Source organism: Cupressus sempervirens, chromosome 6 (genome assembly GCF_028749045.1).
Source record: "Cupressus sempervirens isolate cs-2001-9-10 chromosome 6, ASM2874904v1, whole genome shotgun sequence".
In the NCBI taxonomy this organism is placed as follows: Eukaryota; Viridiplantae; Streptophyta; class Pinopsida; order Cupressales; family Cupressaceae; genus Cupressus; species Cupressus sempervirens.
In genome coordinates, this window is record NC_143123.1 from 315,018,182 (window position 1) to 315,149,553 (window position 131,372).

The 131,372-nt window shown below is 35.4% G+C and overlaps 1 protein-coding gene across 1 annotated transcript; it reads left to right on the top strand.

Moving 5' to 3' along the window:
* The first annotated feature begins 11,105 nt into the window (after nt 1-11,105).
* Nucleotides 11,106-121,564, top strand: LOC149552454 (protein kinase and Mad3-BUB1-I domain-containing protein). Its single transcript, XM_089788014.1, has 16 exons — nt 11,106-11,337; nt 11,421-11,538; nt 11,626-11,783; nt 11,874-11,961; nt 67,359-67,545; nt 67,860-67,999; nt 95,985-96,092; nt 96,210-96,297; nt 119,244-119,347; nt 119,468-119,539; nt 119,682-119,771; nt 119,918-120,075; nt 120,330-120,384; nt 120,483-120,617; nt 120,703-120,824; nt 121,007-121,564. Exons 1-16 carry the CDS (start codon nt 11,297-11,299, stop codon nt 121,185-121,187), a joined length of 1,845 nt encoding a protein of 614 aa, XP_089644140.1. The 5' UTR covers nt 11,106-11,296; the 3' UTR covers nt 121,188-121,564.
* The last annotated feature ends 9,808 nt before the right edge of the window (nt 121,565-131,372 follow it).

Consider the following 131,372-nt stretch of genomic DNA (forward strand, 5'->3'; position numbering starts at 1 on the left):
GCATGATACATGTGTTTAATTGGAAAATAGCCAATGGATACATCTAGAAAAAAAGAGGACAAATGAAAAAAACCTTTCAAAGTTGGCCATGTTGATCTTGTGGAGGAACTTGATGAAAATAGAATGAAAATAATGAGGACACAAGGATTTGAATAAGTTTTTGTAGTTGCACATGTTCCCATCAATGTTCTCCCTTCAAGAGTGAGCATCATAAATTTTACCAAAACATTATCAAGCGATGCGAAGAAATAAATCTAGATGTCCAAGTGGTAATGGGGTGGACTACATATATTAATGGAACATAAGATCCATATATTTTCCACGTTGTGACATGTAATATATTTTTTTAGAAATATAATATTCATATAATATTTAGACTAATTCTGAGATACTCTACAATTATAGTTTTGTAGTAATATAACTTGAGTGCAATACACTTGTTAGAAAAAAATCAAGAATACTCATTTATCTCCAAACCCGATAATTGAATCATTATAATTAATTATTTAATTGATATTCTTTCAACATTCTCCAATTATTTTTCTAAACAATAATTACATAAAAATAAATATTTAATTAATATCTTTCTTTAATTTACAATCATTTTTTTTTACCTCTTCTCATCTCTAATGGCCCAAACCTTTGAAGGATCTATTGCAACACATACAACACACACGCTTCCCAAAATCCATCTACTAATCTTTTTGGCAATCTATAGACCAACTACTCTTCTATGTAACACTTTAGAGATGCATTTCATGCTTTTAGTGTATTACTTCCTCTTGCGCTAGTACCCTCAATAATCTTTTCTCTTGAAATTCTTTCATCATTATCTCAACGATCTTTACAACTCAAGAAGATAATTTATTTGCTAGCTTATGTCATTACAATAGAAACCTTAGAGCCAGATCTAATGTCAAAATATAATATTAAATAATAGCAAAGAGGAATAATAGAATTGCAAAGAACTCATTGGAATCACATTCATTATGTATAAACATTAATATATATTCACAATACAAGGAGAGACAACAAAAAAAACTTAACAATCTTCCTACAAATCTTTTAAAAAATTGAGAAGAAACTTGTATAGGGGTAAAAGCACAAACCTATGTCACCTTTTATAAAGAAACGAGATATTGTGACAGTTCAACATTAATAACAAAAAAAAGGTATTTGTGTTTAGAATTTGAAGATGCGTAAACTAATGAGATGTGTAGAACTGGATGAATTTTATGGCTATAGTTTTTATATTTTTTTTGAGTAAGAATTTATTCATTTTCTTTTATTTTGAAGTCCCTTATTAAACTGTAAAAAATCTGGGTTGTAGTTCCCATCAAATAAGTATATGCAAATCATCTTTTTTTGTTCTAATTTGAAAATATCTTATAGATGACATGTATAGATAGGGAAAAATAAAAAATAAAAAAATTTTGATGTATATTTTCTTTGTTATAGGTACTTAAGCTCGACCTTATCAAAATCCAACAATTTTTTCCTCTCGTCAAAACTTTCCTATCAAATCTACACGTTCTTGAAAAAAATTACATATTCATGAAGAGGACTCTCTCTTCGTAGGAGGGGACATCAGACAACACCATCCCTTTTTAACTTGTTTTTTACAATAGTATTCATTAGAGGGTCCAAAATATTCAAAACCCCTTTACCGCCATTTTGAGATAGAAAAATCTCCTTAATAGCCCTTATGATTTTGTAACCAACCACCTAAGATGGGAATTCCCTGATCCTGAAAATTTGATTATTCCTTTCTTTCCATATACCCAAACACAAGTGGGGTAGAGAGAACTTCCAAAGAATATTGACTTCAAGATTATTCATAGGGCACTTCCAACTCTGAAAACAACTAGTTCAGTTCTTTGTATGGACCCAAGAGATCTTCCAATATTCTAGAGGGATTTTCCACACTTCTTGACTAAAACAACAATGGATAATCTATACCACTCTCTTATGGTGTATAATCTTTCCATATTCCTCTCAAAATGTTATACACATTTTTATAGAAACAATTCAAATGAAATTTAAATGTAAAATTGCAATAAAGAGATACCTTCTCTTCATCACAATTGTTTTCCTAATGTTTCCTTGATGTTAGTAAATTTCCAATACATGTAATTGTGTATGAATATATAAATAATGATTATTCCAATTTGTGTTTTTCAACATACCAACAAGTCTTAATTTAGTATACCAAAAGCTATGGACAATTCATCTTATTACAAAAGAAAATTCCCATTTCTACCATCACAAAAGCATAGACATCAAGTTATATCATTCAATGCAACACAACTCAATATTGTTCATGTTAAATGGTATCTAAATCATATACTACACATCAACCTACATTGGAGTCCTTCTTGATGTATCAACTACAAATGAATTATATCATCATTTTATGCCAAAAAGTAGCTAGGCTCTATACCTCATGTCAATTTAATCACAATCATAGGCCTCGTATTGTGAACATGAATCTAATGGGTGATGCTTGGAGTCTAATGTCAACAAGATCAATATTTGTGTCCACTAACAATTCAAAGTTGCAACATATCTATGCAAAGGTATATATGATAGATGATTTGACAAAGTCAATTTTCACAAGAATCTAATAGGTTTAACCTACACATTTGAAGGAAACACAAATCCTTCTAATTCTTATAAGCTTGATGAAAATTCAATCTTACCAACACATAACTACAAATAAGCTATGACTAGAAATAAACAGTTGTAAATAATTTTGATTAATTTGTGTTATGATGTATGCTATAAAACTACCAAAAAAAAAAATCTTATTTAAAAGTGTATAATATAGAAATCATTAATGCAAATAAGTTTATTGAAGAATATCGTTATTTAAACCCCACCTTTTCAAGTGCTTATGCAAACTTTGCCTTGAAATATGCAAAAAAGTAGCTCCTATTGGAAATATAAGAGGAGTAACTGAGAGGGAAGGGGTGAATCAATTACTACAAAAATAAATCCTAGATCCCTTAGATGTCAACACAAATCAAAACTCTGATTAAACTATATTCTGATGTAATTCGACAAACACACATGCACTCAGTTTACTTTGGCAAATATTATAACTCCGTAATAACTGAATTAACAATAGTAACTCGACAAATGCAAATCATAAGATGTTTTCTATGATTATCCTTAAGATTAAATTAGTTGCATACACATAAAAGAAATAACATGAACACAAGTGACACCAAGATTTAACATGGAAATCCAATTTGGGAAAAACCACCAATTGCAACTAGTTACTGATTTTCACTCTTTTGAAGTGAGCCCTGTTAGGAGCCAACCCTGTTAAAGGTTACAAAACACATTGTTAGGTGTGACCCTGTTAGAGGATTTAATCACCCTATTAGGAGTGGCCTTGTTAGAGGTCTTTAAACATTTCAATCTAGAAATGCCACCTTGTTAGAGGACTTACAAATAGTTGTTAAGCCAACTCAGTTAAGAGATTTAGATCACTGCTATAGTGGTTAGAAAGTAACAATGAGATGACCTGATTTCTTATGTAACTAAATTGATGATTTAGGATCTCAATTCTAGCTTGTATACTTGATCCTTCCTAATCAAATGTATCTTTGCGGCTCAACAAGGATATTTTGCTTGTCCTTCTAATTCGCTTCCTCTAAGCATCATCAAATCTTCTATTCCCTTCCATACATTCAATCATCAACTTGACCTTATATTTATATCTTAGACATTGTCAAGTCATCTTGAATACGACTTAGAATACTTAATATTCATCTTCTCAGTCGGCTATAATCAACAATTAAATCAATTGAACTTAACATGCCAAAACAAGAAAATATTTTAGATCACTGCTATAGTGGTTAGAAAGTAACAATGAGATGACCTGATTTCTTATGTAACTAAATTGATGATTTAGGATCTCAATTCTAGCTTGTATACTTGATCCTTCCTAATCAAATGTATCTTTGCGGCTCAACAAGGATATTTTGCTTGTCCTTCTAATTCGCTTCCTCTAAGCATCATCAAATCTTCTATTCCCTTCCATACATTCAATCATCAACTTGACCTTATATTTATATCTTAGACATTGTCAAGTCATCTTGAATACGACTTAGAATACTTAATATTCATCTTCTCAGTCGGCTATAATCAACAATTAAATCAATTGAACTTAACATGCCAAAACAAGAAAATCTTTCATTAGTCGACCCTACTCGATAGACACTAACTCATAAATGATTTTCTTGGGTTAACCAAGTGGACTCGGTTAACACTGCATATTCACAAAGTTCCTTTCGTAACCAAGTAAGCTCATTTAACACTGGTTCTATCCAACATTTTCTTCATTAGCCAAGTGAGATCGGTTAACACTCAACTTCTACAAACTTTCCTTTGATGATCGAGTGAATTCGATAGACACTGTCTTCTAGACTGTGCAAACTTTGGAATGCTCAACAGACACAAGAAACTGTCTTCATCACCCAAGTGAGCTTAACATACACTGACTGACAATGATATGACATTTTGTGTAACATCAAAGACAATACACAATTAATCAATTATTTTCAACAATCTCCCTCATTGAAATTGATGGGAACACAACATGTCATAATGCAATGAAATTTTTAGAGCAAGAATAAAGTAAGGAACATATCCTTAGTTTCATTCTAATTCTCATCCATGAGAGCTCCCTCTATCAGTGTGAAATCCCTCTGCCTTCAATTTCTCCCTCTGTCAGCAAAACTATGTCTTTAACATCTTCTGATATCTTTGAAGTATAAAATTTCTATGAGATATGACAACAAACTTCTCCTCTTTGACATCTCATGCCAAAGGCAATATTTAGTGAATATCAATGTACCTCATGTGTTGATTCATATGCAATGTGCCTTATCAATACTGCATCAACTGTCTAATTTTCAACATGCTCTGGTAGATGCATCATTAAATTGTATTTAATGAGCTTTAGATAGGGGAATGAACCCTAACTTACCTCTTAGATACAAAAATGAATACTTAGGTAATGGATTAGTGAATATATTTTCAATTTTCTCTTTAGTATTCACATATTCCAATCTTACCTCTTTATCTTGTACTAATTCTCTCAAAAAATGATATTTTATAGCAATGTGCTTGATTTTGGTGTGCATCACAAGATTCTTTGATATATTACTGCACTTGTGTTATCACAGAAGATTACCACTAGATCCTTGATCTCTAACTTCATACCTACCAATAGTTGCTTGAACCAAACAACATTAGAACAATTAACTGTTGCTGCCAGACACTTTGCATTTGCTATGGATTGAGAAATGCAATTCTACTTCTTGCTTGTCCAAGATACTTGTCTTTTACCAAGAAAGAATACTCCACCACTTGTACTCTTTCTGTCATCAATGCTTCCCGCCCAATCAAATCTGTGAATGATTTCAAATCCAAATCACCTCTTTTTTTGTACCATAATCCATAGTCTTTAGTACCTTTCATATATCTTATGATTCTCTTGATTGCCATCATGTGATTTTCTTTGGGATTTGCTAAGAATCTTGCCACCATACCAGCTACTAATGCAATATCAGGCCTTGTGTGCACTACATAATACAACTTTCCAATCATTGATTTGTATGTGGTTTGATCTACCTCTTTGGAATCATCATTTTTGGAAAGCTCATGTTTAGTAGACATAGGTGTTCCAATAGGTTTTTAAACTTCCATTCCAAACTTCTCTAGTATCTCCTTGATATATTTGGATTGAGTAATATATATGTCATCTTTCTTCTACTGGATCCACAATCCAACAAATAATTCTATCTCTCCGAACATGGACATCTCAAATTGTTTACTCATCTCTACTAAAAATTTCTTGCATAAGTCATCATTTCTTGTAAATAAAGTGTCATCCACAAATATTTTTGCTAACACAATCTTCCTGTCTGGTCCATCTTTGATATACAGATTGTTGTTATCACTTGTTCTTTGAAAACCAATCTTTATCAAGTAGTTACGAAGTCTTTCATATTAAGGTCTGGGAGCTTGTTTGAGATCATACGATGCTTTGTGTGATTTGTAGACCATATTTTTCTAGGATCTACAAAACCTTTAGGTTGTTCTATGTAGACTTCCTCATCGAGAATTTCATTCAAGAATACAAATTTTACATCCATTTGATAAACTTTAAATCCTCTATATTTTGCATATGCTAGTAAAGTTCTAACACCTTCTAATCTTGCAACACTCTTTTCTATCATTAAGGTTCTTGCACAATCCATGATGGATATGTTCCTTCTTTTAGCTATACGATTCTGCTGAGGTGTACTAGGGACTAATACTTGTCTCTTATTTCTTTTTCAATGCAAAATTCATTGAATTCATTGGAAATGAATTCACCACCTTTGTCTGATCTCAAACATTTAAACTTCTTTCTAGTTTCTTTCTCTACTCTTGCTAGATACCACTTTAACTTTTGAAAAGCCTCAAATTTTTCTTTTAGATATATTATAGTCATCATTCTAGAATAATCATCAACAAATAGAATAAAATACTTATCTCCATTGTGGCTCTCTATTCCAATAGGTCCATGTAAGTTTATATGTACTAGTTACAAGACTTCTTCTGAATGATGGTCTTTGCTTTTAAAACTTGTCTTGCCCATCTTACCAATTTGACAATTTTTGCATAGACCCATATTAGGTTTCCTCAAACTAGGAATACCTCTTAATCTTCTATTTTTTCTTATCTTGACAAGATTATAAAAGTTCACATGACACAACCTTTTGTTCCATAACTGACTTTCTTCTACTTGAGCAATAAAACATGAACTTTCACTGAGATCTAGGTAGAATAGGTTACCTTTTGTTTGTTTGCCAGACCCAACTAGATTTCCTTTTCCATCCATCAGTTTGGCCTTCCCATTCATGAATTCCACCTTGAATCCAATGTTATTCAAATGTGCCACACTTAGTATATTGTGCTCTAATCCTTTAACTCAATAAGCACTGTCACATCTAAGTTTATTGGTTAGTGAAATACAACCTTTTCCCTTTATATAAAAAGGTTCAATATTTTCAAATCTCAGACTGCCACCATCATAATGTTCCATGTGTTCAAATTTTGTTTTATCACCAATCATATGATGTGAGCAACCGCTATCAATGATCCATGTATCACTTTTGCTAACGTGAGAGATAAGTGTCATTTTATCTCCTTCATCATCAGATTCATCTTTTACAACAATATAAACCATTTCATCATCTTCACTACTATCTGAATCTTTAGCCATAAAACAAGATTCTTAGCTTTGTCCTTGTAGTCCTTGAAGCTCTTAAAATCTTTCTTGCCTTTGTACTTGCTATGCTTCTTTTCATCTTTGTGTTCTCTATTTAGGCACCTTGCAACAATGTGTCCAACTTCTTCACAAGAGAAACATGTTAGAGGAATCTTACATTTATACTTTCCTTTGCCTTTGGGATACCTTCTTGCAAGCAATGCTTCGATGGCTTCAAGATCATTGTCAAAACTATCTTCCTCTTCACTTTCAGATTGTTTGCTCTTAGATCTTTTAGCTTTCTTCTTGAGTGATACCTTGGTTTCAAATGTAGGCTCAAGATTTCTAAAACCATGAATATAATTATCACAGTTATCTAGTTTAAATGCTATCAATCTTATGACTAGAGTGTCCAAAGTTATAGTATTATTTGGAACACATCTCATTTCTTGAATAGCAGACACTCTAATTGCATAGATAGGAAGAAGGGTTTTGAGTACCTTTCTTACCACTATTACATCATCAATTATTCATCTAGAGGCTTTGATAACACTGACACTGGTTTTGATTCTATCAACATATTATGCAATATTTCCATCCTCTCTCATTTTCATCTCGTCAAACTGTCCTCTAAGACTTTCAACTTGGCTCTCCTTATATTATCATCTCCTCCATAGATGGCTTTTAGCTTGATCCACATTTCATAAGTAGTTCCACAATCTTTGACCTCATCAAATTTGACATAGTTGAGAGATGAAGCAACATCAATCATCATGATATTATGACTCTTCTTCTCTTCAATTTCTTCAACAATCATAGTTCCAACAAGAGCCTTATATTTGGCGTCTAGATTCTTTAGCCCTGTATCTCTAATGGTTGTCAATTGTAGCCTCATGATTTCTTGCCATGCCTTGAAGTTATCTTTATTCAGCTTTGGGATCTCCCTTCTGTAAGACATCCTGATCTTTAGCTTAGGTCCTTGAAACCTTTTTTTACCAATTGTTGGAAATATAAGAGAAGTAATTGATAGGGGAGGGGTGAATCATTTACTACAAAAATAAATCCTAGATCCCTTAAATGACAATACAAATCAAAACTCTAATTAAATTGTATTCTGCTGTAACTTGGCAACCACACATGCACTCAGTTCACTCTAACAAATACTGTAACTTAACAATAACTAAAATAATAATAGTAACTCAACAAATGCAAATCATAAGATGTTTTATGTGATTAGCGTTAAGATTAACTCAGTTGCATACACATAAAAGAAATAACATGAACACAAGTGACACCAAGATTTAGCATGGAAATCCAATTTGAGAAAAACCACCAATTACAACTAGTTACTGATTTTCACTCTTCTGAAGTGAGCCCTGTTAGGAGCCAACCCTATTAAAGGTTATAAAACACACTGTTAGGTGTGATCTTGTTAGAGGATTTAATCACCCTATTAGGAGTGGCCTTTTAGAGGTCTTTAGACACTTCAATCTAGAAATGCCACCTTGTTAGAAGATCTACAAATAGCTGTTAAGCCAACTTGGTTAAGAGACTTAGATCACTGCTACAATGGTTTGAAAGTAACAATGAGATGACCTGATTTTTGATGCAACTAAACTCTTGATTATAGATCTCAATTCTGGCTTGTACACTTGATCCTTCCTAATCAAATGTATCTTTGCAGCTCAACAAGGATATTTTGCTTATCCTTTTAATTCGCTTCCTCTAAGCATCATCAAATCTTCTATTCCTTTCTACACATTCAATCCTCAACTCAACCTTATATTTATATCTGAGACATTGTCAAGTCGACTTGAATACAACTTATAATACTTAATATTCATCTTCTTAGACAGTTAGAACCAACTACTGAATCAATTGAACTCAATATGCCAAAACAAGAAAATCTTTCGTTAGTCGATCATGCTTGGTAGACAGTAACTCATAAATGATTTTCCTATGTTAACCGAGTGAACTCGGTTAACACTGCATATTCACAAAGTTCCTTTGGTAACCAAGTGAGCTTGGTTAACATTGGTTCCATCCAATATTTTCTTCATTAACCAAGTGAGCTCGATTAACACTCAACTTTTGCAAACTTTCCTCTCACGACCAAGTGAACTCAGTAGACATTGTCTTCTGAACTACACAAACTCTGGAATGCTTGAAAGATACAAGAAATTGTCTTCATCGCCCGAGTCAGCTCAATATACAATGACTAGCAATGATATGACATTTTGTGTAACATCAAAGACAATACATAATTAATCAATTATTTTCAATAGGTCCACATTGATTATCACTTTGTTTTTATGTTTTGATCCCTTACATCTCTTATCTCAAGAAGCATATGAGAATAATGGTAACACATCTACCTAAATTATCAATAAGGGTATACATGTCAATTTTAAGATAATTCAACATTGATTAAAACATTACCATTCGTTTGAAGATTTTTGAAAATTATAGCTATCATACTATGTACCAACCTATTCCACCATCCTTGTTAACGTGTTGGTTGCTTATTGGTCCACATCTCCATGTGGATAGACTCACATGATTACATGCTTGAATGACTTTGCTTGTCAATTTTCAAGTAAAAAGACATAAATACGTGAATCCCTGCGTAGAGCTCCTTCCTCGTGATAACTTGGATGCAATCATAGTCTGCACATTATAGATGTAAATTTAATTGGCGACACTTGATACACAAGCTTAATCACCTCAATATATAAAAGAGAAAAAAGATAAGGGATGCAAAGAAGTATAAAGTGGAACTATTTTTATGTATAGATTATTTATTTACTTTTTATGGATTTCAAAGACATCATACTCAAGAGATTAAATTTTAATATTCTAACATATAAAAAATATAAGTAGATATGGAGTCATTCAAAAGCTATCATTTATTCATTGAGTCTTGATTATAAACATCATTTATTTGGTGACTTATTGATTAAGTATCATAGCTTATAATTTTTAATTAATTGATCATCCATTAATTTTAGAAGCACTTATGCATTAATGATCTCATATGTTATGCTATTTAAATATATATTTTTCCTAATTAATTGACTCACTACAACTTTTAGAAGCATCTATTATACACAATGTACAATTGTAAAACTTATGCTCTTTAAATAGAAGTTACAAATTTAAAATTCAAAGAAGACAACATCTATACATCTTATTTATTTATAATACGATTAAATGCCTTCCACAAAAAATACTCTATAGAAATTATATGATTAAATATCATTCACTATAAAAATTCCTTACCTTGAAAGAGAGGTCACAAGTTCAAATCCCATTGGGGGGTAGGGTATGTACGCCTCGTTTGTAGCGCCAAGCGCCTCTCGAAAAAGATTACGAGGTAATCCCATATCACTGTCACCATACGTAAACCCAAAAACTATGGCATAATGTCGTGGACTATAAAACCCCCTTTCCTTTCCTTTTTTCCATTTTCTTTCTTTTTATTACTAAAATTACACCCATAATTTAACAACTTACACAACACTCTTCATTCATTTATTTTTTAATTCAGAAAAGAAGAGACAAGTTAACCAAAACTTTGCAACTGACTAGTTTGGCTCCTGACTCGGGAGGGCGATTGCATGGGTCCCATAGACTACTTTAATCTCCTGGACGTCATTAAAATCTATCATATCATATCATATCATATCCACAAATTTTATACACACCTTATGAACAATCCCATTTAATTTGTTGTAAATTAACCAACTATCCACACATTTTAGAAACACTTTCTGGACAATAATATCCCATGTTACGATTTTAAGTGAATATCACCTACCCAAATTAGAAGCACCCATCCATTATACACAAGGTACAAGCATACAATTGCTACCTAGCTGGGACTGCTCACCAATGCGCGGCAATCATTGAGAAACCCGAGTTCTAAAAATATATTCAAACAGGTGTCGCCTAAGGGGCAGGGAAGTAGCCGCGCATTTCCAATTCCAAACCCGAGCCCGCTCGGGAAAGAAGAATTCTTTTGTTACGAAAATGCGGGCAGAGGGAGACGAGCCTCTGCTTATGTTGGCCAGGTAGAATGGGTCATTTGATTAATAAATCCTTACGCATATACGTTTGCTTGATGGATCTGGTCATCGATTTTCATTTGCTGCAGGTGCTTAAAAGAACCGGACGAAAATGCTCAGAAGAATCTATTGGAAAGCTGCACGAAGCTTTTTCAGGATGAGAAGTACAAGAGTGACATTGCGATCCTAAAACTTTGGATCCTCTATGTATGAATTTCCAGAAACATTGTTGATCATCTCTGGGTTATCGTTTCTTCATTTATTTACGTTGCTTTGTATTGTATATGGTTACAGGCAGATAGCTGTGAGGAACCCGAAGAAGTATTTTCAAGAATGGAGACAAAGGGCATTGGTACGAATCACTCTTTGTTCTATGAAGCATATGCAACATATCTAGAAATCCAAAGGAAATTATGCGAAGCAAATGAAATATACAAATTGGGTCTCTTTAGGTAGGCATGCTAATAATTATGATTTTTTTTAATTCTAGTGAAATTATTTTAATTTCAATAGTCTTAAATACAATGCCATGCCCATTACAGGAAAGCGCAACCGTATGCAAAGTTGAAGTCTATGTACATCAATTTCCTCAATCGAATGCTTCTGATATCACGTTCCTCTTCTCAAGAGGTACGACTGGACTGTTGTATTGTATTTGCATAAATAATGTTGACGTGATATTTACTTTATTATGCATACCAGACCTTGTCTGTCTTTTCAAGACAATCAAGTTCCTACTTCTTGTGATTCTAACATCCTCTTTAAAGGGGCCATCAGTAATTTTATGGTAACCGACTTAAATCCCAGCGATGGGGTTCACAGTTACGTTGAGCATAACTCAGAAGACACCCATAGATAATAGCCCATGTAACAACTAATAATCAGGATTTGGAATTTTACCATGACAGAATGCCATCGGCAAATCATATTAGTCTAATTCGCTCTTTTGAATTCGTACACAGAGCGCTTAAGGACATCAATGCGCTGGGTGACAGAATTTAGTACTGACAGTATTGTTCTTTAGTATCCGTTACTTGAAAAGGAGAAGCAGTCCAAGGTTAGACTTCCAAAATACTGCAGAATTGAAGAGTAAGGGTTCAACTCTTTCCAAATGGGGGCTTCTGAGCTGGAAGAAGAATTGATTATTGAATTTGAGTTTCGATGGACAGCACATGACAGTACCACAGGAAAGCTAAATCAATCTTTCGATGGTATGTCAGAATGGTAGGTGGCTGTTTAGAAGGCAGAAGCCGAAACGAGGGAAATCATTGGCATCCATTTTGACAATTTTGTAGCACACCTAAGGTTTGAGGTCCCCAAAATTTTGAGCTTTGCTAGCAATCCCCAACAAATTAGGCAAGAACTTAACTTGCTTGGGGACAGACAAGGGAACTAGTTTCGAGGGTGTTGGATGGGGAAGAATAATTATTAGATGTGGTCTAAGCACATGGGAGAGTTGGCAGAGTTGGCATCCTGCTTAGGGCATAATGAAGCACACACATGGATATATGCAAACATAGAGTATACATACAATAGATACATGGATATATCCGGACACAAGGCATATGCATGAAAACACAAAGCATATATATGAATATATTTAGACATAGTTCACTTGCTCTTCAAGAGGTAAGAATGTTCAATCAAGACCAAATTCATCTTTTGGGGCAACTATCTCATTATAATGTCCCTCAGGTTGGCAGGAACATGCTTTGATAGCACTTGTAGTATCCCCTTTTTGGGATTGCCCAAATTGCTCTCTCATAGCTTCAGTAAGATCAAAATCTTCATTTTCTTTCACCATCAGGCCTTTAAATAATGTTTCAAACCTTCTACATCATAAACATCATCACCATTGCTCTTTCCATTTAGAGAAATAGAACCTTTACCTTTTACCATACAAGGTGAGTTGTTTCTGAATTTGACCACACCACCATTAAATTCTTCCAGCTTATTGATTTTTTTTTTTGTGAGATATAACAAGAGTAAGTCCATTTAAATAAGAATTGTAAAATTTTAAGATATATTACTTTACCAATTAGCAAGGTAAGTCCTGATTTAGGTCCCGCAATCACCAAATAAGGGACAAGTGCATATGTGCACACACACATGTTAAAACTAAGAACCAGAAACAAAGTATCAAACACCGTAAGGGATATATCCTGGGAAAACCCCCTTAAACAGAGGGAAACAATCTAGCCTGAGCAAACCTGTAAATTTTATTGAGAATAATAAATAATTACAGAACTTATAAAATGCCATTCAACATCCATTGATGCTCATTAGAGATTTAAATAGCACAAAGAATTCATCTCCAGCATTCAATGATGTGAATCTATTTTTACTACGTTTCAAATCTGTACACATCCCATTTAAGATTTGCATATCTTCTTCTTATTTTCTTCTTTTCTTCTCAATTCCTATTTTAGATCTCTCCTAATATTTCTGCTGTAAATCTTCTCCACTCTTTTTTTCCATTCCATTTGATCCTTCTGCTCCCTTATATCTTCCTGTGTGAGGTCTGGTCACATCTCTTCATAATGTGTGCCTGTTGGCAAGAGTCGTGACCCTTCACAGTCATCCCTTTTTTGAAGAGTCATAACCCTTAATAATTACTACCCTTTTGAAGAGTCACAAGCCTATCAAATAGGCGAAACCCTTTATAAATTATAATCACAACCCTTTCGAAGAGTCACAACCCTTCACCTTTCGAAAGTCAGTTTCTTATTTTCTTAGCTTTCCTTTCTCTCAATACCTCCTTAATTCTTATGCTCCACTCTTTCTTCCTCCTTTCCATTTCCCTTAAATGAAGTTCCAATATCTCCATTTTATACCTTTTATTTGGGGGAACCACAACTTTTCAATTATGCCTATTGACCTTTTGTTTAACTTAACTAATATTTAAGTATTTTAATTTTTTAAAAAATATTTTCAATTCAATTATCATTTTTTATTATTTAGTCCTATTTCAAAAAGGGGTCATGAAGGCTGACTGGTATAGGCAGCAAATGACCCCTGCAATTCTGATATACAAAGCTGACCTCCAAACTCTAAGTGAACAATGCCAAACACTTCCAAAATATGCCAAATCCTTTTGTCAATTTTTTTAAGAAAATAATCCAGCAATTATAGAAATATGATTTCACTTCCAATGGTCCAAAATTAACCTGAATCAATCTGCACCAGTTGGAAAGTATATCAAAGATTGTTTTCAACTTCAAAATTGCAGAAAAATCATTAGAATAGGGTTTTGAAACCCTAGCTTTGTAATGTTCCTATTTGAAACATTAATTTGTTTTCCTCAAACTCCTTACAAACTCTACTCATATATATATTTCTCTATCTTCCTAAATGGCTTTCCTCCTAATATAGATTATTTCTCATCAGTCACGACTCTTCATAATTTAATAATTTATATTGATTATTAATTAGTCTCATTAACACACACACACACACACACACATATTATCCCTTTATAAATATTAAGTATTGTGTTATATATCAATTTATATATAAGTATATATTATTGGTATTATATCCTTATTTATTACTTATTAGATTATTTCTCATTCCAATAATATGTTATTATTTATTCTTCAATATTATATAATATTTATAATTTATAATGAACTTATACAATTTATATATTATTATTTACTTCAATAACTTAGTATGTAATAATAATAATTATATACAATCTTTTATATATTTATTAAAATAATTATTATAAATATTTTATTGCATTTACTTTTTGACCCATCTTGTCATAATTAGGGGACATGACAAGTCCACCCCTCTCAAATTTGCTTGCCCTCAAGCAATTGATGTGGTTCATAGCGCAAATTCATTCTTTTCCCTGCATATGAGTTAAAATACTTGCAAAGTAAACATGTTAGTATATGATAGTTTTGAATGAAGACACAAAGTAGACTCATTAATGCACGAAGACACAATGCAAACACGAGGTAGACACATGAATGCAAGAAGACACAAAGAAGACACGAAGCAAACATAGTAATGCATGAAGACACGATGTAGACACATAGTATACATGTTAGAATCTTACTTACAATTTGAAATAAGAAAAGTTAAGGAATTGTTTTACCACTTTGATCATGAATGTCGTGCTCCTTTGCCTTGTCTCAAAATCAAAAGTTCTTGAAGATACATATTTTTAACAACTTTTCTATAGCTAGTACTATAGTAGGGTGTATAATTCCATAGTGGATGGTAGATTTACTGCTGCTCGAGTTTGGACACGCTCAGCTTGGAGCTCCCTCAGATTTTAATCCATATTAGGATTCTCTTGCCTCAACGTGATCAAATTTACTCCTCCCCTTGTGCACACTCCCTACCCACTAGGAACATGTTTATTTTTTATGTGGATGGTAGATTTACTGCTTCTTGAGGTTGGACAGGCTCAGCTTGAGACTCCTTTAGATCTTTATCCATATTGGGACTCTCTCGTCTCAACGTGACCGATTTACTCCCCCCTTGTGCACACTCCCTACCTACTACGTACAAGCTTAATTTTGATGTGGATTGTAGGTTTACTGCTTCTCGAGTTTGGACACGCTTAGCTTGGGGCTCCCTCAGATCTTTATCCATATTGGGATTCTATTGCCCCAACGCGACCAATTTACTCCTCACCCTAGGCACACTCCCTATCCATCATGAATTGAAGCACAAATATTTTGAATAATGTCTCCTTTTAAGACCCAAAAGGGATTTTTATCCAATTTACTTATCCTTTATCTTTCAATTTAGACACAACATTAGTTTAAATATGTTACACAAAACATTATTACTCATATAATCATTAATATGGTAATCTCTTATTTGAAAAAATCATGTTAATCATTATATATATTCCATGCATACATTTTTCATCATGAATAAAATATTTATTAACCTTATCTTTAATTTTTTTAACATATTATAATTATATTAAAATTTCAATAATGAATACGAAACAATACAAACATACCTCTAGAAGATCAATCACAACTCCACGTCAATGTCCATATATGGTTTCCTTGGTAATTTAAATTAAACTATGAGCCATGTAATATTGTACCTATTTTGGAATTGTGTTCCAAATTTAATACATAACTTTATTCTCCATGCGCTGTAATTACTCTTTCTTTATAACCATTCAAACTGATTTCCATTTTATCATAGTTCCAAGTCTTTTGTCTTTCAATGCCCTTCCCACGTGGTTGTGTTGGTTTTAACAAGTTTATAACCCATTGTTCTTTCAACGTGATCTCCATGTTTCATAAATGTTAACTCTGCCATGTCAACGTCAATGAGAAATATGCAAGGGAATACATATGGTGCCAGCATTATTGTCATCTTCAGTGCTTATATTAGTTTTGGCAATGTTTATAGACCACTATATGTGATGACAGATTCATTTGTTTTTCATCCTTTGTTATATGCATTCCTTTTCGGGTTTGAATTGTGCAGCTTGACATATATATTAGCAACATAAAATTATTCAAAATGATGCCAAGTTGGTGACAAAGATGTCTATCAACAATGAAAACCCTAGCTGTCAATGGAATATAAAAACCTGCAATAAATAAAGCTTCTCCTTGCTGTTCCAACTCAAATCTGCAACAATATGCCCAATGAGAAACAATGGATAGATTCCTCTCTCAAGGTGGAGTTGGCTTCTCATCCAACCCACACATTTTTGAAGGTTTCCATCCTCAAATATGGCTGACCCTTTCAAGACTTCAAGTATTGAAAAAATAGAAAATTAATGGTAATTCTATTATCATTACAGCTTTTATTGCTTGACCTTATAAAATAAATATACATATATCCTGTATAAGTAATGTACTAAGAATCCGAAAATCAAAAAGCTTAACAACACTTTCTCGACTGGAAAATATTTCACTTAGCAATCAAAAAGGCATTGCGCTCCTTATACTTGTCTGAACAAGAAACTGCTTCAGACAACACCTTCGGGATTCCCTAACCCCTCTCATTCTAGGCTAATGTTCTCTCCATGTCAGGCTGACTTAGAAAGGGAATATTAGAGTTCTTCCCTCCTAGAGATTGCTTGTCCTCAAGCAACCTTGAACTTGCATTACGTGGATCCCATGTCAACCTCAGAAACATTGCTCCATCAATCCGCTGCACAACTCTGACATAAAACAACACTATGCCCAGAGCTGTGAAGCAATTCATCATGATCCATAAGGAATAGTGCATTGATCATGTCAATGCCTAGATCCCAAACCAATTTATCCATTCGGCTGTGAGAAAAGAAACAGTTGTCTATCATTATACAAGTATCATATATTATCCATCTATATAAGCTGAGAAACTCCACTATGCACATAAATCAACTCATATGGGCATCATATGCTGCTGTTATAACTTAGGCCAACAATTAGAATGATGTCGAGGACATCACCATACCCATGTAGAGGAAAGGCATCCATCTCATAAGTAACATCCAACAAGAAAACGTGTCTCCACACACTCCCTTGCAACTCACAAGGTGTTGTAGACCATGCCAAATCTGAAAATACAATGGATACTCAGTAGCTATAGGACAGACACTAACCACTGAAGAATCTATGAAGCTTAAATCAATAAACAATTAATAAACATCTGCTCTATTATATGAAATTGGTGACAAATCTAAAGACGAACTATAGATGCCTTCATCACCCATCAAAGACAACTCGAGTAGCTGGTTCACTACAAGTGTCATCAATTAAATCAACATCTCCACCAATGAAACAATCGACATCAAGTGAAATTTCAGAACTAGGAAACTTTTACTTATCATCATCCATCGAGTTGTGAGGGTCATGGATTTGTTGAAGATGAAGCTTGGCTTGTTGTTCCATCAGCTTAGTTTGCCTTGCTTTTTCTAGCCATCCTTCGTTCTGCTTTTGGCATGGTCTATATCAGTTGTTTCAAAGTGCAAAAAAACGAGTCCTATGATAAAAATATATCATCAAATTATCATGTCCCATGCTTGCACCTTGTGTACCATCCATGGTAAAATATTTATCACTAATATCTTCATGACCCTAAGCTGCAAGTGCAATATCTTCAGAAAGAAGAGACATATCACTGCTGTCCACGATCAGGGGATTGGGATCGATTTCATTCTTTTTGTCTTTTTGTTCTTGCCTCTGAAATCTTCCATGGTATGATGAACAAAATCAGAACCTTGTTTGGGGCTGAGATCCACAATATAAACCTCATGCTTATTATCCACAGCTTGAATGCCACAACATGTAAAGACTCATTAGTACCATCATTCTAATGTGAAAGTGCTATTACGTTATTATGATGCAAAAAATATGATTACCGTTGTAAAAATCAAAATTTTTGTCATACATTTGTGTCATGTCCCCAACCTTACAAGCACCTCTTAATTGAAAATTTTATGGCCTACACTTGGACGTTGAGTTCCAATACTTGTAGACTCATCTTCATTAATTATTCCTTGTGTGAAGATTGCAAATCCATGAGAATGAGAAAGTAATCTATTGCTGTCCAGATCAGAATTTTGGGCTTGTCCTCTCTACTTTCTTTGGACTCATCAAACATCACCAAATCTTGACTTGTCACATGTCCTTCCCAAGTTGCTAGAGGTGGTAGAGTCTCAAATAAATCTTCTTCAAATGATGTCACAAGATTGCAAGGTATTGCCTTGTGAAACTCTTCTATCCCTTCATCGACATATTAGATGTCTTTAACATGTAAAATGTTGGAATCATGGTGCCCCATTCCTTCCTAAAGAACTCATGAATCCCTTTTACTATGTATTCCATCTCCTTTGTACCAACTTCTTGTTCCATGGTTAATGAGACATACTTAGCTGGTAGCAAAGATCATCAGCCTCTTTTTCCTTGCCTTCCGTAAACTTGATAGAGGTGGTAGAGTCTCAAATAAATCTTCTTCAAATGATGTCACATGTCCCTTCATCAACATAGTGGATCTCTTTAACATGTAAAATATTGGAATCATATTGCCACATTTCCATCTTAAGAAACTCATCAATCCGTTCTACTATTGTTTTGATCTCCATCTCCCTTGTACCAACTTCTTGTTCCATGGTTATAGGCATTACTGTAGTAGATATGTGGTTTTCTACTTTGTGTAGAGAGAAATGACTTATACTTAGCTGGTAGCAAAAATCGTCAACCTCTTTTTCTTTGTTTTCTGCAAACTTGATAGCGAGATCCCTATCCATTAACAATTGCAAGTAATTTTATTTCATCTTTTGAATTGCTTCTTTGATTGTGTACAATTAAATAGTGGTGACTCCTCTTGCAACACCTTTTTGCCTCTCCTTAATTTGGGTTTTCCAAATTAGATCTTCTATGTATTTATGACAATCATCTGCATTTGTTAATACTTGTACAATCTTCTTCTCTGTGACCGATAATCTATCCTTCAAATCTTGCAATGCTAAAGGTGTCGTTGGTGTTTCTGTAGCCGACGGAGTGATTGTCGGCGGTGTTTCTGTAGCCAACGGGATGATTGTCGTCGATGTTTCTGTAGCCGACGGGGTGATTGTCGTCGGTAAAGATTTTGTAGCCGATGAGTAAATAGTTTGTAGTGGACATAATGTTTGTGGCCGATGGACTCCTTCGAGAAGGTTCGGCAGATAGTATTTATATCCCGTCTGGGATCATTGTAAATCATCATTCATCATTCATCTTATGAAGCATAATGTAATGTTCAGGCATATGCGAATAATCTAAAGAGTTTTGTTGTTCGTGTCCATTATCTGTGTGCATTTCATTAATTAACTTATGTGGTAAACATTTGGCGCCATTGCCCTATGAACCTGGAAGGTGGGAGGAATGAAGATTAATGCCAAATCAGCTTAACAAGGATAGAAATAAGGCTAAGGGAAAAGATGGAATCCGTACTGCACAAGAAAATTTAATTCTGGCACAGCAAGCTAAATGCCGACGGAGATTTTAGAAGATTGCCGACGGAAATTGGAACACGGAAAGATTGTTGGAGGAAACTCGGCAGCGGGTGGAATTGGTGGAAGAAGCACGGGAGGAGTTTTTGAATTTGTGTTCGTCGAGGGAAGAGAATCCAGATGGAAGAGCATCGACTCGCACGGCTCGGAGTGTTGACGGAGCAAGAGCGTCTGGGATATACTTCCGTAGGGGACAACTTCAGAACACCCTTCTTCACCAAGGTTCGCAACTGTTGAGTCTGACGGTGTGGGAGAACAGTCTGCCGGTGTGGGAGTGCAGTCCGTCGGTGTGGGAGTGCACACCGCCGGTGTAGGAGTAAAGAGTGCCAGTGTTGTAGGACCGAGCAACGCCTGTTTACAAAAAACAATCGTGATGGCGGGACCAAAAGAGAAACTGCCGAAGTTAGATGGCGATGGTATGGTTGATCCCATTCGACACTGCAAAACATGTGAAACGATCTGGAGGGCAAATGGGATAACTGACGAAGACGACTGGATGAGACAATTTCCGGCTACCCTACGAGGCATGGCAATTGACTGGTTTACTAGTACAGATCCGCAGAAACTTGATAGTTGGAATAACATTAAAAAGGAGTTTCTAGCCGAATTTCAACTGTTGCGAGATGATAATGAAATTGTAGCAGAGATCTTTAATACTAAGCAGGGGAAGAACGAAACTGTTCGCGTTTACGCCAGGAAATTAAAAGATTTGATAAATAAAATGGAAAGTAAGCCAGCAGACGAACTTCAGAAAAGATGGTTCGTGGAAGGCCTACGCTCGAAGTTGCGAAAGAAAATGAAAATTGTGCTGCCGTCGTCATACACAGAAGCTTATAACAGAGCATTGGACCTTGAAAGTGAGCAGAAAACAAGGAAGAAGAAGAACACTAGCTCATCTGATTTTGATGATGACGAGCCTGTCGGAGAAGATAGCAGCGACGATGAAGGCAGTAGCAAGAAGGTCCGCGCCTTACAGAAGGACATGATCTGCATGATGGAGTTTAAAAACATGCAGAAGGAGCCAAAAGGCAGTGAGCTGTGGTGCACGGAGTGTAAGACCGACGGTCATACTAAAGGATTGTGTCTAACGAACCAATTTTGTGACATTTGTCAGATCGTGGGCCATTCGACAAAAGAGTGCCCCTTTAACATGAAGACAAGAGGACCTCGGTAGGTGCTTCTTACATAGGAGGCTTCCCCGTCGAGCAGTAGCGGAAATACGAATAGCGTAGGTGCCACATCCGGAGGGTACAGGAATAATAACAGAGGGCAAAATAACAACAACAATGCGAACAATAACAATACTAATGGGAGTTGAAGTCGAACCTAGTATGATGCAAACGGACGGCCGATCGTTCAATGCCGAGCATGTAATTTGTGGGGTGATTTTGCGCGGGATTGTACAGCGGCAAACACATCGAAATTATTATGCAAATGGTGCGGACCCGACGACCATGAAGATGCCAAGTGCTCAAAGTCTGGAGTAAACTTGATCACTGTCGGCACGGATGAAGAGGAGGTTTTGGCAATTACGCGGAGGCAAGCAAAACTGTCGGCAGAGGAAAAAAGAAAATTGGGGAAAGCGTAGGCAGAAATTGGAAAGGTATCGTTGGCAGGGACAGCTCAGTTGAAGGACATCACTGGCATCTTGGCAAGAAACTTCGCAGAACAAAACATTGTATGGCAGATCTTACAAACGGAGATACCGGTCAAGATAAGTGACCTTCTCACAATGCTCCAGTTACGGACGACCATTCTAAATCATACACCATTTCCGAAAGCAACGGAAGACACAAGAAGGGACAGTAGTCCAACAACGGCAACAGACCCAATGCTTCTGGCGCTCACGACGGGAAGGCATCCGGCGGTCATCGAGATGGGAAATTTGGGAAATGTTTTGGCAGACACAATTGTCGACGAAGGGTCTGGCGTGAATGTCTTATCGGAGGATACTTGGAAGAAGTTGAGAAAGCCGACATTGTGGCCACCTGCATTTCAGTTGCTCACGGCAGACCAACATGAAATCAAACCGTTGGGAATTTTGAAAACGCAACCGATAACTATTGGAACACAACCATTTTTATTGGACTTCGTAGTCATTTTATTGAAAAGAAAAGGATATAATGCTATTCTGGGACGGAATTGGTTGGTGCAAGAAAAAGTAAAACATGATTGGAAACAAAATACCTTATCAATGGAGCGCGGGGGCAAACAATTCATAATTGACCTGCACACACAAATAGTAGGTGAGGAGGCAGCATCGTTAGACTCAGAAGGTGAAGGCGACAGTGACGACGAAGGAAAGAGGAGAATGGAATCGGACGAAGGAGTATTGACACTAGAAGGAGGATCGTATGACGATGACCTAGACTTGGTGAATGGCCTTCTCCACTGGCAGATAGAAGACTACGAATTGTTTTCGAGTTGTAATATATTAAGGGTCGATGACGGTGAGAAAATAGAGGAAAATAAATGTTTGAAGGAATACATAGCAGCAGAAGAAGGAAAGGCAATTATGCTTGAAGCTGAGGGGAAGAATATATAGTCCAAACCCAGAAAAAAGAAAGATCCCACCATTCGGTACACGGTGAACGGACCACACAGAAAGAAAAGAATGCATCGCACCATAAAATTAGGTGAAGTGTGCCGACAGCAAGGAAATAATCTAGATGCACGACGACTGCAGCCACAGTGGGTGACGGAGGTGACATAGAACAAACATAAGGCGTGGCATGACAAACTCAACAGCTTTCGGTCGGGGCAGTTGGTACTCAAGTACGACGGTCGCAATGAAATCAAACAGGAAAGGTTTAAGGCAAGATGGGTTGGACCATATCAGATCCGAGAGGTTTTGGGGATGTTGGACGGGCAAGATGTATCTCACGTAGTCAATGGATCCTACCGTGCTAGGAAGATGCCGTTGCTGTCACCATCGCAGAATGATCAAATGATTCCCTCGTCGTCGTCGTTGTAGAACGGCAACGCCTCGAGGCAAAATTAAGGTGTTGCAATTTTTTAATTGATAAAAAAAAGAAAAAGAAAAGAAAAGAGAGAAATTAAAAGAAAAAGAAAAAGAAAAAAAGAAAGAATGGAATTAAAAAAAAAAAGGGAGGGGGGGGCTTGGCGGGCTGTGCCGCGGGCACCTGTCCGCGGGAGTTGCTCTGCGGGCTTGGGAGTTCGTGTTTGAGCTGGAGATTCGAAGTGCCGGGAGTGAGAAAGGTGTGTGGAGGATTGAAAATTTTTAGTTGGAGGCGTTGGAGGATTGGAGGAAAGAGGTGTGTGTGTAAAGCCTAGTAGCTGCATGAGAAGTGGAGTAGCTAAAAAAAAAAACAATGGATTGGGGCAATTCAGAATGAGTAGCAGATGATGCCAAAGGGAAGGGGAAGGATCAGTGGTTGCCAGAAAGAGTGTGGAATCGGTAGAAAATGATAGAAATGGTGTGTTCCGTGATTTTTTGAGTGGGTTTCAGAGTGCTGCCCCTTGACCCCGCTAGGGGCGTTGCCCCCTGGACCCCCAATCGTTATGGATATCAGTCGTGAAGTGTGACCAGTTGAGTAGACTTGAAGCTGTTGCAGGCCTGGAGTGTCTGTGTACTAGAGGCACTGGGAGTAGGTGTTGGCCGAGAGGTTGTCTTGGTGGATGCATAGAGAGCTCGGGAGGAGTGGGTCATATAGAAGGTAGTACAACAACACTTAGCTCAGCGGACCCAGTGTTGGAAGTAGAGAAAGTAGCATGGGTGGCTATCAAAGTCAGCTTGAGGAGACAGTATTGTGTTAGCAAAGGCTACAGATGTAACGGGATGAATGTGGAAGTGATGTGACAGAAGCAGATTTTTTGTTTTAGTCACTCTGTTAATGTATTTTGTTTGTTAATTTATCTCAGATATTTTGTAATTGTCGTCCGGAGATGACTTTATCTTTTGGGGGGGATGATGTCGTCGGTAGAAATTGTGTCAACCGATTGGATTGTCGTCGGTGTTTCTATAGCTGACGGAGTGATTGTCGTTGGTGTTTTTGTAGCCGACGGAGTGATTGTGGTCGATGTTTCTGTAGCCAACGGGATGATTGTCGTTGGTGTTTCTGTAGCCGATAGAGTGATTGTCGGTGGTGTTTCTGTAGCCGATGGGATGATTGTTGTCGATGTTTCTGTAGCCGACGGGGTGATTGTCGTCGGTAAAGATTTTGTAGCCGATGCGTAAATAGTTTGTAGCGGACATAATGTTTGTGGCCGATGGACTCCTTCAGGAAGGTTCGGCGGATAGTATTTATATCCCGTCTGGGATCATTGTAAATCATCATTCATCATTCATCTTATGAAGCATAATGTAATGTTCTGGCATATGCGAATAATCTAAAGAGTTCTGCTGTTCGTGTCCATTATCTGTGTGCATTTCATTAATTAACTTATGCGGTAAACAAAAGGCTTTTTTCAAATTCATCTATGGTAAAAGTGCTGCCACACATTGAATTTTCTTGTTTGTTCTTAGCTGTAGTAACATTTTTGCCATCATACTTAATTGTCTCTTTAGATGATGTCATGCACTCGCCATGCAGAACAATGGAACAAAATTATGATCATACATGGATTCATCGAAGAAGTTTTTCTTGTCACTAGTTTTATTCTTCCTCCATATTATCCTGCCCGATTTCAGCTGTATACAAAGCAGTTGTTCTATCTTGCTCCTCACGAGTCAAGTCACTATTCACATTTATATCTTTGTCCTCATCATTACTTGGCTGCAATAGATCTTTTTTCTTATTAACAACACAATCATGATCACGTGTTCCAAGCCTCCTAACATGTGAAACAAATCTGCTCTCTTTTAATTTAATTTTTTCTCTTTTTTGGAGATCCTAAAGCCCATAAACCCAATGAAGTTAGCTTCTCTTCTGTCAATATTTCTTTGAAGTTCTTGATTTTATGCTCAACCGATCTTTTGGAGAATTTATAAGCAATAGGTGATATAACTTGCTCCTTCCTCCAAATGGCCAGCAAGTCTGATTGCTACTGGTTTTAGATATCACTATCCTCATCTAAGATTCAGGACATAATATTTGTATCAAAGTTCCCAGATTTCAGCTCAGCTTGGACTTGGCAAGGTTGACTCGACTCATGGCTCAGCAAAAGAACTTGGCAAAAACTCAGCGAAGTGGAAAACAAAAACTCTCAAATTTAGAGATTTTTATAGAATTTAAAACTTGTTCCATGCACCCATTATTGAATAGAGCTTAAACGCAATAACCTCATTAAATAGAAGCTAATTGATCAAGAACTCTGCTGGTATTGTTAAACTCATATAAATCCGTGAGTTTTGAACATCACCTTAGCTGATTCCAATTTTGAGATATTAGGAATCAAATGATCCTTGACTAAATCAATCATAATTGTTTCAGCCAGAATCTTGTTCTTCTTCCACTGAATTTTTCCAGCATCATCAGATGGCTGTGCAACATCAGAATTGACATATTCCAAAAGATCATTCTCTTCAAGAGCAACTAAAACTCTGGGCTTCCATGAAGCAAAATTTGTAGACCCATCCAACCTATCTTCGACTTTCAAACCATTCACCATTTTTATACACAAATAAAGATAGAATCAAAGAAAGGAGCAGAAAACTTTTAGCACTGGATCAAATTTCTTCAAACTTGCCTCTGGTACCATGTTAAATTTAGATAAGATAGATAAGATTATAATATTAATGTCCAACAAAAAACCACAAGGGTTTATGGGACTGAGCATACAAACAAAAGAGCTAGTCAAAGCAGGAGCATCAAACGGTGACTAAGAAGAAACAAAACAAGAAACGACACAAGGAAAACCAAGGTAAGGACTAAGGATCCTTCCTTGGTACAAAGAAATCAGTCATAGGAGGATATAACTGTGGACAATTCAGAGTCTTAGATTGTCGTCGAGAGCCGTCGGAGGAGTGTCGCTGCCTGGAAAGATTGGTATAGTGTCTGACCGATCTGGAGGGAGTAATACTGGATGGCCTCTTCACACCCCATGGTAGAGACAAAGGGGAGAAAAAGGCAGTGATGAGCTGATCAGAAGTATGTCCCTGAGGTGTGACTAACTGCAAGGTATGCTCACAAAACTAGGAGGCCTCACGTAGATAAAGTGCCAGACACCATTGGTCAATATAGCTGAAGAACGTTGAAAGAGAAGAACAATCTCTAAATAAATAGTAAAATCTCCCTTTGATCTCACATAGTAGATGGGACAACAAAATATGAAGTGGGTCTCAGTCTCAGCCTTTGCTAAAGTACACAGTCTACAGATCCGATTATCTCTATCCATATGGTGGTTGGTCTGGGCCCGAAGACGGTGAGAGCGAACTCTAAAGGAGCCCAAAGAGAATCGCAGGGCGTGACACCAACATCGATAAAGATAAGCAGGACGCACAATAATACCATTCTGAATCTCACGAAAATGCTCTGCATAAAAGATCATCTTAGGACGTAATCCACCAAGAGGATTACTCCAAGTAGTGATAATGTACTGTCTATAGATATCCTGTTTGACATACTCGTTCAACACTTGACGTGAGGGGAGGAGGTGAGCAGGAGCATCCAATGAGAACTGGTATCAAGGAAGATGATCAATCTCAATCCTGATCGAACCCAACAGAGACGTGGCTTGGGCATACCAACAATGCGATCTAGTACAGGTATCAGGTGTAAATAAATTAAATAACCAAGACATAAACATAAACAAAGAACACCGAACTACCTTGGGGAAAACCCTCTTCAATGAGGGAAGCAATTCACCCCACCAAAAACAATGTGTTATTAAGTTCTTCAAATCAATTACAAACACCTCTGTTCTTGATAATAAACCTTCAATACTCAATGATAATTAATGATCAGAGATAATATCCTCACTACATATATATGATAAATGCATTCATAATAGAAGAAGCTTTACAACCTTGACAAAGAAATCATTAAAGTATCGTAGACTATGATATTATCATACCAGACTTGGACAACATATGATGAGAGTTCTGCTACAGAACAATAGATCATACAGAATGTTGATAGATTAAAATAGCTGTCAAAATGATAATATTTCTGCTTCAAATAAAAAAATCTATCACCTTTGCACTTCTATATCTGTTACCTATTATGCATTATGCATACAACCAATCAAATGAATAATCAAAGGAATACAAAAATGAGACGACAAGGGACCACAAACAGAATCTTTTGTTGTAACTGATGATACCCTCAAAACTTCCACCAATGACTGGAAAATGAAAACGATGAGAGAAACTGCGAGCATGGAGAAATGACAACCGCCTTATCTCGTTGATGCCATGTCGGATGAACTACTCGTCAATTTGAATAGAAAACACGAGACATATGATATGATGGCGGCAGATGAATATGAACACTGTAATAATAGGAACACGCGGCTGCATACGAGTATTGGAGATAATGCAAACATCATAGATAATATTAACACCGCAGACGTATATGTTTACCACAAAAAATGTGACGGCACACACAGAATGTTCTCAACAACAGATTGACAAGTTCTCAACACATTTGAAGAAAATAAATCATGAGAATTACTGCTGCTACGTTGAATCATGTCACCAAAAAGAGCAAGGAAAACATGAAAAGAAGATATCAGAACTCATGACAGCAACATAGGTATGTTCAGAAGATCTCTATTGCTGCTACCATTTTCAACAATAAAGAGCGATGAATCTTAGCCCTTTATTCAAAATGATGTGCAATATGTACTTACTTTTTGGGGGTGATGAGGATTATTTAAAGCATAGTTCCAAGAATCACGGCGATTCACGCGATTCGGCGATTCGATTCAAGCCAAACGATTTTTTGTGAATCGGTGAATCGAATCAGCGATAAAGGGTTTATGAAATAAGTTACTCACTAAATTTCAAGGGTTTTTTAAATTTTCCGATTCATGGCCGATTCGATTCCGATTCATGGCCGATTCACGATTTGATTCGGCCTTGCCGATTTCGATCCGATTTCGATTCTTGTTACTTTGATTTAAAGCATATTAAAGAAAAAAATCGATAGAGTAGAGACCTTGATTTAGATGGATGGTCAAGATGAAAAGCAAAAATGGAAAGAAAGTAATATTCATATTATTTTAGGGGATACATATGTAATTTTTAAAACTATTTTTGGAGTTTCAAGATGTTTTAGGTGGAAGTTTTAAATGTGTCATATATATATATATAATTTAATTATAGTTAAAGGTGGGATTACACTGTAAGGATTGTCACTCAAGTTCAAAGTCAAGTTTTGGGGGAGATTGGAAAATGAGAAAGCATAGTAGCCGTGCATAGAGGAATGTCTTTCATCAGCTTTGTGAAAATATTTACATCTGTTGCTATTATTGACTGTCAGATTAATAAATAAGCCATTAGAAGTTTGTAAGTCTTGAACATGTTTGGCAACTGAATAAAGAATGTTCATGGAAGATTAATTGCATGAACTGAAGGTCAGAATTAATTCCCATCAACTGGAATCTGAATATTGTCTTGACACAAACTTAGTATTTTTCAAATATTTTCACGTGGATCACTGTAATTTCAGTGCATTGTGTATATTTTTACTCGAGTTCAAAGTCAAGTTTATGTTTTAAGTCTTCTGTTTTGATGTCCGTAATTTCAAATTTGTAAAATTAAGGCCGCACTTCAATTTTTTTGAAAAATTCGTATTTTCTTCTAGAAGGCATTTTGAAGACATTTCTTGAAGGCAATGAATCATACCTTGCATTGGCCTGAGTTTTTTGTCCCTTAGACATTGTCTTTCAAGTTTTTTTTAAAGTTTTTCTTGGTTTTCTTTGCAATTTCTGGCTTTATTTTTCTGATTGCGAGTACTTGGTTTACAAAATTATTGAGCTTGTGATTGATTTTTCTTGTTTGATTGATCTACCTTTTCATCTTAATTTTTTAATCTTTACCATTTTAAAAGTTTGAGTCAAGTTTCACGTTTATAACATGTGTTTTACATTAAGAAAATCCTAACAAATAACATTTGTAGTTGGGACTTTATTTCCTGATTGTGAGTAATATTCTGCTTCCTTGTGATACTTGTAATTGAGATTTTATTTCCTGATTGCAAATATTATATTGAGTTTGCAACTTTGTGAAGGATTTGTTACTTGGAATATAAATTCCAAAGTCAGACTTATTTTTTGGTCGTGATTTGTGAGCTCCATTACAAGTTAATGACACTTGCAATTGGGTTTTTAAAAACTGATTGGAAGTAGTTGAAGGAAACATGCAAATTGTAAAATGATTTTTGAAGTCTGGAACTTGTAATGAAGCCAAAATCCCAAATAAGTTGATATGTTAGGCTTTTTTCTACATGTTGCAAGTTTTTTAAATTTGTAATTTATTTGACCAAGGCGACATTTTTAACATGAATTGCAAATGGCTTATAAACTTGTAATTGGGATTTTAAATCCCTATTATGATGAGTCAACATTTCAAAATTGTTTTAAAACTTGCAAAGGGCCAAAGAAAACCTAATGGTGGCTTTATTAGCATACAAAACACATTTTTTAATGATTGTCATGCATATCAAAAAGCTCAGAATCTAATTTGGAAAATTTCAAAAAATACTTTGGAAAATTTCAAAAAATACATCCAATTTGGAGCTTAGAAATGAGATCCACCTACCTCAGCTATCTGAATCCGTGCAGGCTGACTGGTAGTTCCTCCTACAAAATAGAAACTCGGGCTATAATTTAAGAACCTCACTCAAAGTACCAAAAAATTTCCTAGAGGTCTCTACTTATCTCCTTAGTCGCTCGCGTGGTCAACATGTTAATTGCCAGTTCTCCCTAAAATCTAGGGATGCTCTTAAACAGTAAGAGACCAAACTTGTCAACTTGTAACTGAATCCCAATGGTTTGTCCTCTGCTGTGTACACCACTAGGATGTCTGTTAGTGAACTGGGAGTTCCTCCTAAAAAATAGGAATGCACTCAAAATCTCCAAAATGCTCATAGAGGTCTCTGGATGCCTCCTAGCAACTGTTAGTCAATCCCTACAAAATAGAGATCCCTCCTAAATATTAGCAACGAGTCATCAACAACTCCAAACTGCCTGGACAACTCATGCATGACTCTATGCCTTGTATGAGTCCCCTCCACACTCTACTTGCCTACAGGAACCCATATGTAGGCCGGCCATGATCATCTACTTGTCTCCTAGAAAATGGGCATTACAACCCTCCCTTCCTAGAGATTGCTCATCATCAAGCAATATATCTACATGCTGAGATCAATTATTGAATCCCATATCAATCTGGAATACGTTGTTCCACCCAACCGCTGTGCTACATTGATATAAACATCTTTATACTTGAAGTGAAGCAACTCATCAAGGATCCACGAAGGGTATGCACCACACATGTCGACACCGGAACCCCACGCAAGCCAAGTGTACAACATTGTCTGCTCCCGCTACTCTCCTCTGAATAAGTGCCATATAGAAACTTCAACATCTGAAGCAACATATTGGAACCCTTGTAAACTGCTAAGTCAAACAAATCAACGCCTGGATCCCAAATCAAAATATAGGCCCTGCTGTATGAAATACCAAAGAAGTATATCACATCAACACAACAAAGTAACCATCCGTGCTTGTAGAACATCCAAGCAATATGAAAAGGCACCCCCATGTGCCAAGAAATCAATTCCAATGGCCACCATGCCTTACTGTCATGACTCAGACTAGCAAACTGAATAATGCCATAGGTGCTAGCATACCAATGCAACCCATGGAAACGTATCTCATGCTTTAGGTCCATCCAGTAATCATAATCCCATATACTCCCAAATAACTGAATAGTTGATGTAGGCCACTGAAAATCATGAAGGGCAACATAATTCGAACTAGGACGGGTACTATCCCATGTAGTATGTGAACCATAAATCACCAATCAACAAGTAGGATCACTGCCATATCATCAGAAAGAGGTGTATCATCCATGAGGAGCTATGGTGACTTCAATATCCATTACAGAGAACATTGGAGTGTTAGATCCACTATGAATGTCATAACATGATAACATACCTCATCAACTCTAGGTAGGAAAGAGTCAACTTCATTCCTAAACAACTCTACCTCAGTGTTCTTCAGTGTTCTGAAAGCAAGGGCTCAAACTTGACTCTTGACATGGAATTGAACCGCTGGTAAATCTCAGAAAATCAATCTTAGGCTTATTCTTTTCCCCTATTTCTTTGCTGCCCTCTTCTTTCCGTGGGAGAAATAAAGACCTAATGGATGTTTCTCTTAGTCTCCTTGGATCGTGTAGCTGATTACAATGTTCTTTGAACCTTTTGAGCTGTTGTCTTGCTTGGGCAGCAAGCATCTTGGCTTGGGTAGCTCTATGTAACTATTATTCATTTAACCTCTGGCAGTGATTTATGTCTACTGCCCCAATGTACTCAAAATCAGACTTATGATGGGCTGTATCATTCCCATCACCATGGCCCATGCTTAAACCATGTGTACTTTCAACTCTAGGATGTGAATCCTTGCCCTCTTCTTTATTGCAAGCTGCCATATATTGGAAAAGAGGAGTTACGTCATTGCTGTTATCAATTCCAGAACTATCGTCATGTGTTTTAGTCATGTTTTTGACCTCTTTAAGTGCATTATCATAGAAATTTTTAGGACCAACATTGGTGTCCCTGTCTTCAGGAGCATTCTCAAGTGAAAGAGTTACCATGTCAAGAGGAGGGTGTAAGGCACCACTATTCCAAATCAGACTTTTGGGAGTCTCCTCCCTGTGTACTACAGGATTGGCTTGTGTAACTTCTTGCAGAGATGAGGAAGCTTAAGTAAGTCACTCCCTAATGTTATTATTTTGTCTTCAAGAAACGAGTCTGCCTGTTTATCAACTTCCTCACCCAAATTCTTGCAAACTTCCTGTATAAATTGATTCCGAACTACCTCCAGGTATTGGTTCTTGGCCCATTCAGTCTTGAACTGTATCTGTGGATGTAAATCCATCTAGTCACTGAAAGCTAGGTCACTCTTAACATATGCAGGGAGAGTTTCATATTCCTTATGCAATTAAACACCACTTTCCTTCTTTCTTGCTGTGTTTGTTGAATTGTTTTCCATGCTTGTTTATTGCTAGACAATTTTGCCATGATTACCTTTTTCTGCTGCCCAAGTGAAACCAATTCCAAACTAACTTGTCCACAACTGATTTTCACACCAACTGAATGCAAGCTTTACAACAAGCTGGCAGGATTATGCTCTGATACCACTGAAAGATCCCCAATGAATGTTTGGAGGAATTTCTGATTTTTTTTTCTCAGGAAGGACTTTGAGAACGGTTCAAGAGATGCTTTTTGGATTGTGTTGCATTATTATTTTTTTTTTTTGCAACTTTTCCAAATTTTTTATTTCCTTTTTGGTATTTTTCCTAGAATTAAAACAAGAATGTTCAATACAACTATGCAAAAGGAAATTCTCTTAACAGACTATGCAAATGCTCCACAAACAAACTAAATGCTAAATGAATAGAATAGCAGATTTAATTATATTTCCCAGATTTGAAACATCCAACAAGCTTATTGAATTTGTATTAGGTAGGATGGCAATGTACATATCAATATGTTGAGAAGCTAAAATATCACTGCAACTGATTCTGAAGCCTGGAAACACAGAGTTCTGGGCAAGAAATTGGGCCAACGCAATGGGCAGGAAAGTAACAGAAACAAATATGTATTTGACTTTCTGGTACATAATTTACGCTGTTCAACCTGCTGATGCCACCCGAATAGTTCCACTAATTTTATCAGATCTGCTGCTAACACAGGCTCACACCCAGATCTTCCTGATTTTAATGTTGTGAGCTGGAGATACTGTTATGTCCAAACCAGGAAGCCTGATCTTATGTATATTCTGATATGCTGGAAATTGATTCTCCAAACCCTATGTCCAACTTGGGATATTCTTGTGGAGCTTGTACAACCAACATCTAATTGCTATCAATTGATAAAATATACTGAATTAAACCACAGACTAGCAATATACTTATTCAATTTGATCTGCAATCACACGTTTGAGGAAGCTTCAATAATGCTCTAATCAAGACCTTGTGTAGATCTTCCACAACTGTGAATTTGGATTTCAGTTTTCGTCGATTCTAATCTTCTGCTGAAACTTGCTCCAGCCTCCAAATCCTCTAAAACACTGATAAAGAAATAACCTGGAATGATGAAAAATGAGCACCCACAACACTTTTGTTCACTTTTGTTTCCAGCCTTAACCCTAATTTCGAGTTAGGGTTTCATTTGCCCCTTTAAATAATAAAATAATTTTGTTTTATTATGCCTCCTTGTAAGAATCGAACCACAAGGGGCAATTCTCCATTACTTTATTCGTCCCCTCATTAAAATAACATTTTTTGCTTTATGACCAAGGAAGGGAAAGGGGCTCAATTATTTATTATAACTTATTCCCTCATAAAGTGATTATAATATTACTCTATTATTATTTTATTAACTCCATACTAAAGAGATTTAAATATTTCCAATGTATTAATAAAATCTAGTTTAGAGCTTAGAATTGAGATTCGTTTGAATGTTGTGATCACCTTTACTATTTGGATTCTGAACCCATGCAAGTTGTGTCGTAGTTCCTTCTAGAAAATAGGAACTCACCCTATCATGTCCCCTCTCTAGTCTGACTAGCAGAGTTATGAGAGTTGGTCTATTATTGGAGTCTCGTAGGCTAGCAGTGGTGGATAGAGACTCATACTGGATACTCAGTGACTGGAGTTAGTTCCACAGTCAGTTTGAGAGCCAATTGGGGCAGTTCCTTAATTTTAGGGATTTTCCTAAAATTTAGGAGGTTGTGGTAGTGATCAGATTTGAGGCTCCTCGGGACCAGTATACGGTTTCAGTTTTAGGGTAACAAGGTATATTCCCTAGTATCTAGGAGCATCACTAGTTTTTAGGGATGGGACTGCCAGTTGGCCCACATTGTCCGACATCAGTCACATGCAGGTGACAAGATTAGTTCACTGGTTATTTGGTTGGTGTGACTTTCCAGTTGAATAAAAGGAAATATTTTGGATATTTCCTAAGTTTGTGTTTAAATAAATTAAAATAAAGCTATTTATATAGCCAATTGGAGTAATAATGGGATTTTGGCTTCATCTGGTTAGGCAGGCCTATGTGTTATAGCTCGTTGGAAAGGTATTGAATTATTATAACTTATTTTCATCATTTGAAGACTTTCGGGCACCTAGAGTTATGTTGTTTGAGGAAAGGGGTTTACCTATACATAAAGGTCTTTTAATTGAGAAGATGCCATTTTATATAAAGGGAAAGGCATATTCTCCCTTTAGGGTTCGATTGGTTTTGAGAGGGAGATAAAAGTAGATGTTGGCTCATTCTTTCATCATCTTTTACATCTTCATTCTTGGTATTTTGCGATTTTGCTTTGAGGAGTGATTGTAGAGGATTGGGACGCAAAACCCAAAGCCTGGCTATTGGGACACAAACCCCAATAGATGGTTTCAGTAGCATTCTAAAGTATTGTTTCACTAGTTGACAAAGATCATTAAGTTCAGCGTTTGGGGGTGCTTGTGCATTGCACGTTGGGGGTCTTGTTTGGCATGTTGGGATCTTTTTGCTGCCTTGGCATGACTATAGCAGCTATATGACTGCCTTTCAGCTGGCATGTGGTTTGTTGGTTGGCTTATGCCAACCATCTCTACCCTTTTGGTGCGTGGCTGGTCCTTTCTTGCAGCTGGCGTCGTCATTCCTTGTTTCTAAACACCTTGCTGGCATATTGATTGCATATCTTGCCTGGTACAATTTGTAGCTATTATGGTTGATTGAATATTATATTATTGCATGTTGTTTCCAGTCTATTTCATATTTGCTATTGTTGTTAATTATTGTTTTACTTATATCTCGAAAACACAAAAAAATAAGAGAGAAAGAAACAATCCTTCTGCAACTTCTGTCTAATTCTCTAAGACCACAAGGAAAGCACAGGGAAACCTATTATTTTAATTAAAAATTACAAAAGTTTAGTGAAAGGATCCTTTTGGGATCTTTCACACCCTTTAACTTAGGAACCTCGCTCAAAGTGCTAGAAACTATTCAAGATGTCTCTACTTATTTGCTCAGTCTCTCAGGCGGTCAACATGTTAACTGCTAGTTCTCCCTAAGATCTAAGGATGCTTTTAAAAAGTAGGATACGAGACGTGTCAACTTAGAATTGAATCCCAATGGTTTCCTGTATGCTGTGTGCATCCTCGGGATGTCTGTCAGTGATGTGAGAGTTCCTCCTTAAAAACAAGCCCATCCCAAAAAATAGGAAATGCACTCAAAATATCCAAAACGCTCACAAAGGTCTCTAGATGCCTCCTAGACAACCCCCAATCAATCCCTAAGATATAGGGATCCCTCCTATGTGTCAATTGCTCCAAATTGCATGGATAGCTCAAGTTTGACTCTACGTCCTGTATGGGTCCCCTCTACACTTGTTGGCGTACGGGAATCCAGACAGTAGGCCAACCATGATTATCTGCCTGTCTCCTAGAAAGGGGACATTGCACTTACAACTTTGTTTTGCTTTTACTTTCTCAGTTTGTGCATATGTGGTGAAATATTTGCTTGAGACTTTGAGTTGCACGTATTTCATCCTTGTTCTTGAATTCTCATAGGGAGTTGTGGTCAGACTTTGAGCTTTTATGAGCTTCTTGTTTACCTTTGCTAAAATTGTACTCAATAAATTGTTGTAAAGATAGAAATGTGTATTTTGAAATAAGAGAATATGACTCAAGAACACCTACATCGAAAGAAGTGAGTGTGGTGTAATGCCTTTTTAATTAGCTTAGTGTACTTAATTTTAGTTGTCAATTTTAGTAAAGGTTGTTTTCAACAGTAGATAGGGGGGCCTCCTTTAATTAGGAGAGACTGTGTCTCACATGATGTGGTCAGAACCATTTTATTTTCCAGTTGATTTTTAAAAACTATCAGTTGCAAAATATTAGCTGACCTCATTGTGCCTTGTTGGTAGATAAAACAAATATCAAGTCAGTTCCTTGTTCCTCTTACAACATGTACAAATCTATTAATGGCCTGTATGATAGGCCTATAATTAGTATGACAACCAATCTTGGGGGTGACAAGTTTAGAAGAACAAATGATTCTTTCTTTGTTAGTTTCCTGAGTCCTTCACTCCACAGATTGAGTCAAACTTCTCAAACTTTCTTTTACTACATGGCATTGTCTTCAAGAGGTTTGGTGACCTCCTTGGATGATGTGTGATATCCCTGTCAAAATAGGGTATAAATAAATAAAATAATAATATAATAAAGTTATAATCATATTATAATATATCAAAGTATCGAGAATTAAATATTCAAATCAATAGTCATAATATATAAGTGAAAATATTATGCCCTATATAATAATCAATATTAAAAAAAAAAATTTATAATAAGAACAAGGTACTCAGAATGGTGGAGAAATAGGGAAGAAAGAAATGAATTATATGAATTTTTGGTTTTAAAAATTAGAATGATTTTTTATAATAAATTATTCAATGTGCTAACAGGAGACATTACATTGGAATCAGAGAGTCAAACTTGCCATCCTGTTGGGTATAATAAAGTTTCATCAGGAAATTATTTAGAAATGAACTTGTGGAAAAAATTTAAACAAAGCAGAAAATAGTACATCATGGAAGCATAGAGACTTTACTTTAAAATTGGGTTAAAATTGTGAAAGGTGCATATCAAGTTTACTGATCGTGAGATATAGATTTCATGTTGCATATCTAAGTCATAATATTTGTTAAGCTGGAGATTAAATTTTCCAAAGAATATATTTCAATATTGAGCTGACTATTGTAAGGATTTCAAATAAACTAAGGTGATATTCCATTTATTTAAGTGAATCTCTAAGTTTTGGGCATATTAACATTCACCAGAAATGTTTTCCAAAAAAATGGCTTAATTCACCCTTGGTGGCTATGCTTCAACCTCATTAGCAAATATGATGAATCATAAAGCTAATAGATTGGTTTAACTAAGTTTGGATATATGATGTTTTAACTTCTACATTGCATTTCGAATTGCTAAAGTATTTGCAGGACAATATTAGGAGTATTCACAGCTTGAACTGAATGCAAGAAATGAGTGTCAAATGTAAACCAACATTTCCAAAAGTATACATTTTGCAAAAATGATATGATTTATTGAGTGAAATATTTTAATGAAAAAATTGAGATATTGCTATCTATTTACTAAGTGCGCGGAGATTTTAGCATCTGTGCCAATACAGGCGTGGGTTAAAATAGAACTGCTGTGGAGAGCCTTAGGTTGCGAAAGCTTTTTATCATATTGATGTTGGGTAGTGCATTGTGACTAGAGTATTTGGTTTGTTAGAATAAAAGTTTGTGGACAACAGCCAAAGTGTGTAGGGTATATATTATTTGTATTAATTCAAACTATAGGCGGTAACCACACTTGTTATTAATTTTGTGAAGGAGCAAACCAATATTGGTTGTGATGGAGCCCTGATTTATAAAATTGGGACTTCCATTTGAGTTCTACTCCTTTTGTTTTGTTCTTGGTTTTATCAATTAAGATACTAATCTGTTTCCATTAGAAATAAACTTTCTTGGGCACAAAATAATAATAGGATGCTGTGATTTGACCTATCGGGACCAGAATTATGTTGATGCATCCTATTCCCAGAGTCCAAAATTTATTCTGCTGTAATACAGCGGTTTATATTGCTGACAGCATGCTGTATTGGGTATTGTTAATCTTAAGCATCACCCGAGTCTGCATAAGAGGAACTGTAGATATCTCTAGTTGTATGACTGGAGTTATTGCAGTGGACATGAAAGTTTGGAGCACGAATGGATTCAGAGATTCATATTCACGTACAAGGCTTGATTGTATGGAGGAGAGTGTGATGCTCACTGTAAATTGGATTGTACAGATGCAGCTTTGAGTAGGTAATAAAGATATTTTATGTAATTAACTGATGGAAGTCACTGGCCATTGCAATAAACATAATAGGATATCAATGAATCCTATAGAACAAGTTCCTACAGTGAAGAGATGTCTTTAGAAGGCAAATATAACAGGTGATGTGCAAAAGGTATAAGTAAATGAAATACCTGGAAATGCAACAGCGAAGTCAGATATTATTGGAAATATCTCGTTCACAAATAACACACAGGCTCAAGATTATTCAGGGCAGTACCATGAATATTCAATCACCAATATCAATTGGATGTTAATCAGCAGCAACAAAAGAATTGACTGGTTTGACATAACACAAGCACTGTTCCTTGTATTGAAGATAGAATACAGACAACAGTATGACATATCAATCTGCAATTATAAGAAAAGTAATAGACAGCGGTGGGTATTATGCAAGTATAAGAGGCATTGCATGTTTAATATGTGCGGTAATTGGCACGAGAGCAAGGGGACATCGAATATGTGACGTAGCGTCAAGAGTCTCAGATGGCAACATTGAGTGCCATGTTGCAAAATATGCATTAAAATAAGGCACAGATTTGTCTAAAAATGTGAAACCATTCAACGCACACTCAAGTGTGTTCTAGTTATACTTATCATATCATAAAAGTATTATCGAAGCATGAAGGATAAACAAACTATTGGGATAATGTATAAACACCGGAATGTGAAGGAATGTCTTTTAATTGTTTATGCAATAGGGAACACAAACAAGTGTGTATTGCAAGACCGGTTAGCAATTGCAGGAGTCCTGTTTGGTGGAGGATGGTTTTTCAGAAGAGTATGGCACTTTTAGTATTTGTCTCCCATCCACAATATCGAAAATTTTAACTCCCAATCTTCAGAGGGCCTCTTGAGCAGGGATATTATATTGTCTATTATGAATCATTTCTCTTAGTAATTCATATCTAATGTTAGTTTGTGTTTTGTTGCAGGCTTGTGAGTGTATGAGGAAGAGAGGAGGATTTGGAGATGCAAAACTAGTAGAAGGTTGTGAAATTGGCAGACCATGCTATAAAGATAAGACAAACCTGCTAGTATGATTGCATGACATAATCCAACAAAATAAAGGGGCCTGATCAATGTATGGACAATGGTATAATCTATTTGCACGACAAAGAAAATTAGGACTTCTAATAGGTTGTTACTGTGTACAATGGATTCTAGAGCAATAGATGCATAATTTTTTTCCATTTTATCGCTCTTGTATGACGTTTTGTTTGTAGATAACCTTTATTGTACTCAAGTGCATAAGGATGATTGCATAACTTCATAGAAGATCCAGAGGCATAGCGAGAATGATCCCTAGGCTATCTATCTGTCAATATAAAGAATTGAATATATTTTGGTCCACAGTTTTCCACCGCTTGATTTGGTAGTAACAAGTATTATGCTGTTGGCTAAAACAATGCTTATTGAGCAATCAACGAGTTAAGTTTATATTTGAAGCTTATACATAGCAAACAATTAGTTTCTTGTTATCAAGGGGCACATCTGTTGGCATTGGGGTGCGCATCCCTTTGTATAAGTATAATAATAAGATGTTAATCAAAGGAGAAATACAATTCTTACTGATACAAAAGATTTTTATATGCATTTTTTGATATATTATATTCTCTCATTCGGAAAGTCTGGAATTTGTACAAAGCCAGCAGGTGGTGAATCATTGAGTAAAATTTTTATATACGATTTTGGAAATGAATTGTAGTGGATCGATCGTCAGATATAAGTGTCTTCATTGCATTTTATTTTCTGCCATAATCAGTAAGCATATTTAATTTATTTGCATAAAGCATTAGAGTCGGAGATATTATTAAGTTTTGTCCTTTATAAATATTGCTTAAATTTTGTAAACAATTTAAATATCAGATAAATGGATAGGATCATTTATAGCAATTAAAATTCGATTATCATAGATATAGTGAAAATTTAATTGTTTCTATATCTATGTCTAGTTTATCTCCATACCTTAGGAGTTAAAGTGCAATCTAGACTAGTTTAAAATTGCATATATATATATATATATATATATATATATATATATATATATATATATATATATATATATATATATATATATATATATATATATATATATATATATATATATATATATTTGAGCCATCGTGTCTTGACTACTAAACTGTTTATAGTTGAAGTGCATAGAACTTTATAAAGTTGTACGCTATAAACTCATAATATTGACTCTGTTTGCCCTTTAAATTTTGGCATTGGTTTACTTGTAATTCATAATTCGCTCACTGGCAATTATTTCATATTTTTCATTTGAAGAATTATTATATTCATTTGTTATAATAATTCACAATTAGTCTTATTTTAAAACATTCTTACATTCATTTATTGTTGTTTTCAATCTAGAATCTTCAAGTTTGAAGCTTTTACTTTCTGAAGTTATCATTGAAGTTGTGAAGTTAACATAATTTCAGCATTTTTTGTTTTTTTTGTGCAAATTAAAAGTTTTCCAAACCTCTTGCCATTCAGAGGACTTTTATTGCATTTATAATTAAATTGTTTGCTATAAACGTTCTTGGATTTTAGTGATTTGTCCAGGATTAGGCACACCCGCCTTGGCTATGCAAACCCAAAAGTGCAGGGGAATCAAGAAGTATTCCCGTTCGTTGGCCAAAACTGATTGTGGAATCTTGTCGGAGAATTGGCAAACTGCTAGATTTCCAATTTGTGGTTTAGGGAACCAACAGGTCGTACAATATATTTTGTGTTGGGACCGGGCACCGATTGTGAGGCATTCGAATGTGAATGATAGCACGGTTAGTACTGAATTAGTTTTGTGGCCAAATATATATTGGCAATGAAGGTTTAATTTTTGAATCTCGTGTGAACTAGAATGACTCAGCTTGGAAAAAATATTACTCTTATGATGGCTATTTTGGAAAGAGCATAGTCAAACTGTATATGTCCAAACTCTTCTTTGAAAGTATCGAGTTGTCACCTAGAAACAAAAAAAAGTGAATAATGCTTGTTAACAATTATGTTCCTCTTACTATCATAATTGAAGAATCTTTATTTAGAGGAGACATAAAACAATATGTTACAATATTAATAATATTCAATGGATTGCAATGTTTGCGGAGAATGTGTAGTTGAAAGAGAAAAAAGTAGTCCCAAAAGACAATAGGATTATAGATGTATTTCACAGAGTATTGAAAGGGAAAGAGATGTTATCATATCCAACACCATTGAATGATTGGAACCAATAATAGTAGACAAAAAATAATTATAATACGATCTGCAAAAATGGTATACGACCATCATATCAATAAGTAACATCTGCAACAACATCGAAGAAATACAAAGAAACAAAGTATTTACATAGGATCTACAAATATATGAAATACATTCAAATCAATTGCATAATCATTATCATTAAGCAAGTAAGGAAGAGATTCTGTTAAGTGAACAAGACCTTATGTATCTTTGAGGTAAGTATGTTATTTATTAATCAATTCATTCAAATAAAATCCGTGCTCAATCCCATTATTGTTTACTGTACAGGGTAAGAAACTTAACACATGTAGTATAACACGACACAAAGCAGAACAAATACTTTATTCATATATGCACTTAATGATTATAATCCGAATACAATGACTACAATGATCACAATGATGATTCCAAAGTCCATCTCGGACGTGTACATATACTTTCTGAAGGGGTGACTCAAACGTCACGTGCCCGTTTAGATACTACTCTACCTATCGGCTATATTATACATTTTACCAACAACATCATCCCCCCCAAAAGAAAAGTCGTCTCTGGACGACGATACAACAAAACTCAAAATAAACAAAATACATCAGTGCATAAATACTAGACAGAGGGATGCGTCCTTGGCGTAGTGGCCGTCCGTGCCCTCAACTCGTTCAGCTCCACCCGTAGCCTGTAGACTTGTTCTTTCCTAATCTTCAGTTCTGCTTTACTTCCATTTGCAACTCTAGGGTTGACTGCATCATCTCTCCGACTTCTCCCAACTCCTTCTCCGCTGCCACCTATTCTTTTTCTGTTGCCAACTGTTCTTTTTTGTTGTTGCCAATTGACTCTGTCTGACTAACAGGGCTGTCCTCTCGGATTCCTAGGCCGCCCTCTCAGATTCCTAGGCTGCCCTCTCTGAGGCTAACTTGGTAGTTGACTCCTCCCGAGCTCTCTCACCTACTACCTGATCCGCTTGACTCCTTCGAAGAGTGTAGTACACCTCCTTGTGTAACTTCGCTATCTCATGAATCAGAGCCTCTACTCGGCTCTCCATCATAGGGTCTCTCGTCGTGGCCCAGTCCTGCTGCATCTCTGCAGTCTCCACATTCGGCCGTCCGCTCAAAAGAAAAAGTCGTCTTCGGACGACAATTACAAAATATCTCGAATACATTAATTGACTAATTACAACAAGATAAATCTGTTAAATCTGTTTCTGTTACACCACTTTCACATTCGTCCCGTGCCTGCACCAAACTGGTCTCCAAACCACGTTCCATCTATAGCCTCTGCTAGCACAATACTGTCTCTTTAGCTGACCTTGATAGCCACCCGTGCCGCTTTTTTGCTTCCAACTCCTGGGTACACTAAGCTAAGTGTTGCGTATTGCCTTCAACTAGATGATCAGCTCCTCCCGAGCTCTCTATGCATCCACCAAGAAAGCCTACATCCAAACACCTACTTCGAGTGCCACCTTTGACACACAGACACCCCATGCCTACAGCACTCCAGGTCTCATCAACCGGCCACACTTTCATGGAACACACCATTTTTGTCATTTTCTTCCGATTCCACACTCTTTCTGGCAATTGCTTATGTTTTACTACTTGTTTCTGTCTTTCCCTTCCCTTTGGCATCATGCGTTACTCATTCTGAATTGTTTCAATCTGTTGTCGTTTTTTTATTTTTTATTTTTTACGACTCTTGTTTCCTGAAGAATACGGCTCCTTTCTCTTGAATGCTTTGGTAAGGTCTCCATTATTACTGTACCTCTGTCAGTGCAGCTTCTTTGATCCCTTTTGTTAGATCACAACCTAACTCCGTATGGACTTCCAATTTGTTGTTTCCTTGCTAATACAATTTTTCTCCCCCCTCCACTATATGGCTTTGGATAGCCTGTCTCTCCATACCCCATATGTGACCAATCTAGTCTCTCCGTTGTGATTGCTGTACAGTCCTCTTCCAACTTCGATTTCCCTGTCTCGCCGTACAATCCTTGCTCTTTTTTTTTTCAATTCGTCCTTAACACCGTACGGTTGTTTTTATATGCTTCCAGTCGTACGGCCTATGCATACGTCCCAACTCCTATTCAGCTATTTTTCTGAGTCGTACATTATTCCTTACTAGCCGTATGGTCCCTTAAGACTCCTGTTCAGTCGTACATTATTCCTCACCAGCCGTACAGTCCCCTTAAGTCATATGGTCTTGCTTTTAATTGTGTGGGCTCCCTGGCCGTACGGTCTTCAAATTTCCTCACTGCTTTCTTCCTCTTTACCGTACACCGTATAGTCCTGTATGCGTTTTTACTGCTTTTGGCTTTCCTCTGGCCGTACAGAGTATTTAATAGCTCTCTGGTGTGCTTCTTAAGTTCGTACGGACTCATGCCGTACAGTAGGCCGTACTTCCATTGCTTTTTATAGTTGATTTCACAATTATATTCTAATTTTACTTCCTACTCTTTCAATACTTCATTTTTTATTTCTTTATTACTTTACACTTAGAAATTATGTTTAACTCCTTATTATACATATATATTATTTACAGTCAGTTTTCTTTCTCAGTTGTTTGTCAGTGGGGGACTGTTTCTTTCATGGTATATTTTTAACTTCGATCCATTTACTGCATCTGGTATTTCTTTTCTGTCTAGTGTCCATAACTTAATTGCCCCGTTATCTCCAACTTCTCATATCTTATATGGCTCGACCCACTTTATTTTAAATCTGCTTGGTTTGATCTCGTTACGCACATTATACTTCAACACTAGTTGTCCTGATTGAGATCTGTTTAACTTACAGTGCTTGTTGTGCCATGCCTTTTGCCTGTTTTGTGCAACCTTTGTGGCCCATACCATGAATTCCGTCGGCTGCCACTCCTTGCCGTTAAGAACTGTATTCTTGGTTCTAAACCCTTCACTCCGTACAACTGCAGTTTTTATTAAGCCCTTCCTCTTTGTTTCTTGTGTAGACCATACGATTTGTTTTCCTTATTGTCGGCACCTTTCTACTATATCCGTATTGCAGTGTAACCTTTTCTTTCAACGCAGTCCGTTCATTGTGTATCGTACGGTGGAATCTTTCCTTTTGTTGGGTTTGTACTGTATGTTCTTCCCTTTAGCTTCAGCTGTAATCGCTTTTCCTTCTTTTGCTTCTCCGTATTTCTTCGAACATTCATTTTCCTCTCCTTTCTCACCTTCATCAACCCTTAACATATTACAGCTCGGAAAGAGCTTGTAATCTTCCATTTGCTAGTGTAGCAATCCGTTCATCGAATCTAGGTCGTCATCAGTCAACCCTCCTAATCTCAACACCCCTTCCTCATCTGGTTCCATCCTCTTTTTTCCTTTGTCCTCACTCTCGCCTTCACCTTTTGAGTTTGACGACACTGCTTCTTCCCCTACCATTTGTGTATGCAAATCAATTATAAATCTTCTGCCTCCTCTCTCCATGGACAGGGTGTTTCGTTTCCAATCATGTTTTACCTTTGCTTGCACCAGCCACCCTCGTCCAAGGATGGTGTCGTACCCTCTTCTCTTCAGTGGGATGACCACAACATCTAGTAAAAATGGTTGTGTCCCAATTGTTACCGACTGTGCCATCAAAGTTCCCAACGGCTTTATCCCATGCTGATCTGCTGTAACTGGAAAGTAGGTGGCCATAGTGTTGGTTGTCCAAGTTTCTGGTAGCACGTTCACCTCCGATCCTCTGTCTACAATTGTATCCATCAATACAGTACCCAAAATGCCCATCTCCACTATTGTCGGGTGTCTTCCTGTCGTAAGTGCCAGCAGCATCGGGTTTGTTGTTGCCACCATTGTTTCCTTACTATCCTTTGCTTCCTCTATCACTTTCGGGGACGATGTCATATTTATAATAGTTGTACTCAACTGTGGCATTGTGAGAAGAAGGTCATTTAGTTTAATCGACACTTTCGTTTGCATTATCTGTTTCACCAAGTTTTGTTCCGCCAAATTCCTTTTCGAAGTTTTGGTAGTGTCCTTTATTTGTGATTTCTTTGCTTTCATTTGCTTTTCTATCTCCATTCGTGCTTTTTCTAGCCTCTCCTCTTCTTCCACATTTGGATATTTCGCTTTCTTCGCCTGTTCCTGTGTGATCACCAATACCTTCTCATCACACGTTTCAATGCTTAATAGATTTATGCCTTGCTTTGGACATTTTGAATCCTCATGGTCCCTTGGACCACACCATCTGCATGGTAGCTGTGGCGTCTCCTTTGTAGTACAGTCCCTCGCGAAGTGACCCCAAAGATTACATGCCCGACACTGTATCATCGGCCGTCCACTCGCATTGTACTGTATTCTACTTCGGCCTCCGTTGTTATTGTTATTGTTTCCACCCCTTCCGCGTCTATTATTACGATATCCACCCGGAGTTGCATCATTGCTCGTTTTATTGCTGTTGTTGGACGCTTCCTGCGTTAGTAACACCTGCTGGTGTCCTTTTGCTTTCATGTTAAACAGGCACTCTTTCAGGGAATGTCCTGCCACTTGGCAGATGTCACTAAACTGTTTCTTTGGGCATGAGCCCTTCGTATGGCCATCCTCTTTACAATCTGTGCACCACAGTTCTCCCTTCATTGTGTTCGGATTTTTTGTTAAATTCTTGAATTCTTTAATCATCTGAAACATATCTTTTTGTAATGCTCGCACCTTCTTGTTTGATTCCTCATCACTATTGCTACTTTCCGAGGATGAATCATCTGAATCGGAGGATTTAAGCCTTTTCTTCTTACTTGTCTTTTGTTCACTTTCTAAATCCATTGCACGAGTATACGCGTCGGTGTACGACGCTGGTGGTACAATCTTCATCTTCTTTTTCAGAGCCGGCTGTAGCCCCTCCACAAACCACCGTTTTCAAACCATCCACCAGTTGACTTTCCATCTTTTCGACTAGGTCTTTCAGTCATCTGGCATAGGTTCAGACTGTTTCATTCTTTCCTTGTTTAGTACCATATATCTCTGCTACTATTTCATTATCGTCCCGAAGCAATCTGAACTCTGCTATAAATTCTTTTTGAACGTTCGCCCATGTAGTGAGTTTTTGATGATCAGTGTTGGAAAACCAATCTATTGCCACACCCCGCAGGGTTGTTGGGAACTGTCTGACCCAATCATCCTCATCCGTCATGCCATTTACCATCCATATGGTTTCACACGTTTTACAATGTTGGATAGGGTCTGTTGTACTATCACCATGAAACTTGGGCAATTTTTCTTTAGGACATGCCATCGTTACTTTCCTTTGATTTTGAGCTACTTGTGTACCTGCGCTGTTCTGTACTCTCGTGCTGTTTTGTATACCCGCACTGCTCTATACTCCCACGCTGGTTTGTATACCCGCGCTACTCTATATAACAGTCTTGTTTCCAACAACCGCATTGTCTGGTGAAAGGTCTTCTTCAAGTGATGTTCTATTCTCCGCTTGTATCCGTTCGTTCGGTGTATCGAGAACGAAGAGATCACTCCATGCTTGTGCTCCCTCGACACTCCAAGCCGTGTGAGTTGCTTCCCTTCCGTTCAGACACTCTCCCGTCGGCGTATACAGGTTAAGGAACTCCTTTGTTTCTTCCACCAAATTTAAGCATTGTTGAGTCTCCTCCAGCAATTCCTCGACACTCCTCAGCCTACTAGGTGAGTGCACTCCCTCTGTCTGTGCCTCTTCACCCCTTCGGTGCCCCTCAGCAATCTGCTGAAGTCTCTGCCTACACTCTGCTTGCTGTGCTAAAATTAAAATTTCTTGTGTTGTACGTAGTTCATCCTTATCTTTCACTTTGTTCCTATCCTTGTTAAGCAAATTTGGCATTAATCTTCATATCATTCCTTCGTTCTAGGTACGTCTGGCAATGGGGCCAAATGTTTACTGTATAGGGTAAGAAACTTAACACATGTAGTATAGCATGATACAAAGCAAAACATATACTTTATTCATATATGCACTTAATGATTACAGTTCGAATACAATGACTACAATGATCACAATGATGATTCCAAAGTCCATCTTAGACGTGTACATATACCTTTCTGAAGGGGTGACTCAAACGTCACGCGCCCGTTCAGATACTACTCTACCCATTGGCTACACTATACATTTTATCGACAACAATTATAAAATCTAGGCTAGAAGGAACAAATAGGGATACAATATGAGAAAAGCCTGTATAAATCTAGCCAATGAGTTATCGCGAGATGGGTAAGGGGTTAATGTCCTTGTAAGATGCCTTGAGGACTTGCTCAAGATGGGATTAAGATGCCCTTAGGACTTGCTCAAGATGGGATTAAGATGCCTTGAGGACTTGTCCAAGATGTGATTAAGGGTGTAGATCTACAAAAACCTTGAGAGACCATTGAGTTTGGTGTCATAGCGACCTACTGTATCTCATCAATCCTTTCTAGGCCAGAGTTATAATCATAATAGCATGACCTTTTCAATTCGCATATAGTTTATTGCTTACCTAAAAGGGTAGCTTCAGGAGAAAGTACAAAGGTGTATTCAGGGAAGGGCTATTGTATATCCAGCCAATTGGTTATTCAGAGATGGGTAAGGATCAATGTCCCTGTAAGCAGCCTTGAGGACTTGTCCAAGATGGGATGAAGATGCCTTGAGGAGTTGTTGAAGATGGAATCAAGGGCTCTAAAATGTAAAAGGGACATTAGGAAATTAAGGACATGTGCATTAAATATTAAAATTGACCTATGAGAGCATAATACAAATTTAAAGAAGGGGTCAATTTAATATTATAAATGGGCAATTAAAAGTGACAAAGGAGGAATAAGACAAAAAGATAGGAGAAGGGAGCTGAAGGGTCGCAACTTTAGGTAATGAGAGAGGAAGGCTTCATTCATTTGGGTAGGCTTGGTTATTGATTTGGTTAGAGGTTTCTCTTCGAGAATTTAAGGAAGCTTCAGCTTCTATTCAGGATCTGAGGACACAAAACCTTAGGTCTTCTTTGGTGAATTGGACGTAGCCCAGATTCATCAGCTGTGGTGAATTCATGACAAAGTTCACAATTGCATTACATGTTCTTTCTTAGCTTTCCAATTTGACTGTAATACTATGTTTAGGATTGGATTTGTTGATAGTTGGTTATTGTATTGCTGATGTATAATGCAATAATGTATTTTGAGATATTTTCATGAACAAATTACTGGTTCATTGCTGCTTATTTCTGCTGGTTTATTTGCAAAGATATATGTTTATATTCTGAAAATTATTTTGAGATAAATTTGGAGATAATATCCTATTGGGATATTATAGTGGTATCAGAGCCAAAGGCCCTGCCAACCTCTGAGGTTTAATAACAATGGATTGTATAACAACTTAGTTGAATTCAAGGGATGGTCACATTGAGAATTTTATTCACAAATTCAAAGAAAGACAAAGCTTTATTTTCAGAATAATATTTTTGCGTGAAAGTATTCATTGAAAACCCAAGTCTCATTTTGACAAATTTGCAGTTTTGAAGCTTTTGGAGTTTATTATCTGTTGGGCGCCATTGAAAGTATTCATCAAAAACCCAAGTCTCATTTTGGCATGAAGCTTTCCCCAAGATGAACTCCTGACAATGTGGTAGACTAGAATGTCACTTGTAGTAATACTTCTAGACATTGGCCTATCGGTATATGTCAAAGACAAATATTTATAAAGAAAATATGCTGAATGAATATTTCTTCTGGACAAAGCTCCGAAGTGCAAATTTTTTTTATTTGGGGTCTCCCTAAAGTGTTGTGGAGATTATATTTGGCTATGTTAATTTTTCATTTGAAGTTTGCAAAATATGAAGTATATGAACGTTGGGGCCTTGCTAATATTTTCGAGGCTTGATATTTCATATTATATCACTTATCTTCGAAATCATTAGTGGGCGATAACACTAATACAAAGAATGATTTCAAGTTTTGTGCTAGAGAATATTTTTATTAAATCTGTGTATATGTCTTGTTTGGCATAAGCCTTTCTGTTCAACTATCAAGTCCACATACTTAAGGAAGACTTTGGAAAATATGCTAAGTTATTGATTCGGGTTAGGTTCCCAGTTCGAAGTTCAAGAACCGGTTCGCAAGTTTGTCAAAATTTTGGAAAGGGGTTTGGGTTCGTTAGTACAGAAAATATAAAAATTATAAAAAATATATGTATATATACATATTTATGAAGTATGAGTTAAAATTAGAATGTAGCATAGTAGCATAAATATTACAATAATAGATAAGACGTCTATTATTAGTTAATGGTTATCTATTGTAAATATTTAGTTAGCTTTAGTTAGCTTTCTTTTTTTTAGTTTTATCTGTTAGAATAGAATATTTCTATTCTTTCCGCTTTATTCTTTTGTATAAATTGACCTCTCGGTCTCTGTTAATAAAAAGCAAGTATTTACCAATTACCTTGTAATATGGTATCAGAGCTATTACTTCAATTTTTTTGAAGAAATTTATAATTTCTTTGTGAAATTGTTTGTTTAATTTTTTTCAAAATTATTTCCGTTGAATTTCTCTCAAACCCACTTAGGGTTTTCGGCCTAGAGAAATTCCCGAACTTGGGTCTGCAAATCGTGTGGCCTTACTCGTTTTTTTTAGCCGAACTTCTTTGCAAAACGTGGCCTGAACTAACCTCCATTTTTTCAAGGTTTGGCGTCCATTTTTTTAGAGTTTGGCGTCCGATCTGCTCGGTTCAAGAGGATTGCATGATTTTTCCTACAAATCATGATTTTGCCCGTCGGATTTGTAACTGGTCTTGGCCTACGTTTTTAACCCACATTTTTGGCGCTGATTGAAGCTTGACCGGAGTTCGATTTATCATACCTCCTCATTCTCTCCGCTGTCAAGGCCCTAACGACTGAATCTTGATCAAAATCGACCATTTTTTGTTGTTTTTGACCTCTTTGGCTGCCGGCTGCTATTTTGCTCGAAACCCTAATTTTTGGGGTCGAAAAAATATTTTGTTTCAAAATTCTTAGTGGGTTTTTCGAGAGCTCAATTGGGTTGTCGTTCGTTTTTTTGGGTGCCTCGTTTTTTGTGCCTTGATTTTCAAGCCAGCGGATTCAGAAAATGACATCAAATTCTTTCTGAGTTTTTCAAGCTCTCTTCTGGATCATTCTCTAATTCTTTTGGGTCTTTCGTATGTTTGCCTCGAAGAATGTGCCTTCATAGATTTTCATTGAAAAACGTGCCATGGCATCTTTGACAAATATTTTGCTCGAGCATAGTTCCAAATTCAATGGTCGCAATTATGGAACTTGGAAGCAACGCATCATCGCAATCTTCGAATATCGAAACACCGATCAACTTGTTCTGGGTGTTACGAAGCGTCTGACTTCTCTGGGTCCTGATCAAGATACATGGGATCTGAATAATCGAGAGGCAGTAATGCTTCTCAAACTCTCTGTGGCTGATGATCAGCTTTCTCAGATTCCATCCGGCAAGACAACTGCCGAAATCTGAACACATCTGAAAGGTCTTCATGAGACTTCCAACAAGAGCAGAGCCTTATTTCTGAAAAACACTCTATTTTCTATTGTCATGGATGAGCGCACCTCACTCTAGGCACACTTGAATTGGATTCAGGAAATTCGTGATCAGTTACTTGCCATCGGTCGCAAGATGGAGGAAGAGGATATTGTGGTAATCACTCTTCGGAGTTTACCAAAATCCTATGAGCATTTTATCGAGACTCTCAACATCACATCTACTGGTGTTGATCTGAAGTTCACTAATCTTTGCACCCTGCTGCTTCAGCAAGATCGGTGGAAACAACAATTCAGTAGCAGCTCCAGCTCCAGCTCCACTGAGCAAGCCTTTGCTGCGAAATCCTTTCAGAAGGATAAGGGCAAATTTCAGCAACCATCTCAGCAGAAGTCTTCTGCTCCAGCATTCGATGGTACCAGAAAGAAGAACATTCAATGCAACTATTGCCACAAGTATGGTCGCATGAAGGTTGAATGTCGAAAACGCTTAGCTGCCCACTCTAAGCAATCAGGTTCACAACCCAAAGCGAACAATGCAGAGCACACTGAGCAGGCGGAATTTGCCTTTTACGCCTTTATGGCTAAAAGACCTGCAAATCATGTGAAGTCATCTGCCTGGTACATTGATTCAGGTGCCTCTCGACATTTCACTCATCGTAGAGACTGGTTTACTGACTACCAGCCTTATTCAGATTCTGTTATTTTTGGTGGTGGAGAAGAGTACACGGTTGTCGGTAAAGGCAACATTCAAATTCAGTCTGTTGGGAGGAATCTCATATTCCTCGATGTGTACTACGTTCCAGGGATGGAACTCAATCTACTCTGCGTCAGTCAGTTGCTGCGACATTCTCCACACTTGGCAGTCACCTTCAGTTCACATCAGTGCACCATTACTGATCGGGCGACTAAGTCTACTGTTGCAATTGGTCTTGAGGATCATGGTCTTTTCAAACTTACTGATTCTGGTGATTCTCAGGACTTAATTATGGCTGCTCGGCGATCTTCCATCAACACACTTTGGCATCAGTGATATGGGCACTTAAATGTGCATTATCTCTCACAACTTGCTCGGGATGAGCTTGTTCTTGGTTTGCCAGAGATTCAAACTCAACACCTTGGAGTTTGTGATGCATGTCAAGCTGGAAAGCAACATCGCACACTTTTTCCTAGTGGCGATTCTTGGCGAGCTTCTCAGGTACTTCGGCTTGTTCATGTTGATATCTGCGGCTCTATGGCCACTCCTTCTGTTCTTGGGTCCAGGTATTTTCTATTGTTTGTAGATGATTTCAGTTGAAAAATGTGGGTGTATTTCCTTAAAAAGAAATCAGATGCATTTACTGTATTTCAGAAGTTTAAACCCTTAGTTGAAAAAGAGTCTGGGAAATCTATTATTACTCTTATATCAGACAATGGTGGGGAATTTTGTTCTAATGCTTTCTCCAGCTTTTGTGATACACATGGCATCCAACGCCAGTTCACCACACCCCACACGCCACAACAGAACAGTGTAGTTGAACGTCGAAACAGGACAATCATCGAGATGGCTCGTTCCATGCTCGAACATAGACATGTTCCAAAGCAGTTTTGGGCAAAAGCAGTTAACATTGCAGTTTATCTATTGAACCGATCACCCACAGTGGCGGTCAAAGGTAAAACTCCAGAAGAGGCTTGGTCAGGTCGCAAGCCCAGAATCAGTCACCTGAAGGTTTTTGGCTCTCTTGCTTTTGTTTGGATCCCTAATGCTTCACGCACCAAGTTGGATGCCAAGAGTCAGAAACTGATGCTTGTTGGATATAGCAGTCTTCACAAAGCCTACCGCCTGATTGATGTTGAGACATCTTGTCTCATAGACAACCGCGATGTAGTCTTTGATGAGCAGCGAGGACCATTCATGCCTGTTTCTCCTATTCCTGATCCAGCAGACTAGCCTATGTAGGCTCATGATTTGGGAGTTCGGCTTCCACCTGATGGGAGGGCTCCAGTAGCTCTTGTAGCTCCAGTCATTCCAATGATACCTATATAGACACCTCCGGCTTATCCTGCAGGATCACCTCGCTTTGTAGATGCTTCACCTGAGTTTGATCCAGATTCTTTTGATGAGGATCTTGCTGATCAAGCATCTCCTAGTACTATTGTTGGTCATTCTCCTCTTTGGCCTAAGTGGTGGGCTAAGACACTTGCTGATCTTCATGATGATGAGCTCATTGATGGGAGAACTGCTCGAAAAAAGAGCAAAACTACAGATTCTGTTAACTTTGCTCTTATGGCCAATATTCACAGTGTGTTTGAACCTCAAACGTATTTTGAGGCTAAAGGAATTCCAGAGTGGGAACAAGCCATGACATCTGAACACCAGAGCTTGCTGAAGAACAACACTTGGGTCCTTTCTGATCTTCCACCAGGGAAGAAACCCATTGGTTGCAAATGGATCAACAAAATCAAATACAAATCAGATGGTACTTTGGATAAGTACAAAGCTCGTTTAGTGGCAAAGGGCTTTTCTCAGCGTCAGGGCATTGATTATGAGGAGACCTTTGCTCCTACTGCAAAGATGAGCACCATCAGATTAGTCCTAGCCATGGCATCACAGTTTGGCTGGAAGGTCCATTAGATGGACGTAAAGAGTGCTTTCCTGAATGGTGATCTCCATGAAGAGGTCTACATGACGCAGCCTCTTGGTTTCAAGGTTGTTGGTAAAGACCAGGTTCTTAGATTGGTAAAAGCTCTCTATGGTTTGAAGCAGGCCCCTCGGGCATGGTACATCAAGATTGATAAGTACCTCAGTGATCAAGGCTTCAAGAGGAGTTTTTCAGACTCAAATTTGTACATCAAGACTACTGACAGTGACATTATCCTTCTGGTTATCTATGTGGATGATCTGATCATCACTGGCAGTTCGGCATCTTTGATTCAGGGAATCAAACAACACTTATGCCAGTCTTTTGATATGACTGATCTTGGGCTCGTGCATTATTGCTTAGGTATTGAAGTTTGGCAACAGTCTTCTGGTATGTTCATCTCTCAGTCCAAATATGCCAGGGCTCTGTTAGACAAATTCCGAATGCAGGATTGCAAACCTGCATCTACACCTATGGAGAAAGGTCTCAAATTATCAGCCAAGTCTGATTCTCCTTCCGTTGATGATACTACGTATAGGCAACTAGTAGGCAGCCTCATCTAACTATCTGCTACTAGGCCTAATATCAGCTTCGCAGTCAGCTATATTTCACGCTTTATGACAACTCCTAAGGTTGATCATTGGATGGCAGCAAAGCGCGTGCTTCTTTATGTGAAGGGCACTTCCAATTATGGACTTCTGTATTCTCGGAGTTCTAATCCTAAACTCAGTGGGTTCACAGATTTAGATTGGGCAGGCTCTGTTGATGATAAAAAGTCAACATTTGGATATGTGTTCAGTTTGGGATCCGGTGCAGTCACATGGACCAGCAAGAAGCAGCAGGTAGTTTCTCTCTCTTCTACAGAGGCTGAATACAGAGGGACTGTTAAGGTAGGATGTGAAGCTGCTTGGGTTCGTCGGATGCTTGGGGATATGCAGATGTCACCAGTAGGACCTACTCCTCTGTTTGTTGATAATGAAGGCGTTATCAAGTTAGCACGGAATGCAGTCTTCCAAGAATGAACGAAGCATGTGGATGTTCATTGTCATTACATACGATAGCTGGTTGAAGACAAGACTATAGATTTGCAGTATGTTCCTACCACAGATCAGACTGCAGACATTCTCACCAAGCCTCTTGGTCCTGATAAGTTTGTCAAATTCAGAGGACAGCTTGGTGTGTTCGATAGATTAACCATTAAGGGAGGGTATTACAATAATAGATAAGACGTCTATTATTAGTTAATGGTTATCTATTGTTTAAATATTTAGTTAGCTTTAGTTAGTTTTCGTTTTTTTAGTTTTATCTGTTAGAATAGAATATTTCTATTCTTTCCGCTTTATTCTTTTGTATAAATTGACCTCTCGGTCTCTGTTAATAACAAGCAAGTATTTACCAATTACTTCGTGATAATAAACACATTTAAATAACAAAAATACCATAAACTTGTAATCATGGTGATCTTACCATCATATAGTCATAGTGCTCATACCATCATATAGTTCAACATGAAAGAGTGAAACCATTAAAAATAAATTGTAGCATCAAGTTCAAGTATCATTATTTCACATTCATTGTTCAACTAATGGAATAAAAATCTATTAATATTCTAAGTTCTTCAATCTTTATCTTCTTCTCCTTTATTTTCTTCATCTTTGGCATTAGTTGGCTCAGCAATAGAGCTAAAGCCAATGGGATCAGCAGCAACAACAATGCTGTTCTCATCAAATTCTTCAAAAAATGACAATGAGAGGCCCCAAAAGCATTTCGTAACAACCTTTTAGAGTTTTGGATGCTAACAATTTAATAAATTTTGCAAAAAAAAACTTTTTTGCTGTCCGCGGGGCTTAGAAAGCATGTGGTTCAAACTTGGTTCAATTTTTTTTGCCCTGGTTCACCAACAGGCACAAATTAAAACCCTAGTCGAACCAAGTTCGAACTGGACTTGAACTTCGAACCGGTTCAAACTTTTGCATGTTGGGGGGGGGGGGGACGTACTCGTGCAACTTAGGAAATATCCATTGTTGGGAAAAGATTTGATCTCAAATAGAGCCAATCACCGAAGTACAGGTCATAGGCGAGTTACAGACAACGTAAGGAAAGTTATATTGACGAAAAATTAATAGTTTGGAGTAACAAATCTTGGAGAGAAAACACCAATCTGGCCAAAGAAATTTGAAATGGCAATATTATATTAAACTTAATTATTCGATGATTTTGAGTTGCGTGCGATGACTTTGTTATGCTCCTCATTGTGAGAGCTTGTGATTGGTGGCATTTTTTCACATTCTAGCCAGATCGTCTTGGAAGACATTCTTAGAATTATGCACATATTCAAACAATATATTTGCTACCAAGGAAAGAAATTGCAATGACTCTAAATTCAATTAGCAATAGTTGGCATTGGTAATGAAGTTAGGAGATAAAGATTGAACTCTATGGTGGTAGTAGTGTTTGGAGATTGAGAAAGCAATTGACAAGTTGAAATCAATATTGAGCAATTGAAAAATATGCTAGGAACTGTTGAACGAAGAAATAACTTAATCGTAGAATCTCACTGACTATTGTAGAGCGTTTGGAGTTTTAGCTCCAATAAACTCTAGAGAAAATACTGAAAACAGTAACCAAGTTGTGATCAAGCGGTTGAAATCCTAGACGCTTGCCGCACTATATTGGGAGAAATATAACATCACCGTCATATGGTGAAGCATGGAATTTGAAGAGTCATGGTGTTTTTTTCTGCTTGAGCCATTTTGTGGTGTCAAGTACTAATAGTGTTGGAACAATCGAGTGAAATCTGAAGGATTTTGGTTTTCATATTCGGGGTTTTAACCTCTATAGGAAAGTTTAACAACAAAGGGACTTTCTAATAAACAAGAATAGTCAGGTTGTTTGAGTTGGCATGAAAGAAAAAATAATTTGGAATTTGTTTATCAAGTTTGGAACAAGTTTGAGGGAGCACATATATTGCGGGATATGAGCAAATGAAATAAGTATCAAATGTTTCATTCAAGTTTTTTATTGGGAGTATATTAGGAAGGCATGGGTACATTTTCTGAATGTATTTATGGTGGAGGGATTAACATTTCTCAGAAACGGAAAGTTAATCATTTTGGTATCTATTTATCAAGCTGGAAAAAAGTTGCCCGTGGAGGACTTATTGCTCTCTTAGATTGGCGATTAATGCAAATATTGTGAAATCAATGACAGAAATTATTATCTTGGCCAAAAAATTCAAATGGAGGTGGAGTTACACTTGTTGTAAGGTTTAATTCAATTATAAACCATGGTTTTTTGTTGGTAGTTGTGAAACATATGTGATGTTAAAATGTCAGGCCTTCTTTAAACTACGCAGTTTGTGTGCAATGCAATCGTTAAACCACATATATCAGATATTAAATTCTGAAGCCTTATTCTAGTTTTGTAGTTTGCAAATTCTATTCAGAAGTAGCTGCTCTCTCTAGAAGACTCAAGAAAGCATTGGAAAACTGACACCTTGCAATGATAAGGAGCAAACTTTGGGAATCTACGCATTTGGTGAAGAAATTGTGATCAAATACAAGGTATTGAAGATTTAGGATTGACTCTTCCTATTATCCTGTACATTGTTGTTCTTGGTAGTGAAAAGTTTGGAGGGGGACGTAATGGGCAGTTATCTTCAGTATTTTTCATTGGAAACATGAGTAAAATTCAGTGGAATCATTCTTAGTCTTTTAGTAGAACAGGAATCAAACCACCACAAATAAAGACAATGGAAAATTTGAAAAGTAACCTCTTTTCAAATGAATTCAACGATACCTTTAACATTAAACAACTACAAGACTTAAAGAAAGAAAAAGAAATAGGGATCTATTCGTATTTGATTGGATTACAGTTGAAGTCCATGGAAATCCTAGATGGTGTCTGTTGGTTCCCAAAATTGCAGATTGGAAATCCAAGAGCCTGCCACTTCTCCAATAGGATTCCGCAATCAGTTCTGGCCAACAAATGAGAATCACCTTGATTCCCTTGCACTTCAAGCTCTGCTACGTCGAGGCAGGTAGATCTTCTCCTCGAACTTGATCACTTGGTTAAGAGCTTTTCTAAAGCGAATTTAAGCTTTGGAGTTCTTCGACTAGCAAAGTGCTTGAACTCGATGAAATTGCAATTGAATGCTGAGTATTGGTTGGATGTTTTGTATAATTGAATAATAATAAATTTGATGCTTGTAGGAAGGAAGTTATAGATTTTTTGACTTCAATAATAAAAAGACCAGTGTCTCTGCTCATCTGGGCAATAGAGTCAACTTCAGTGAATTTTCACGTACAACTTTATAAAATTCTTATGCACTTATATTGCCAAAATTTAAATAATCAAGATGCGACAAATCAAATATATATGCAATTTTAAATTAATTCAGATTGAGCTTTAACTCCTCTGGTAGGGAGACAAATTGGATACAGATACGGATACAATTTGATATTTCACAATATCTATGATGATCGAATTTAAAATGCTAAATGACTGTGTCCACTTATCCAACATTAAAATTGTATACATAATTCTAAAAATAATTACAAAGGACAATTCATCTATAGTTTAAATCTCCACGCCTTTAATAATAAACAAAGAACATTTTATTTATTATTAAAATAAAATAACAGAATTCACATTAGAAAAGCTATATTAAGCTCCTTATCCCTCCATACAAAATAATATAAAATGCTTCTTCTTTGAAAATATGAATATGAATGTTTTCAAATGTGTCCTACTGTTGAATTGATACAATCCTTATTTATATTTGATTGTATAAAATGACATCTCCTTTCAATGTTAAAAGTCACATCCCTTTTGCTAATCAAATTAAAGGTTTTGTAATTTAATTAGCAATAGACAGTTATAATCTCCCTCGATAATAAATATTATCTACAAATGTTTCTTCATGGATAATCTTCCTGTGCTTCCTCATGGCCAAACACACGGCAACACTCACGCCCTCCTCCTATTACTTGACATGCACTGCGTTTCTACATATGATGTATGATGTGGATTTAGGAAATGATCTGCTGCACATATGCTCTTCGTCTACCGTAGTCTGTGGTCCTACGGTGAAGAATTTTGGTTTTGCCACACGCAATTTCTAATTGGGATCGTAGTTTGTTTTTCCTTTATTTATTTTATCAGGTCTCCAAAATTACTCATTGCTAGAGATCTCCAGGTCATCGTTACTGAAGAATGAATTGCTTGTGAAAAGTTTATCACTGCTATTATCTCAATGGTTTCACTATAATTCTCACAAATATTGCTCCAGACATCACCATGTGAGAAGGATGGAGGCTTTATTTGTGCTTGTAACGTGCTGTGTCCGATCCTCGGGTGTATTGGTTTATGTAAGTTTTCAATATGCCGTCCATATGCCAATCCTGTTATGCTATATGTTGGCAATCTACCAGATGGAAAAATAAATTATCTTCAGATGGTTTTCATGTCTTCAATCTATATATGGTTAGGGAATATCGACGTTAGACAGTCCATGTGATCCTTCTCTGACTTTCTTTTGTTCCTCTCCTGCCATGGACTATAGATCCCTTGTTTATATTGCCATGAAATTTGCACAGACCAATCAAGGAAACTTCAAGGTGTCGATTTTCCCTTATTACGTAATATATGATTTGAGAAATCATCGCACATCCCAACAGTGCTAGGGCCTGACTAAGCCAACTCGCAAATATTAAACTGAATCAATAACAAACATGTCTGGCGTTTCATGGATGCAGGTATATCTACAGCAAGTATGAGAATTCATATAGCTCCTTCATTTGACTGAATATTGTGTTGTTCCATACATATGCGTGAGAACAGGGTCCTGATGAAATTACTGAGCCAGACATGCCATTAAATCTGCATTCATTTTTCTTGACAGTCCTCAATTCTTAGTATGCTTCCATCTTATCTGTAGAAATTGTCCTGCATCTGCATATATCTCTGAGAGGTTGCATTAGAGGTTGAAAATGAACATAGGACTGCAATAGATTGATGATAGTTTTTTTTCTCTTAGATTTACAGTTTGAACATTGCTGTGAACTTATAATCAGTTGGAAAATGAAAATGGAAGGTACTGGTATGTTGTAATATGTTCTGGCTCAATAACTCAGAGATTTCAGAATAGACCATGTACATCATCTGATTTATCAAATGTCTCTTGAGACAAAAAAACAAATTCAGGATAATGCAAAAATGTAGACCCAAAATTTTGGGCTCCATCAGTGTCCTCTCCAAGCTAGAAGAAGTAGAAACATATTTGTCTAAAGTAGACCAGGCAGACTGCAAACTTCTGAATTGGACTTTACAACCTTCAATGATTGCTTTGGTTCAGCATAGGTTTATGAAACAACCAGATAAAAATGTTACACATGCAGTGGCTTCATGTCTCAGTGAAATCACACAGATAACAACACCTACAACATCCTATAGTGATGATGCGTTGAAGTTTTGTAGCTTATTGTGGACAGTCTAGAGTGGTTAAATGACGACAAGCAACCTACTTGTGGAAAGAAGGTAAAAATTCTAGAACTTATGGGAAAGCCCAGGTTTTCATTCTCATGTTGGACTTCGGTTGTGAGGAAATGATTGAGTAATTGTTTCAAGTTTTCTTAAGAGAATGGAGGAAACACCATTCTAACAATGCGAGAGTTTGCATTAAAACCATCATGTTATTAATCCTTGATGAAAATGATGGCATATGTAAGCAATTAATGTCTGATTTGTTGGCTATGTGGAGAAGGGAAAACGTAACCTCACCTATGGCTTACGAGCTTGTGGAGGAATTAATTGAATATAAATTTGACACGTTCAAGAATTTATGACTGAACATGAGTTAACATCAATAGGTAAACAAGTTGCAGGATCTCCATAAATGAGCAAAAACCAAATGAGAAGAGAACAGATTTGTTTCACATGCCAGCAAACATGGACACTTAATCATATTTATAAGGGGTATAATAATGTTGAGGCAAAGGAAGAAATTCAGGCTAGCAAAGAAGAATATAAATATCTCACAACTTTGCTTCTACAAAACATCACAAGTATGAGTTATGGAACTCTCTACATTTGTGACTTGGAGTTGGTTATAGACAAACATCTTGAGGAGGATGGTCTAATTGGAGGGAAGAGTGTGTCAGAGACTTCAGATGATAAGAATTTGTCCGAAAATGTTAACATGTTAGCCACCTTGTCTTGCACACAACTCAATCAAACAAGGAGCTTGAACCATACAATGACATTAATGACATCCTTGACGAGTCATGTATTTTCTATAACAACAATTCATTTGTACATAATAGTGATTTAAGGGAACAATCAAGAACATAGTTTTAGGATGACGGTGTTAGGGGTGACCAATTCGAAAATACATGCCAAAATGACAATGATTCTTTGGAAAAATAGATGAAAGTTGATGAACAGATGATTGCTGCAGCCTTGGTGTGTTATGATGGAACTCACAGGATTGTTGAAGATATCTACATGAAGGCACATATAGTAGAGAGGCGAAGGGGAATGGATGGTGATTCTATTGATGCTAATTTACAAATGGTTAAAGTAGCCTCAGAGTCTTTGAAATTAGATTATTTGTGTTTTATTTCAGACATGGATTATAGTTTTAAAGTTGCTCAATTATATGCTGGTAAACTAAGGGAAAAAGACGATGAGATTAATAAAATTAATAGGGAGCTTAAGAATGCTTAGGAGGTGTTGAATAATAAATGAGTTGCTCTTCATGAAGCAAAAAAATCAGATTGTTGTCACCAAACAATCTAGGGAGCAAGAGGATGAAAGAAGGCATGAGTTTTTCCTGGAAGTAATTAAGGAACTAGATAGCATTCAACAGATTTACAACTGGAATAGCTGCCCCAAGAAATCAAGTAACGTAACTTTGGATCATTTTCAGCTAGTAGAATTGTTTGAGGTGGATGCTGATTGGACATTTGATAATCCACTTTTTGAGCTGAGTACAGAAGATCTTTCAGACTCCCATGATGAGGATGATCCTGATTGGAGGATGTAGGATGCAGCAGTTGCAATTCCTAGTGGTGACCCTGGTTCACAGGATTGGTGTGGTGACCTGATTTTTGGATTTAGCACTGTTTCTCATTCTTTGATCAGCTTACACATGGTTTCAGTTTATGACTTATACATGAGTTGGATAGACTCCTTGCTACATGAGCTGAATATATCTTAGTTGAGGATTGGTGAGAGTTATAATTTGATCATAGGGAATGGATTCTTAGTCCTTGCCTTACTCATGACATCATCATGATCAGGTGTGTTTCAAGCTGATGACGAAATGTATGGACTCTCTCCACGTTTGATGTTGATTTCAGCTAGTGAGCAATTTGACTCCATTAGTATTTCAGGATGGACAATTATTAGTATGCATTTCCATGTGGGATCACTCGTAGTTGGAGAGTCGCCTAGTATTAATAGCTCTTGGAGACATTTTATATCTTCTCATATCCAATGGGCGTGATTGTATAATAGTGTGGGATCTTGGTTTTGGTATGATCGATGCTTTACTGCAGCAACGCATTGATGAGTGATTACACTATTTTGGGCCTGAAGTGGTTTTAATCAAAGTAGCGCAGTAGATGGGCGTAGAAGTGATTTTCAAGGTGATGTGGGATCCATGTATCCTATGGAGAGATGAGTTGCACTTATACCTCTTGCTTCACATAATGAGGGATGTTATCTCACTAATGTCATGATGGGACACAAAGCTACTTGCAGATTTATATGGGATCTTGCTATCGATTGCCTAAGGACAAACAATCTTCAATCTCAAGGAGGGAGGACTTGTAATTTCCCTTTTTGCAGACATTAGAAAATTAAGGACACGTCCATTAAATATTAAAATTGACCTATGAGAGCATAATACAAATTTAAAGAATGGGTCAATTTAATGTTATGATTGGGCAATAAAAAATGACAAAGGAGGAATAAGATGGAAAGACAAGAGAAGGGAGATGAAGGGTCGTAACGTTAGGCAATAAGAGAATAAGGCTTCATTCATTTGGGCAAGCTTGGTTATTGATTTGGTTTGAGATTTCTGTTGGAGAAATTAAGGAAGCTTCAACTTCTATTTAGGATCCAAGGACACAAACCCAAGAGTCTTCTTTGGTGGATTGGACGTAGCCCTGATTCATCAGTTGTGGTGAATTCATGACGGAGTTCACAATTACATTACATGTTCTTTCTTAGTTTCCAATTTGACTGTAATACTGTGTTTAGGATTGGATTTGTTGATATCTGGTTATTGTATTGCTGATGTATAATGCAATAACGTATTTTGAGATATTTTAAGGAACATTTACTGGTTCATTGCTGGTTATTTCTGCTGGTTTATTTGCAAAGATATATGTTTATATTCTGAAAATTATTTTGAAATAAATTTGGAGATAATATCCTATTGGGATGTTATAGGCTCGGTTCCACAAAAACCTTAAGAGAGACCGTTGAGTTTGGTGTCCAAGCAATCTATTTGCATTCTACGTGTTTTTCTCGACTAACATTGATAAAAAAGGGAAACAAAACAAGCATCCCTCTAAGTAGGCCACCTCACGTGGATGCGTAAACACTGCCACCATGGCCATGGGGGCCAAAGTTCTAGTCTTGGACTTAGCATGGGATTGTCATGGAATAATTTATCACGACTCACATTCTCTTTGAAACTTATATGTACACGTGTAGTAATGATCACTTGTGGTTGCAAGATTCTATTCAATCATGTGTTTGCATCGTGTATTCATGTTTTTGCTTCGTGTTTTCATGCATTTATATGTCTACTTCGTCTATGCTTTGTGTTTTTGTGCATTATGATGTACATTAAAGTCCTTTTGCATCCAATTATACGCTTGTGTGTTGGTACTACAAGCAAATTTATAATCTTGCTTGAGGATAAGCAAACTTTGAGAGGAGAGGGCTGTGATATCCCCATCAAAATAGGGTATAAATTAAATAATAATAATAGAATAAAGTTATAATCATATTATAACATATCAAAATATTGAGAATTAAATATATGAATTAATAGTCATAATATATAAGTGAAAATATTATGTCCATTATATATAACAATATTAATATTAAAAAAATAATATTAATAATAAGAAATATAATTGATATAATTGATATATTATTAATAAAGTACATGCTATTAATATAATTTATATAATAAATGCTATTAATATAATTATATTATTAATAGAATATAATTATTAACAAGATATTATTAATTACAAAAATACATGACTTTTGAGAATAAAACATTGAGAAAAGGGCACTCAGAAAGGTGGAGAAATAGGGAAGAAAGAAATGAATTGTATAAATTTCTGGTCTGAAAAGTTCTAATGAAAAATTTAATAATAAATTATTCAATGTCCTAAGACATGACATTACATGACGTGCCAAACTTTTGGTCTCCTGCTTGTGTTGGGTTTTCAATTGCCTTTAAACTTTCACACAGTTTCATTTGTTGACTATGTATGACAACTCCTTAGTAATTTCATTTCATCCTTACAAGGCTGCACTGATTTGGGATACATTTCTACTAGCTGCATTGGATATTTCTTATGGTTTATGTGATTCTTATGCATCAAACCATCTTCCTTATATGTTGTGCTGGCCTTTCAAACCCACCACTGACCACATTGGAGCTATCAAATGTGTGAAGTCTCTAAAGTTAAACATGCGCTGTGGTTGACTATGCATGAATTAGGATGTGCAAAACCTCATTGAGAGGACCACAATCAAGTATGGCTGGGTGAAATAACTCAGAAAAATAAGCCCCTCACCAACAAAAAATCTCTGTAATTTGTATTTGGATGCAAATCTTACAAATTCTTCGTTGAAAAAAAAACTCGAACCTGTGAAAATAATAAAACCTTCAGCACAGACCCATTTCTGCAAATATTCAAACACATGTTTAAATGTGATTGACTCCAACTTGGGAATTGGGTAGGGCGAATCTCTCAGTATTAAAACCAATTTCTTGTGGGGTTTCCTTCCCAGGGATGGAAGAAGCTGAAACATTGACATTTAGAAAAAAAAAAAGTTTTTTGGCAGTTAATCACTTAAAATTTATCCTAATAAGTAATTATTATGAGTTGCCTTTTACTTCACCTTTTTGCAACTTAAATATTTATTTATTATTTCAATTAATTTCCACACATTCACCTTGATGAAGGCCAAATTTCAGGACCTCCATTTTTACTTTCTTTCACTTTCTTTTGCTTATCTCTTGTGTTGCATCCCGGATTAAATATTTGCACTTAACCAATTGATCGTGCATATTTTCCTAATTTGGATCTTCCTAACAAACGAATTTCAAAATTTATACTAGTCATGGATTTTCATAAATCAATTTTAAAGGTAGCACCTTGCCTTAACATTCAATATCTACCCAGCTTTATTTACTATACGTTTTCATCCTGTAGGTAGTATTGACAGGATTCATATCGAATTTTTTGATTATCATGAAGAACAACACTTCTGAAGCAAGCAAAAATTGGACAAATTGAAAAATAGCAGGATCTTATTATACAGAGCATGAATGAAGGACTATTACATGCTTATCAGATTATTGAACTGATTCAAAGGATAAGAAGAATACCATTATTTCAGTCTGGGCAGGAGATGAAACATCAATGAAGTAACAGGCAGACTTGAGAATTTGGCAAAGATTATTATCCATTTTATATGATGCCTGAAGCAATCGCTGGTTGGAAAAGGCCACTGGAAGTGATTATTGAAAGGGAATCTGTGTTTAGTTCCAGATTATATTACCTGATTCTAAAAGGTCTGCATAGCAAAAAGGAAATTAATATAAACAACAAACATTATCATTAGACAGTGATCTGGTTTCTCATGCAGGTGGCACGATAAATATGCAGAATCATCAAATTGAATGAGACATGAGTACCATGATAATATGTGAAGACAACAATGATAAAGATACCAGCCAGCGTTGATATTAATGAATGGAGTTTCTAACGAAATCTTGTTTACAGTTTTTACAACAGATATATATGCAGTGACTAAGGAAGAAAAAGAAAACAAAAATCAGAGATAAATAATGAAAGGTCACTCCAATTGAGACATGAAGAATCCAGGGTGGATAGAGGTTAGAATACATTCAGTCAATATCGAGACATATGGAAGAATCATCAATGTGAAGATATAAAGTGCTAAACCACCCCATCTATTACTTGTAGAGGATTAGATCAAAGTTGATCAATCCTGTCAATTTGGCCGTAACTGATTGGATATCCGAGTATTGAGTTGGCAAGACTCATAGGATTCCAATCTGTGGTTTTGGGAACTAACACACCCAAAATTGCAGATAATAAAAAATTAGTACGAAGGTCTGTTTTGAATGCACTAGCATATTTTGATGCCTGATGGAGATCCAATTTAGTAGATATCTACACTTTCCAAATATAGAATAATCTTATAAGAAGCTTGAAATGCACCCAACTATTACCAGAATTTATAATGAGAACCTTCTTGATCTCCCAAACTCACTTCCATTGATGGAAATCTAACCCCAAAAGTCGTTGCTCTCCAATAAAGTTCGAGTTATTGCAGAAATTGGTATGGCCATTAAAATGGACACTATAGGTGTGAGGGCCAATCTATTTGCAATCCCAGATTAAATTGTAGTTCAAAATCATGCCAGGGTTTCCATTTCTTAGGAGCACTGAAACTTCAAAACAAGTCAAATATGATCTCAAGCCTTCAATTTAATTTGATTTTGTAGTAATATTTTGTCTGAATACAATATGAGAACCCTCTTGAAGCATATGATGGTATTCCCCTCTAATCAATTTCTCTGGATTCAAAAATGTTCCCTCAACTTCAGACATATAGAAATAAATTACAGGCCAGTACATGGACTACAATAGATAACCAATCAAAAAAATGGAACAACACAAAAGTATAAATCTCCCTTTAAATTGGTAGTGGAGGTTCCTTGAAAACCTAACAGTACTCGTAAAGTCAATGCTATGAAGAAGATTTAGGGCTTCTCACAAGCCCTGAAAAATAAACTTCCACTGTACACAGGGAGACATGTCATGATATTATAGGAGTCCTTGGCTTCCTTACATACAGGTTTACCTATTCATAAGCACATAATATCTCATGCTCTGATACCGAAATAAAGTGGAGGAGCAACGGACAATTTTTTCAATCAGCAGCAACAATATATATTAGAGAAGATTGCTGGTTCTGGGAGGAAACTGCACTACCACCCAGCCAGCCACCTAATGTTAATAAAAATAATGATTTGCTACTGTTATTAACGTATATACAAGTAATGATTTATATACTTGTTTATTCTAACACAAAAAAGTGCGATGAAATTTTCACCTACAGCATTACAAAAGTGTGATTTAAGATTATAATATTTTTATTGGGCTGAGATCAGTAAATATTCACTTATTCAGTGAACAGTTTTGCAAGTGCTCAAGGTTTTCTTGTCAAATGAACAATTTAATACTGTTTGTTTGTGTCAACATTTTCTGCTGCTATTACCTTTTCTGTTTTGAACTATAAACTTTGAAAATTCGGAATAAGATGGTATATTTTGCTCTAATATAAATGTTTGGTTATGGATTCAAGCATTATGGTCCAACTGCATGTTTTAACAAATTCCTTCTGGTTCATTTGAGTTTAGGTAATATCCAAAGATAGTGTTGCACATGACAAAAGTGATGTACAAGCAAATGATACAAAAATTTCACAAATTGTGTTGCACACATCTCATCATCGATATAAGAAAAATGATATTGGACATCATGATGATGTGCAAGAGGAGAATACATTTCAGTTACCTGTGCATGGCATTGAAATTACTGATGCAGGTATGAAATTGTGTAATTTATAGAATTGCTATTGACAATTACTGGTTTGTATTGCATCTTAGGATAATAGTACTTGTTCGCAATGGTCCTATCTTGATGTTATTTTTAATTTGCAAATAAGTAAGCTTTAATAGTAATATTTTTTTTTACAACGGGAAAAAGATGGAGAATCTAGTATATATTTACTGAAGCAATTCATTTATTATTTTGTTAAAAGAGAAAAATGAAGGGTGTGCGTGGATAAATTTAGGAAAAAAAAAATGATTTGTAGAGTTCAATACTAATTTATTTTGTTTGCTTTCAATTTCGAAAAGATGGTGCTACGCTCTGCTTGTCTCAAAAGTCTCAAGATCATGAATGCAATCAAATTAATAATTCCATGGAAGTCCATAACAATGAAGGGATCAAGGGAGACGGGTCATATTTTTGTGATCCTCCTCAGTTGTTTTCACAAGTGGGTGTTGTTTATAATTATACACTTTCTATTTTAAGCATACATTCATCTTATTATTTCTTAGACATGCCATTATTTCTATTAAGTTATTCTCTTTGTGACATAAAAGGTAAAATGCAAGCAATGAAATTGACTAATTATATCCTTACAATGGATGACGAAATATGTAGCATTTGTGGATAGTTATTGATGAAAGATGCCAAAAAGGCCTTTTAAAAATGTTTATTGTTTGGAAAGTTACTAAATACAAGGATAAAGGATAAGCAAGACATTGAATGCTATGCATAGTTAACATACACCATATATGGTGTTAAATTTCTTCTTAATTATATGAAAAGGATAACAATGTAAACATAGAAATAAAACATTCCACGAAAAAAATATATAAATACACATAAAAACTGTGTTCTAAGAAAAAATGATTATTCTTCACTTTTTCATAAAATTTTATAACCTTGGGAACATATTTATTTATTTGACTATCGGAATAAACTTTAATGCTTTATTGACTAATGACTTGTCTATGTAAGAACATTGTACTCAACCTCACCCTTTATGTTTTGTTTGCACCCCTATGAAACTTTGCCCCGAATCAAGTTTCTAGTCAGCAACGTGATTCCTTTGATGTTATCAATATCAGCCAAGTCTTCTTTCCCATCTAAATCGCAAGGTTATTAAATGTTTTGTTTGTCAATTAACAATTGATGAGGTTTCTCAAGGATTGGATGTGCCAAATGTCAATTACAAAGATCTTGATGGTTTGATAGCTCCAAAACAAAAAGAAGGATTGGCAAGTATCAACAAGAACAATAGCATGAGATTCAAGTGAAATGTCGATGATAGGAAAGGTAAGGAAAAGGGAGAAATTATTCAATGCAATGCCTCTTTTTGGTGGTAAAACCAACTTAAAAGTACACCCAAAATGTGACCATTGTATAGTTGTGTAATGTCTCCATTTTTTATGCTATGTTGTTCCATGAGCATTTCCCCAATAATTGGGGTTTTCTATAAGCTAGATGTTTTGTAGAGTACTCCAAGGATAGCGGAGAGCTAGGGTTCAATATTTCTTTCCTTTAAGCAGCATTGTAGTGACTAGGGCATTTTAGCTTCATCTAGTACTCTTTGTAGCATTTCTAACCTTCTTTGTTGTACTCCACATTTCATGGAGAATATTGTTATTTTCATTGTGTGTTTGTTTTAGCATGCAACTTCACTCTTCAACATTAGTTGCCTCTTGGAGTGATCAATCTTTATATTCGATACCTTAGTAGTGCTTTTGGCAATGTGGTCGAGATTATTTAAATTATTTAACACAAGTTATAAAGTTAATGTCATAACTAAGTGACATTTTGTGCTCTCAAGTGGATGCTTACAAGAAAAGAGGACTCATACAAAAGTTAATTTTTAATATCCACTTATGCAATCTTTTATGTTAGGACTAATTTTCTAATGATTTCTATTGCAAGAGATTTCTTCCTATCTGAAATTTGTAGTCAACCCTTTCATTGGTGCAGTTTTCCCTGTTGATGGGTGTGCGAAAACTTTTGTATGTTGTCGAGAATTTGTTAAGAAGTTTGATTTTGGTATGGAAAGACGATGTTCCACTTATGATTATTTGTTGGTGCTAACTCATAAAAAACTGATCTTTATCCAACAAGATTTAGCCCTGCAACTTAAATTCTTACTAGAATATTACATGAAGGAAAAACATATATAGATTATAGAAGGAATGCTTCACCAATACAACTTCATCAAAATTTTGCACTTCTCAAGTAAGGTGAAAATTCATTTTGTCACCATTTTTAATTGATAAGAACAATAATGCTTGTCTTAAGATGCAACTTCTGGTTTTGATTGTGTGTCATATTTTTGCATCAACATTTCGAATCACACTCAGTGGACTATCATCAGGATGAGATAAGGTTTTTTTTTCTCCTCTAGCTTTTCTCATCCTGATGATGGATCACTGAGTGTGATTCGAAATGTTGATGCAAGAATATGGCACACAATCAAAACCAAAAGCTGCATCTTAATATTATGAACGATTGTGGAAATCTCTTCATGTTAAATAATGCCTGTGTTACAAATCTCAATCAATGAAAACTAAATGATAACATTAGGTTTTGATTATAGACATTGCTACCATCATACTTAGGATTTGTTTCAGCAAAGAGAGAATGTGTTGGCGACACTTGTTAAGCCCAAGTGTTTATTGGAAGTGATCTTCTACAAGCCAACTGATATTCAAACACTCCACTTGAGTCTCAAGTTTTAACCATGTGATGATACTTCCAACTCAATATCCACAAGCTTCCCATGACCAAACCAAGCGTGATAGTCAAATATATATCACAATGGCAGTTAACATACAATGACGTGAACATCTCTCCATAATGGCAAACTACGTATTGGTTCCTTGCTGTCCCCTTACGTTTTTCTGCTAGCAAATGCTTTAGTGTATCCATGATTCTGCAATCATTGTTAAAACGTCAATACTTACAATGATGTGATAGGGGTATTGTCCCTAATCACAAAAAGAAGGGTGTATGTCCCTAATCACAGAAAGAAGGGTGTATGTCCTTCAAATAGAATCTCAAACAAAAAACTTACCTTGAAAAATTGACATGCTTTCCCTTGTACCAATCTCTTTCTTTCATTCTATTGAAACATCGGTCATAGTTGCAATGATAGAAATCATTACTCTAGCTCGACAATGTCAGCCAAGTCCATTACAAAGTCGTGCAATTATACAAAAGATATTCCTGACAGGAGAATGATAGGTAGGAGGTACGTTGCCAACAAGACAGTGACCAAAATGCTTCACGAAGACCCCGCAGATAGGCTCAAAATATAGTCTTAGGAATATTAAGCCTTATGAAAAGTTTTCATTTTAATATTAAGGCACTTATATTTCCACCCTTATCATCCCTTATGAATTTTTAGCCTGTCGGGATGTAATGTAGAATAAGTATTAGGTTAAAGTTAATCTATGGGAGGGGACATGACATTCCTCCCTTTCTCGAGATTGGTTGCCCTCAAGCAATCATAGAGTTGGATGTTGGAATATGTGTTTGTTTTCCCAAGTTGCACCTTCAATAGGCAAATCCTTCCATAGACCAAGTATTCTCTAATGGATTTGTTTCTCAATTGCCTCTTCCTGACCTCAAACACCGCAGTAGGTACCAATTCTAACTTCCTCTCTTCATCCAAGGGGGGTAATTCACAAGAACTTGTGATATGCTGACCAATAGCCTTCTTGAGGCATGAAACATGGAAAACATTGTGAATCCTGCTGACATCAGGTAATTCTAACTCATAAGCCATCGCCGCACTTCTCCTCAACACCCTATAGGGTCCATAGAATCTAGGCCAAAGTTTCTTTGAGCCTCTCTTCTTCAATGAACTTTTCTTGTAGGGTTGAAGACGTAGGAGTACCATATCTCCAACCTCGAAAGATCTCCCAGTCCTTTGAGGGTCAGTATAATTTTTTTCTGATTTTGCGCTTGCTTTATATTCTCCCTGGGTGTTGTAAGGATATCTTGTTCTTGTAACCAATCCTTTGCCAACAGAGTCCTGCTATATGCCAAGGCCAAATCCACGAAAGACAACAGATTGTCACCATATAGTGCTCTAAAAGGAGACATGCCAATAGATATATGATATGTCGAGTTGTCGCAATACTCGTCCAAGTACAACCATTTGACCCAAGCTCGCTGCTGTCTTGAATAGTAATTGTGGAGATACCTGCCCACCCACTTATTGATTATCTTCGTTTGTCCATCCATTCGAGCATGGTAACTAGTACTAGGGGTTAGTTGTGTCCCATCAAGTCTAAATAGCTCTTGCCAAAATTTTCCTAGAAATTTTCTGTCGTTATCATTGACAATGGTCTTAGGAAGGCCATGCAACTTGAAAACATCTCTAAAAAATAATGTTGCTACCTGAAAGGCTGTCCAATCAGCTACCATGACAAAAAAGTGAGTGTATTTTGTCAACTTGACAACCACAACAAGTATACTATCCTTACCTTTCACCTTTAGAACTCTTGTGATAAGGTAATGGATATATCTCCCATTTGTGCTTAGGAATCGGTAAGGGCTGCAATAAACGAACATGATACAAATGTTCAAACTTGTTCTGCTGACAAGTCAGACACACTCTAACATGCTTGAAAACGTCATCCTTAAGTCCCTTCCAAGAGAACCACCTAATGTGCTTGTAAGTCTTAAAGTACTCGAGATGACCTGCTGTTAAGTGATCATGCACTGTTGCGAAATCAGATCCTTAAATTTGGATTCAGAAATCAAATAAATTCTATTTTCGTAATTGATTACATCACCAATGACCTTGTACCTATTATCTTGAATCTGACCACCTATGACCTCACATGCAAATGTGTTTTTGGAATACTCAACTAAAAGTTGAGATTTCCAATAAGCTGAAATCTCCGTCAAAGCACAAGTGACACTAGTTGGTCTCTTAGAGAGTGCATTAACTAAGTACTATATTATTCTTCCCCTTGACGTATTCAATGTCAAAGTCATTAGCTTGAACCTTGTTGATTCACTTTTGTTGTCTCTTATTCAATTCCTTTTGTGCCAAGAAGAAACACAAACTGTTATGATCTGTTCCTTCCACAAACTATCCACTCACCAAATATTGCCTAAACTTAGCTAGAGCATGCACTTTGGCTAACATCTCCTTATCATAGGTGGAATACCTCTCATGATCCTTCAACTTCCTGCTCTCATAAGCAATAGGATGCCTATCCTGCTTAAGTACCACACTTATTCCTTCACCAGTGGCATCACACTCCAAACAAACGGTCTACGAAATTCCGGTTATGCTAGCATTGGACATGTGCTCATCACCTCTTGAGCTTATTAAATATCACTTCCACATACTTTGACCACCTAAAAGCACCCTTTTTCGTGAGATTAGTAAGTTGCCCTGTAAGCAAAGGAAACCCCTTCTCAAATGTCTTGTAATAAGAACATAATCCAAGGAATCCTCTCAAATCAGAAACATTCTCGGTGGTGGCTGATCTAGTCTATCTTGTAACTTTTCATGATGAACTTTGACCCCATTAGCCCTAATAATATGCCAAATGTAACATCCACTTTTTCCGGGTGTTAAGTAACAACTAACCTATCAAAGAAATACGGTTACTACTTCATTTTCATAGAAAGACAACTATATCAATTACGTTCATGTGAATGAGATTAGCAATTAAAATCAGTTAAACGAAATTTCATAACTAACAATTGAAAACACCATCAATGATTTTATTATGGAATTCAAAACCAAGATCAATCTAGGGATGCTTCTGCAAACATCCAGGTTAGTCCACAAATACCACTTAGGATCAAATGACGATTACCATCCAATACCACTATATCAAAATCAAATGACGATTACCATCAAATACCACTATATCAATGTCAAATGACGATTACCATCAAATACCACTATATCAATTAAGGCATCACATACCGTTGTATCAGTTAGGGCATCACATACCACTATATCAATTAGGGCATCTATTATTATTGGATCATTTAGGGCATCACATATCACCATGTTAATTAGGGTATCAATTACCATTGGATCATATAGGGCATTAGATACCACTGTATCATTTGGGGAATCGGATACCACTGTATCATTTAAGGCATCAGATACCACTATATCATTTAGGACATCAGATATCATCATATCATTTGGAGCGTCAGATACCTCTGTTTCTTTCCTTTTCTTCCTATTGCTAACTGTGGCAATAACATAGGATTAGAAGATATGCTTATAATCATTATTCTTATAAATGAAAGACTGAAACATCAATCCTATAGATATATTCCATATTCAGTTGGAAGGTCAACCGTTCTAAATGGTTACCTATTACAATGATGAGAAAGGTTGCTTTCATTAAAGGGAATAACTGAATTCAATGATATGAATTAATCCATCATATCTTCTACTTGTCTAAATATCATAAAAGTAAAAATACCTGTTACTAATAAATGTTTGAATGCTCAACTTATTTTTATCTGATGCACATCCTGACATCTCGTGGAGAGGGGAAACATTGTTAGGGGCTTAACCTCCCAACCACAGACCTCAAACTTATCCTTACACTTTCTCTAATTAGAAAGACCCTCCTTACCCGGAATAGACATGCAACACCTAGTCAACCATTGAGCAACTTGGTTCTTAATCACACCACTTGACTTGACAACAGAGAATGTATTGGACACGTACGAGCTATCAAATGATTCCTTTTTCAAATAATTTAGAATTGTTATGTCGTGTCTGATTTTTATTTCTTGTTAATGCAGATTTCTATCTCACCTCTTCACCTCTTCCTTGGCTATACAGCCAGGTGAGTCCCAAGTGTTTGAATCTTAGAGCAACCAGCTCTTTCTGTTGATCCTCAACCAATATAGGAATATTATATGTTTCCAACTTATCACATTTCTGTGATCTGAGACATATAACTTTAAGACTTGCAAAATAAATAGCAATTGATTATGACATTCAACGGCATAATAAAGATATGCTATCAGGTCATGGATACTTGGCTTTGACTCATCATAAGAAGTTTTGTCCTAAAGAGGAACTAACCAATGATATTTGAACAAAGATGATTTACAACATATTATGGAACTGTATCTTACTGCTGTGATTTCAGTATGCAGTAGTATCTGAAAATAAAAACATATTACTAACACTGGGATATGGGGGCAACCACATAACTTGGTAAAATCTAGAAATATAATTGAGTCATGGCTGGACGCTATCAATCAGCGCCCTTCACAAAAGAACTCTGGTTGCAAACTTAGTGCGGTTCTAATCACGTGCTTCAGCAAGGAAAATATATATAAAATGGTAAATCGTTGCAAGGAAACATGTAGAGAGTTATTGGGTGTTATATTGTAGAGATATCAGGTGCTGTATTGCAGAGATATTGGGTGATATATTGTAGAGATATTGGGTAGAAAATATGGTGCCCATGGTCTCTCACGGCTTCATAATATAAAGAAGTATTCGAAAACCTTTTTGCTTCCAAGAAGCCATAACTTAAAAGAAAGAACTTGGCTTCTTGAACGCCAATATGCCAAATGTGCTTTATTGGTTACTAGCAAGGATTTGAATAAATATGGAAAAAGATTTGAATGTTATAATCTAAAGATAATTATAATGTATTTATCTACTTGCATGTAGATGCACTTATGAGGTGGCATCATATCATTTATTTTATAAAAATAATATTGTGATGTCACCTTTATTCCTATATGTATGTGCACGTACATAAATATACGTTATAATGATGTGGTGGAAAAGTCAATCAAAACCATTTGAGGTATGCATTATTTTTAATTAAAATAATTAATGTTTTAAATGTTTATTTAATAGCTCATGCTTGTTTAATGTGCGTATCTTGTTATGCAATCACTAGGTCCTCGACTATGGTGATTCACGATTCATACCAATTTGCCCAATGATGGTGATGCTCTTGTGCCCAATTCTTTTTTGACAATGCTTCCACCCTTTTGACGTGCTCCCTACAAGGAAGTTCTCCGCAGTTAAATCATATTATCATGACAAGTTATTAATCATAAATAATCATAACGACTAACCGCCTTTTCAATTCCATGAATTCATGATAAATAATCATCTAACACGTTATCTTCATATGAAATTATAATGACTAATCATCTTACCATTTCATAGGATTATAACAAAGTTAATTGTCAATTGATTTCATGTGAATTCAACAGCTATATGAGCATTTTAAATTGGGTTGAAAATTGGGATGCAACACCCAAGGTATACGATCTTTGTCAAGTCGAACTCGCATTTGGACACTTAGTCGAATAATGAATGCTGCTCCATGATACTCAAAACCTCATCCAAATGATGTAGGTGCTCTTTCCACATCCTATTAAATATCATAATGTCATCAAATAATACCAACACATCCTTACACATCAGCTTATAAAAAATGTGGTTCATACATGCTTGGAATGTAGCAGGTGTGTTGGTGAATTGCAAATGCATCACCAAAAATTTAGTGTCTGTAGTGGCACCTACAAGCTGTTGTATGCACATCCTCCTCACAGATCCAAATCTGATGGTATTTAGAACGAAGATAAAATCTTTGAAAAACAAACAACTCCATGTAATTCATCCCTTAGATGTACTACTAGTAGAGAACTCTCCGAGTTGTGAAAATTGGCCGAGTTTCCTAGCCCGAAGAGTTTTTATGACTTTTACAAGCACTAAAAACTTGCGAAATTTTCAGCAAGAACTCGTTGAGTTCTTGCCCATTTTGTGTTAAAAGCTCGGACGATGGTTTACAACAGTACTTAAAGGTAAAAAATGGCCCAAATTAATTTCATTTCTCATTTCTTCACTCGTATTTTGTTGAGAGATGGAAAATAGTCTTCGAAACACTTGTGTTACAAGCACTTGCAAACTAGTTTCTATAGATTTGAAGCAGATTTGAGGTGGGTTGAAGCTGGCTTTTTGAAGAGGATGACATCAATGATTTGGAGATGCAGGCTATGGAGGAGGGGGTGGATTTGTTTTCATACTAGATGATATTGAGTCAAATTAATAGTCATTGCTAGTCCCAGGAGAAGCTAGAGGCAAAGCTACATCTAGGATTAAGGATGAGCCACAAATAGACTCAGACATACCAAGCAAGGAGCACAACCATGCCCAATGCAGATTTATAAGACTAGACACTTTAGTTCTACCTCTCCCTTAGTTTTTACTAGAGATGGGAAGGGGAAGATGTAACTGGAATGATGTATTTACCCATGAGAATGTGATTTTGTACACACTTTGTGTTTAAATATATCTAGATTAAGCTTGTTTCTTTTGTGTTTTCATTTATTAACTAATTGGATATATCTTCTCATTGAATTTTGTAAAAAAAAAAAAACATTAAATTAACCAATTTTTTAAATTGCCCAGATTTCGTAAAAAAACTAGTCGAGTATTCCTTGAATTTATTTTTTAGGCCTTGGTGAGTTTTTAACTTTGGCGAGTTTACCAACTATGATTCATCCAGTAGCTCATCTATGTGAGGAAAGAGAACTATTTTTGATAGTCCTCTTATATAGAGTCCAGTAATTAATGCAGATTTGTAGAGTTCCATCTTTCTTTTTAACAAACACCATTGATTAAGCAAATGGGCTCGAGCTCAACCTAATGTGTCCCATGGCTAATAACTCTCTAATGGTCCTCTCAATCTCCATATAATGTCTAGGATGGTGATAAGGTATTGTGATGACGGGCTTTGCACCTTCTTCCAACTCTATCACATGCTCAAATCCTCGGTTGAGAGGTATGCCTGGGCACTGAAAGCTCCTTTGGACTTGTCTAGCACTGACTGTATATCAACATGATGCTGCTGTCCCAAATCCAAAGAGGATTTATATGAGACAAAGGTGCTGCCCATTATGTATCATCATGCCCATTATGTATCATCGTGCCTTAATATGGATTCCATCCTATGAGCTAAGACGATCCTAGGGCCTCTGTTAGTTATTGTTCTAAGAGTGACTTGTTGATCTCCTCTCATAAACTCAACTTGCTTCTGGGGATGATCAATAGTGTACTGGCCAAGAGTTTGAAGCAAATATAGGTCCAAAATAGCGTCCATCCCTCCTAATTCAATCACATAAAATTTGCAGTCAATATGCAACTCCCCAATTGAATACTAAGTTGTGGAATCATCTTGGAGAAATTAGGTAAATCTCCACTAACAACATTAACATCAAATTTTGACAGTGCATTCACGTGAAGCTTCCTTTTTGCTTCTATGGAGGCACTATTGCTCCTATGCCCACTAAAAAAATTGTTTGCTGCCGTTTTACCGCTCCCTTAAGGGGGATAAGACTGCCTCTAGGTACACCCTAGAGGGTAGCAATTGTAGGAGGCTGATCCAAACCCTGTCCCTCAATTGTCTCTAGCTAGGGCTGCTTGTGATTGCTTTCCTCATTGCTGTCATCATGTCTATTGTCTTCATTTTTTATCATCAAAAACCACCTCAATATAATAGACTTTACCTTTTTGAAGGCACGTATGATCTGCAGTCCAAGGTTCTTTGCATGTGAAGCACAAGTTCTTCCTTCTCAATTCTAGCTTAGGTGGAGTAGCTTTCTTCTGATTTGACATTTTCAGATTAGTCTTAGAGCCCTTGAAAGGCTTTTTAGGGGTCTGAACTGTTGATGAACAATCCGAATAAAGTGCCTTCTTTATTGCATCTTGAAGAATATTTGGTTTCAACACCTTAGAAAACCCTTCGAATCTTTCACTCAAACCTTTCACAAACATCACCTTCCTATTTTCAAACATGTCAAGAACCATGATGTATATCTATTGAAACTCATCAATGTAAGTGTCTAATGCTCCACTATGCTTAAGTTGGTCTGGTGACCTATAATAGACTTCTATATTCTTCCTATCAAATTGACTCATCAACTTGCTGCTTAACTCCTCATATGAATTAATCATGCTATGATCTTGGGTAAGAAGCCTGTAATGCCACTAATTGCAAGTTGTCCATCCAAGTGCACGGTAGCGTACTTAATTGCCTCAGTTTTAGTCATGGATTTTAATGTGAGGAATGTGTTCAACTTATGTATCCAGGCTCTAGCTGTAGTTTTCTCACCACCATCAAATGTGGGTGAAGTTAAATTTGTTCATGATATGCTTGAAGTCCCTATTTGGGCCTCCAAGCATTCTTTCCTATCTAGCTCTTGCCATCTCCCTTCACTGTGCCACCTCTAACACCTCATGGAAACCCAGCTGCATTTCCTCCTTTGCTGTGATGGATTTGAGGCCTTCTTGGCCCTGTGCTTAACTGATTATCACCTTAGTGAGCTGCTATAAAGCATCGACAACATGGTTTTGTCCTTCTCTGAGGGCTCTCAATCTTTACCTGGCCTCTCTGTCTAATTCCTTTGCCTGATTTGGAGCTATTCCATTATTCGAGTGAACTCCCACAATCTTTGATACTGCCCTTTCCTTTTTGTATTACAGGGAATATCTAAATCCTTCGTGGTTCCCTATTATTACGATGCATTCAAAACATTTCTCCCCTAGGTAGCAGGTTCACTGCTCTAATACCACTATAGTATCCCCTGTTGATGGGTGTGCCGAAACTTGTGTATGATGCCTAGAATTTGATAAGAGGTTCAGTTCTGGTATTGAAAGATGATGTTCGACTTATGATTATCTGTTATTCCTAACTTATAAAAAATTGAACTTAAATTCTTACCAAAATACTAGATGAAGGGGAAACATATATAAATTATAGTAGAAATGTTTCACCAATATAACTTCATCAAAATTCTGCACTTCTAAGGTAAGGTGAAGAATAGTTCAGTCACCATTTTTAATTACTAAGAACAGTAATGCCTGTGTTATGAATCTCAATCAATGAAAAATAAATGATAACATCAATTTTCGATTATATATATTACTACCATCATATTTTGGAGTTGTTTAAAGTTTAAACAAATAGAGAATATGCTGGCAGCACCTGTTGAAGCTAGAGCTTCCACTGAAGATGGTCGTCTATCAAGCCAATGGATATTCAAATACTCCACTTGAGTCTCAGATTTTAACCATCCGATGATAGTTCCAGCTTGATGTTGTTGTCCTACATTTTGTCACCACAAAATGCAGGAAACACTACAAAACTTTTCCAACTTAGTTTCCCATTTCTCCGAGTTAGTTTGTTCTTTAATTGGATAACATTGATCGACCAATCGACTCCAATTCACGTAATGAATTCTTTTTATTGAAGGCTTTCGTCAAGTCTTTTTCGTTTTTTTGTTTTATTAAGCCTATGATTTTTGAAGCCTTCAATGTCCTCTTTTCTCGTTTTTGAGTGTGTGTTTGTTAGTTTTTGGTCTTTTGGTTTTGCTCAAATCATTGTTTTTGATTTTTCTTTGATTCGGTAAATCTTATGGCTTAATCGGATTGGCAATCAAAAGGTATGACCATTTTAGTGCCCAAACGGTGGACTCTCTTGATACAATTGCATAATTTAAAATATCATGTTATATTTTAATGTTAACATTCACTATTTGAAAAATATAACATAAATTCACTTTATGTTATGTTTTTAAGTTATTTTATCATTTAAAAATTTAACTTGTAACTATAGATCACTTTATGTTATATTTTTAATTTGAGTTGCTTTTTAATATTTCACTTCAATGACTATATTAACTATATAGTTTGATTTATTTTTGAGTAACTTTAGAACATATAAGTTAAATATTACTTTTTAAAATAATATTTGCTCATAATGTGTTAATTCTATTAAGCAAATGTTATTTTTGACCCAATTAAGTGATATTTCCTCAAAAATCAATTAAACATGTGCTTAATTGATCACTTAAGTTGTGTAAAACATGTGTCTCAATCCATTTGCATGTAAATATGCAAATGCCTCTAGAGACCACATTTTTGAACTAAAGGCATGTAACTTAAAATAATGCAATGGGCCTTCTAGGGTGAGACTTGCATATTTGAGTCTTTTTAAAATATGCAATCACCCTTGGAGAGTGCAATTTGCACTAAAAGGCTTATTAAAACAAGTTTTTAAAATATGCATTGCCCATCCTAGAATGTGTTTGGCATGTAGAGGACAAGTGCATGCTTTTTAAAATATGCCGATGCACTCCTAGAATGCGTTTTGCGTGAGGATCACCAATGCATGTTTTTAAATATGCAAACTCCATCCTAGAGTGCGTTTTGCATTTCTTTTCATGCATTTGCAAATATAGAACCCGAATTTGAAGATTCAAGGGCAAAAAATTTCATGTTTTTCCTCTCCAAGAATACGTTTTCCATGAAAAACGTCTAGATCTGCCCATTTAATGGGCTTAAAATCTCCAAGATCAAGGTCTTTTTTGCATTTGAATGCATTCCCATGCATTAAATGTTGAATCTCCATGCAATAAATGTCATTTTTCATTCCATTTGAGGGCACATTTTGGTAAAAAGCGCTCAGATTTGGGCATTTTGGGATCGCGCTTTTGCATATATAGAAGCCATTTTGTGGTATTGATGCATTCCATTGCTATTGGAAGTCATATTTTTGAAACCCAATGCCAAAACCGATCCATGTAATAACAGATTGAGACCACGTTTTTGGTCAAAAAAGTACCAAATATTTGATTTCTTGCAAAAAAATCTTGCATATTGAGATTTGAGGGCACGTTTTTGGTTTCTCCATCCATAAGCACCTCATCTTTTGTTTATTTCAGATTAATCATTGCAAGATTGAAAGAGTCAAAATAAGTTGTTTGTGGATTCAAATTTGGAGGAGAATTTATCTTCAAACCTATTGATCCTCCATATTTGACTCATTGATCTCCAAGTAAGTAGACAAATTCAACTTTGCTTGTTATTTCATGCTTATCTTGGTATTTGTTGCATATTTTAGGTTGATGTTGCACACTTGTTCAAAGATATGCCATGAAAAGTGCATTTTGCCTTGAAATATGATGAGAACTTCCATTTTCACATATTTGGATTTTCCCCAGACTCTAATTTCGAATTTGCACTTGAAAGCAACTTGCTTGTTGACATGTTTGAGTCTAAAATCAAAGGTGTGTGTTTGTTTTGTGTTTGTTTTCGTTGTTTGTTTGCTTGCTTTCTCATTTTTCTTCTTTTGGAAGAAGTTGCCAGTTTTTTCCCAAGGACTTAAATGCGTTTCACTTCACTCCACCTTCCACTTTTTCATGCAAGTGCATCATTTCATTTCTCATCCATCATTACATGCTATAGCACTTTGCATCTCATTCTCCACATGCGATTACAAGTAATCTCACCCTTCATCGACAATTACATGTAATCACATTCTTCATTCACACTTACACGCATTTCCATCCTCCGAACCTAATTGCATGATTACATCAAGTCATGATTAAATGTAAATCATTTTACATGTAAATATATCTGGCCAACCCATTTTGGTAGAAGGTCACTCTTTAAATACCAAAGTCATACATCCATATGCATACCAACTTGCATTCTTGACAATACTCACAAAATCCCATCTTTGCCTACATGCAATTCACCCTTGAGAGTCCGATTTTGGCCTCTTTCGCCCAAATACATATGCTTTCCGATTCATTTCTAGCCATCATATGCGTTTCATAAGTATCTAATCCATACTTTGAACACTCATCCCTCATGGATTTGTTATCGAACAATATTAACATATATATATATATATATATATTATATAGGTAGATATATTAGAGTTTGTCTAATTAAGAATTAACCAATAACCATAGAATGATTATGACTAGGTCACTTCAATCTGATTGAAGCTACAACATTAATACTCCCTCTCAATTAGGTAGGATTGTTATAGAACACATTATGCTCTCTTGGAATGGCATATTCAAGGACATCAATATATATCGATCAACTTGGATGTTATCTTTCGATATCATCTGAAGTATGATTCAATAAGAAATATCAATCATACTTATATTCTCTTGCTATGTGCATTGGCATCATGATCATGATGACTACCAAGAGAATATGTTATATTCTAGAAGGATATGAGTTATCTGATTTCCGACACACTTCGGGACAACAACTGAATGTAGTCTATAGATGAAAAGCAATCAAAACATTAGGATCTCCATCATGATAAGTATCATGATCTCCGACACTCTCATAATCAATTTTAACATTATATATGATAAGACTTCAATATTTCTCATGTACCAAAAAGGGGACATTAAAACAAGCTACATTACTATCAAAGCCAATAGCGAAAGTAGCAGGAATAAAAGAGAGGAATATCTTCACCATTCAGCTATAGGAGAGGAAAATAAATGGAAGAGCTATTTATAGGAGTAAGAGCTGTATAAAAATTTAAAGCCCAAGACAATAGAAGACAGCAGAAATGCAAATAGGATATTGTACTGCCATGAAGATGAAATATTTCATCTACATGTATTCCTGAGATAGTATCATATGTGTGCATGGTGACAGAATATTGGGCTAACCGTGAATATTTCAGATCCTGTTAACTTTGGTTACAATTCATATTCCTTGTTAGTTTTGTCAGTAAGAGAACTGACTGTAATGCAAAATGAATGAGTAGGCCACATTGGAGGGAAATAAAAGAAATGCATGGAAATATAAAGGGTATTTGCGCTTTCATTTACCCTTTATTAAGTCAGTCAGCCATGGAAATGATTTGCAACAATCAAGAGATACTGCAAGTAAAATGCTATGGAAAAGATACTACAGGCAGGATGTTCACATATTGCACTGTATCTGGAAGTATGAATGGGAACTATGTACAACTTATATTTGCAGAAAGAGGAGTAACATTTAGGCACCAAAGGTAAAAAGCAAGTATGTGAAAAAAGTAGAGTGCCCATGGAGAAGAAATTATTTATAGAAAACTGCAATTCCTCAGTCTGAATACTTCTTGATATGCTTTAAGAATATCTAAATGAAGAAAAGAGTTTCGACTAAAAGTTGCTGCTGGTTAATAGTGGAAATTGGCACTACGTCTGTGCTAGGAGGAGAACACAAATGGATTTTAAACCAACAACAAAATGCCAAAACAGCCAGCTAGCTGTTACTGAAAAAAAAATCCATGTGAAGAATGTTCCTGTGAAATATCCACCTTCAGAATGACTGAAAAGGAGAGATCATGCTGTTATGACATAAAACTGTGATACCCACAAGGGTTTTTGTGAAAAGAAAGCAAAATAACAGCAACCCAAACTACTCAAGAGTGGAGTCAAGTTAACACGAGATCCTCATGTTTCCCAGCAAAGATAACAGCTGGTTCAAGCGATTACAAAGGATAAGTACATTTTCAATATAACCTCATGAGTGATGGCCTCCAAAGGGAGAGATCTCTAGAAAATAGAGGCCATAGTCAAATCTTTCAAATCCAGAAATTAATAAGGAAGAAGTCGCTTCCAAAACAATTTGCAACAGCAAAGACTATGTATTTGCTAATATGCTTATTGTTTGTACCAGAAGTAAGAAAAGATAGAGGATTTGCTTCAGGAAACTTCTAGAAAATACAAAATATTCATATTTGCAAAGGAGATGAAAAGTCTTCATTGTAACTTGTAACAGAAAACCTCAAGTTTATCAACTGAAACAACTTACGGCTTCAATAGTGGCTTCTGCGTTAAGGGATAAAATGCCCAGATTCAACCCAATACATCGACATATTCCTCAACAAAACTTCAATGTGCCATATAAAATGCAGAAAATCAGGCACAAGGAATCTCAAAAATGACTACAACCACTTCAGTTTAGATCTCCAAATCTCCTTCAAAGGGATAAGACTTCAAAATGAGGCCATACTTGTAGCAAAAGCAAAGCCACAACAACTCCAGAAAGTTCCAGTCATATCATTGACCAAACAAACACCCAGCCACAATAAGAACAAAGAAGCAGCAATGTGCCATGATAAAATACAAGAGGGAAACCTCTATATCTCTCTACCATAGCAGCCAAAGTTATAGCAAATGAGGCCACGATTTTCCTCAACAGTCCCAGTAGCAGGAACAACCCAGGAAAACAATTCCATAAATTCATGAATAATAGCAAAGTGAAGACATCAACCAACAAATATGTAGTCACGACAGTAGGGCAAACTCCAAGCTGAGACGGTTTTGGCTTCATACAAAGGGAAATGCAGAAAATCTCCATGAAAGTGGCTAGGGTTTCTAAACCATTGATCGCTTTTGTTTTTTCCTTTGTCTAAACTACCAAACTGCCGAATGAGAAAATGACTGTGATTTACATTTTATGAGTTCCTCAATGAAATTGTAATTTCATGTTGGGTCTGCACCTTGTTGTGAAGGAAATATCATGCTTGTTGAGTCTGTACTAATGTATGACTTTATTTTTAAGTCTATATTATTATTTTAATTAATTAGTTATTATTATTTGTGTTGTATCTCTTCTTAATTTTTAATTATTATTATTATTATAGTTGATATTTAATAAATCAACTATATAATAGTAAATATTAAAGTGCAACAAAATAATAGCTAAAGAGGGAGTTTGATTTTGAGAGTCATAGTCATTTTGGTTGACTAAGCATTAAAGGGAGACATGGCATTTGATTGCCTAAGTTGGTGGAATTGGAGTTCAGTTCGAGTTTGCATGTTGAGTTATCCTCATATGATTTGGCAGTGCTAGCTTTTTGGAGTTGCCATGTGTTCTAGATATCATTTTTAGACTCAAGTCATAACTGATGGCTTTAGAGAAATTTTTGGTGAGATTTCTAGAGATTTTCGAGTTGTCATTGAGTGTTCATCATGGATATATGGTAGGAGTATAGTTTGGAGAACATGTGACATCATTCCTGAGATTCTAGAGTCATTTTTGGAGAGATATTTTTTGATATCCGACCTTCAGTCCCTATTTTTGAGGGGAAACAGTTGAGTCTTGATGTTATATACTTCTCTTACATTTAGAGAAGGGGTTCAGCTTTTTGGAAGGAGGGCTTTTGTCATTTTCAGGCTTTGTGTTTATCATCCTACTGTATCAGATTTGTAGCATGTATTTTCACAGACTGTGACAGTTTATACAACTTATTTGGATCTATTTCTGGAGTTTTACTTGTATGCCTTGATAGTGATTGATGTCATTTTCTTGTGTTTCTTATTAGAAGCCTTAAAATCATGTCTCATTCTGCATCTCTTATATTTTGAAGTCTTTTGCATAGGTCAGGGGTTGTATCAAGTCTTTGAAGATATTAATCGTGATTAATTCCTTTTAATATTTTTAGTTTCTGATTTTCCTTTGAAATATTTTTGTGGGAACTATGTAATCAGGAATTGTATCTAATTAGAATGCTGCATGTTGTCAGATTGTTTTTGGAAAGATATTTGTTACAGTCATATAAATTGGTGTATCACCTTACGTTTTTGCATTTTAAAGCTTTTCATTATAAGTTCTTTCTTCATCCCTTTTATATCCAAGTTTTACAGTTTTCTTTAGATAGGTGAAATCATCATAGTCAATCATATAGGAACTGGCCTGGAACTCGGAGGTTTAGTTAGGTTATAAGTTACCCACAACCTTTGATTGATCCCATGTTGCTCCAAACTTGTCAAAGTATCAATAGTTTGGCATTAGGGTGCAAATTTTGGAGTTAACAGTACTAATAGTGAAGCTGGGCAGCCACTGATAATTGGAGTATGTAGAAAGATAAAATCACCAATCAATAAGTAGGCAGCTGCCATATCATAAGAACTTGGTGATAAATCTGTAGGTAAGCTGTAAAAGCCCTCAGGGTACACTAAGGACAACTCTGAATTATCTGCTTCACTATAAGTATCGTCATTAAAATCAATATCTCCATCAATGAAATGATTCCCTCCACACATATTTTTGGAAATAAAGTCACAAGATTAATCTTCCACCTCATGATATGGTGAGATCATGTTACTGCTGCTGTAAAAATCAGAACTTTATGTATTTGACTTTTGCTGGTCCTTATGGGCTTCATTAGCAAATTGTGCCTCATATAGATACAATGAAGTGGGCATACTAAGTTCATCTTCATTCTCACCAAAGGTATTGCTCCCTTCTACAATGTGTATGATATCCTTCGTTCTATGATCATGTCCATCATCCATGCGAGTGGCTATTATAGAATTCTGATTTTCAACTTGATTTAAGCCTAAGGAGTACTGTGTCATGCTTAGCTGAAGATAGAGTTCATCTGCTTCCCTTTCCTTGTCTTCACCAAACTTGATAGCAAGTTCCCCATCCACTAAGAGTTGTAAGTAATCTGATTTTATTGCTTCAAATGCTTCTTTGATTGTTTGTAGGTGCATACTAGTGACTCTAGATGAGAAACTATGTTACCTTTCATCACTTTGAATTTTCCACACAAGCTGTTCAATGAATTTGTGAGTCATCTACCCTTATCAGCACTTGTACTATCTTTTCTTTCATAACTAGTAATCTGTCCATCAAATCTTGTAACGATAGAGGCTTGTGTTCAAATTCACCCAGGGAGTAAGGGCTATCATGTGACACATTTTTTGATTTATCCTCATCTGCTGCAGCAATATAACCATCATACTTAATTGTTTCTACAGCTGATGTCAAGCACTCACCTTGAGGTAATAATGTAATAGCATCATGCCCATCTATGGATTCATCAAAGGAGTTTTCCTGTTCGCTGGTTTTGTCAATAACAATCGGCACTCCATCAATTAAGAGCTGAGGATACCTCTTGTTAGTAGCAATGGGTTCTTCCATAATTTTATTCTCAGCTGGTTGGAAGTCAATCTCTAATTTGTTTTCAGATGTATTTGTTTCAACGTGTACCTCATGAGTCAAGATTCCACTTATATATGTGTCTTTGTCCTTATCAATTTGGGGCTGCACTAGTTCTTTATCCTGCTGTTCCTTGTGCTTCTTAATTTTTAACTCACATTGTTTGAGCACCCTATTGACCAATTTATAAGCACTTTGTGAAGCCTTTTGTTCTCTATTTGAAATTGCTAACAACATTTGTAGAAGTGGCTGGAAATGAGTATCACTCTCGTTAATTGTCATAGTCATAATGTTTTCCATGGTTGCAATAACATCTTGATCTGTTCTTCCTTGATCGTGTCAGAAAAATATTGAAACATGGTGTGTATTAAGTCATCCAGTTTCATGTCAAGAATAAGATTACACAATCTGATTTCTGCAAATGTTTTTAGTATGACAACCTTTCTTGAGAAATGACGACTTTTGATGCCCCCAAGATTCTGAAAACTATCAACAACTAGCTGAAGTACCTTATTCATTATGTCTTCTTCACAAGGTTCTTGAGGTGTTAGGATTCTAGTGACCTCCATCAAACAAGAAATAACTAGCAGTCTTATCTCGCCACCTGAATGCTGCAGCCACTTGAATTGTTTCAACTCTATCACTGTAGGCACAAGAGCAGTCTGCAATAAATCTGGTGGTGATTGCTTAGCAATCGTCAAACATCCTTCTAGTTGAATTAGGGTGATGAGATCCTTTTCCCTTGTTTGTGAAACCAACCCCAACTTGGTACCTACCTCATAAAGCACTTTGACCAACTATGTTATGTCCATGTATGCCATTTTCTGAAATTGTGAATCTAATGCCATTAAAAAGTGCACTTTTGATTAATGTTTTTACTTATAGAAAATTAGCCAAACAATTTAAATATATGATGACTGGATATTATGATTTAAACATAATCACTAAGAGTGATTGCAATGGCTTACCATCCAAATTCATATCATAATATTAATTGATTAAACAACTGTGAAAACAATGTGGCGCTCACAATTATGCAATCAGTTTGGAAGTGAAAAGTGCAGTATACAGAAAATTGTAAGTTCTTCATTCCCTCATTACAACCGAATGGTCAATCATTTTCTAAACAAACCTAGAACTAATGTTTGATAGCTCCACAACCTCATGATATGATAGTCCAAAGACATGTTTTATAAGTCATCTTAAAATTTTGAATATTACAGACAACTCTGTTTTAAGAGAGGATTCTGTAGATATGACAGACGACTGAATGTAATGCTCCATATAGTGCTGCTGAAAATACACAGTCCAAAACATGTGCTGCTTACTCGACAATTACTCAGAGTGGATTTACAGCACCCGACTGACTCTATTGTTTGAGGATGCACCACAATTCTGTCTGAAAGTATTATTAAGGGTCCATGCTAAATACAGTCTCTGACAACTGTGTCTCATAAAGAGCATCAAGATGGTAGGTCTACAAGTCTGCCTCCCAGAAAAAAACACTATTCTCTGCCATTACAAACCTTAACCCATTTGCCCATACACCTTTGTCATTTTCCCCTCCATTAAATAGAATAATAATATTGCCTCATTTATAACTCCTCCCATATGCCCCTAGATTTGTCTGATTCTAAACTATTCCAACTTCGCTTTTTATTTTGGTCTATATAGCCACTTGTAATCGGAATAGCTCAACAAGAGAAATCCACGTTGGAATGTTACCGTGGTAGCTTGCTAAAACAAAGCGACAATTGTGACTCTGCCTTTATCATATTTCTTGTAGTATTTAGTTTCACGGTCATTCACGGCATTGGAACAATTGAAATCTTTGCTTAATGACGTTAAATTCTAAACAAAGTCTAATGCCTGGATTCTGACAGACCAAGTTATTTCCTCTTAATACTTGTCTTGACAAGTATTTAATAGATACTTCAAACATTTTTTCTTGTGCTTTGGGAAAATTGTAGCATGAGATATTCTCTTCTCTATTGTAGACTGTCTTCTAAGTTCTTTAGAGAACATTGAACCTTCGCATAACTCTTCTATTCTTGTCGGCCCTAACCAGGAAAGACATGCTCTTGCTCAGGTAACACATGTTGCTCTGTGTCCGAAGATGTTGTTTTGACACTTAAGCATTCCACAGATAGCAAACTTTCATCGAATGTTTCTATCTAAACCAGGTAATAAATAAATTATAATCTACCGCTCAACATACACTAACAACAGCCTCCACAAATGAGACGGGTCCACCACACACATTATTCTGCTCCTCTGAGTAGTGATGACAAAGCCACATATAAGTACCAATCCTTGTTTTTCTGCCACGGTTTTGATTGCCAAATATATTTGTAGACATTGTAACATGAAATGAAGTGATGACCAATATTTCTGCTTAACAAATATTAATCTTTGTCGATTGTAAATCGTTAGATGGTAGCATTAAGCATTACCATTTAGCTCCATTGCGAAGAACAAATGTGAGGGGTGTGATTATTTAATTAAGGTTTTAGCTCCCAATAATATCCTTGGGATCCATGGTGATAAAATAAAAAAATTCAAACTCGATTATAGTTGCCACTATAACCTCCAAATACTTTCCTCCTTGCCAAGGCGATTAATATATCCCCTCCAAAATGTTTATATTATTTGACGGGCCCCGCATAAATATTGTGTCATTGTTTCCCTGCAAACTATAGTGTTGTGAAGACAAATAAATACTGTTTTAGACAATGATGGAACACTAGGCCAAAACTTAGGTTTGCTACACAATGTAATAAAGCCCAACTTATGCTTAGATCATTCGTGTCACTGTCCACAACAATCTATTGATGCTAAAAGGCTTTCCAATCCTCTTGCGGCAATAAAACAAACCAGGTTTTCGACAACTTTGAGTATTTTGGACTAAGATTAGAGTCATTCCGAACGAATAATGTATCTCGCAAAATTTGTTTGTAATAGCGATAAAACACAACCCAGTATCGTTATTGTTCTGGTTATACCCAACAAGATGGCAAGTTCGATGATTTGATAGCACTCTAATATCCCAAATAGATAGTTTTCCACAATTTTCTCTCACAAAATTTTTCAGACAACATACAAATATTTCATGCAACAAAAACCAGCAAATGACCAGAAGAATACTCATGCAAAATATCTGAGTTTGTTATTACATTATAAATCAGTAGATACTCAATTAAGATTATCAGTTTAATAAGATTCCAGATCCGTTTGATGGAACTCTATATTTGGCAAATTTAGAGTCCCAAAAACCATGCCAAAGGGAGAATCTTCATGTGTGACTCTGTAAATTCTCGTTTTCAAACATGTTCCCACCATTCGAATTTCTAGAAGCCAATTTGATGTGTGCAGTTGGCAGTAATTGTCAGATCTTACCCACTACTTATATTCAAACAATATGCTTCAAAACACTAAAAGGTCATGATCAGAAGAATATGGAAAAGGAAGTTGTTTCATATAGGCATGCATTTCAGCCACTATCCAGAGTGGCTTGATATCAAACATGTCTTGATGGACTTTCAGATTAATGCCCGGCCTTATTAATTTTGAAATATGAAGGATGTTATATGCATAATGGAAACTGGTCTAGAAATCACTCAATATCTCCCAAATTAATCTAGAATTCGTTTCAATGCATATGTAAATAACGCTGTGCTTGGTCAAGGATTACCCATTTTTCTCTGCAACATTTTGGTTCCAAGATGACAAAACAAATGGCGCAAATGCTATATCAGGATATAACGACAAGATGAAATTGGCCTCTGATTCATATTGAACGGCTGTGGTATGAATGAACTATGTCATCAGAAATAATTAAGTCCTATATACCACAGATTCATGAGATCGATTTTTCAAACATACAAAAGAGTGATTGATCTCATAGTCTTGTGTGGAATTACCACCCGTCTTACAACTGATTTAGGATTAAAATGCAGAGGAATGACCCTGTCATAAACTGTATCTTCTATTGATTTATCGTTCAGTATTTACAGGCATTGAAGTATGAAAGTGACAGTATGAACTATGAGCAGTAAAAGAGTGATATGCATCCCTGAATTAACAATGAAGATATAACAAGTGCTGAAAATAATATGCGATGATGGAGAATGATTAAAGTAGTGATCTCAGTGTGGCATACTGGAATGATACAGGTGCAGTACTGCTTTTACATAAGGCTATAGTACTGTTGACGTACGTTGAAGGTGCATATGATTAATTAGAGACAACAAAGAAAAGTATCCAATATAAATGGTTAATAATATCCATTGCAAGCACTGCAACGATAATCCAGTCAGCATATAGATGGAAGCCACGCAAGTCACATATAACATTGCTGCGATATGTGATATGGAAATATGAACAATAGAAATCCTAAGAAAATATTAAACTCTAGTGCCATCGTCTTGGAGATTACAAGGTAGGAAGAAAGTGCGATGACCATCACACATGGCATGTAAATGCAATAGAGACAAGAATGGGGACAAATCAATAAATGCATTTAGTTTAAAGTCAACTTCCAAAATGATGAACGATGATTATGATTTTGAGCCGTCGAGATGGGCAAGTTAGAAAGAATGGAGAGGAAAAATGGATAGACTGGAATTAGGTGGATGGCTAAGGGGAACAAAGATTGCTCTTTGCGATGATAACTTATGGCCTATGCTTACGAAACTAAAGGGATCCATTGGAAGTACCCAGAAAACTAAAGTGTTTTAGAGTAGCATCGGTTCTATAGCCACAGGTATTGGGAAAAAAACATCGTCAGGTATATGAATATTAATTGATGACTGTATAGTTCTTCGATCCAAGGAAGATGCAAGAGATTTATCTGTAAATTTTATCAACTCTACAACGCGATAATGTATTAAAGAATTTATGCCTACTCTAGAGATCACCCGCAAATTTAAGGAAAATCTTCCATATATTGAAAGGATTTAGGTGAGGTTCATTTAGCAATATTTGAAAATAACTACAAATTAATTATCATTTAAGAAAAGGGGTGTTTTTTTGTAAAGAGAGATACTTTGTTTCTATCACAAAGTAATAAGTCAGAGAGGAATAAAAAAGCATGAGAAGTGTATGAGGAAAAAAAAGAGAAATAATGAGGAGTAAAATGTTTGTGCAGGTTTGATATATTGAATATTGTAATAAATTAAAGATCATTTGTACTTATTCTCAAAATCAATGCAAGAGCCCCGTTTTGCTTATTCATCTTGAAAATTGAAGTTCAGGATATTCTCTCAGATGTATCCTCTCTGATTATTAATTTTAAAATTAGTTGTTGCTAAAATTGAAAAATTGATTCCAATACAAGTCTTCGGTTATTAGAACTTGCATACAAAATGTTGTCAATGTAAGTTTTGTCTAGTTGGTTTTTCCAAAGAATTTGAATTCAATTGGACTTAGGTTTGTGTTGCTAATTAAAGCTTCAGTTTATAAAGTAGTGGATGGTGTACATACTATCATCTCAAGGTTGCGAGTATCTGAAGAAGTTTGACTCTATTTTCCCAAGGTAGAATAAGGGTTTGGTCTATATTTTATGTTGATAAAAAAGGTTAACGTCTGAACTCTTGAAGTTCAATATTCCATCATATCCATAGTTCATAAGCACTGTTCCTTCTGTTTAATAACATTCATTTCACAAACAAAAATTAAAGCATCCATTTAATTTTAATTTTAATCAAATTTAAATATTTTGCTAGCTTGAAGAATTAATAAAGTTTTAATTTGCAATAGAAAAACCTTTGAACCAAGCAATTAGGTTTAAGGTGAAGGTATACCCGTCTAGGTGTAGCAAAGCCTGAAGTGTAGGGGAATTGAAGTCATTCCCATTTGTTGGCCAGAACTGATTGGGCAATCCTATCAGAGAATTAGCAAAGCTCTTGGATTTCTAAACGACGGTTTTGGGAACCAACACCATTATTGTATTATAGATCAGCAATCCAACAAGACAGGCATAACATCCAATCTTAGAAACAATATTATAGTCAGATTGGAGAGGAACTAAAAGATGCACTTGTAATCCCAGATGTGAATTCTGATGGGAGTCCATCACAGATGATGAATTGGGGTTATGTCCAATCTACCCAAGAAGAACATAAGGCTTTGCATACTCGGATCGTGAATAGAGGCTGAAGCTTCCTTACATTCTCCAAAATGAAACTAGAAAATCAATCTCAAAACCAAACATGCCGAAAATGAACTCATCCTTCTATGCTCAAAACAGCAACTCTTCAGTTTTCTTCTTCTGTCTTCTTCTGTCCTTTCGTCTTTTTCCTTCTTTGTCACTTTTTAACTCTATTTGTGATATTAATTTGACCCATTTATTTATTTGCTTCATATTCTCATAAGTCAAATTTAACATTTTATGAGTTTAACTTTAGAATTCCTAATGTCCCAAAAAGGGGACATTACACTAATTTTCAGAAAATGTTTAAATACCTCATAATGTGCAACAAAGAAAATACTGAGTTGAAATTCCATACACTGTAAATAGTATTGATGACCATGAGACTTAATTGTATATCTCAGCTTCAAAAGTTGTTTCAAGCAGATTCTGGGATGCAGACAGAGTTGCATCAAATTGTAGTGTAAAACTAAAAACATAAAAAATAGAATTTAGCAACTTTGCAAGAACATAATAATTTGAAACAAAAATGTCGTAAAAAATATTGAAAAGTTGGAATGTCTTGAAGCATTGAATCTCCTTGCCCTGCTGTATAGATTTCTTTGACCCCCTTGATCTTTGAGCCAATTTTCTGCAATATTAAATTGAGTGGATTCTACAGAGTTTCTGAAAAATACACCTGTATGTACCCCCCATCATTGAACATGCTGCCCTGCAATTTTTTGTTGTCTGTTGTAACATGACAACATTTTCTGGGCCATTTTGTTTAATGGCTTAGATAAGGATATCGGAAATGAAAGTTGTATACTTCACTTCATCTTGTAGAATAAAATGCATTGGAAAACATCATCCCTTTAGGGAACAATGCAATAACATTAGTTAGTGGTTGATTTTTGAGGTCCTTCCATCCATCAAAAGTGACAGTTCTTTTGTTTCAGGCAATGTATCATTCATTGCCATCAATGATATCTTTTTTACAGCTTTTTTCTTGGCCAATAATGTGGTGTACACTTTTTCATACCCATGACTAATGCAATCATTTAGTGCATTGGTAATTACTATCATCACATCCTACCCATATGGTGATCTAACATGTTTGAAAGAAAGCTCATCTCTATAAATGCAATGAGTAATGGTCTCAACTCTCAGTTGCAACCTCCTTTGCGTGACCCTAGAAGGCTTTTTCCCATGGTCATTTGGGAAAGAAAGGGGTTATTTCTTGAGAAGATGATGTTGGTAATAAAGGATGTGGGCTATTTGAGTGTGTAAAGGCACTAGGATGTTTTTTCAATCCTTTTTAGAAGTTAGAGAATGTGTTCTTTCCTTTGCTTTGCTACCTTTGATGTCGACATACTTTTGTTGTTTAACATATCCCACTATCAGTTGTTTTTGGAACACCTTTTTTGTATAGCAAAAAAGGCTTTTTCCCATGGTCATTTGGGAAAGAAAGGGGGTATTTCTTGAGAAGATGATGTTGGTAATAAAGGATGTGGGCTATTTGAGTGTGTAAAGCCACTAGGATTTTTTTTCAATCCTTTTTAGAAGTTAGAGAATGTGTTCTTTCCTTTGCTTTGCTACCTTTCATGTCGACATACTTTTGTTGTTTAACATATCCCACTATCATTATTCCTAAGTTGGAAATAGCAAGCAGATTAGCTTTCACTTAACTATATAAGCACATATATTTCTCCCCACATTAGCTACAATGCCAATGCATATTTTAAACAAGCTTGTTGCAAGTGGGGCAACTATTGAGCTTACTAACCATTTTTGTATGAATACACCAAAAAAAAAATACCAATACAACTTCACATCTTAAAAAACGATTAGCATTATAACCTCTATATTATGAATAAAAGGTTTTAACAAAATTCAAAGCATTTAAAAAACAACTTGAGATAAACTAATAAATATTGATTTTTTTTCTCAAAACATGGAAACAACTGCAAGATTCTTTACCATTTGATGGATAAATCTTTCTTGTGCAGCTGTTTCTCTCTTATTGGTATAGCTCTCTCACTCCCATAGCCTTCAGCTTAAAAGAAAAATGTATCAAGCTTAAAATATCAACTTTGGCAACTTGGAAGAAAAAATATTTTGTCGTTTGTGTTTGAGAAAGAAAGGAAAACATGATATAAGCCCTCAATTTAGGGCAAAATTAGGAATAGACAGACTTATTGTTTTAATTTTGAACGTTTTTATAAAATGCCTTCTTTTGTTTTTGTTTTTGGGTCCATTTGGTTGTAGGTCCACAATTTACTTAGGTACAACTTAGATTCACCCGATATCCAGCTAAAAGTGTGGGCAGGATGAAATTAATAATTTTGTTATGTCTGAGACATTTATATCAGGTGAATTTAAGGGCTAAACTTTTTGTTGATGCATATTTTTTCTTTTATATATTTAACATTATATGTAAGCAATAAATGGTATTTTAGCTTTGGAGGCATTATTCCTATGGTGAGATATATTCAAAATATTAATAAATTTGATATTCAATTATTTATTTCTTTGCAGATAACTAGTGGTGGAAAGCCAACTAGGAAACACAGTGTTAACCCATGGGCTAGTATATTGATCACTAATCTCTTGAAGAAACTTCATAAGAGCTTTTCAAGGTTCAAGGTGAATTGTTTTTTCCTTTATTAAATGCTAATAATTTTTTTTTAATGTCTTGTATAATTTAATCTTAGTAAGGACATTGTATTTGTCAGTAATTATTTATTAATTATGGCTAGACAGGGATACAATATAAGCAACAAACAGTATAGTGGAAAAACTTGCTTGGTTTCTCTAAGAAATGCAGCACGAAACAAGTTGCTTGATTTAGGTAACAATCTCTCTACATGTTTAATCCTAATGCTAAGTAGTTATTTCCTTTAATTGAATTATATTTTTTGTGACATGACTTGTTAATATGCATATTCGTAAATAATTAAAAACATTTCTATTTTTTGAAAAATGTAATTCTTGATTTAGGATTATTAGTAAATACAATTTTTTTTACTGGTGGTTCATTGAATGTACTTCTAGCACTTACCTTGTTCTTACTCTTTGTGAGCATGTAGAAAAATACAAAATGTTTTTATCATGCAAAATGGTGCATTATGCTTGCAAATCTATTTTAGTTATAATGAATGTCGTTATTTATTGCTATGGAGATTATTAAGATTAATTATTATTACTTGCTTTAGGTCAAGACAGATATGCCATTGCTACAGGAAAGTTTTTATTTTTTTTGAAGATTAACTAGTGAATGATTCTAGTGGGGTACCTAACTAGTAAGAGCATACAAACAGAAATACAATATATAAGAGTAGATGATGTTTGTTTTCAAAAAGGTGAGTAGAGGCTCATCAATAGATTGAGTATGGTTAAAGGCTTCTATGAGAGCGGGTAATCTCTCTCACTCTTTGAGTTCAACTTAAGCTCCAGATGCTGTTCCTAGTATTATGCCTTAATAGGCATTGAAATTAAACAAAACAAACAACTAAAAAATAAAAAACAATATATGTGCCCAAATTGCTCACTTCATCCCTATGACTATCCTGAGATCAAGGGTAACTAGTTTCATTATCTCTATATAGTTGATAATGCTTTGCTCATTCAAACACCCATATTAGCTTCATTATAATCCATTAAGATGTTTTCATTGATCACCTCTTCCAAAACAACAAAGTGTAGGAATGCATATTCATGTTATTTGTTGATACATCGTCTTCTTTCAGTAGTATTTAATAATTCACCATAAATAGTTTGCAAAACCTAATCTGAGCATAATCCTTTCTAATAGCTCATAGGTGGTGATGATTTAATTGGAAGATTTATTAGTCCTTTCCTATTGTGGATCACTGGCTATTCTACTGGGTAACTTAGGAAAGAAATTTGGTAGGGCATAGCATCTCTAATACCAAATTTACATTTAAATGTGCTGGTGGGTATTTTGCAACCGATAGTTTTAAGGATCAATTGCAAAAAAGTGGTTCCAACCACGATGTGTAGACTTAGTTTCTCCTAATTATAAGGAAAGGTCCCCCTTCTTATCGCTACTAGAATCAACAAAATACTTGGCTATTTCTATTTTCACTAAGCTAAATTGGGCGGGAGATTCATCTCATTCTCTTATTTCAGAATATATGTTAGCATTACAATACAATCTTTACTCAATGGTGTATTTCAATTACAAGGTATAGGTTGGCAGAATTCTCTTGATAAACAAAAGATTAGATGTAAGAATAATCTTCAGCTCACCAATGACTTTTAATAACTTAGGAGTCAATAAAAGTTCAAAGTCTTTTAGCGAGGTTACGAGAACAAGAATGAAACACATGTGCAGCTCAAAGTCTTCAGCATGTATTTCACCTTGCATGCACAAAAGAAGAAAATAGAGCAGCACAAAATCTACAAGCTATTTCCTTGCTTGAGCACTCTATTATGCTAATCTCAGACTTGATAAGCAATTCAAAGTTTGAAAAACCAAATCTGAAACTAAATTATGACTTTGAATGCAATATGCAACTCAAAGTCTGGACAATTGAGTTCAAATCCCTCTTGAACAAAAAACATAAAAGTCATAATCAACTCAAGAAGATGTCGTCACATTATAGTTTGGATTGACACAATGTCAAAATAACCTTCCTTATCTATTGAAAGCAATCCGATTTACATCTAAGCTCAAAGTATTGCCTTGCCAAGAGAAAATAATTGCAATGAGACACCCACCTGTATATAGGTGAGCGGCTAAGAGAAAAATGTAGAACTCCAACTAATTTTGATCTATTCTATAACTAACTTTGACTTATTCAAATTGAAAGTTCTAATGTATTTGACCTGCAATTTGAAAACATTTTTTTTTGAGCTTTATAAGTTGCAAGTTGCATGTAATCTTCAAAAAGAAATTACTAGTACATAATTGGAAACTATTTTAATTGTCTAACAAGGCAGAAATCTATTTACATCATTCTTTCCGACAAGATTTTCCATGATTCAAGTACTCAGATTTGGTGGAAGCATCTTGAACTGGAACAAGAATCTGCATCCTTGATTGTACACCATGGCAACAACCTTAATTGGGAAAGCATCTTTACAACATTTCATGACTTCTTCAGTCTTGAAAACATTATATGCTCTCAATCTTTTTATCACTTTTCTACCTCCTTGTATGGCTTCGTCATGTGGTTGTTCTTGCTTTGTGTCCTCTACTCTTGGAATCTTCTTGCAAATAAGACCAATGCCTTGATTTGTTGATTGGGTAGATCATACATGCAAATAGGAGAAGCCATTAAAATTTCTCCCAAGCTAGAACTTGCAAATCTGGAGCTTTGCATGTGAAGAATAAGAACGTAGGGGTTTTGGACAAGCAAATTTGTCCAAATTTGAAGGAAAAATGATGTGATCATCTTTCAAAATAATGCCAATGAGGAATTTCGGCTTTTTATATTGACACTACAAGTTGATAAAACAGACACATTTGAAGTAAAAAAGGGAAGCTTAAATTGCAACTATAATTCAAAAGCGCGATTACAATTATATTTTTAGACATTTTTTCACTTGCATTCGAGTTTTAGAATCCTAATTGCATGTAGGGGAAATACCTTAAGTTTTGATTTTGTAAATGACTTAAAAGCCAAATTTTTGTTTGGGATTCACATTGAAAATGGGAACACCATCTAGGATTTTCATTTTTGCGGCAAAATTTGGAAATACCCCATATTTTGAGAAATGAATTTCTAATCGGTTTTCAAAATACCAATTTTAGGCTTGGAAGAATATTCTCATTTGAGGATTTAAATTTGTAATCAGATTTTAGAACCCCAATTACATGCAAGGGAAAATCCATATACTAGAACTTTCAAGATTGGAATTGCTCACAAGGGATGTTACTTTCCACAATTATTATTTCCTCAACTTGAGAAGCTAATTGAGGATGAACAAAGAGTGGTGAAGAGCTAGAAACAATTGAGAAATCTTGCATTTGTTTATTTTGTAGCCACATTGCAGTATTCTAAATAAAAAGTCACAAATGAAAAACAACAAAAACAAGAAAATGTCAAACCTGAAACAAAAACGACCTGGACAAATAAAAACCAATGATAAATTGTGATACAGCCAACGTTTGGAAAAGTTTAGACGCCCACACAAAATAAATGCCTCCAATACCTTTAGTTAAAAACGAAAACTCCAAGGCTTTGGATATACACGTTTAAGAAAATGCAAGGAAAAACGGTGTATGTGGCAGAAACACAGAGAGAGAAATGGCGAGAATGTAAGGCATTTTAGTTTGATCAGGTCTCTACTACCCACATTTGCATCTTAGAGATTTAGTCATGGTGTTAAATGTTGAAGAAATGTAAGGAAAGACTTGCATTTAAGTTTGAAAATTCTATTTTGAGCTTACTCGGGCAGAAGACGTTGCTATGATAATATTATGATTATAAATTGTGATTATACTATGAGCTTATTTAATTATATTATGATTATATCAGTTATTTGATTTTTTAAATTTTATCATTAACATTAATTCTTTATTTATAGTATAGTAAAATATTTACATATTAGATTATTGTTTTTAAATATTTTAATAATATACTATAAATAGAGCATAGTACTTGTTGGGTGGATATTTTGCAACTGACAGTTTTGGGTAAAAATTCAGTCGCAAAATAGGATGACCAGCCAGAGCTTGTGAGGAAAAGTCTCTTCTACCTTAAAGGGAAGGCTCCCCCTTCTCACCATTCCTTGGATCAATTCAAGGTAAGGAAGAAATTGAGAGATTTATAAACAGGGTGTTACTATTATCCTTTCTTCTTAACTTTCAAGAAAGGATCCACTTAATCGTAGAGCGAATAATGGGCAAGGTGAATTTCTAACTACACTTCTATTAGGAGTTGGAAATAGTGATACTGATAAACTTTAACTAACTCAAAGGCTAGCCAAAATGTACCAATTTGGCTCTAAGTTCGGTTGTACCTCTATATGGTAAAATTTTTACAATTAGGGCACAAAGACTCCTAAAGGTAAGAACAATCTAACTATTTTGTGAATTAAGACGAACATACAAGCTACAGACAAAGCTTCTAGCTATGAATTTTCACAATTGTTATTGGTCAAAGCTCAGGCTTCAATTGTTTCTTAACTCTTTTCTATCAATTCACATGATACAATATCAATAACAAAAGATAGTACGAATCAAAGATAACTTGAATGAATTATAGACAAAGTTTACAATTCATACAAATAACAATTTCACTTAATCAAAGTTAAGTCTCAAATGCTTCTTTTTATTCACTTCCTCTCAAAATAATGCTCACACAAACAAAGTTTTTTTGGCACAATTTCTCTACAGCTCTTTTGCATAAAGATAATGATGATTTTAAAATGAGGGGGCACTCCTTTATATAGACAAAGAAGTTGAGAAAAAGGGGGAGGAAAAAGTGGGAGCAACTCAACCAACTTTGACCAACTCTAACTATAGAAACTAAAGGGTTACATACAATTGCACATGCAACTCGCATTACATCTTTTGCATACATGCAATTCGCATTACATGCAATTACACTTTTTCATGTAATGCATTCTAAACAACTATGAAATAGAAACTATACAACAATCTTAAAGATTGCTTCTTAATGCCTTGAAATTCACAATGACGTCACACACTGTGGGAAGATCAGCAATCTCCATAGTCTTTGATATGGCTTCAATTGTCACTGCATTTTCATATGCTGATTGCACCACTTTGGAATTTGCTGTTGTATTATCTAACAAGTGTTTTGTCGAGGATTTGTTGGACAAAAGAAACTTGTTCATTGTGTACGAATCAAAATCTTTGGAATCTGCATCATCATTGATCCTGATTGTATATCTTGAATTCACTCTCTCTGCTGCCAAAAGATTACCAAGATTATCAGTAACACGGCATCTCGATTGGTCCAAATCACAAGTAAGGCTTGTTTCAATTGCTTGACAATCTTCAAGAGCCACTTGCAATTTTGTGATCAACTTTCTTAATGTCTCTTCCTTGTAACCAATGAGTCCTTGAAATCTGAAGAACATTTCACATGATAGAAGAACGTCACATGAGATCATAGCATTCAAATCAAATTTTATCATTTCATCCCAATCCTCAAGGATTTCTTTCAGGTTATTTGCTTCTTGAGTCAAAGAAGAAATTAAGCTAAGTTCCATTTTGTTCATCTCTTTGACACGCCTTAGAACTGCAAGTGTTTCTATGATAGCTCAAACTCCTTCAACAATGATTTCTTGTATCCAAGACTTAGCAGCTTCAATCAACCTTCTCTTTTTAGATGTTTGTGATGTAACAATAATATTTTGAGAAGATTTCTTTTGGATGACCTCATTCAAATCAGCTCTTTCCTGTTTCAACTGATTCTTCTTTTTCGAAAGCTCATGATTGCTTTTTGATACATTTGTCAATGCATCTTGAGCATCTTGTAAACAACTCAAACGAGATTGCTTTCCAACTTTAACCTTAGTAAACTTGTAGTCAGAACAGGTAAGCTCTTCAACAGGTTTATCTACTAAGGGCTCAACAACCTCAACATATTTAGTTTTGTCGGAATCAACCAAAATTCTGAAAACAATCTCATCTTTCAAAGATTTAGATTTAGTCTTCTTGACAGGAAGATCGTCAGGAGGAACAACCACCTTCCTTCTCTTTGTTGTTATTCTACTCAACCATGCAGGTAGGCTGAAACTTTCATCTGTAGAAGCAGGCACAATGGAGACCATTGGCATTGATCCAGACTGTATATCTGTAGTGACTGAGCATGGTTCAGTCTGTACCGCTGAAGGCATAGGAACATGTTGAGAAGACTCCGTCATTAAAAGTTCAAATCCTGTCAAAGATGTATCAAGTTGGGAAACTTGACCACTAGTAAGAGTCGGAAAATCTTCAAACACATTTGCTAAGTGTTCATATTGATCATGTGCAGGAACACGGGGAGCAGCAGATGAAATCAGAAGAGCCATGGTGTTAACCTTCGAGACTGGAATGGAGTGAGTGAAAATAGTAGAAAATGAATCTACATCATCATCAACCTCATACAAAAAGGGTTCTTCACGTGGAGAAGACATGCAGGCTCGTGTAGGCTTTGGAGGAGATGTGATTCTAATTTTTCCTTCTTCATTTGAATCTTCTTTCTCGGATTCTGTTTCCAATTCTTCTTCTAATTATGTCGTTGATTCTTGAATTGGTTCAGAAACTTGACATGATTTAGTTCGTTTTCCGCCCTTTAATTTGAATTTGAAATTACTCTTGATATTCAAAGATGATGCACCATCTTTCCTTGTAATTTCCAGTTGTGATTTCTCGCCAGGAGGACCAAAACTTCCACAATCCAGATCCATATTAGGATTTACTCTTTTAAGGCCTTTACTTTTCAACCACTTGTTAGTGTTTGCTAAGATGGATTGAAACTTGTCCATAATAGATATACCTTCCTTTTGTTGCCATTGAATAGGGAAAGGGCACATTTTATCAAAACTGGCTTGATGAAATTCTGGATCAAGGATGTCGCCATCATCTTCAACTTGGAAATTTGAAGGGATTTCTAACATATTAAGATCGATTATTTGTTGCAAGGTTAACCTGCAATTATACATCTTCATAATGCCACGTTCTGTTCTCATGTCAATCCAAATATCTTCAATACGATGAACATGAGTGTAGGCCCTCTTTATTTGAGAGTTCATTTCTTGATAATCAAAATCAAATCTAGCTTTGAACTTTTTCAATGCAATCAGTTGCAACTCTGCTTCCATATTTTTTGCTTTAGGCACAAAAACAATTGAATAATTGCCAATAGATAAAGGCCTAGCTGAGGTAATGCCAAATCTGGGCCTAAGTGAAGCATGCTGATCACTCTGCACATCCATGAGTTGTCTTGCTAACTCCATTAGAATGATTCGATTTGTAGCATACCTAGGTAGGGTGTACAGCTCTCCCTTGATATATCCAACTCTCAAGTATGTGAAAGTGCGAAATTGAAGAAAAATGCAGTCTTACTGGTTTACCTTTTCCTATGCTGCATTAGATGCTCTTTTAATAGACAACTGTCTGTCGAACAAACACTTGTAATGTCCAAAGAAGGCATCTTGGACTCTTCTGTAATGAAATTTACTGTTAGCCAAAGTGATTTGGTCATAGTATTCCCAAACAGGTACTTGAAGACGATCACCTTTGGTGGAAAGACCTGAAAAAGATCCCATGGCAGCAGCAGTGTAAACTAGATAAGAATTCATGTAAAAAGGTACTGATTTTCCTACATTGCATATCTGTTGATAGAGCGTAGTACTGATAAGCTTTCCCCAAAAGATGTGTTCTTTGTTCTCTATAATTTGAAACATAAATTTGTACATTCATGGCTCAAAATTGGAAGAATCCTTACGACAACAGATCCTGTTGAGAAGGATGATGAGATCCTTGTATTCTTGTTTAAAATTTGACCGATGAAGAGTCTTTGGTCACCTGGAAATATTGCTTCTTTTGTTGTCTAACCAGTAAAGGTTGACATGCTTCTAATAATTGCTTTTTTGTTCATTCCAACAAGCCAATGATGATTCTTTGGTCAAATCAACACATTCTGATTTTCGAGGAACTTTGAAGATTTGTTCAATAACTTTAGGATCAAAGCTAATGATAACTTTGCCGTTAGCATCTTTGATATTCCTTGTCTTAGGAGTGAACCGCCGAGCGCATTTATAAACAAAATCAGGTTTTATGGCTGCCATGAGAAATGTAGAAACCAAATGGACGTTGCTTCTTTTAATACGTTTCATCTCATGAGTAGCTGGAGCTTCAATCCTTTGTAGAAAATTAGCTACATCTATGTGACCAATCTTGGTGTCTAGCACGTTAACCAAGATAGATGTAATTGAAAAAGAAATTGCATGAGCCAATTCTTTGTAATATTGGTATTTCATCTTGCCCTTGGATCTGGATGGCAAGGACATTTCTTGTGTTTGTACTGCAACACAAAAATCCCAAAACACAAATACATCATCAGAAGGAACCTCCATGCAAGTGAATACTGGAGCAACAGTGAAGATTCGAAAAGGAGTGACTTTCGAAGAGAAAGCATATGCATATGCAATGGAATGAAAACTGAAATGGAATGAATGGAATGCGGAATGAAATGATATGGTAATGCAAATATGGAAAATGAAATGGAATGAAAATGTGTGAAGGTGAAATGCATGGGAATGCGTGCAAAGTGAAAGTTGCTGATTTCAGAAGTGACTTAATGTTTCCAAAGCTTTATTGAATGAAACATGCGTATATGTAAATGCAACATGTAACGGAGGTTGGAAAGTGAAATGAGATGCAAGTGCGAATGAAAGGTACATTTTATATGTATATGCGGGTGGAGGGTAACATGTAAAATATGTTATGAGGTGGAAACATGTACTTATTCATGCAAGCGTGAATGTGTATGTGAAGATGGAAATGGAAAAATGGAGGTGAGATAATGAGTTATATAGTCACTTTTGGAGAAAGGAAGAAGTCAAAGTACACGGAAAGCGAAAATGACATCTTTTTGTCTTTTCAAAATATGACTTTTGATCAAAATCGGACCTTTCGGATGCAATTATATGTAAGACATTTCGTGTAATCATGTCGTGCGAATGGAAACGAAAAGTGAGATGGATGAAAATGGAAATGGAAAATGGGATTTTAGTGAATGAGGTGAAAAACATGTAATCGCATTTATTGGATGAGATGTGGGATGTAATGACATGGAAATGGAATGTGAAAAATGATAATGCTTTCACATGTAATGAAGGAAAAACAAGTTTTTGGGAAAAAACTTGTAACTTCTCCAAATGGAGAAAAACTGACAAACAAGCACACAAAACCAAAACAAAAGAAAAAACATACCTTTGAAAACAACTCAAACAATGCCAAGATGCAATGCACTCCAAAGTTAAATTCGAATTTGGAACTTGGGGAAGAACCAAAAACATCAAAATGAAGGAGAAATTCATATTTAAAGAAAAAATGCACATTCTAAGGCAAAGATTTTTACAAATGGCATCCATTCAACAATTTCATCATAAAATTAGCAAAGATAAACATGAATTAAAATGCAAGAAAGAAAAGGTCCACTTACATGAAGAATAAGTGCCAAAAATGAAAGAAAAGATGCTCTTTGTTTGAAATCTTCTTCAAAAATGGTGATAACTTTTCAAATCTTGTAAATTCGAATGATGAAGGGCAGCAAACAAGGAGATTATTGTGCAAGATGCCAAAACATGCCCTAGATTGTCTCCTTTTTCCAACGTTTTGAATATTTCAATCCCTTAAGACGTTTTTGCAAAAATGTGTTTTTCCAAGCAAAAAACGTGATTCTCCAATCAAGTCGATTTGGTGTTTAAACACCAAAATGATGATCACAATGCAATGTAATCAGCTAATGAGGTAAAAACAATTTGATTCCAAGCAAAAACGTGATCCAACTTTGAAGATTTATGGAGCTTTATGCAAACTCGTGCCCTAGATTGGGAGATTTGAACACATTTTTGGGCTCGATAAACTAATTTTTAATGGGGGCAAAATGATCACCACTCCAAAATGCCTTGAATGCAAGTGATTTCATCCAAAACCATGGAGAAAATCTCTAGTTATGATCAAAATCGGAGGTTTTTAGAGCAAGAGCATATTTTCTTCACAAAATAGGACATTTTCATGTTCATTAAATATTTTAAAGCATGTTGGAAGGCAAAATCGGACCTTTTAGAGTCCATTGCATGTTTTAAAATATGTCTTCATGCATAATCTCACTTTTTGAAACTCATTGCATATTTTGAAATGTGTAAGACTCCAAAATCGGGCCTTTTGGAGTCACTTACATGTTTTAAAACATGTCTCACTTTTTTGATGCACAAGCACAAAAACTCAACTTTTCATGTCATTGCATCAAAAAGGTCCACTTTTACAAGTTTTTGATGTAATGGCATGAAAAGTATCCTCAAAGTGAGTTTTTATATGCAATAATATGAAAAGTTTCCACTTTTCATTGTTTTTTACATGTATATGCACATAAAAAGTCCACTTTAAGGCTTTTAAGTTATGCATTTCACTTATTTTTATAAAAATGTCATTAGTATGGGTCAAAAATAAAATTTATGCATCATATTAATCAATATAATTCATAAACATTAAGTTAAAGTAACATTTATATAAGAATTTGATTTAAAAATAAAAAATTTAAAAAAGTAACTTTATAGTTCTATAGTCATTTTAATTGAAAAATTAAAAAGTAACTCAATTTAAAATTATAACATAAAGTGCACTATAGTCACTTTAAGTTATAAATTTAAATGAAAAGTAACTTCAAAACATAACAAAAAATGAGTAAATGTTATTTTTTGAAAAAGTGAATGTCAAAATGAAAATATAACATCATTTTTTTTAATTCGTGCTGTTGCATCTAGAATGTCCACTTTTGAGGCACTAAAATGACCATATTTCTTGACTGACAACTTCGATTGACCTCTAGGTTAGATCGAATCGAATGGGAAAACGAAAGGCATGACATGAGTAAATCCAAAGGACCAAAAACAAGCAAACACAAACTCAAAAGCAAAGAACGAACTATGAAGGCTTCAAAAATCAAACAAAGGCTCGATAGAAAGCAAAACAAAAACGACTTGACGAAGGCCTTCAGAAAAACAATTTGATATTTGAATTTAAATGGATCAATTGATCAACATTAAGCAATTGAATATCAAATTCAAGCTTAGAGAAACGCGAAACTAGCTTGGAAAAGTTTCATGCTATTACCAACATTTTGTGGTGACAAAATGCAGGACAACAGTAACACAAGGATGCGTCCCCCACCTTTTTGCCCCATGCACCAGGGACTTGGCGACGCCACCAGATTCCACCACCTCCGTCGAGGATAGGGGACATCTTGGTGTTAATTATTTATTGATTCGACTAATTATGTTCAATGTTCCTATTCAATGCAATTTTCAAGTATTTACTCTTTTACATCTTTATATCTTATATCGCAATACATCTTTTCATAACTATGGTTCTAAGTACCATATGTATAGTATATACAACCCCCTCGGTCCCCTGCCATTGTACCCCTCGCTGCCCCCCTTCCTTCCCCAAATTAAGGCCCCTTTGTGCCCCCGTCCTAGAAACTTGTCCCCTGGTTCCCCCGTCCCCTTGTCCCCCAGGGTGGTGTAACTATGTAATAGAGTATATTGATTTTTTTTTTTAAAATTCAACTATTGTTTGTATTTTAAATTGGGGACATCAAAATAAGGGACATGACAGTCCTCCCCTCCCAAATTTATCTTGTCGTCAAGCAAGACCATTTATACAATTTTTTTTCTTGTAGAACTAGCATACAAGTATACATTAGGATGTAAGAAGACACTAGGTATGCATGCAATATACATCTTAATGAAACATGAAACATGAAACATGAACGAAGTAGATACATGAATGCATGAAGACATGAAGCATTCACGATGTAGACATATGAATGTGTGCAAACATAAAGCATACACAATTCAGATACATAATACATGCATTCTAAACTAAACCTTGCATTCTATAATTTACAATGAGTTGGGGTTAGGAAAATGATTTGCAAAACTTAGTTCTTCCTTATTCTTTTGATTATGAGCCCTGCAACCACCATGTTATCATAAGTACATACATGTATATATAAGTTTCAAAAAATTGAGTCATAATAAATTACTCCAAGCCAATCCCATGCTAGCCCATGAGTGGAACTTTGGCCGCCTTGGCCTTGGTGCAAGGTGTTAAGAATCCACACTAGGAAACCTATTTAGCAAGATGCTTGTTTTGCTTCCATATTTATTCGAGATGCTTGTTTTGTTTTTCTCTCATTATTATACTAGTCGAGAAGAACACTTAGGATGTAAATAGACTGCGTAGGCACTAACATTTTCCCTCAAAGTTTACAAATCCAAGCCATTAAACCTTTCTTGTGACATTTCTACATGGTGCATGGGGCCGCTGATCCCTACCCTATCTTGGGAATAGCCAATTGGTTAGATTTACACTAGCCTCTCCCTTATTAGACCTTTGTTCCCCTTTTCTTAGACTTAAGGTCAATTTTTATGTTCCTTGATAGGATTAGTTTCTCTTTTTAGATTTAATACCAATTTAATGTTCCTTGATAGGATTAGTTGTTCATACTCATATCCAATCTTATTACTAATTCAGTTCAAGACAACAGGAGTTGATGATATCCAAGTTGCCTAGAAACCACTATTAATGGATTCCAAGTTTATAGACCCAAGCCCTTAAGCCTTTCTTGGTTGATACCCGCAAGGTGTTCAGGGTCGTTGATCCCCACCGTACCTTGCGACAAAGATCCATTGCTTGGAATTTATACAAGCCCCTCCTTGGAAACATCACAACCTTTCCTTTTTAGCCAAATAGAAATAGACTATTGATAAAGATATTAATATAATGTCCCTTGATTGGGTTTAATCCAAATTGACATAGATTAAAGACAAGGTTGCATGGGTAATCGTACCCACACCCCTGGTACTCGTACCCACGTACCTAAGTATCGGGTACATGTATCCCATGTACCGGGTACTCGGTGGAGAGCATCATAGCTAAGGACCTTGATTAAGATTCTGATTTTTTTTTTGGTTTTTTATTTTTGTATTAGCTTGTTGTTTATCAAACTTAATTCAATACCAAATTAGTTTGAAACTTTGATACTCATTAGCAATAAACTTTATCACTGTTCAAGTCATAAGTTTATCATTTGCAATATGTCATTGTCATATGATTTAGGATCTTCTTGTTCATGTTTAAAGTCTGCCTTCTTTGTTATGCATCTAAGCATTTATCATGTATTATTATTTCAAACATATAGCAAATCTGAAACTGAAAACAATACATTACATTTGCAAACTTTATCACTGTTCTTATTTTGAAAAACCATTGTCATGACTCATAATTTCAGATTTTTTATAAATATAAAAGCATAATTTTTAAATAAGTTTGACATACCCAAGTACCTCCGTCCCCTATTATGAGAAATATGTTAAACATTAAACATTCAGCAATAGCACATATATATATATATATATATATATATATATTATAAATTGACTTATGGCTCATATTTTCAAATTTCTTGTTTTGAATGCTCAATGTCATGACTCATGACATATATTTTGATTTTTATATTTTCTATAAAATATTAATTATATAGAAAAAGTTAGGCATACACACGTACCCCCGTCCCCTATTTCGAAAAATATGCGTACCTGTACCCGTTTCCGTTCCCGTACCCACGTACCCGTGCAACCTTGAATAAAAATCTTACTATCTGCGATCATTACATTCATGCTAACCTTATTATTATTTTAGTTTAAGAAGGATGTTTTGGATGTAATCAAATTGCATGGACACTAATTCTCAATAGGCACTCCTCCAATGTTTACAAATCACGCCCTTGAGCCTTTCTTTGAACGATGCCCTCAAGGTGCTTAGAGTTGTTGATCCCCACCCTATTTTGGAATCAATCTATGTTGGAATTTACTTTAGTGTAATGTCCCCATTTTTAGCAGGTTTCTGTAGTTGGACAAGTCAGTTCACCATAGCGACCCTCCTGAGCTGACAGGGCGTTTTGGGGGCCTTAGTTATGGATTTACTATTTTTAGTAAGTCTATTTCTAGTAGTTGCTATTTTTGGTAGTGTAGTGGATGGCTCAGCAGTTTGTTGTCACCTGTAGTTAAACAGGTTAAGAATTGCATGAGCTCTTATTTATTTATTATTCATTGAGTTGCATTATTATAATAATGTTTATATTATTTTAATAATGACTTTAAGAGATATTTCTTAAAAAACAAGTTGGAAAGTTTCTAGTGTTGAGTTTTTTTGGGAAAGTTCCACGATTTTTGAAGTGAAGTTTTATGGAAACTTTTGCCAACGAATGCTTATAAATGAGAGCTCATTTCATTGGGAAAGACATGCTTGATTATATATTTGATTTTGTTGCTTTGTGGCTTTTTCTTGGGTTCTTAACTATATGCCCTTGCTGATGTGCAACGGTTGGAAATTCTGAGAATTGCATTTGCAATTTAGCTACTGAGGAATAGCTAAGATTGCCTAACTTCTCTATTGTTCATCACTGTAGCTGAGAAGTGCTTTTCTACTGCTGAAGTATAGTGGATTTGTCGTATTTCTCCAATTGTGATCACTGCGGCTACAAAGATTGACATTCTGAAGGAAATTGATGGTAACGTGTACAATCTGCCAGTCGATTTGATAGTTGACTGATGGTTTTTTGGTGACTGCCATTTATCATTTGGGCTGCATCTGAGATTCTATCTGCTAGGCATCAAGCTGAGCCTTGGTTTGCTGCCGGATTTGTGAGGTGACAAGGAGGATTAACGCAGAGTGGGGCAATCTGCATTGTCTACGTCCTATTTATACAACCTGCATTTTGCAATTGGCTGGGTGTCATTCCTTTCCTGGTCGCAACTGGTAAAAAGGGAGCAGTTTGATTTGATATCAGACGGGTCTGATAATGTATTGGCTTGCGTTGAGGTTGCTGATGGTGATGTTGTGAAGGAATCGCATCCGACACATAAACTAGACTCTTCTTTCAACCGACAAATGCAAGAAGTTGTGTTACAATGAAAATCAGATTTCATCATTGTATAAATTCTGGAAATTTGGCTCATGATACTGTCTTTCTTTCCTTTAATTAAATAATAAGTAATTCTGAGTTGTTTGGTTAGTTTCAATAATTGCCATGTACTCATGATATCTACTGAAAAATTAAATAAAACAAAGGCATACAGAACATTTGTTCATTTGGCACCAAAAATTCTATTAGAGTAGACACATACTTCTTTGATGCCCTTCTCGAATACTAAGTTTAATAATAAGTTTAACATGCACATCTGTGGGTGTATAAATATTAGCTATGATTGGCAAGAGATTTAGATTTCTATACATACCTGATTAAGATTGCCCGACTGGTCAAGTAATATATTTATCTACATCCTTATTCCTGTTTACTGGTACTACTCAATATTTCCTTTCTTATTTCCCTTTTGTGGCATTGCTGAATCAATAGTTGACTGTCCTGTATTTTCTATCAGTTTTTAATTTTATTTACTTCTTTGCTGTTTTATTCTTTTGCCGGTGATGGTGTTTTTGATCAATGGGATTGCGACATCTTTTAGAAGAATCTCTATATACACTTATTTGTACTTTACAAGAGAATGGGATGGTTATCCTCCTTGGTGTTATATCCATTATAATTTATAATTGTATTTCCCTCTTCCTACATTAATAGCCTTATATGAGTCATGTAATACTTGTCAACACATATTTTGTTCCTTATTATTCTGATCAACTCAATCCACATTATTTATTCCTCATTCATTCCTTTCACACTGCAATATAGGAGAGAATTCAAGTAATGCCATACACTCTCAACAAATCCCAATTGCGGCTAACCATTAGTGAGGCATCGAATCATTTCCCATTATGAATCATGGTTGGCAGATATCGTAGAATAGAGGATTATTTACTTAATTGTCATTTTCTTTATCCACGGGACAATATAGTGCTTGACATGATTGAATTCGTTCCATTACATCGAATATTGATGATGTTATTCAAATTATTTATATCAATACAGTGCCCTCGGTGGCTTTTCTACCGTATTCATGTTTCTTCATTTATCTACATAATATTAGCAAAGTTCTTGGCGATTCACACTCCTAAACCTTGATGCTAGAATATTTGTATATTTGCCATCTTTAATATCAAAGTTCATAATTCTTTTGGTATCAATAATAGGTTTCATTGAAATTGTTTCATCCTATCATCTGCAAGTTTGTACATTCTGTTATTCATTGTGTCCTTGTGATGAGGATGTTGATTGGGCTCTCCTCGATTCGGATTTGTTGTTTTTTCTTTGTTGTTGTTGGCTGCAACCTTGTTCTTCCTCTATTGTGAGAACTCACTATTGTCTTTTCCTCTATTTATTCCTCCCATCTCCCTATGTAACATACAAATTTTACATAGCTGAAAATAGATAATCATGCCCTAGGGTTAGGTAGCCTATCATTTGTAGTAAGCTAAAAATAGATAACTTGCCCTAGGGTTATAATCGAATGATCAAAACAATGACATAAAGTAACATCATCTTGGAAATGATCAAATAACAGAAATTTGAAAATACTATAATTTAAAACAATGGCTATTTCTATTTCATATGAATGATTATAGATCAACATTCACAGCTAACTTACATCATTTTGGAAATGATCAACTGAAATTTGAAGTATTATAATTCAAAACAACAACTATTTCTATTTCATATGAATGATAAGAGATTATCGTTTATAACTAACTTCTGTCATACATTTAGAAAAGAACTAGAAATGAAATCTACATTGACGAGTGTACATAAAAGTAAATAAGAATTTTATAATTCATACATGTTTTTGAACTAACTATCGATGCGTTGTGCAAGCCTCAACATTCAGAGAATAGGAGAAGCATTGACATAGGCTTAACCTCCCAACTGCGAACCTTATCATATCCCCACACAATCTCTTAAGAGAAAGGCCCTCCCTACCTCGGGTTAGGCTTGGGGCACTATATTCCAGCCATTTCAAGCATACCGATGTTAGAATGTCTGCTCAGCAACAAACAAGGTCGAGGATATACCTCCACTAAACTTCTCTCTGCTAGCTAGCAACATCGACCTCTTTGTGGTCCAATTAGGCAAGCATGCCTCTAATCTACCTTGGCCAAGGATTTAGATGGGCAAATGAATAGCCCGATCACAAGCGCTTGACTTGACAATAGAGTTCAAATTGGACAATCATGAGCTGACCTGGGTTTAGCAACTTCTTTTAAGATGTTTTAATGCATTAGAGTTCTGATCATAATAGTTTTTCCCTTGCAGGAATCCTCTCTTCACCCATTCACACTAGCTTCACTAGCTTTGGGTGCATCCCAGGAGGCTACTATTAATGATCTTTATCGTATAGTTTTCTTTGAACACTTTTCTGATTCATGCCACAACTGATATACACAAAATACCAGTGTGCCAGACAGAATGTCGTAACTCCAATTTCAGATTCCATACAAGAATACTCATGTAAAACTAAAATTAAGAATATGTGACAAGTGAACTACAAGCCGTCCCTATGGTTATGCGATCGACATATAAAGAGCTATGATTCAAATGTACATAAAATGATAGAGCTTTAAACATGTTTGAATTTATTTCCATACTAAAACATAGTTGCGTTATATGGTATCTGCAACTTTTAAAATGGTTATCTTCATACTGATGGAACGGATGTTTAATGGCATTAATGAGAACATAGAATGGAAAGAAGGGTTGATTGTGAGTATCCATAACCTGTAATGATACTAGTTCGGTTGATGGCAATCGATTCAACAACAAAGCTATTCCCCTGTATGGCAAAGTAGACATGACTGAGATGCCGATAGAAAAGGGAAATAAGAGAATAGTAAGTAAGATAGAAAGGAAGAGCACGAATCTGTTCTGAGATGCCGCATGATAACAATATGATTTCCTTATGTTTTAGCTACTTGCGAACACGAGAGTTTATAAGGAATATCGGTTTGAAAGAGTATCGGTTTCCAAGCAGGCTTCGAAATTCAAATATTTAAAAGTTAACACCAATCTTGAAGGTGGCCTCCGCTCACGAGACGAGTTATAAGGATTATATTTTTTTATTGTTTTAAAAAGAAACATATATATATATATATATATATATATATATATATATATATATATATATATATATATATATATATATATATATATATATATATAAAATTTAAATGTATTATATCATTATGCTATTTTTCTATATCTATAATCGCCTTTATGTATACATATATCTATATATGTGTGTGTTACATATGATTTATTTCTAACATCATATTCTCTTTATATACGTAAATGCATATATATATGTGTGTTTGTGTGTGTGTGTGTGAAAATTCATAATGTTAATCACTTCCAAGGTCTCGAAGCAAGAGAGGTAATTGTTCTTATCATGATTATTAAATGTTTTTGTGTTATAAAAGATTGACCAAGTAGCTCGTGACTGTCCAAGGTGTACTCTGTTGCCTAGCTGTTAAATCCTTTATCAAAGTAGTTAGAGTCCATACTTGATGGTATGATGATGGACTAAAATAGTGCCCCATTCCTTGAATTCCGTTTAGCTATGCTTTCTCCCCTTAGTCTGCTCCTGCAACCACAATTGCAACATTTCCACAATAATAACATGTTCCTCCATTTAAATCGAAATATCAAGAACATGATAATTGATAGCTGTAAAAATGGCTAATTAACAATAAATAAGTATACATGATAAATCTTTTTCACATGAGATAATAGCTAACCATAATTTCCATTTCACAAGATCATAACGAATCAACTAACAAGTCCTTTTCATATGAAATAAATGGTTAACGATAATTTCCACTTCACAAGATGATAACATTCGATTGTTTCAACTAGCCAAACAACGGCTATAAGCTTATTTTAAATAGGTCAAAATTTGGGATGTAACGCCCTATTTCCTCCTTTGAAATGAAAGCTTCTTGAAATAATGATCTTGTTCTCGAATGGTGAGTAACACTAAAATGTTTCCTAAGTTCTTTGACATACGATTCATCCACATTTGAAGTATGACAACTACCCATCACTAAATGTCGCTGGTTGATATTACCAATCAGTAATTTGCTGTGAACAGATTGATCAGTATATTAACCTCCTTCACATTGAAATATCAATGCTCTAACATACATGTTCTATGATAAGATCATACCAGTCTGATTAGAAGTTTAATCTACATTTATATGGTATCAGGGCCTTGTTAAGGAAGATCCAAATTAATCTTGAGAGATCAGATTATTCACTGTAATATTGTCATCACATTGCACTCATCAAAATGCCAAACATGATTAGAGTTGAGGATTGCCTTGAAGGTGCAAACAACATCATATCATGGAAGACGAGAATCATAATGATACTAAAAGAGAACAAGTTAGATTCATTTGTAAAAGACAAAAAGAGAGAACCTTAGCATGAACCAGAAAAATCTTAATGGATTGAGGATAATGAAAAGGCCATAAAATTAATAGTAGATGCAGTTAGGGACCACATATTACCTATATTGGCAAAACAGGAAACTACATACCTTATGTTCAAATCCCTTGAGAATACATTTGAAATAAATAACACTGGCAGAACCCTTGCACTAAAGAGACAAATGAATCACATAAGCATGAACAAAGGAGAATCAATCAATGCATTCTTTTTGAGAATAACCAAATTGAGCGATCAACTGTCAATTGTTGGGCACGAAATTGATAGCAAAGAGTTATTGCTAATAGCTTTAGGCGGATTACCAAATTGATGGGAGTCATTCATACAAGGGATATGTGCAAGATGAAAACTTCCAAAATTGGATCAGTTAAGATCTGACTGCCTTCAAGAAGCTAGACAAATGTCAAAAGGAAATAAACAAAACCCTATAGATGAGGATATTAATGTCCTAAATACAAATTCTCATAAGAAATGTAAGATGAAGAATTTGGAAAGGAAAATAAATTTTCATGCAAAGGGTTTATTTAAGCAAAGAAAAGATGTGTCCCAAGTTTAGTCCTTTAGATGCGATCAATATGGACACTATGTTATCAAATGTCCTAACAGGGGAAACAAACAAGCATCCTTAGTTGGAAAAACAAAAACAAAAGATGATTTCAAGAAGTTCTTATTCTACTCAACACTATCAAATCATGTATCAAACAAATTCAACACTTGGGTGATTGATAGTGGGTCATCAAGACAAATCATTGGATTCAACGAACATCTAGACAGTATGGTTGAAGAAACTAAGAAAGAAGTAACCATTGGGGATGATTCTGCACATCCTGTAAAAGGGGTGGGAACTTGTACCATCAAATTGGAATCAGGTATCACTATGCAACTAAAAAATGTACTATCTGTACCTAGAATTAAAAGAAATCTAGTATCAATATCTGCCTAGAAGATAATGGATATGGGGTCACCTTCATGGATGGGAAAGTTCTGGCATGGCCAAAGAACTCTACATATAAGAATGCTAAAATCATAGGTATAAGACAAGGTGGCCTATACAAACTTTGCATTGAGTCAAAACAAGCACTTATTCATGAAACTTCAGATTCCTATGAAATTTGGCACTGAAGATTAGGGTATATTCACTTTTGCACCCTAACCGCCATGGAAAAATTGGTAATAGGATTGCCCAAACTAAATCCAACTCATAGAAGGACATGCAGAGGGTGCACCTTAGGGAAAAACACTAAGGGATCTTTTCAAAATAGTTTGAGCAGAACTAAAAATATATTGGAATTAGTCCACTCTGACTTATGTGGACCCATGTCTACTCCTTCCATGGGACATTTCCTATATTATGCAATCTTTGTGGATGATTTCTTCAGAAAGTCCTGGATCGACTAAAGTGTAAAGAATCAAAAGAGATCCTTAAAAGGTTCAAAGAGTTCAAAGCTCTAACAGAAAACTGTTCTAGAAAGAAAATCAAAACACTTAGAATAAACAATGGGAAAGACTAAACTTTAGAAATCTTTAAAGAATTTTGTGTTTAAGAGGGAGACTATTGTATCCTATAATCCTTAACAAAATAGGGTAGTTAAGAGGAAAAAACAAAATTGTTGTGGAGGATGCAAAATCAATGATGTATGACCAAAATATAGATACCTCTATTCCTGATCCGCCTTGATTAGGGGCTCCTATCTTTAGAACAGCCTAACTATAGATAGGCAAACGTCCCTACCTTGCCCCAACTATAGATAGGCAAACACCCCTACCTTTAGAACAACCCAACTACAGATAGGCAAACAAAGTGAAACTGCAGAGTTGTCCTGTAGTTATGGCGGGGTCCCATCCCTGTAGAGAATAGGGGAGGGCAATCCATTCCTACCAGAATCAATAGTGCCTCATTCTCCATCCAACTCTTCACACACCCACACGAGATCTTACTTGTATTGCATCACTCGCCACACAAAAGCTATCCTTGCATCTGCATGCATCGGGTACATGGATATCAATGACCAACGATCCCAACTACCACAGAATAGGCCAGGGCCCACTGCACCATGTTATGTATAGAATCGCCTATAGAATGGTAGGGGGCAACTATCTGCTTGTGGGTGTTCATTGGCGCTTTCTTTTGTTTGGAGGGTGCAAGGGCCCATAGCCCATAGAATTGTAGGGTAGGGCCCTACTATTCTAAAGGGATTCTATACGTCCTAGACAAATGGTAGGGCCTATTGCCATTGTAGGGGGCCCAATATATATATACATATATATATATATAATCCATTGTCATACTTGTTGCATCATAATACGTGACCATACATTACACCCATACTTGCATAATAATTCATTACTGCATTCTATCCATTTTAATATTTTATCATTTGGAATTACCAGTCATACTTACATTTATTGTTCTGCATTCATCCATGAAACATAAAAAGGGGAGATTACAACATGTTCGAAAAGAATCTTTGGAATTATCTTTTTAAGGAAAAAAAAGTATATTTGAGATAATGGCGGATATACAGCATCTCAACTTGATGAAGAACGTCTGCTTTATTTTTTGGCTTCCCTCTGTTGGGAATCATATGGCTATAAACTTCAATATTAGTTATAATAGTTATGATGGTGACAATCCTTTAAGCTTTAATATGATAGATATTAGTAGCAGAAATTTCTTTTTGTTTGATAGTGTCTGGTGGAAGTTAACCTATACTACTTCTAGCGCTATGTGGTTTTTTATTATTTTGCTGTTGGTTGGTTAGTGGGCTTCAGGCTATAATGGCCTGTTGCTGTGCTTGCCTTTGCTGTAGTATGGGTGTTTTAATGCAACTTCTTGTGTGGATTTGAGGCCCTCTCACTGTCAACTTAATCAAAACCATTTCTGTTTACAAATGCTGTTTTCATGGTGATATTTAAGACATGTAGACTACTGAATAGAGTTCTGTCGAATTTCTGCAAGAAGACTTGAATGATATTAGTTGGTGCATAGTCAAACTTTGCTGCCAGATGCTCAGGTGCTTGTGATCACTCTGTGCTGTCAATTCATTATGGTTTAGCCTTTGGCAAGTTTGTTTCTTTTATGCTTTTTAATAAACTTCAGAAATCTTCAGGCACATATAACAGCAATCTCTCTTTAAAAATAGTTAGAGGCAGTCGGGTCATTCAGTCTATAGTTGGCTGAAAGGATCTCTGTCACACCTAATTCTAGCTTGACATTAAGTGTTCTATGGCAGCCTTGCTAACTTTTAAATATCATCTTGTTTATATAATTTCTCACAATGAAAGCGAAAACCAATTCGGGAGTACAGTTGGTTATGTTTATGTGTTGTTTTCAACTAGTTTATTTACACTTTGGGTTAAAATATAGTATGGTTATATTTATGGATTGTTTATGATTTATTTGATTTTGCATAAAGGAGTAAATTTTTTATTTGTTGTATATGAAAAGTCCAAGCAGTGGTAATTTTTCCAAAGAGCTGAAATTTAAAATTATCATATAAATAAAACTAACATGATTGTTTCAAGTTTCAACATTTGTCTTGTTTTCAAAGATTAAATATTGCTGTTTTTCTGGAACAAAGATTATCCCACATAGTTTGTAATTTCATTTACATTTGATATGGAATAGGCGGTATTAAGTACCATATAAAAGGATGCTCGGGGGAAGGGGCTTTTGCTCAAGTATTTAAGGCTCTTGTTGATGGACGATCCGATGATGTTGTTGCTTTAAAGGTTTTTCTTTAATAATTGGTGCTCATTTATTTGTTCATATTGATTTATATGAGAAAGCTCTCTTTAGGCGGTCATGTGCACCAGTGTATGTAAATAATATTTGAGCTTATTATTGTGCAGATACAACGGCCTGCTTGTCCTTGGGAGTTTTACATGTACCGGCAGCTTGATGATCGCATTTCTTCAGAAGAAGTATCTAACATTTTTGCACTTCATTTTCCCCCTTCAATCTAGACGTTTGTAACAAACCGTGCTGTATTATCATGTTTATGAGTTTATTTTCGTAAATATTTTTCAACTTATGAATAGCATTGCCATTTTTTTAAAATATCAGCGGTCTAGTTTTGGATCTGCATGGAAAGTACATGTATATGCTGACTGTAGCATTCTGGTCTGTGACTATGTTGAGCATGGGACCTTGCAGGTATAGTTGTAAACTATAATTTTGTATTCTCTTCTAATGACGAGTTTCATTTGTCGTCTCTCTTGATTTGAACAATATCTGTTTTTTTGTACTTGTATTTTGACCGAACCATCCTATGGCCCTGATAATATACTACTTTACCTCAGGATGTTATCAACTCATATCTGGTAAAAGGTCAGTGCATGGATGAAGTATTGTGTATGTACTACACGATTGAAATGCTACGTATGTTGGAAGCACTGCACTCTGTTGGCATCATACATGGGGATTTAAAACCCGACAACTTACTTATTCGCTACAATAGGCAAGTTGGTTCTGTTGTATCTGTTTCTCCTATATATTTTACATTGAATCCCTTAGACATTGTCTTTGCGCGCACACGCACACACACACATATAATGTAGAAATGTTTCTGTTGACTTATCTTCAATTCAGCATACATTTGTCTCTGAATCAGTTTATATTTGGCATAGTACTTGAATGAATTGAACACAATCTATCACCATCTATGCAATCTCGGTTTCGTCTTATTATATGCATTTTTTTTTGGTTTCAAAGTGATGAATTCTGCGAAGAATGGAATCCAAGTCGGATGGGAGGGTGGAAGGATCAGGTCTCTCTTGGATGCTTTATATATCCGTGTTTTGATCATTTGAGTAATTTGTGTGGCAATTTTGCATATAATATTCAGTACTGATTTGATTACAACAGGGGCTCTGTTTGATTGACTGGGGAAGAGGTATAGACATGAATCTCTTTCCAAGCGGGACAGAGTTTGAGGCGGACAGTAAGACAACATCATTCCGGTGTATTGAAATGCAAGAGAAAAGGCCTTGGACCTTCCAAGTAAGGATCATGACTTCACTGCACTATTCTGAAATTAGAGAGTTCACTTTAATTAGGAGTGCTTGTGCGTTGTGTTTTGTACCAGGTAGACACTTACGGTGTTTGTGCCATTGCTCATATGATGTTGCATGGAAGCTACATGGAGTTAGTGAAGAAAATTGGCCCTGATGGAAATACATTTTATCATCCCAAAGCTGCTTTTAAACGGTAACGTTTTCCACTGTCTACTACAGAAGTGTCTTTTTTATGGTATAACGAAGTGCCCTCTTCTAAAAATTAATTTTTCATGATTAATATTATAAAATGGAAAAGTTTGTTAGTATTGCATCTAATCATTCAATTTGGTGAAAATAATTCGTCAGACATTCACTTGACAAGTCTGTGTTCAGGTATTGGAATACTACGCTGTGGACAGGTCTGTTTACTGCATTGCTGAATGTCAGAAGTTGTGCGGAAAATCCAGATTTGAGCTTTTTGAGGAAAGGTTTTGAAGATCATCTGTCAAGTAACTTACATTCGAGGAAAAAGCTCACCCAGTTGCTGATGAAACAGAGAAGTGTCATGTGCTAGGATAATTGAGATTACGTGTTGTAAAATATATGTAGCATTACGTATGTCTAGTGTTCCTTTCTTTTAGTTCCTGCCAGGCAGGATACTATTGCATCCATTACATGCAATTATAATTTTTAAATAACCAATCAAAGTCAAGAATTTTTAAAAAATGTCCATAAATTATAGGTTTAAATTTTTTATCTATTTAAATGATTTAAACAAAATAATTTACCTATTTTCTGATTGGCTTAGAGCAACAATAATGAGTAAAATTATTTTTCTTCATAAAAAATTAAGATATTTTGTACACACTATTTCTAATGCATTAAATATAGCTTATGTCATCTTTTCTAGAACCATGGACATTTAATTCATTTTTAGAACTATTTAAAACAGCTGGAGTCCCTGCCTTTTGGCTTAGAATGGAAAAATATTTTATTTTTTGGAAAAGTATTTGGTTATTAGACTCTTAATTGTAAGTGAATGCAACAGCTCCATCAAGGTGCAAATGCAAAGACATATCATAAGTTTGCTAGTTAATTCGTACCAAAATCAAAGAGAGATTTATGTAGTAGGTGAAATTGCATCTTATATCGTGATAAGTAAAATTAATTTTTTACTCTTCTAATTTCTATCCTATTTATTTTATTAATTAATTTTAATTCATATATGACTTTGTTAAAACTCTTGAGATTAATTTTACTATATCACTTTGTTAAATCTAAGTTTAATTTATAGAAGATATTTTAGGGTGAAGATCAAACTCCATAGACTTGTGCCTTCAAATATTATATTTCTCCTTATTAATGATGGAACAAGAAGGTGAATTTTAATTATGGAGAATATAAAGTTTGAGGAAATAGAAATAAAAACTTACCTTTATAAAATGTACATTTATATATTATTAGACCCAATTTTAATCTAAAACTATTTTCATGAATTTAAAAGAGCTTCTATAAATTTGTTCAATATATTTAGTCAAATGACTAATCAATTTAAAATAACAAATTTAATTTAATAAAGAATAAACATTATACTTTTACAATACTATTAAGTAGATAAGAATATATTATACTACAACACAAATGAAAAAACAAACAGGAAGCTTTAATTTTAATAATATAGATATCCAAATAAAATGTGGCTATCTATTTTAAGATAAAAGTTGAATTGTCTAAAATAATTCAAATTAGCAAGGTCTTGATATTACATATTCATTCTTTTACTTGTTTTTTAGTATAAATGTGGGATGATGATATGTTAAGCAAAAATAATAATTTCCAATAAAAAATTTTCATCGTAGAAGAAAGTGGAATCAAATTGCAAGCGAAGGGATGGAAAACATCAGTTTAAAATTTTTGGATTGTGTTTGAGTCTTCCAGATTCTTTGGTCGGTGCTAGTGGTTGATTTTCCTTTTATATTTTATTTTTCAAACACCTTAACCCCCAACAAAAATGCCAATGACTAATAACAAATTTGAAATTTATGTCAAGAGAATATTTTTAAAATAAATTGAGCCTTAACTTTATGATTTCAAATTTCTCGGTACGTAAAATTAAATGCTCTTGGCATACGGGAACATTAGTTCCCTCCTTATATAAGGTAGGGACTAATAAAGATCACATAATAATTATATCAATGACATGGCATTGATTAAGATAAAACTTAAAAATGTAGTAGTTTTCAATATAGTTTTACTTTATTTTTAGTATTTTATATTATTATGTGTTACAAACGTAAATGGCATAATACTTGATGAATTAATCAAAAATCAAAATGCTCTATATATACAAAGAGGAGAGTCGAATAGAATAGAAACATTCTATTCTAGACTCCACCTAAATATTAAAAACATTCTAATATTTATAGAGATATAATAAGATACAATAGTGAGCATAAAAAAAGAAACATAAATATCATTTTAATAGACCCCCTAATGCTCAATCTATTTACTACAACAATAGATCCCTTGAATTTAACAAACTTGTCAAGACCAAGGGGTTTTGTGAAAATATCTGCTGGTTGCTTTGAGGTAGGGACATAGAGTAATTGAATAGGTCTATCTACTAATTGTCGGATGTAATGGCAATGAAGCTCCATGTGCTTGGTTCGTTCATGAAACACTGGGTTCTTGACAAGTTTGAGTACTCCTTGATTGTCTGAAAACAAAGAAGTCAAACCTGCTTGAGGAGTATGCATATCTGTAAGCATCTGACGGAGCCAAACTGCTTCACAAGTTGCCTTGACAACTCCTTTATATTTTGCTTCTGTAGAGGAGAGTGCATGCGCCTATTGTTTCTTATTGGTCTAGGTAATTGTTGCAGATCTAATACTGAACACATAGTCAGAAGTAGATTTCTTGTCATCAACTGAGCCAACCCAATCGGAATTGGTGAATCCACTGAGCTGAGTAGTACTCCTTGTGTAAAGAAGACCATAATTTGAAGTACCATGTACATAGCGTAACACACATTTCGCTACAATCTAATGATAGGTCTTGGGGTCCGTCATGAACCATGAGATGTAGTTGACTGCAAAACTGAGATATGGTCTAGTAGTAGTAAGGTAGATGATACTACCTACTAGCTGCCTAAAGAGTGTTTCATCTACAAATGGAGAATTGGATTGTGTGGACAATTTCAGATTACTCTTCGTAGGAGTGGAGGTAGGTTTGCAATCCTGCATTCAAAACTTGTTAAGAAAATTTCTGGCATACTTGGATTGAGACAAAAAAATACTGTTGTCAATCTGCCAAACCTCAATACCTAAACAATAATGAAGCAATCCGAGATTTGTCATATCAAAAGTTTTGCATAGATCTTGTTTGATTTTTGAAATCAAACGCTCTGAACTCCCAGTAATGATCAAATCATCCACATAGACAACAAGAAAAAGAATATCATTATCAGAGTGTTTAATATACAGATTACTATCTGACGGACTACGCTAAAATCCTTGAGCAACCAAGTATTGATCAATCTTTATGTACCAAGCCTTAAGGGCCTATTTAAGACCATAGAGGGCCTTCTGGAGTCTACATACATTTGGTTCCAAACCGACAACTTTGAAACTTGGGGGTTGCGTCATGTAGACTTCTTCTTGTAATTCACCATTGACAAAAGCACTCTTCACATCCATCTGATGAACTTTCCAACCATACTGAGCTATAATGGCAAGAAGAATGCGAATAGTGCTCATCTTGGCTGTCGAAGCAAAGGTCTCCTCATAGTCAATTCCTTCGCGCTGGGTGAATCCTTGAGCAACAAGTCTAGCTTTGTATTTGTCCAAGGTACCATCTGCATGATACTTGACTTTATAGACCCATTTACAACTAATGGGTTTCTTCCCAGGAGGGAGATCTGAAAGAACCCAAGTGTGGTTCTTTTGAGGACTCTGAAGCTCAACATCCATTGCCTGTTCCCATTCTGGAATTCCTTTGGCCTTTGCATATGTTTGGGGCTCAGGGATACTATGGATGTTGGCCATAAGAGCAATATTAACTGTGTTGTGCTGAATGCTCTTATTTCTGGAGGTTCTACCCTCAATGAGTTCATCAAGATGAAGATCACTAATCATGTGAGCCCACCGTTTTGGCCAAAGAGTCGAGGAGCCAATATCAAATGCTATCAGAATAGTTGGATGAGGAGCATGAGCAGAAGCTATATTATCTGGTAGAAGAACCCAAGTTAGAGATTGTTGAAGAGTAAATCTTAGAATGCGATGGGGAGGCAGAAAGCGGGAATGGTCCGAGTTCCTCATCAAACACAACCTCATGATTGAAGATTAAAGGATCAGTATTTACATCAATCAGTTTGTAGGCCTTGTGTGTGTGACTGTATCTTGTAAACATGAGTTTCTGGCTTTTGGAATCCAACTTAGTGCGTTTGGCATCAGGAATCCATACAGATGCTAGAGAGCCAAAAAATTTCAAATGGTTGATCCTAGGTTTGTGACTAGACTAGGCTTCCTCAAGAGTCTTATGGTTAATTGCAAACGTGGGTGACCGATTAAGAAGATAGATAGCTATGGATACTGCTTTCGCCCAATATTTTCTGGGAACATTTCTATGTTCTGGCATAGCCCTAGCCATTTATGTGATGGTACAGTTTCGAAGTTTTACAACATCGTTTGCTGAGGGGTGTAAGGTGTGGTGAACTGACGTCTAATGCCATGAGTAGAACAGAAGGCAGAGAAGGTAGAAGGATAGAATTCCCCCCATTATCAATCCTAAGAGTACAGATGGAGGAATCAGACTCTTTTTCTAGTAGAGCTTTAAACTGTTGAAATACAGGAAAAGGAGCTGATTTTTGCTTAAGAAAATATACCCACATTTTGCGACTGAAATCATCCACAAAGAGTAAGAAGTACCTGTTCCTAGTAACAAAAGGAGTATTCATAGGACCACATACATCAGCATGGACTAGCTGGAGTACTTTAGATGCCTGCCATGATTCACCATCCTTAAATGGTGTTCTATGTTGCTTCCCTACTTGGCAAGCTCTGCAAACGCGATGGTTCTGGGTTTGGATATCAGATAGCCCATGGACTAAATTATCCCAAGCAAGTTGTGCTAGATATTGAATGTTCAGGCGACCATATCGCTAATGCCAGAGGCTATTGAGAGCGGATGACTTGGCGATGAAGGCATGCTCAAGGGAATCACCTGAATCTACAAGCCTATAAATACCATGATCCTCAAGACCAACAACACGTGTAGTGCGAGAAGCACGATCAATAATCAAACACTTTTTTTCACTGAAATGACATCCAACTGAGGGGAGTGCTTTATAATCTAACTAATAGATAGACGATTATGTTTCATGTAAGGAACATAACATACATTGAGGAACATGAGTCTTTTTCTTCCGGACTAAATCTGAACATTGCCCTTGTTGACAATATTGTATTCTTCGGCGCCTCTAAAGATTATCGAGTCAAAATAGGAAGTGAATTCAACAAAGCAATCACACCTGTGAGTGAAATGTCGAGAGGCACCAGAATTTATGTACCAAGCAGAAGATTTCACATGATCTGCAAGTATGATGGCCATAAAGGTATGATAGATAGATTCTTTCTACTTTGAGTGTTGGGTAGCATTGGCTTGCCTTCTAATTGACTCTAACTTCTGATGCTGCTGATACAGATGCTCATAATATGCAAATATCTCAAATGGCACAAAATTTGAGGTGATAAAATGAAAGACCCAAAAAAATCAGAGAAGTATATAGGCAAGAGCTCGAAAAACCCATAAATAATATGCTATCAGAATCTAGATACATTGGCTCGAAAATTGGGGCACAAAAATTGAGGCACCCACAAAAATTTGATGAAGACCCATTTGAGATCTCGAAAAACCTACCAAGAATTTCAAAGCAATTTTTTTCGAACGTCAAAAATTAGGGTTTCAGGCAAAACCCTAGTCGTTAGATTGGAGAGTCAAATTTGCATAAAAAATGAATAAAAAATGCAGAGTCGTCGAACAAAAACGACTGTATTCAGAATTGAAGCTGTCTGAAAAATGCAGAGCCGTCTGGAAAAAAGGATAGAGCCAAGGTGGTTTGTAAAAAATTGTAGAGCCGTCTGAAAAACGACAAAAAAAAAATGATTGAGCTGGAATCCACAAATTTTCAAGATTTTTTTTTGCGATTGCCAAAAAAAAAGAACGCCAAGAAAAATGTGATAGCAGAAAATAATGAAGACCAAATGCAAAGTCATGATTGGTAGCAAAGAAGAGCCTTGGGTAGTGACAAAAATGGGAGCAGTAAAATGAAATTTTGCAAGGGAGGAAAGCCTGCGATTTTTCCAAGGAAAGACCAGAGATGTGCTGCAGATTTCAAAGTCGAGCCTATGATTTTCAGAACCAGACGCAACAAAGGAAATCGTGATTTTCAGAGAGAAATAAAAAAAGAACAAAATAGATGATTTCAATAAAAAAATTATAATTTTTTCAAAAAATTACTCTAGCTTTGATACCATGTTACAAACATAAATGGCAGAATACTTGATGAATTAATCAGAGATCAAAATGATCTATATATACAAAGAGGAGAGTCAAATAGAATAGAAACATTCTATTCTAGACTACACCTAAATATTAGAAACATTCTAATATTTACAGAGATATAATAAGATACAATAGTGAGCATTAAAAAAAAAACATAAAGATTATTTTAATATTATGTTCAATTTTCTATTTTACATTTCAATTATTGACTATGAACTTGAATATTTATATAAATATTTAATGACAATAATTTCGTATGAATATATTAGATTTTATTTTATTGATAATTATTATTTTTATTAAAGTTTATTTAATAACATTATAATTTTTTAAAGAATTAAGCTTTTACATTTTAAAAAATCAAAGAAATATAATAAAAATTTACCAATTTTTTACGTTTAAAATTATATTTGTAAATTTTGATCAATATAAAGATCAACAATTCAAATATTTGTTATGAATATAGAATGCGTTCTTCCAAATCACTTTTGTATTTTATATTTATTAATTTGTAATATCTCTATTTAATATTAAATTTTATATATATTTTTAAAACCTTCTTTCTTCGTCTCTCCCTCTATCTTCATAACTTGTAAATAAATAATCTCTTTATTTTTAATAATTAACAGTAAATGATTTGATAATATAATTATTAACTTTCTAAATTGTTTTTTTTTATAGTTGATATTGGAAGGGTGCACAAAATAGAAGGCTTACATTTTTTTATTTTAGCATTCTATGTACTCATTATTAATGAGAATCTAATTAATCTCACATTGTATTCGTACACAATAAATTTTGTAGATAAGAATGTTGAATATGACTTTTAATTCACCTATAATTGTTCATGAACTATGTGAATTGTCTATTTTTCTCTATTCTTGCATTATTTTCTTTAAACTTATTTATCTTTTATATTTCTTCTATTATAAGGTGAATTTGGTACTAATATACTAGGGCACAATCTTATCTACAGTGAGATTTTCTATCTAATGCAAGTAAGCTAGTTTTACATTGTTCAAACCATAGCAAGTCACTCGCATCAAGATTCAACATAGACCGTCTCATGTTTAATTATTGATGCCATTGACAAATTATTTGGATTAAGATTCTAACCGCAGTAAGACTTTGTATCCAATGCTAGTGAGTTAGTTTTACATTGTTCAAACAATACCAAGTCTCTCACATCAAGATTCAACATAGATTGTATCATACAATTATCAATGTCATTGAAAAAATGTAGTGTTGTGATGCATGTTGAATTTTGGATAGCCAATAGTTTTTGAGCACCTAAAATTCCTTTGAAAGTTACCATTTGATATATCTTGAATGAGAACATTGCTAGAAAAATGAGTGAATTTATTTAGTTGTGGTGTAATTATCTATAACAATTGTAAAATTCTAAACCTATTTAACACCAAACATCATTCTACTTATTTACCACCAAACATCAATTCCAATCTCGCTCAACTTGTTCTTGGCCCTTTACTTATCCCCCACTATCTTCAATTCTACTTCTATTTTGTTTAAACTAAAAATTCAAATAGCAAGAACTATGATGCTTGTGTCTCTTGTTTAAAATCTCACAAAGACATCCTAAAAAAAATTCATTTGCTTGTCATGCTTATGACGGGCTCTCCTAATTCAAACTTATACTTGATATTTGCATGTTCAACGATGACCAATAGACTCTATCGCAATTTTTTAAATAATTTTTTGGTGCAAAGCTAGTCATTGAGACACTTTGGTGGATAAGTTGTGGTTGATATATAAACTTTTGAAGGCGAGCAAGGTAAATTTATTGTAACATGTTCATGAAATTGTAGCATATGTCAATGATATTAATATTTTGACATATTTGAATATGAGAAAAGTGCCTATATTTGATTCATCGATTCATTGGTATACAGATTGTCATTGGTTTGTGGAACATTATTGATAATTGTCCAAATGTTGAAATTAAAAAATTGTAAAATCAAAAATATATATTTTTTACACTAATATGTAGATGGAGTAGAACAAATGCAAAATCCTCAATTTTAAAAAATGCGAGCTCCCCTATAAATGCATGGGTCCACCTCTTGATTTAGTACAAGGTTAGCAAATTTAGGGGACACAATTCTATGAAAGATCAAAGAAAGGACGGTCTCAGAAAGTTAAATGCTTTTCCTAGCTAGTGAGGTAATAATGCTCAAATCTATCTTATCAACTATCTCCACATACCAGTTATGATGTACCCACCTGCCAATAGATAAAAAGGACGAAATCAATAAACTACTTAGAAAATCCTTTAGGGAAGGATCTGAAGATAAGATGGCGATTTCATTAGTGGCATGGAACAACTTATTCATGCCTAAGGATTTAAAATGGGTGAAACTCCTAAGATTTTTATGGTGGATTGTAGGAGTATCATTTGTGAAAAATTTATATGGTACTTGGGCGATGCAAATCAACCACTTATTACTCTTAATAACGTTGAAAATGCTAAACTCATGAAGTAAATATGCTTAAGATTACATTGAAATCCCCTCAGAGGATAATATGTCACAACCAAGATGGAAATCCTTGAAAAATATTAATAATTATCCTCATGCTATTATTTCATTTTTACACTTGCTTTTAAAATTGACATTAGTGCACTTTCATTATAGAGCAACATCAAATTAATGAGAAAGAAAAATAATGGAGCACAAAGGAAAGTTGACATAATTTGAATGCATGCGTTTTCATGCTATTTTATTTGTCTATGCAAATATGATTTTAATAGCTAAATTGAGTGTTTTGAAACTTGAATATATCGTTATGCTTTTTGTTGTTGAAGCTTTCATATTTATGCAAATATGATTTTCATAGTTAAATTGAGTGATTAGAAACTTGAATATTGTTTTTAGCTTTTTGTTATTGAAGCTTTGATACTCATATGTTGACTATTTTCCCTATCTACAATATCATATTAGGTAATTCTAGTGCCAGATTGGTCTCAAGGTCTTCCAATACGGGGATTGTAATACGAAGAATGGGTTCAAATTACTTAGGACAAACACCTTAGAGATAAATTTGTTTTCCCATACATCTTTGTTAGGATAAACAATGCCTACCTAAAGCAAGGTTGTTCACATGGCTTGCCCTTAAAATAAAATTCTCATGGCTATCATATTTAACTTAAATGGGGTATGAAGGACAAAGTAAGTTTTCTTTATGGGAAAATGATAATGAAACTATTGATCACACTCTTTATAATTGAAATTTCTTAAAGGAGCATTGGGAATGGCTATGCTCCAAATTAGGTTTCACTTCAGTACTATTAAATGACATTGCCTTTTTTAAGCTTAGTTGAATTACAATAAGGGGAGCATTTATAGTATTTTATGGAGAATCTTCCCTTCAATTATGATTTGGGAGATATGGAAGGAAAGGAGCCATAGAGTATTTAAGGGGAAAAAGATGTTGACATCTCAATTACTCACACAATCAATGAACTCATTGAAATAGTGAACAATAGTAGAATTGTAAACTTAACAACTTCTCATAAAGTAATGTCACATTGAGATGACCAAATATGTAATTAGTGGTTGGACACAAAACTCCAACCTTTGCAAATGATACTAAATTAGATGAAATCAATGACAGACTAGAACACAAATGGTCTCTTCTTAAGAGAGGTTGACATAAGCTCAACTTTGATGGAGCATCCTAGGGAAACCTTGGAGAAGTTGAGGTTGGACATGTTATTCACAATGAGGGCAAGGAAATAACTACTATTTCTAAACCATTAGGTATGACTACCAATAACATGGTAGAACTAACTTTCTCAATGGAGGGCTATAAAATCTACGCGAAGGGGATTAAGAAAAATCATTAATACTAAAAAATCAATTCTCAATTTAATCTTGGACATAATATAATATCCTCCGTGACCAATTACACTTTTGACCATATTTTTAGAGAAGGGAACAAGAGGGTTGATAAACTTTCCAATGAGGGTGCAGATACAATATTCTAATTATTACTTACCTTATTAGCTTTAGGGATTCAAGGTTCATCTATTAAAATCTGTAATTCCCATTAGTACTTTACCCAAAGGGAGTGCTATTGTATTTAGGGTGACGTGGATAATAATATGGACCCCTATATTTCTATCAAGCATGAATTTTGTAGCCATATGATTCCACTAAAATGCTCTCTCAACCTGTTCATA

Coding starts and splice junctions, on each gene's coding strand:
- LOC149552454 (XM_089788014.1), top strand. CDS start 11,297: ATGCGGGCAGAGGGAGACGAGCCTCTGCTTATGTTGGCCAG. Junction 96,298..119,243: donor AAACAAGTTGCTTGATTTAG/GTAACAATCTCT, acceptor GATATGGAATAG/GCGGTATTAAGTACCATATA. Junction 120,825..121,006: donor CCCAAAGCTGCTTTTAAACG/GTAACGTTTTCC, acceptor GTCTGTGTTCAG/GTATTGGAATACTACGCTGT.